We start from the raw sequence: 144179 nt of genomic DNA, 5'->3' as shown, positions 1-144179 counted from the left end.
GTCCCTTTACTCTTTAGTTGGCAGATCATAGATACACTAAATGTTGATAAATAATGTTTTAATATGGTAAAATATTCGAACATTTACCTTGCATTTGAGACTTTAACTATCAAATTGAAAAGCAACTGGCGTAAATTCGAAAATAACACTTTATGAATTTAATGCATCCGAAGCGAGTTACTAGATTTAACTTCGTTAGAGACGCTAAACCCAAAATTTGAAAACCACGAATGTTTAGCAACTTTAGCCCCATCAAATGTATTTTGTATCACATTGCAAAGATTTATCTTAATGTCTGACGATATTCACGTCATCTTGAAATTATAACGGAGGGGGCGGGGACTAATATTAATGGAAATGAGATTTGCCAATGCCAATACAACTGCTTACCATATATCATTGACCTACCACTAGTGGTTTCCCTTAAAATATCTAAATTACAAACTTATACATTGATGACGACGCCGGCACCACCACCACCGCACGCATAAGCCTCGATAATTCGACTTCGTCCAATCGGGACAAAAAGCGTCGATAATAAACAACTATATTATGTTTAAAGAAAGAAACTGTACATGTATTTGCAATGTCTTTAGTTTTCTTTGGTGGGTTTTGTAAAATTTTAGTCGCATGGCGTAGTCAATTTCTCGTCGAGTTATTAGTTTTGAATGTGCCCATGCTATCTTATCCCTCTATTTTTGCAAGGTTTTAGTTCCATTTGCCAATTAGCATAAGCATTTCTTAATAAAACTAAAAAAATAATTGTGCGTGATGAAACATTAAGTGTGTTTTTTAATGGCACTTCAGTAAAATTATTAGTCAGTGTAAAAACGAACAAAGATCATGCGTTATCTCAGATGGTGCCATTTAAACAAAATACATATATGGATTGGCAATATCTGGCCACAGCTTTTATTCATAATATAGATTCATATAATATATATATATATATATATATATGTATTCAATTAAGACTTGTTTGTATATATAGATAGATGTATATGTAGATAGATGAATGGTTGGTTACCTAAATATAATATGGCAACCTTTCAGATAGATTCTAGATATATGAAAATGTAAAGATTCACCGTCGGATACACGGGTGCTTTAAATTTAGAATGCACCATGGGATACACAGGTGTAAATATCCAAAAACTTAAAATGTCATAGTTAAAATTAAGATTATATGGACCGAATTCTGCCACATTGACAGAGGAAAACAGAGACTCTGTCAACCCCCATAAAAAATCTGAATGACGCCATTTCTACCTGGTCAAAACTTGAGACCATACTAACCTAGAGTTGGGGAACTCTTGAATGATCCATCCGACCACGTTCTTCATCTCATTACGCAAAAAAACCACTCTAGAACTACCTATGTCATTACCCGCTACGTGTAATATTAAGAAATGTGGTGAATCCTCTTATGTTTTCATTGTTCTGAGTTGACTTTTTTACATGCTTCACAATCATGCCACCCTTACCCTGCCGCCAAAAAGACGCATTCAATCGTCCTAGACCTAAATTAACCCCAACTGGACGAGCTCGAGCTGCTACAAAAGCGTGCTTTACTATAGAGGATCCAACTATCCAAACATTTACAGGATCTCCTACAATTAGCTACATGAATGTATTATGTTACATATATAATTCAAATACAATCAACAATTTAAAGCATAATTAATTGAAACAAAATTCTTATGTAACCCTTGTAAGCATTGGAACTCCAACGACCTAACCTCATTATTTCACAATCAGATACCCCTTCAGTTGACAAGGTGGTTGCTGTCCCAATACTAGAAGAATGTGCACTATATCTGGTTTGATCAATACCAGACAAATTGATAGCCTTTTTAATAAAGACAGAAACTAATACCTAGATAAAGGACTACCGTCAAAATGACAAAAGAGAGGACCCAAAACTGGGGGTCTCAACTTAATAAACTCGCTGAACAATTTATCTAACTGAGAATGAATCCAAATATTCGAACCTTTGTCCAACTGGTCTGTTTAGAACAAAGGAATGCACACCTGAATCAAACCACTTAAAATCTGTATGTCTGATATCTGCAATGTATGGCTCTGTAAACCTTTGGTAACAACCAATTCTCCGACCCTAAATAATTCATGAAAAGCAAATGAAAAGGCAGCTTTAAACAAACTTAATTCATACTGAGTTTTACAAACACAAGATAACGAAAAAATGATAGATTTCAGCATGGCTCTGGTTATTGGTAAACGTAAATCGTTTTTTTCAGGCCTTGGGCGTTTAATACCTTCTAAAATCTTCCGAACCACAAATTTTAGGGACACATCCTCATAATTGTTAACTTTACTAAAAAATCCCATCCCAGAAACGTAACAATTTATGGTTGAGTGGGATAATTTTTTCTTGAACAAGTAATCAATAAAACTGAACAATTCACATATAGGAATAGGACATGTATTCATTAAACCATAAAGAGATCTGAACTCATAAATAAAAAGACTGTCCTCTCTGGTATATCTGTAATGTACTGGGTGCTACGGAACTGTCAATCAAACTGGTTACTAAAGGTCATAAATTCTAGTGGAATCGGAGCAGGGTAAATAACTGCTGTTAGGGCCAAACATCTGAAACGATCCATTTGAAAACGAGAAATGGCATCAGCTATTTTATTTTCAGGACTATCAATATGCACAGCAATACACTGAATGTTGTTAATCATGGTTAATAACACCAGGAGGACGAATAAGTTTCATTATTTGCATATCCTTAGAAGTTCTCTTGTTAACTATACTCACTTGAGCAAGGTTGTCTATGTTGAAGCGAATTTTCTTATTACGTAATAAATCTGCCCTTAAATACAAAGCAAGAATAACTGGAATCAACTCAAGCAAAGCCAAATTTCTCAATATGGGTGAAGTACACCAAATTTGAGGCCACTTTAACTGAGGCCACTTACCATCAAAGAAAGCCCCACGGCCTGCCTTAATTTTGATTTCCAGAACTATCGGTGAACAGCTGCAGACTATCATTCGATATTCAAACTCTTTCAGGGAAAAACATTGACCATAGAAAGTGTCTAAAAGCTGTAATGGAAGTAAAGCGTCAGCTTTAACCTCTTTATTTATTCTAACCTGATAGTGATGCTTTTTAAACTTAACTGTTGCAATGAGATCATAAAATCTACGTATAAAAGCCCGGGAAGAAGGAATTTCTCTTGAACAAATCGACACTAAGCCTGTGACGGATTCCAGCTCTCTCATCATTATCTTTGTCCTATGTAATAAAGGTCTCAGGCTCTGAGCGCAGTTTGTCCAATTTCTCCTGAGGAATAATAACCATCATATGAACTGTATCAATGACAAAACCCAAAAAGGGAATGATTATAGCAGGTCCAATTGTTTTTTTTCCGCAATAGGAACCCCCACCCCCCAATTCATTGCAAACATTGCTGAACGCTTCCATTAAAAAACTACAATGGCCAAGTGAGTTGGCACCAACAAAAATAAAGTCATCTAAGTAATGGTAACTAAATGCAACCTTCTCCGCTCTTTGACCAGCCACTGAAGAAAAGTCGCAAAATTTTCAAATAAACTACACGAGATTAAACAACCAAAAGGAAGAGATTTGTCTATGTAAAAGTGACCATTAGATTCAATTAGAAACAAATTCAAAGTCAGCAGGATTTACTATTAAATTACGAAAAGTCGAGTTAACATCAATTCTAGCCAGTGTCTAAAGAAGTGTAATTCACTTTGCAATGTACCTGATCAATGTATGAATTAACACTTTCAGCTGGTGGGAACGATAAATTTGTTATTAGTCTCCAACTACTATCTGATTTGGGCACAAGACCTATAGGATTTATACGGAGGGTTGAAATAGGCATAACTTTGAAAGGCCCTAACATTCTGCCACGATTTACCTCGTCTTGCAACTTGTGTAAAACTTCATCACTATTTTGTTCATCTGAAATTAATTATTTTGAAAAAGAATGAATGCGAGGGCCTGTATACTGGAGTCTGAATCCATGTAAAAAAACCATTAAGAATTTCAGCAGCAATCACTTTGTCTGAGTAACTTACCAAACATGCTTCTAAACATTTAATTCTGATGGGGGTATGCCCCTTTTCCCATAAATGCATTAGCAGATATCTGTCTTGGGTTTGAACCAGGTTGCCTAAATAAGAATTGTTTTGAGGTCTAGGTGACCTGAATCTTGAATTAGCATACGAAGGTCTTTGATTATGCAATGCAAATGTCTGCCCATTAGGACAGGTTATAATAGGATGACCTGCATTACAACGAATGCAAACATGCTTATAAAAACAAGCTTGTTTGAAACAACTACCATCATAATTAAAAGCATAAAATTTCAAATTAGACCCACTGTTCATGTTAACTGAAGTACTACCAGTACTATATTTTTTGTTCTCCGTACTATCATTAATATATATCAACCATAATTCGGAATCAACTGTAGCCCAGGAACCAGTAGGGTCAATGGCTTTAAGCAAACGAAATTGCTCGTCATACTGTTTCCAGCCTAAATTATTACAACGCTTGACACCAAAGCTTTATAATACTCATATATTTGAGCAACTCCTGAAATCATTCAGGATGAAGATTACAATAAATACTAGTAAATATAATAAAAGCTGTTGTCCACACCTCGATACTAAATATTTTTGACTGGTTTGGAGCAGACTACAAGACAAGCTGCCCATTTTGTACTACTAATTTCTGCGTGTTTGTATCTGACGGCATGTTTTGTGCTAATAATACAGCCATATCTATGGCGTCTGATAATGAGATGTAACCTCCTGAAGGAGTTAAGTGAGTGGCGTGATGAGGCATGGAACCAGTCTAGGTTGGTGACCCAGCTGCAGAAACTGTAGGTGCCATCGTTGTCTGTGTCTCTGGTCCAACTGTCACAATCGAAGCCTTTTTGGTGGTTGTCCTTGGCCGAGCAAGGTCTTGTACTTTCTGCTTTATTATTGACCTTCTCAACATTGTGATACAACTCAACAATAAGTAAATATCAAAAGTAGTTCCACCATGCTAAACCAACATTTTTAAAAGTGTTTCTATATAAACATTGGCGTAACAAAATCAAATGAGTGTTAAAAGAAATAATAATAACAAAAAAAGAAAATATTACATATACAAATTTATACATAGTAAAAATAATAAAAAAAAAATTGTATATTCTTATAATTCTTAAATCCCTAGTGACATAGTGTAAAACTAATTACAACAATAATTCAAGCTGTAGCCTGTTGATGACATTATGGCTTAATTTGTGATTTATCTCCACCATTCATACCATATATACCTAGTCCAGGCTAGAGTAGAATAGGAATCGTAGTAATTATACATGTTGACCAACTTGTACTTTCTGCTTTCTTGTTGATCTTCTCAACATTGTGATAGAACTCAACAATAAGTAAATATCAAAAGTAGTTCCACCATGCTAGACCAACATTTTTAAAAGTGTTTCTATATAAACATTGGCGTAACAAAATCAAATGAGTGTTAAAAGAAATAATAATAAAAAAAAATATTACATATACAAATTTATGCATAGTAAAAATAATTAAAAAAGTTCGTATATTCTAATAATTCTTAAATCTCTAGTGACATAGTGTAAGTGTAATTACAACAATACTATAAGCTGTGGCCTGTTGATGAAATTATGGCTTAATTTGTGATTTATCTCCACAATTCATACCATATATACCTAATCCAGGCTAGAGTAGAATATAAATCGTAGTAATTATACATGTTGACCAACTCGACCCTCAGTGTTCAGTGTCAAGTGTGTAGGTACATGCAAAACTTATATAAGGATACCTAGATATGCTTGCTAAACTCCAGAAGCAAGCTATCATTTAGATATGACGATTTTGGCTACTGCTTCCTTTCTCCATGATTTCCAAGATTTTTGTTTATATTGTATCGAAAGTTGAACTTCCGGTTTGCACTTATGAACGAATGTGGGTCCGTTCGCCCCAAAGGGTACGTCCCTTCGCACCTTGGTACGTTCATATCTATGTTGGGGATATTTTGTTGAATATTTACTATGGAAGATCTGGATACACATTTCCCGATATATACCCTTTAAGGAAAATTTAATAATAATTCGGTAGCTCATCAAATAACGCCTGCCTCATATCATATAAACATTGAAGTCCCGTGAGCTATTACGGTTACTTAAACCATAACAGTTACTTATCTGTTACAGCGTATTACGCCATCACACAACGGCTCTTTAAAAGCTAAACGTAATATAAAAACAAATGTAAACAGACTACATGAATTCTAATTTAATGTAAAAATACAAGGACAAAATCATTATTTTAATCTGCAAAACTAAGGACAATATTGCATCTAATTAGTTATATTTGTTAAAATAAAATAATAATGAAAAGCGAACAATTAGGATTCAGCTCTTTCGAACGCATGTGCTCACCACGTGGCGATACATTTCGATGCAATATGATAAAAAATGACGATAAAAAGAATTTCCTTCCTAAGACTACTGCTAATGAACATTAGAAGCATGAAACACGTTAAAACCATACCATACTACGTTACCATAAAAATCTTTTTAAACCTTGATTTTTCAATTTTGCCGCTACGAAATTCTGTAAGGGACTAAATTACGTCACATAATTAAATGTCACTCATGTTGGGTAAAGCTTAAACATGAAACACTATCGGAACGAGGCCCCAGCGATGACTGAATTTAAATTACATTATTGCAGTAAATTTTGTTTAAAGTTTTAATAAATATATGTCTGTTGATACTCACTGTTGTCTGGATGTGGTTTGATTTTTTTGTATCATGTGGTTGTTGTCTTATTTATTCCAACTATTTTCATGCACATGATGGTCTTTTTTTACCCTTATTTCTAATGTTAAAAGTGACTTTTGTATACTCAATTCATTGACACTGAGACTAACCAATCAATGTTTCATTATCATGACTTGATTCAAACTGATGACTTTTATTTCTAATAACAATCATTATTTATTTATCTGTTGCAATTGATTGATTTGGTAAAAGAACAGTGCTCATAAGTTATCTCACAGATTTTGCACTTTAATACTTAGATAATGCAGCTAAGTTCTAGAAAATGATTGACCTATGAATTTTTACTGTGGCGTTAATAAAACTTTGTGACCAAGTTTGCATGTCTAGTGTTGTTTTAATTTGACATATCAATTTATTTTGACTATTGAAAGTTTCGATAATCATCTGTTTATTTACACTCATGTTGAAGTTAAGGTTATACTTTTCTTTTGCATCATGAGAAGTGACAATAACGTTAACACGTTTATTGTATAAATTAGAATTGTTATTCATTGTTATTGTTTTGGTTTGAGAGAGAGAGCGAAAGAGATGCAAAGATCAGATTTGTAAAGTAATTCTTTTTATTGATTATCATTGTTTATACAAATGTGATCATTAACAGATCCGTGAAAACAGTTTTTCTAAAGTTAAAGAATATTTATTGCATCAATTTCGCAGTTTTGATTGATTAGAATACAGTTTCAATAAAATGCACCTAATTGAAACTTGTCAAGTCAATAATCAGTTGCTCAGTCATGAGTAATGAATTGTGATGAAATGCTGAAGTATTACATAACACTTTAAAAAAATTGCATGTAATTTACCAACCAAAATTAACGGACTTCGCATGTTCATCAAACATAGGCAACCTTCAAATATATTTGACAAGTAAATAGTCTTCAAAGTAGCTTGCAAATATATATCAATCAAAATTTGTCTGCAAAATCAGCAAACCAATCAGCAATTCTAAAAAATGAAAAAAATCATTATTTATTTACTTAGTTAAAATACTAAAATCCTCTATAATTTATGAAACAATAATTATGTAACATTTCCATTTCGATTTTTCCAACTGCTGCATGTCCCCTAAGAACTAGTAAGAGGAAAATATATTTAAGGATAAACAAATATTTATAAACAATTTAGCGATCAATGTGCACTAACCAAATAACATCATCATGTCATAATAAACAATGTGAACTGCATGGTTTTGTTTGATTGTTGGTGTTGTAACGTCACTTTTAGCATATTAGCTATATCGTGGCAGCCAGTTTTTATTGCTGGAGGTTGAATGCCCGAAGAGCACCACCGACTTTAGTCAGGAAAACTGGCAATCATAGTCAATTAAAAATGGAATCGAACGCACCTGCCACGTGTGGATTCAAACTCACAACCTCAGGGTAGTGAACTACTTAGACCACTCGCACATCGGTGGACTGGAGTATTGCAAAATAATCGCAAAGATTTCTCCCGTCAGACACTAAAAGCAGCAGCAAATGGAACAACCCTAAACACCAAGACGTCTAGTCCAGTTCCCTATCTTTGGCGATTCCCAAGCCATTTGTTCATAAAAGTGCTAATTTAACAATCAGCAGGAGAAAAATGTTGTCTCTTTTATAACAGTCCAAAAAAACCTAATCCTTGTCGACTATTCTTGAACATTCTACCTAATTTAATTATTGTTTTATTTCGTTTGATCCTGCATATGCATGATATATTGTAAATTGTCTTGCACTGGACGTTAAGCAACATATTTTCGTTAATCTTAATCAGTGCAGAAATATACACATAAGACACTTTCTTTTGCCGAGCCATTAATCCTTATACATCTATCCTATCCAACTTAAGATAAAGGATACAACAGATACAATCAAGTCTGCCGCATATCTTGACTTACATCTAGAAATTGACAATGAGGGTCGGTTGAAAGCAAAACATTTCGGAAAAAGAGATGATTTCAGTTTCCCAATTGTGAACTTTCCATTTTTATGTAGCAACATTCCAGCAGCGCCTGCATACGGAGTATACATTTCCAAGTTGACACGATATTCCAGGGCTTGTATTTCCTATCATGATTTTCTTGATAGAGGGTTGCTGCTCACAAAGAAGCTATTAAACCAATGGTTCCAAGTGGTGAAGTTGAAATCATCCCTTCGTAAATTTTACGGACGCTATCATGAATTGGTTGACCGTTATGGAATATCTGTATCATAGATGACAACGGATATGTTCTTGGTTTGGTTTTTTATGTTGTGTTTTGTGCACTGTTGTTTGTCTATTTCTTTTTTAGTCATGGCGTTTTCAGTTTATTTTCTACATATGAGTTTGAATGTCCCTTTGGGATCTTTCGCCTCTCTTTTATACACTCTTCTCACAATAGCAGATTTATTATGACCTTCTAAACTCTGAAGGTTTTGCAGTTAATGACGAACACGTCAAGGACTGTGTGATAATGTTCATGACATTTGTTTTTTTGTTATACAACGTTACCCAACCAAAGACAAATATATTGATTTCAGAGTTAAAACAATTAGAAAATTGACAGATAACTTGCAGAGCAGTGAATATTTCCCCTCAGGATTTTTAGCATAATCAAATATAGATAGCATTCACTTATTTCTAAAGATAATACAATTTAAAAAGTATAGTAATATGTAATCTGATTAAAATCATGTATTGAAGCTTCGCTCACAAGCCTTGAAGACAAAGTGTTGACATATAGTATTTCAGTCAGTATTCTGTAATCTGAGTATGGAGATTCTTTCTTCAAATGATGTGGACTTTTTTGCAATCTAAAACATGTATTATATGTAGGTTTCTCATATCCGAGGGCGTTAGCCCGAAGATATGAGACGTCTACATCTAATTTACATAGAAGTAATAAATAATTATTTTATCTTTTCGCTTGTTCTTAAAAGAGCAATTGGTCTTGATAAAACTAGAGTAGTGTCATTATCTCAAATTTTCCAGATGCAGTAACACTTTCAGAAGATGTTTTTTTTTAGAATTTGGAATGGCATCTTAATTGCATTTAGTTTTCTATCATCAAATTGATACATTATCACTGCTTTTGTATGGCAATATGAATGGCTTCACTATCTTTTTGCTGGTTTAATTGCCAAAATCTGAACTTTTTGCTGATAAATGATAACACTTCTATGTATGTATAAATATATTTTTTTTACTTTAAATTAAAGCTAAGCATGCAACTGCAGAATAGTATTTGAAATCCGATATAGAAAGGAAGACTTTATTAAAATATGACAAACTTATGTATGTTTAAATCATGGTAAAGTAAAATCCTCTGACAAATTAAAGAATGATATTCTTTTAAAATATTTTGTATTCATAGAAGTCTACAGGTGGTATGATAAAACTATAACTGTAGATTCGTAAAAAGGTCATTTATTAGAAGAATCACTGAAACGGTCAGTAAAATACTCTTATCATTTAGGTTTTGTTATTGAAAACTTAAAGAAAATTTCGTGTTTGACTTTATACAATTAGAAACAAAACCGTATGCAATATTTATATACTATTCATATTATACATACAGTATTCGTCATTGTTCACAGTCCACATTTCTCTCTTTTTCAAGATCACATGCAAATTACTACATTCCCAATCTTGTCAGTGACTACAGTTTGACAATATATTCAACCATATATCGTTCCTCTATGTTACATCATAACTTACAATAGATTAATGTAATGATTTGGCCAAATTTTAACGCTTTCGGTTAATATCTTGGAAACAAAAATATGAGGTAAATCCTTATAACAGCAAAAATGATCTGTAATACAGGATCTACAGAAAATGCCTGCATGATTGAAATAATCTATTGACTTCTAACAGGAGTTGTAGTTCTCTTTTAACGATGTTTGTTGACCAAATAACGGCATTTTGCCTTTTTGCTTGTAAACATTGTCTGTAGTAAATAGATAAAAAAGGAAAATGTTAAATAGCAAAAAAGATCAGAAATATAAGATCTAAACAAACATATTAAAAAGATATTAACAAAAATACCGAACTCGAATGTAAAAAATAAATAAAAATTAAGACGTCCATTAAACCTGACAAAATCAAACGCTTAACTATATCAGCCAACATAACGAAAGGAAAGCAACTGTCATATTCCTGACTTTGTACAGACATTTTCCGAAGAAATATAACTGAAACTATCAATTGACTCCTTACAGAAGATATAGCCATAAATTGACGAATTGTTTGTTGTTGATTTTTTTCTTAATTTTTGGACTATTATGATAATCTTAAGAAAAAAAATTACAAACCATGATTAACAGAAACTATAAACAACAAAAGTGTCCATCCCTTCTCAACCTACAAAAATCCTAAATGGGGGAAATTATCAAGCGATAGTAACTGAAATTTTTTTTTACCAATTTTAGCTTTTACCCATTATCCTTAAAACTATATACAGAGGATCTACAAAATAGTGTATAGTTGTCTTTCCATGATTTATATTTTGTTATTGGATTTAAAATTCAAAACACAGTTCATCGTAATTTCATTTTTGAAATTATATACTGCAATGTCAATAAGCCAATCGGTATTAAGAAAACGGAATACCAGAATGGTATAATTACAAAAAATAAAGTGAGTCAAAGGAAAGATTTAAAAGAAATATCATGTGTATACTTGTTTGCTTTGTGGAAAATACTATAATGAAAATTATACTGTTTTTATAGTAATATACATTTTTTATATATCTTTTTAAATTTCATGATTTGATTTGGTTTTTCAACTGTTTTCATTGGAAGCCTTTGATGAGTCTTCAGCATACGAAACTTGTGCCAAGTGTACTAAATAATTACTATTAAAAAGCCCTTTTCATGAAAAAACCACAATGCAAACAAGAAAAACCAACGACATGATTTATGATAAAACAAAGAACGAAAAATAGATATGACGGACAGCAACCAACGACAGCCACTTAATAACAGGCTCCTGACTTACATGTAGGAAAGGCACATACAGAAAGCGACGAGGGTGAACATGATTGCGAGCGCTCGATCCTCCTCTAACATGGGATAGTGGTAAGTAACAGCACAACATATAAGAACAAACTGTACAAATTAGTTGGAAAAGGCTTGAAACAATAGATCGAAACGGAACACATAAATTAACTAACAAAAACACAATAGACACAAATGACCGATCGAAGAGTATCACCTCAATTACTGAAAGCTAGTTAAAGACAATTACAACTAATAATACTTCATTTTTTTTCCAGAATAAAATATCAATCAGATTTAGTATATAGACGTCATACACAGTTAAAGAAAAACATGACAATGTGCAATGCCAAAATAAGATTATTAACATAATATCGGACCATAAGTGTTCATAAATGTAAAATAAGTTATAATATTTTTCTTTATTTATAACAAAATAATCAATGCAAGTACCTATAAAGACAATGTTCAATGATCTCAGTGTTAAATAAATAACAATTGAGAATCAGTTAAAAGGAGCAATAAATTTACATGGAGCTTATTTCATTATTGACACTAAAACAACCTAATTGCACACCCTATGATGTGATATCTCGTTTGCAAATTCAAATCTATGTTTCTATAATTTAATTTAACAAAGGCTTAAAATAATATGTCCCTGATTAAAAATTTTGTCAGTTGTACATATATTACGTTCATTGAAACCTAAAATATCGCCACAGACACGGACATAGCGAACGACTTATATACATATAAAAGACTGTAAGAATTACCAAAGAAAAGGAAAATTTAACAACAGGGATCTAACACTCGTTACTATTGTCGTAACTTTTTGTCTAAGGTTTCCCTTGTGAAACTTTAATACCCAAAACTAGAAAAGGACATTTATTGCAATAAATATTAGATTTTAACCAAATTCCTTTAGGTATTAAAAGAGAATTCTTAATTATAAAAATTACTATCATCAATATAACAGTTAGTGCTGTTGAATGTTTATTGATTTTGACCATAAACTGTAAGAATTGGTATCTCTGACTTTATGGATGGAGAGTTGTCTCATTGGCACTCATATCACATCTTCTTATTTATATTTATTAACCTACACTTGTGCGTTTAGGAAATATATGAACATGATGAACACATTGAATTATACTTTCTTAATTGTATCTAGAATTTAAACCAACCATGTTTCAAAAGACGAATATGAGATATTTTCTATCTTCTTCTTTGAATCGTAGATAGTTTTATTTACCATTATTTTAAAGAAATTCATTTAAAAAATCTGAAACGTGTGAGACACGTTATAAGAATTAATCTCTATGGCAGTTTTATCACACCTTTCAACTTGGTTGATTGAAATACATTTGCTCAGTCATACAATTATCTGCTAATAAACGTACTAAAATAAATGTGATTTCGCATGCATTACTGTGAAATGTGGGTTTTATTGTCGTTTTATTTAAAAAATAATTAATAATTCATGTAATCCTTGGAAGAGGGTGGTAATGGGGGATAATGTATTGCGTTTCACGGTAATTGTTTTTAATTTTGCGAATGGAAGCTGAATTCCTAGATTAAACGATAAGAATTCCAGATCAATATCCTACCAACAATACTTATAGAATACTTAAGAAGAATGATTATATTATACGATGGTTAGTGAAAAGTGCATTCATATAGCTTCATTGCATCAAATCTGTCCAAAGATGAAAAATGTCGGTTCGTCATTGCCATTAATGAAACTCAATCTATTAGATAAAAACACAATTTTTCCACGTCTAAGTAAACAAACACGCGAATTACAAGTTCCTTTGTAATCAAGACTTCTTAGGGCCAAAAGTTTTTGGTATGAATTGAACGTGATTAGTGTAGTAGCATTAACTCACTGGTGTAGCAGGATAAAAAAATAAAAAGTATAACAAAAATACTGAACTAACAAGCAAACCAAAAAGAGGAAGTCCATAAAAACTGACAAAATCAAACGCTATGAATCAACGGAACAAAACGAAAAATAACTTATTGTTAGCGTATTATTCATTATGTTATTTGTTTTTATTGTAAACCAGAAATCAGATATTATTGTACTAGAATTTAGTAAGTTGTGAAATTTTACGGTGTCACAGTGAGAAACATTACTTGTTTATGTTGTAGACATTAATGTATTTTTCAGTTTTTCTAGATTATATTCTAAAAGGCAAAAATTGGATAAAAATTGCCTACTTATAAAAATAAAATAAGAGGCAAAATATTTGTTGAATACCGATATCAACATCTAAAACCTAAAATCAAAACAGCAAAAGGAATACCTTTAGACCATTAATGTTCATAACTGTAAATCCGTAAATATCATTCGCTATGTCTGTGTCTGTGGTGACAAAAAAACTGCGAAAGGCTGCAAAAACCATTGTTGTATGTCAGATCTTTAGGACCACCAAACTGCGTCTCTCGTGAGTTGAGAAACAGACTCATAGTATCGATCAACCAAACCATGATAATGACCGCAATGCTAGTGTAATATCTTTTGTAATCGCTATTACTCACAACCCTTCTGAATGAGATTGTGCTTTATGATCAAACGCCAAGTGGAGTTGTTTGGCAATTTTCTAATGTATATCTTTTTTTTATTTTTTAGAAACTACCATAAAGTCAGTTACAGAGAAATTTAACGGAGATAAGTCCGAATATTAAATAAAGTTATACTTATGCTAATCGTTTTGCAATTGGTGTCTGTTGACAAAAACCTTCTCTTCATGATTCTTAATGATTTAACAAATTTATTCCGATTTTATAAACTTAACTTAAGACTGAAAAGACATTTTATCAATGAGATACACCATGATCATGAAAAACGTTCTGAACAATTTTCGCAAAATTCAATGAATATTTGACAAATTTCTTTAAGTTTCAAATTATGTTTTTCTGCACACTTTTCATTTATGTTGACTGTTGAAAGAAAATCAAAGCATTTACCAGCGTAAAATATTGCAACAAATGAATAATGAAAAAAAACAAATCATGATGCTATCCCTGGATAATTAAGAATCTTCTTTCTAAGTTTTAAAATTTCCATGAAGGTTTGACAAAGTTATTGATTTCTAAAAAGCAATTTAAACGTATAGGCTGACAACCACGACGGAATATCTAGAGTGTGCAGGAGAAACAAAAATCATTCATTTAAACCATTTTTTAGTTACCACACTCTAAAGCCAATTAAAAGTCTATCAGTTAGTAAATAAAACTAATTGTTTGAGGACTAAGTTTGGTCACTCATTGCCCACCACGATCACTTTAATACGTAGCCTGGTCTTTTTCAAACAAAAAGGTGAAAAATTAACAAAATCCAGTTTATGTCTAAATTATCAGAACCTTTCAACGATACAAATCGTTATCACTTAGCTGTACTCTCTAATACGATTACAATAAATTTTGAAATATATTTTTTTTAATCATTAGCATAGGTTAATGTGTTGCCTTTTGTATTATAAAGTGCAACATATTTTCACTATCTTAGTGCGCAGTATTATTGGGTGTTATAAATAATTTTGACATACACATTTTTGCCTACGATAAAAGAACGTCAACGGATTATTTTATAACAGCTTACAGATTTTATAGTCGAATTGTATTGAATTATCTTCACGACCCGATACCAGATCTACAACGATCAAATCATGATATTATTTGACTACCATGACTTATTATTTCATGATCATTTGTCTCGATATATCGAATGTGGGCATTTTTTCATATATCCTTCTTATGTCAATATATATAGATATGCATTTATATATATTAACACTGCGATTGGACAAAACTATAACATTTACTGAATACATCTGTCGAATAATGAATGAAATAAGTGCCTGAAAATACAAATGATCCTATACAATTAATAAATGTTATTATTATTTTTCAGAAACCCTGTTCTTACAGATATAAACATTTACGGTGTTGTTAAAGCATGACGTTCATTGTTAACAGCTTTCGTATTAATCATTTATTATCTATTGTACTATAGAATGTTATAATATTTTGTACTGGACCATTAAGGTCGCAACATACCGTCAATTGTTTGCGTACGGTGAAAAAAAATATGAATAATACATATAATACTGTGTAAAGTAGATATATCAATTATAACCTCAATTAAGGAGGCAGTAGTTTACTGATGTTCAAATCTTGTAAATCGATTAAGAAGAGACAAACCAGGGTAACAAACAAAAACTAAGGAAATCTTAACAAGGCTCAATAATTACTGAGAAAAGGATCAACAAGGGTTCATCAGCTCAAACTGCATGTACTTAATTTTGGGCTGTAGTGATTTTTTTCATATTGTCGCAGATGTACCCCTAAATGTTAGTTTATTCAAGTTATATTAGATTTGTGTTTAGTAATTTGGCTTTTCCTAATTTGCAACTGCATATTATCTAAGTATATTGTTAGAGAAATATATATATCTTGATTACATAATGTTTAACTTATTCCTTGTAATACATGTACGGGAGATTTGCAATTTTTTTATTATATACATTTGTACAGCACTATTTTCGACGGTCAAATTTTGTTTTACTGAATATACATAATAACCGGCAAATACTTCCGATTTTAATATAGAATATCTTTTCTCTAAAAAATAAAGGCAATTTAGTCAATAAGATAAGCAAATAGAAACGAGAACCGCGCTATTTTTAGACAATTTTGAAAAATACGATTTTTAATTTCATCGGGCGACAAAATATGTCTGCTGGCGATATTCTTGCGCCTCTATTTTCTTAATGTCAAAAATATCATGCTTGACTGTAATGGTAATGAAATCGATAAACATGAGATATTCCTGCAATGTCGCATATAACCTTAAAAAAAGCTCATTAATATTAATATTGCAACTTTTTGTATTGTATCTATACTTATATGTAACTTATTACATATTGAATAAATTTATAAATTACGGAACATATTTAAATTTCTGGAACAATATTTATCTTTTTTCAGTCGGAACGGGAGTTGTGCGACATTTGTAAGTGTTGATTTTTCAGACTCTGTTTTCGCCGGTTACAATCGGTACTTTCCGGAACGGAACGGAATATGATATGGAGTGGGGATGACATAAAAATCCAGATATAATTTTCAAAAACAAAATTAAAGAATGAGATAATGTTTCTTGTCAACATTCTTTGCATTACAGATGTACACGAAATGAAACAGATAATTAGAATTTTTCAGTAAAATATTAGAATATTAAATTACCTCTCAATTCTAATATATACACATCCATATGCGTACACCCCAAGCTAAGCATGTCTAATGCAATAATTCATAACAAGACCGTTTCCGATGAAATGTGTCTGTATTTGATTTCAAACTCATATCTAACAGCAACAACATAAACAATTAGTATTCTGTTCAGTTTCGTTTCGCAAAATTCCAATTGCTCTGAGGAATTGGTACTTAACGGAACCAAACGGAACAAATAAATGCTATCAATGTATTTATGCAATGACATGAATAATAAAGTTGTCTATAACTTTTCTATGGATTTTACTTTGAACAAGTGTTAAAACTTTGCCTCTGGTAAAATGCGTATTACCGTTCCACCATACATTAATTTGTATTGTGAAACATCGTTAATTACGTATTAGCACTTGCTACAAAATTCTGTTTAGGATGTAACAAAGATTTGTAAATTATTTTATAATTTCTTCTTTTTTAAATACTATCAATAACAGTTTTTATTTGATGGATGCAGATCTGATATAACCCATTAAACTGAAAGCGTCATCTTTATCTGACCCCGAATGAGATTAGCATAAAATTATTTGAATGATTTACAACTGGAGACTAAAAGGTTTTATATCGGTTATCTAAAGTGAAACCGATAATAAAGCCAGAACAAAGTACATAAGTAAGCAGTAATACTCATTTTTTAACTTCCAAATACCAGTTCTGTTTATTAATTATGTCTGTCAGAAAGGGTCGACAACGAATGAGAAAACTACCATTGTAACGAAGTTTTCTTAAAAAAATATTTTAAATAGCCATCCAGAAAGAAACTCATATGTGATTTATTACGATTTAAAACTGTTCATGATTATAAAATGTCAAGGAGGATAACCGATAAGAACACTATCAATTAGTCTTCAGAATAACCTTTTTATCTTACTCACTTTACTTATGTAAAGAAACAGAGAATGAGTTAAAAATACATGTAGATTTTGTATTCAAATGACTACTTCTGCCATAATAATGATTGAATTATTCGTCTGTTAGTATTGAGACAACATTTATATCTATATATGATTATTATGTAGACATAGAAAGATAATTCATAAATAAGATGTATTATCCAATATAATAATGCATACTAATAGATTTAAAAAAAAAAGTAAAAATAATAAAGGAAATCGTCCATAAAGTATATGTTGATAATGTCGCTATACGGTCGACTTGTTTTGTCAATAAAGAAAGAGTTGTTTATATATTTGAAAAACAGATTTCAACCTACTATACAATACGCCAATGTTCTGAATTATTTCCTTATTAACGAAATCGACTGCATTCTATTCTACAAGTTCAATACAATTTATGAGACTAAACATAATGTTTCCATTAAAATGACAAATAGTTTCCATGTTCATTTACAGATCAAAGCAATGGAAAGCACTAGGAGGTCATTCTATTGTTATCAGCGCGAAACAATCAAATAAATAAATAATCTGTTATTTGTAACAAAAGTAGGTTATTTCGGTTTTGAAAACTACAATATATGCCTTATAAAAGTTGATGGAACATATAACTCAATTATACGTTTATCTCAGCAGTAATTCATTGCAGTTGAAAATCTTATCTTATTTGTTTCCTATAAAAAACATTTATTAAATTGTTCCGCTTTAAATTATACACTAAGAGAACTTTTTCATACAATTTCGTATCCGTGTTATTTGTTATAACGGTGGGAATTAAATTTGTAATTTCGATACCAATATCATTAGAAATTTTTGTAGAAATTTGACTCATTTAACTTAATTATCCCATTATATAGGTCGTAAACGTAAGGCATGAAATATGTTGATTTCCTATTGATTCCACCATCCCATGTTGCACCCAACATGTGTGAGTTCGTTGATGAAATCCGACAAATGAAATATATATTTTAATCCTACTTAACTTATTTTTACTGTCTACAATGTTGTTAACTACTGAGACAGGTGATAGGAAGTACAATATACCAAAAAGAACAAATCTCAGCGGTAATTCATTGCAGTTGAAAATCTCATCTTATTTGTTTCCTATAAAAAACATTTATTAAATTGTTCCTCTTTAAATTATACACTAAGAGAACTTTTTCATACAATTTCGTATCCGTGTTATTTGTTATAACGGTGGGAATTAAATTTGTAATTTTGATACCAATATCATTAGAAATTTTTGTAGAAATTTGACTCATTTAACTTAATTATCCCATTATATAGGTCGTAAGCTTAATGCATGAAATATGTTGATTTCCTATTGATTCCACCATCCCATGTTGCACCCAACATGTGAGAGTTCGTTGATGAAATCCGACAAATGAAATATATATTTTAATCCTACTTAACTTATTTTTACTGTCTACAATGTTGTTAACTACTGAGACAGGTGATAGGAAGTACAATGTACCAAAAAGAACAAAACGAGGAAAAGTACCACGAAAAGGACGCATTTTCTGTCTGTATTTTCAAAATAATGGTAACAATAATTTTCAACTCACTGCCATGAGTTTTAACTATATTAACCACTGCTGCTTCTGTAAAATGATGTATCACTAAATGAAATATTGGATATAGTTCTAATAACTTATTGGATGCTGTCTGTCATATTTGATTTTGGTTGATTGGTTTTCTTTCATAAATTTTGGTTTGCTCTATAAAATTGTTTCACATTATGTCATGCAATATTCAACCAAAGTCTTTCTCAAAGCATTGGAGATTATGATTTGATATGTGTCTGCTGGTATTGAAGAATACTGCATATTATTAAGTTGACAATTGTTCATAAAATGCATGTTTTCGAAGTTTGTCAAAGTACCAAACTTAATATTCACAGAAAAACCCATGACTAATTGTAAATAAAGTTGATCTATCGATATGATACACCATACCAAATCTAGAAATTAAAACTCTAGTGAATTCTTTAGCGAGTATCATCTATCCACTGGATACTTGTATATACATTTGATTAATGTAACGACTTTGTCTGCGATCTGTATCAATATACCACCGAGTATTATATTGACATTTACATCAGTAGGTTTTATAGTAAATGCGATAATAATTTTACCTATATAATAGTTGTTTACTTCATTTAGGACTCCATGCTATTTGACCTCTACTTCTACCACAATATATGAATAATCTTACTTTTCTAACAATGATGGAAAGTAAATTTATTTTTTGTATATCTAAAAAGTATACTTCAATTGGGTCTTTTTGTTTAGTCAAATCACAGTAAATAAAAAGACATAAACCAATGTCTTCTAGCGAGTTATCGTTTGCAACACGACGGGTGCCACATGAAGAGAAAGCACAGCTTACTCGTCAGGAAAAACTAAGTAAATCCCCGGTTTCAGTTTTGGTTCATGGTGCTCAGTCTTTAGCTTTCTATGTAGAGTTATATGGAATCGTTCGTCTTTTCGTCTTTTCGTCGTTTTTGCCATGGCGATTAGAAAACACTCATCAGGTTGATAAATTACTCTGTAGTACACACATCCTTGAATGAAATGCCTGTTCAAACTGTCTCTAATTGTACGTTTTTCAAATCACAAATATACCTTTTCTCGTGTATTTTCGTAATGGAATAAATTTAGAAAAGCTGGCAAGCATGTCTTTGGAATTTAAACGAAACATTTAACCTATTAAGATTTACAAAAAGCGAATACAGTTATGTTTACTTTGTTTCAATACTTTTATCATTTATCAGATGTTCATGTCAGCATTAATAACAAGTTATTGAAATCTTCAATAAGAATCCATTTTGATATATTATTCACGAATATGGTTCAGTGATTGTTTTTTATGGAAAGCAATAAAGGCTCCAAAAAGGGCACACAAAACTCAAACTTTGACCCCATATCAGTAATTGATAGTAGTATTTGTGAACTTAAGGTTTGAGAAAACAAACAATTAAGATTGCAACTAGCGTTGAACTACCGTACATTCCATAGAGACATCGATCTTCTAACAATGCATCTCATCTACTTAATGATGTATTGTTCCTATCTGAGTCCTCTTTTTTTAGCTATTTTATTGCATGGTTCTTTTGTGGATTATATATCTAGCAATTAAACACGTTATTTTATAAAAATAAAAACAATTTTTCTATAGAAACAATATAAGTTGCATATTTTCTTACTAGTATTTTATCTTGTAAAACTATATGGGTACAACGTGTGTAGTAGGAAATGCCTACATTAGTGAACACCATCGGGACCATTCGTTTGTGTTATATATCGCAATCACAGGAAAAGAAATACGATAATGTTGTAATTATAGAAAATATATTCGGTCGTCAGTATTATTAAGTGCATTTAGTTTAAATAAACAAACATAATAAATCCGTTTTCTATTTTTCAGTGTACATGCAGAATTTCATCGACCAAAGAATACAAATAAAACATCCGACTCTCAAATATTAGTCAACGCGGGAATTAATATACATACAGGATGATTGATCAAAAAGGAAGTTGCAATGAAATGCATTTGAACTTTATGATTAATATGATATTTTTGCTGTTTAATCATTTACAGCATTGCTAATCCAATTTTTCATTGTGCTACAGCTTCATGTACCAATCGATTATACCAGGAGGGAAACAGTGTTAGGAGCCATTTTCTGCATATAACTGTTATATATGAATCTGGAAGAGCACTTTTAATGCTTTCAGTGCATTTAAACTTTTTGAACGTTTAGGGTACGGTATATCGACGCATACTTTCAATCTGATGAAGGTTAACCCAGAAAAGCAGTTCGGACGCGCGAAATTCAAAAACTGTTTGTTTCAGTTAAAAAAATTGTAATTATAATGTTATTACTTACTTATCCTCTTCATATCGAATGGGACATAAGACTACTGCTTGTTGACGTTTCTGTAACTTGTGTTATTTTTCTAGGATGAGGTAGTAGCCACTATGCCAAACTTCCACTCTGGTGGACCTGGTTTATTTCTCTGGGTTTTCCTTCTCATAGATGACTGCAGTCGCCTGCTAACGAATTCCATATATCCGGATTTTCTTCCATAGCCTTTGACTCTCCCAAGTCATCCACAAGGCAGTGGAGCTAATTGACCCATATAAATTTAATGATATAAAATCTCATATCTTGATTCATTTAAATTAGGGGAGTCAGACAGATAAACATGGATGCGAGTTGTAAAAAAAAAGAGAATGCACCGATTGGTCAATCAAAACCCTTTGTTTTAGAAAAACAAACAACACAAAGTCCATTAAAAATTAATCAGAAACAAAACAAAAGATCGAGCATAACCAACCCTACGTAAACTGGCGAGGAATTCGAGTGCTCCGGAAATATAATCAGTACATGTTTCTCTATTGGCACCCGTCAAGTACTCATGGAAAGTACGATTCGAGGATAAGTAAGATTTGGTGATGTTGCAATGAAGATAAAGAGGGCGAAATGTTCATAGATATCTTTCCCCGTAACTGTCAAACTGTCAACAAAATCATGGTTCCTAATGATGGCCGTTTTATTGGTATTTTTTCACATTTTAAAAAACGAGTCGCCAAAAAAGAGGAGCTTCATTGATTCCATAAATGTCATCATTCTGATGTACAACATGTCATCCATTAACCAATTATGTCTGTTTGGTTGCTCACCCCATTTTGTCAATATAATGGAACTATAAAAAAAAAAACCTGTCATACTAGTGAGAGTGGTTGATGTAGTCTAACGTTTGATGTTTACAGGTTTTATGGACTTCACCCTTTTTAATTTACCTTGGAGTTTTGTATTCAGTTAATACTTTCTCAGACAATAAATATATTATTTATAATAGATAAGTTATTGATACAAAAATTTATATAATGTGAACATACACGCCCGTAGTGTATAAATTGGGATTATTAAACGTCATACCATTGAACAGAAAAGTTGGGTATAAAAAATAAAATAAAACGTGCTGAGCTGTGGGTTATTGGGTGACAAAACATGAACAATATATATCTGAACGTGGAATGAAAGAGCTTGAGCATATATGTTTTTCTTTGTCTTTGGCAAAGTTTTGTACGTATATAAATACAAAAACAAGTCGGCCAGTATAGGTGTTAATAAAGTATTCATTTGAGCACCGACTGCTGATTGAAATATCAACCCGATATATTAACTCGACAAATATGTTGTAGATAAAAAAATCCAACATTTTGATGATATTGTTTTTGGTAAATTTATTGCTGGAATGAGTGCCATTCTTTACACTTTACAATTTTTCATGACATACATAAACTCATCATACACTACAAACCAGTAAAAGTCTGAAATGGCCTATATCTGTACTCGACTGTACTGATTTTTACTCGACCAGTCTGAATTGGTCTGAAATTTACTTGATAATACTCGACTGTAGTCTGAACCATACTTAACAGTCTGAACTTGTACTCGACCCTTACTCGACCAGTACTTAACCATTTTATACGCGTCTGAACCATGCTCGACCTAGTCTGAACCATGCTCGACCTAGTCTGAACCATACCCGACCTAGTCTGAACCATACTCGACCAAGTCTTAACCAACCTAGACCTATTTTTTGTATCAATCTATTGTATTTCATCAATTTAGGAACTGTTAACAACAGCTATTTCCCCTGGCTAGAAATTTTAACAACAATTTGTCATGTCAGTTAAAAAATGTATTCAATAGAGCATTGAAACCAAAATTTCACAATAAACATAATATAACTTCATCACCATTTACATACCATGTATACATACATATATACCACCTTTAAAATTAAAATAAAACAAGTTGATCAAATAATCTCAAAACTGAATTGTGACTAGTATTTTCAATGTTATTTAAATTTTTTTGAATGATTCAGATATATTTTATGGTTACTGGACAATTTTCACCATTAACTTAAGCCTCGTATAGATTTATGGTGTCAGTTGAGTTTAGTTAATAATGCAGTGAACATTTTTTTTATTCAAATATATATAAAATAGCATATAAAGCTACTTAATAAATTAAAAAAAATGACGCCTTTGTTTTGTTAAACCAAGAATTTAATATAATCATGATAATAGAACTTCCATAGTAATCCTGTGATAAACTTTTAAAAAAGGAAATGTGTTCCAAAGTTACAGTAAAAATTTATTTCAATTAAATTTAAATAATTTTTGTCAAAATTAAAGACATGGCATACAAGAATCACTTTAATAAGGTTTAATTACCTCAGTACATGTGTGTTTTACAGGTAAAAAGAAAGCCCTATTTTTCTTAAACTCGTGTATTACTTATCTGGTGAATTCAAAAGGCCTTGCGATTTAAGTTTCACCGGATGTTGCAATTTTGAATGAATATTATTTAGAATTTAATACTCTCTGACCAGGTGTGATCTTTTTCATAAGTTTGCCCCAAGCAGAAGGTATTACTTTATACTTCACCACTAATCAGAAGAACAATTTTATTAATTTCTTTAATTTTTATCCCTTTTTGTATATATATATTGTATATAATATATCCCAAATAATAATAATAGATATATTTCTAAAATAAAGTTAAACAATTTCAGTGATTTTGTTGGCTGTTGTTACCTCATTAAAAAGATAATTATATAGCTATTGTACATTTTTTGTATGTAACCATGAAACCTATGTAGTTTTTTTTAGGAATTTAGGAAAATTAATTTAAAAAAAAAAAAAAACACATGCCAAACAAGAAGCACCTTAATAAGGTTTAATTACCCTCAGTTTAGGTGTGGTTTTTAGGTAAAAGAAAATCTTTTTTTAACAAAACTCTAAAACTTTAAAATTAATATAATAAAATTATTATATAAGATAATTTGATTTAACTATCTCTATTCGATAAATCTGAAAATCATGTAAGAATGTAAAAATCTGTTTTTATAATATATCTTTATCTTATTGTGGCTGTTGTCATGTCAGTTAAAAAGAAATTTATTTTAACAGTTAAAATTTAGAAAAAAAGTAGAGGTTATTTTGTCAAGTATGATTCAGACTGGTCGAGTATTGTTCAGACCTTTGGTCGAGTATGGTTTAGACTGAAAAAAATAGGTCGAGTACAGGTCGAGAATGGGTTAAGACTGTTTCAGACTGGTCGAGTAATAGTTCAGACTATTTTCAATGGCAAAGATAAGGGTCAAGTACAAATCAGTACAGTCGATTCTGGTTAAGACTGGGGTCGAGTAATGTCGAGTAAAATTCAGACCAATTCAGACTGGTCGAGTAAAAATCAGTACAGTCGAGTACAGATATAGGCCATTTCAGACTTTTACTGGTTTGTAGTGATAGATACCATGATTAAAGTTTTGTACGACAGACGCGCGTTTTGTCTTCAAAAGACTCATGATTGAAGCTCGAATCTAAAAGTTGAAAAAGCCAAATAAAGAACAAAGTTGAAGAGCATTGAGGACACATAATTCCGAAAGGTTTTGTCAAATACAGCTAAGGTAATCTATTCCTGGGTTAGAAAATCCTTAGTATTTCGAAAAATTCTACGTTTTATAAACAGTCAATTTATAATTATGACCATATCAATGATAATTCATGTCAACACAGAAGTGCTGACTACTGGGCTGGTGATACCTTCGTAGAGAAACATCCACCAGCAATGGAATTAACTTAGCTAGAAATAGGTATTTAAGAAGGAAAAGATCTGTTTAATGAGAAATTGTTCATAATTTCAATTGAGTATATTAAAATAGAGTTTTGTATCATTGCAAAATTTAAATCATTATGTACAAATAATTTGTGGTAAATCTTTATATTTTTTATAAGAATTTACATCTGTTCTACAAGGCAGTTTTAGTAAACCTCATTACATTATATTTTAAGGATATCTTTTACTGTACAAAGAATAGTAGTAAAATATATACGATCAGGTTATATTCAATGGTCTTCTTCAATGAGTTAAACACATTCCGTATAATGAGCTATTAATGGCTCCACCGTAAGAAAATGTTAAATAGTGTCATGATTCTTTAATATACAGAAACATTAATTGTGACAACTTTACTTATGAGGGAACATTATGAGATATATGAAAAATAAGGAAGGATACTAGGTAAAATATTATTGTATATCACAGATTTATACCTTGAGGTTTTCAAGTGGTTTTAAATGTTTATTTGAAATGACTTTCCATATTTATGGTAATGAGCTGAGTATCGTACTTCCAGAAACACATGTAGTATACACTGAAATGGGAATTTACAGGTTTTGTGCGCAGTGAATAATTTGATTATATAACGAAGAATGCCTAACTGTTTCCTAGCTAACTGTTATCCCGTACATCCCCAGAGTCATACATGTATCAAAATTGATAAAATGATATAAACTGGTGAGAAACAAAAGGGGGAATGAATATTCAGATCCATATGCATCAATTATAGAACTTTCCATAAAACTTCCTAACGATAAATTTATAACTGGTTTTGTTTATAACTCTCCACCATAGACCAAAGGACGTAGAAGGTTAACACCTATAGATCACCGCATAGCCTTCATCAATGAGCAAAACAAATACAACATACCAAGCTATAAAAGGCTCCGAAATGAGAAATTTAATACAATTCAAATGAGAAAACTAAAGGCCTGATTTATGTTAAAACAATAAACGGTTAACAGCAACAATACATTTTATTGCTGCTTTATTTTGATTTGAACCTATTAAAGGCTGTTTTATGTGACCTTCAAGAATGTTTACCCTTCTACTTATGTGAACTCATGGCTTATTCCCGTTTCGCCTTTAGTTAGCTATTAACTTATCAAAAGAAAAATATTCCCCTCTAGCCTTTTAAAATTACAGGTTGTTAGTATCCAATGAAGGCGAAATGGCAACACATGTAATCACAACACTTTGATTTTTGCTTCAAGACAATATGAACATAACAAGTTTATTTTTTCAATAATTAGATAAGGGACTAAACAAAACAAAATAAAAATATAAATATCATTTATTCATTCACTTGAGTACCACCAACAGCATTAACATACATTTACAATTGTCTAAAAAAATTAAATGTCGATATTTATGAAACTACCCACAGGATTTAACACGGGTTTTAATATCAGGTATTTTAGGATATCAGTTTATGTGAATTTGTAAAATAATTTGGAAATCAATTTTTCTAATGAGCAAATATATTTCACCTAAAATTAAATTTTCTTAATTTTGTATTCAATTGGAACAATTGGGAAGAGCGTAAACAATGGTTGTTTGCTGTTTTCTAATCGTATTAAAAGCAAAAACACATTACGGGAATCTTATACTAGTACCCGTGAACTTCTATTTTCACATTTTTATGGGGAACTCTGACACACCAAAACATAAATTATGTCTATCATTTTTGTATCAAGTCTATAACTCACATAAAGAACTTGGCAGTGCAAATCTTTGCTTTTGGTGCTTTTCACAGTCAGGAATATGTTTAAATGATATAAATACACAATTTACCGGGATCTTTTGGAATCAAAATTCATAATTATATGTATAAGAATTTCAATAAAAAAAAACACACACCCTTTCTTAAAGAAACTAAAATTTAAAATTTTCTGTTATAAAACTTTGTAAATCATCTTTAAATAAGAAAATATCACTCCCATGCAAAGTTATGTGTCTTAAGTTTGATATCGCTATATTTTATATACTTTTTTATCAGTTTTGGAATAAATCTTTCTACTCTCTATTTCAAGATTGACATGCAAAACATTAGTTTTTGTTGTCAAAACTAACGTTATTTTCTTGAAACGATATCTTTCTTATTCATAGATTTGATAAAAATGAGGTCATCTCCAAAATTGCCAAGATAAAAAAAACTACAACAGTCTACGAAAGCATATATATGTATAAAGCTAACAGTATTGCAAACAGTGTTGATTCTTTAATGACTTTCTTTCACCATAAACACATTAAAACTGTTGTTTCTCTAGAGGAAATTTGTTTTCCGTTCGTTTGATGTGTTTGAGCTTTAGGAGTTCGGTAGTTTTGTTATTTTACTTTTTTCTAACATACTTATTCTGGAGACACGTGTTACGGAAATCACGTCATATGTTTTTGCTTATATATAGATATATAATAATATAAGAGAATATATAAAGTAATGGTCTTTCATTTCTGAATAGTTGAGAATATATAAGGTAATTGGCTATCGTTCTCAAGATATAAATCAGTAAATCATTCTTTGGATTTTTGCTCTTCTTCATTTCGGTCTATATTCTGTACATATCTAAGTGAAAATCACACCCCTTTGAATGACTATTTTAAATAGAACGTTTTATTGATCATGCTTTCTTTATTGCTTCAAAAGTAAATATCTTGTAAGGAATGGCACAGATATATACTGATTTTCTAGGTTAATCGGTCAATGATATTGAAACCCAGTGACAATAAAGTATTGAATTCTTCTACAGAATGGTTTTGATCAAAACAATAAGTGTATTTTACTGAATTAAGGTTTTGAATTTACAGAATTACAGTTTCAGTCACTGATTGGTCTTGTGTAAACAAATTGTATTCTCCTTGCAATTGATAAAAAGTCGATGGAATTTTATTTAGAGATAAGAAAACATTAATGAATTTCGATAATATTGTTCACATATAGATAGATTTTTTCAATAAAAAACCGAAATCCCCATAGATTAATTTATTTCCGACTATGGTTATTATTTTTGATTGAAATAAGCAGACAGTCCCTGTAATAGGATATTATATTAAATGAAGATTATTAGGTATTATCGCTTGGAATTCTATTAGAGTGAATTTTGTATCATTGAATGTGGTTACTGATAATGATTGCTTTCGATTCGAACATAATCTATGTCATCTTCAACGGCAAATAACTAAGTACATATTGTTAGGGACTGTATCTACGATTTATATTCATAGAAATGTTTTATCCTTCATTCACTAGTAAATTAATTTTAGTCTTAAACTGCAATTTTGATCTTAAATTCATCTGAAAAGTCTGAGACTCAAACTTTTATGTCTTGTTTAAGTTATTTTTCAGATATTGTCTTGATGTTTATCGGGTACTGTTGTTAGAAGGTTTGTTGTCATCCTGTACTGTTCTGTACCTTTCAGAAAATTCAGATGTGTTGTTGTTTCGTACAGGTGAATAACAGCTAGTAAATAATCAGAAAATTGACTGCAAGCGAAATGTCTGATCAGTTTTAACTTTTTAACTAAAAAAAACCATATTGTCAATTTTTCAGTCTTTTAAAATCTATTCAGATAAAAATGACCGTTTCAGTTCTAAAAATGTTTACTAGTAATACGGTTTAATACGTAATATGAAATATACGTGATGTGTTCTAACAAATATATTCGTAACCAAGGACAGCAGTAAGTCTGCCTTGTAGGTTGCACTTTGTAAATACCGCTGATTCACAAACCATGCCTCTTTTAGGGAGATATTTTATATTCATAGATATTTTGTTTTGTTTACCCACTGGTTCCCAGATATGATCTCCATGTTTCATTTCATAGAGACAAAACTTCGGAATTTTACTAGTATAAAGACAGTTGATAAGCAGTCAAAACGAATTATCAGGAAGACTCAAAGTAAAGGGAGGGATAGCACAGAATTTTAGTATAAATTTAAACTCCCAGAAGTTCGAGGCATATAAGAGTTGAACATATGCCGTTCAACCCCATGTTTTGACCTTTGCAAAAAAAGCAGTGCATGTGAACTTTCCATTCTAGAATATAATTTTTTACGAAAATTCATAGTAAAAGTGGCACAGTTTTAGCATTAAAAGAGTTCCTATGGGACATTGAATTGTCTATATTTACAAAAGTGCAACCTATATCGGTGTAATAAAAGGAAAATTCCATAAGCGAAACCCGAGTTTCCTATATAATTTCAAACACATTCCTCCTTTTACAATAGTAAGTCAATTGAAAATCATAATTTGGATAATGGAACAGGAATAAAGCCTCAAGAAACAACACGATCATCTACAACAATAAAACTGACTGCAATTTATAATCCCGAAACTTTACCGAGGCCTTCTCTACATTTCAACTCAATATATGTTAAATAACAACTTTCATTGAATCGATAATAACAAACTAGGTAGATCATAGTTGTTTTTCCTAATGGGAACATACATGTATTGTGACAACTAAGATTTCGTAATTCACCTTGGTTGATCACAGAGAATCGAAAAGAGTATATGCTGTTTAACAAATATTAGTCTTCTATCAAAATGCAAGATCGGTCCAAATCCAATGTTTACATGGTACTATTATGATGATTATTATCAATACTCTTCCAACTGATTTTTACAGTTTGTTATTAAGTTGTGTTATTGCAACTCTGTCCAAAGTTATGGACAGTATTGGGCGCTAAAAACAGGTATAACTCATCCGCATTCTGTGTGTGCTTATTGTTTAAAACCAGGAGAACGCAGTTCATAAGGCACATTTGTAGTCGTTCTTTGCTGTCTGATATATTTTATTTTGCTAATTGTTTTAGGATTAATCATACGATTGATTTTCTCTTTTGAATTGTTATATAATTTGTCATCCGAGGACTTATTATAGCATGCATATAGTATGGGTTTTATTTAGGGCTGAAAGCCGTGATGAGGGACGAGGTGGCCTAATGGTCTTAGTAGTTCGTTTACTGTATCGCAAGCCTGTCAACAATAAGGTTGTGAGTTCGAATCCCGCACGTGTTGGGTGCGTTTGACTACAACTTTAATTAACTATGGTTGACAGTTTTTCTACCAAAGGTTGATAGTTCTCCCTGGCTTCCTCCAGTAGTAAAAACTGGCTGCCACGAAATAGTAGTGCAGAAGTCGCGTTAAACACAAACAATAAATCAATCAATTGAAGGCCGTGAGATGACCTGTAGTTGTTCTCATACCAGTTGTTTGGTCCAAGACGGAAAGTTGTATTATTGGTAAACATATTTTTTTTAATATTATTTATAGAAATACTTCCTGGAGTACTCCAGTGAAAACAGAAATTGAAAATACTTAATTTATGTTGAAGGGGAAATATAATCTGGTTATTAAGGTAGAATAATTTCACAGATTAAGACTTGGCACAAGCAGTGTTTGGTTTACATGCATCTGCATGTATAAAATTTAAATTATTTTTCATAACCGAATTGTAAGTCTGCGCTTTTCATAATATGTGCATGCAGATTTGGATGGTGCTCGAATTTTCTAAATTTGACTCCATATGAATTTTTAGTTATTTATAATAAAACATATTTCATTTGACACTTGCCTTTAATTTGTAATGTATGCGTTCAATCTAATTATGTATAACCATATACACAATCTTCAAGTCTCAAGTCGGGAGCCTGTAATTCAGATATTGTCTGCCATATTTGTTACTCGTTTATTGTTTTTATCATTAATCAGACCGAAATTTTTCTCTGCCTTCTGTCATTCCAATGCCTTTATAACTTATTATATATGGTTTGTGTATGGAGCAGTACAGCATTGATAGTCTTGATGTAGCATGCTCGCCTAATCCGGGATGTTCAGCTATGGTTAGATATTTGTAAATAAGCATATTTTCTTCTAAATCATGCAGTCAAAACTCAAGATTAAGAGCAGAATAAAGTGTCAGAGTACTTCAGGAAAAATTTTGAAATTTGATCTATCAAACTAGACAAAAATCGACTCAAGATTTTCCTTCCAGTACATAATTATACATCATATCAGCATTATATCGTACTGAGTTTTCATGTTATATTTGTCATCTGTCATTGACCTGAAAGTTCTAAAATTTCAATGGAGTCTTCCAGACATTTAAAGATATATGAATTATAAGATCCTTAGATATGTATGCATGCCTATAAAAATGTTTTTGAATGAATTTAAGTATTTAAATTCAATATTTCAACATATTTGAGCTCGTACATTTCTAATCGAATCATATGATCCTGAAAAATTTTCAGTGGTCAGTTCTTGAGGGAATTTAGGAATTTTTCAATTTACCAAATATTAATTGCGTCTCCAACATCAGAAGTTATAGGAATGAATTAAGATGAGTGGGTGTCGAGACATATTTCTACATAGATGCTAACTGGTATAAGAAAACAAAACCGATTAGGTGATAGGGGTCTTTGTTCACAAATCTAATTGTTCGAAATTGTTAATCGCGCCTCGAATCAATGATTTTTTTCATCGGTTAGTACACATTTACGAAATTTCGTGTAGATCAAAATATATCTCATTATATTCAACTTATATGTGTGTTCCACTCAAAAAAATCACATCTAGCAATATTTAGATGGTTATGTTATATAGAATCATTCTTTATAATGTATAGCGTGTAAAAATGGGTCATTTTAATTTGTTATAAAACAAAATGGAGTAAATAGAATGTAGTTATTTTCATTTTTTGCAATGTCAGGAATGTAAACAAATATCATAATGGAAATTTAGAAAGATAGTGACTGTTTGCAATCAAAATAAACAAAATATATTTATATCAGTATGGTTATTCATTTCTGTAATTCCATTGGCGAAGAAACTTGACAGTTAATGAGTGGATGACATATAAACAAGTCCGTTACTAAAGTCTGCTAAAAAGAAGTTGCAAACTGCAGCTAACTTTCTGCATCTTGTTGTTCAGACCTAAACTTATGTTCTTTAAGAAATGCAGTAATAGATGTGGTCAACAAAAACAACTTTAAAATGGAATAACACAGAAACACTTTGCCCACACAAATTGACTTTTTAAAGGCACTTGTCCAATAATCAACCACATTTACAGATTTTGAGCATTATTTCCTACCGGAAAACCGCTACTTTGAATACAACTCATTTAAACTCTTCAAAAATTTAACGGACGATATCATGAGTTGCTTGAACGTTATAAAACATCCATTTCACAGATGACGACGGATATGTTCCAATAGTCGTGACCACAATCCGGTTCTCTTTTCCTAGAATGAGACCTTTCGATTTAGACTTGTTACTTGGTTTGAACTTACACGAGCAACGCGACGGTGCCACATGTGGAAAAGGATCTGCTAAATCTTCTGGAGCACCTGCGATCTCCCCAAATTTATGGTGGGGTTCGTGTTGCTCAGTCTTTAGTTTCCTATTTGTCGTGTTTTTTTGTACTATTGTCTGACTTTTAGTCGTTTTTCTTTTTTCTACCATGGCATTCTGTTTTTTTTCGATTATTCCTTTGGTATCTTTCGCCTCTCTATTATTCACTCGAGAAGTAAAGATGCTGGAAGAAACGATTTATAATAATTGTTTTCAAATCTGTGAAAATGTTTAGAACATTATTTTCAAAAATGAATTGATTTTCCTATGGAAATAAAGTTTTTATTGAATGTAGTATTTTATATAGACATATTGAGTCGAATCTAAGCGGGAAATTTTTGATATATACATTTTTCCAATTTAACCGGTAATAGTGTTCTTCTTTTTGAACCCCCCAATCAAAAATCTAAAAGTTTGGTGTCACATGATGATTATAAGTAGAAGCCGACTCTGCAACTCTTTTTGTGGTACAAAATAGGAACAAATTAGTGGTTTGTGAATAGGGAAGAAAATGATATTCGTCGTATTTTAAGTCAAGTTCTTTAATTGCTTTATGGGTGAAAATTGTTTATTTATCGGTTGTAATTGGCTTTGAACAAGATTTCAGTGACTGCGAGTATTCTTAGGTAATACTCATGGTCTTTATATCTTTTTTTATTTCGGTTGGTTTTGTGTGTTTTGTATCATTTGACGTCAAGCCAATTACAACTGATTTTTAAAGTTGGTACTGATGTTGTGCTGATACACCACTGTCATAGGTTATCGGAATGGTTGAGCGCTCACAAGCATGCTTAACTCCGCCAGAATCATGATGTTCCTGTCATAAGCGAGAGAAGCCTGTAATTCAGTGGTTGTCGTTAGTTGCTGTGTGTCCTATCTGTTTTTTGGTTTTTAGATTTATCATTAATCTGGCCGTTTGGTGTTCTTGTTTGAATTGTTTCACATTCTGTCATGTCTAGGCTTTTTATAGCTGACTTTATATATGGTATGAGTTTTACTTATTTTTGAAAGCCCTACTATGACCTAAAGTTTCTTATATCCGGGTCATGTGGACTTTGGTAGATTTTAGTTTTTCATCAGCAAACATACCACATCTTTATACTTTTATATTATAATTTCTGCTTTGCAATTTTAGGATATAAAAATAAATTCTCCAATTTCAATAGAAATTTGTTTATTTGTTATTCCTTTTTTATTCCTTGAAAAAGAAAGTTCAAGTTTTAAGTTTATAAAGAAAATGTTATATATAGTAAAATCAAAAGATCGAAATTTCCTCCTCTTTGCAAATAATAAAATAACAAATTTCGATGAGGACAGTTCCAAAAGATTTATAATATTTTGAGATTCATTTTTGAAAATGATTCAAGTTCATGATTGCTTGAGAATAAGTTACCTGTAAGAATAGGTTTGTTTGTGTGAAGGAAATTATGGACATTGCGCCTTTTTCGTTTTCAATGTCATCAGTCTTCATTCGTTTTTGTGACAGTTTTACTTAAGAAACCATGGTAACCTGTCGATGTTATATGTAAAGTTTGAATGTTCTAGGAGTACCTGAATGTGAGAAATTAAAGTGAAGTCTAGATTTTTATCTTTACATTTGAACAAGGCTATACTGATTGAAATAGGGTTGTTCAATTTGTGATGGCACATTAATTTAACTAAATAAACCCTCGTTCATTTTAAACATTAACTGTCAAGAATTTTATTTAAAATGCAAAAGATAAAAAATGTTAAATGGTTTAAAAGATTTAAAATGAAATTGACAATACTTATCTTCCAGATGCAACCCTTAAAAATATATGCCCACAATTTACAGTCTTCAAATGAAATCAACCTCTGACTGAACATTATAAATAGTCTTGTGTTAATTGACTTGGATTGCCGGTTTTACTGACGAATGTTGGTGGATATCTCGGGGTACTCCGACTTCCTCCACCAATAATACGCCACGATATCACCAAAAGTTCTGAAATTGGCGTGAAACACCAATAATCAATCAATCAGTCAATATTCTTTTCATCCTTCGATATTTGTCATACAGTATGTTCACAAACAAAAATGTTATTGAGACAAAAAGGGGTATGATGCGTCTTATCACTACCCACGACAGAAAAACGTACTTTAATATTTAATTATAAGTGTAAAAGTGTCTACATGTACCATTTAAAAACATTGATAAAGTAGAAAATATATTAAAAACTTGCATAATAAATGTTGATTGTCCAAGGCCACTTCTGTAATTCACATTAAACAGTTTGTTCATGTCTAACCGTAAGATAATAGACAATGCAAAAATATTCATATTTAATATGTTGAGTTAAGTTTAGTTTGATTTTTGGCTCCATGTTATATTTCCATTAAGTCAGTAGATAAATAATGTAAAATTATTAATGTTCATGAATGAGATAAAGCTTGTGAAAATTAATCCAGAGGAGAGATAAACAACAATACTATTAAGTATATCACCATTACTGTCGCCAGTATTTTGAAATCAGAGAAAATACTCTTTACCTTTCTCCGTTGAATGTACATGGATTAAATGTTCAGAAGCGTCTCTTGAACCAATCAATTTTTCCTGATCGTTGTTTTGTCGTCTAGGTGAATGCATATGCTTACGTTTGCACTGTGATAATATATAAGATAAACACAACACAATGATAATACCTCCAATAATTAATATTATTCCAAGCTTCAATTCATATACCACATGTTTATTTTCGACCACCGTGTGTTCATACTTTTCTTCTTTTTCGATATCGTAGTCTATTGCTTGATGGTGAAGGTTATTATCTGGTGACATTGTTCGTAACACTAGTCCATTCTACTTCAATTCCAAGAAAACGTTCACCAATTATTGGCTAATAATATTAAATTATGAACATCCTTTTATGAATGTTCATTTATGTATGTAGGAAAATAGGACGCATACTTCAATATTCCAATAACACGACAGACAAACTTTAATATGCACACTTTATTCGTATTGGGTATGAAATTCAATTACTCTGCAGTATCGATGATCACTGTTATATTAACTTTTCATAACACTTTGTTGTGATGATGGTTAAATCCGGTTATTGACAAGTATATATGTAGATCAAACGAACAGAGAAGCAATTAAAACGCCTTTTAAAGGACTATTGTTCAAGTATGAAACGTCTAATCTAACGTCCTTATGTAATAATGCAAATAAGGAATGTATACAACATCTGAAGATGATGAAAAATGAAATACTTGTCTACCGCAAAAACTTTGTTTCTCGTCTATAAGTTCAAGAACAAACAGTATTCTCAGTAAAGTACTGGTAAACTTTCAGCAGCGGAATACCTCATGGTTAGAGTGATATGTCAATACTTCATTATTTTCCCGCTAGTTTTTATGCTTATCTATGTTTTCCTGACATTTGTTTTATATTTCCTCAGATGAACTAACATTTAGTGATATCAACGCAAGCAGTGTCGATTTGCATGCAACATATATTGATGATTCCAACTAATACTCGACCAGTGATTGCGATATAAATTAGTCAATTGTCATATTTTATTACGTCCCTTTACTATAATCTTCTTGGAAATATCCAATTATTGTAGTACCACGTGTTTGTTTGACGGAAAGGGTAAATTAACACAAACTTTTACATGCTTAGTTTGCTCATCATAATATGATTATTACTCTAAACTTATTATTTTCATAAAAATTTGAGTGGTCATCCACACTAAACTGTTACCTCCTAGTTCTGGTTTATTGTTACATCGAAATTTTTATTTCCAATTATTGACGAAAGTATAATTTGTAATAAGCAGCAAATGTCTGATAACCAAGAACATTATATCGGTAATAGATGTATACTTGTTTAAGTAATGAGTCCTTGGCTGTTATTTGTATTGGTTCCCATCGGTAATCTGTATTGACATTTTATCAATAAACATACAAGCCATGTCAATTTGGGACAGTTACACGATCGTCTGTTGAGGTCATATATATTTTATACAGATATTCAATGATAAATGTTTCGATATTTATTTCCAAATGTTTACAAATTAGGACTGTTTCTCAAGAGATCCCAAGTTTTAATTACATTTAACGGTAGTTGGCAGCCTTGACACCCTTTACATTAACATAATCTCTGATTAGCTAACAAAATCATTACAAGTGGATTTTACAGTCGTCATTAGTTTAAATAGATTGCTTTCATGAAAATTATATCAGGATTCTTTCCCTTTCTGAGATCGCTCTGTATTGAAATTATATCTGATAATTATTCTTATTTATCCAAACGGTACATAATCGTTGTGACCTTTACATTATTCGTGCTTCTTAATAGCTAACTATTTTCCAATGAATGTTTGTAATAGTCTATATGAATCCTTCGGATATCAGTTTCTAGAATTAATTGCTGACTAGTTTTCTTTGATAGTCGAGTCTGTAATGTTCTTCCTTTTATCTACATTTGAGTTGATCAATAGTGTGTCAATAATTAAAACAGGATGAGAAGTCAGCAAGAATCCAACAGTAGGTGACATTGATTTTCCTTTCATTAACACAACGTAAAATGTATTAAATAATTTGTACGATTCTGCATCCATGCATGGATACCTTCCATAATTACGCGTATTGTCTCATTATTTAGTAGAATCAAGACATTTCCACGTGATTGCAAATTTTCGAAACATTAGATCTTAAAATGGCTCTAATTGAAACGAAAATTAGAATAAATTTACCAAGACAAAAGCTTCAATTCAAACTCCCACGAGGAGAATTTACAGTTAATATTATATTGCTATTATTTATGCATCCATTTAAAATATTATATTCCCAATTATTCTATATCTCTGACGATAGTTAATACAGTAAAATTCTGGGAAACGACCAAAATTCAATGTTTCACTTTTCCTAACAAGTCTAACAAGTCACATTATCCCAGAATATATTCCCAATCATTCTACATCTCTGACATATTGCTAAAACTGTAAAACTCCTGGAAACAAGCAAAATTCGATATTTCACTTTTCTTAGCTATTTATTCCATGACATTTTCAGTTTGAGGAACTCATTCTATGTGCTAACATGCTTCTTACTTTGTTGTTGGTTAATTGTTTGTTGATTGCATTGGACGGAGATATCCCTTCATCACCCGATCTCGTTGGCGAAACAGTGTACTTTCCTTATGCACCTTTTCCCTCGATATCTGCATTTTTGGATCAATTTGAACGTATTGGATCATAAAGATAACATCTTAAATGTATAAATTTTGTGTTTCCGAAGCGCTTTTCTCGATTGACATTCATCAAGAACACTCAGACATAAACATTTAAAAGCCAGGGATGTAAAAATACGTAGAAACGTGAGTAGCGATATCACGAAAACGGATACAAAAGTAGCAAAATGGACATTAATTGATGATTTTTGCATATTCAAAGTTTGTAAATTATACATATTTTCTAAATGTAACCGAAAAATTATGTTCTCCTTCCGACCTGATACCGACAGAGATCAGTGATTGTCCCTTATCCATCTATTTTATCACTACCGTGGCACAAATATTTAGAATTGTATGTTGTTTTCCCTTCTGTGTTTCTGTGTAGTTTCGTCATTTTCAGACGATTTCATATCTATTGATTTTACCGGTTGGTTTATTCTCGATTCAGTGCTTTTCTTTCAATCTTGATTAGTGTACTAAATAAGGTACATAAAAGAATCTGCAATAAAAATCATTACAGGAATATCCCTCTTAGATAACGCAATAATAGAATATAAAAAAAAAATAAAAGTACAAACCAAACTGTGTTAAGAAATATTATACCGTATCAAAGGTTGCTGGTTAACAGATGCCAAATTTCAGAGAAACAGACAAACGACTATCAATATTTGAAGCAAATCTATGCACTGTAAACAACCTGTCGGAAATTATATTAGTTGCAGCTACAGTAGCATCGCCTGATTAATATAAATGTTTACTAAACAGTTTTGAATTAACATCGATGATGGAAAGGATTAAAAATGTATTTAGATTGTGTATAAGATACCTTTGTATTCTTCTTGAAAAATCAAAATGATTTATTTTCTGATATAAACATGTATTATATTTATTTGAAACTCCAAAGCAATACACCTGCTTGTGTGTAAGTTAACAAAACTGCTACATCACATGTTGTTGATATAACCACACCATCGTCATTTCTATAGTAGGCTGCAATGTCGATATATTCATAGATTGAACGACAAATAAATGGCCTTTATTGAATAGTTGAACATATTGTGCATAAGAAACAATACAAATGTATGAGTTTACTGGTGTTCAAATGGTTTTTCGTCTTTTGTAGAGGAAACACACGGCCTGTGTACAAATTTATCAGCCTGGTATCTTCGGTGAGTTTTTCACAACTGCTGGTGGAGTTTGTTTCCTCCACGAAGGTATTACCAAACCAGTAGTCGGCTCTTCTATGTTGACATGAGTTATCATTGATATTGTAATATTTATAAATAGCCTGTTTACAAAACTTTGAATTGTTCGAAACACTAAGGATTTTCTACCCCAGGAATGATTACCGTATCTGTATTTGGCAAAACCTTTCAGAATTTTTGAACCTCAACGCTCTAATTTTGTACTTTGTTAGCCTTTTAACTTTTTTATTCGAGCGTCACTGATGAGTCTGTTGTAGACGAATGTGCTTCCATGAACGATAGTAGTAAATATTTCTTGTTTTTTTTTAAACATCGTTCCATTAACGGACCCCATATTAGACAAATTCAAGATCCTATGAAGAGGAACAATCTATCTAAATGAAACTAGTTTTGTGCAAATTTAATAAAACAATTAACAAATTCCTAGAATTCATGAGTAATCACTTTTTGTCTCTACTTTGCATTTGTGTTTATGTGTTTTATATTTTATACAACAAATATTATTTTTTTTCTGCACTACTCTGTATCAGTGAAATTTGGTTTACAAGTATAACAACATATGTAAGTACATGGTGTTGTTTATTAAGATTTTCTTATTGTTAAGTTGCAGAACTGAGTAAATGTGTGTTATATATACGAATATATATATATACGGACTACACAACCCTTCTAAGTGCTTCGTCAAAAGTCCTACAAGGTCTTCTTGATTGTGTACAAACTTATCGTATGCTTGCAAATGAGACTTAAATATAACGGAACAAAAAGTTGTGTCTTGACTTTTAATAATACTCGGCACAATGATGTATATAATACAGATTTTGACATTAAGCTAGGAAATACAACAATAACTGTAAAAATAAAACAATTTATGCTGGTACATTGATAACAAATAATAATAAAACGTTTGAAAGGACAAAAAATGCGGCCAAGAAGTTAAAGAAAAATCTACACTCATTGTATAGTGTTAGAGTAAATCCGAAAGGCCTTACACCGATCACAAACACGCTAATATGGAAACGTTTTGTTCTTCCTACAGCATTGTACTCTTGCGATGTATGCGGTCAACTATCAAATTCAGAAACAGAACTTTTTGAAAGAACATAAAGATATGCTGCCCGATATATACAGTGCATGGAAAAATATTCACCAACGGACTCAACTACAAGTAACCTTGGGTTATGGTCATTAAAAGCTGTAATCGACAAATTTAAACTTTTATATTTTGGGGCGATTTTGCAGAAGTAAATCTGGTACAGCTAATAAAAAATTGTTCAACATGTGCTTCATTCAATTTGTTCTGGATGAAAATGACAAACACTCTATAAATAAACTCATCATAAATACCAGGATTGAAATTTTGTACTTGTGCCAGACGCGCGTTTCGTCTACAAAAGACTCATCAGTGACGCTCGAATAAAAAAAGTTAAAAAAGACAAATAAAGTACGAAGTTAAAGAGCACTGAGGACCAAAAATTCCAAACAGTTTTGCCAAACACAGCTAAGGTAATCTATTCCTGTGGTAGAAAAGCCTTAGTATTTCAAAAATTCAAAGTTTTGTAAACAGTTAATTTATAAGTATGACCATATCAATGATAATTCAGATGATTACAGAAGTGCTGACTACTGGGCTGGTGATACTCTATAGTCTTATTACAACTCTGTTAAATACGACCTATTTTCTTTCCTTGAAACTTATGTAAATGAGATTACATACCAGAAAAAATGCTGTGGTCGAAAATCGTCCGTCAGTCTATTGAAATTTATGAGGAAAACAGATGGAAAAGTAATTCAGAAAATAGAAACGAACTCGTACGGTATTCTAAAATTCACACTACCCTTTGTGAACATAGATTAATTCAGTTGACAGTTTTATATCCCGATGCAAAACTTGAACTTTTAGTGTTTGTGGCTTTAGAATCGACAGCCATTAAAAAAGCCACATGTACTCTATGTAACAAACAGTATTTTGATATTGTTAAACATCTTATAATGGAGTGTCATGTTTTATTGACAGAAAGAAATGCTATGTACTATAAAATTGTGGATGAACTACCCTTTTAAAAGTCCGTGAATATTTTCAATCTAGACGACGATGACCTTCTTGGAGTACTATTAGGAGCTGTCAATGATACAGTATACGAACTCAATCATACAGTTTGGTCTGTTTACCCCATGTATAAAAAATTCAGACATGTATTATTTGAAAACAGGTTTAATTTTGAGTTTTGAATAGACATTGATTGATAAACATTTTTGTTTTTGTTTACAAGCAACTGTGTATTGTGTATTTATCTCAAAATGTATGATATTTTGTTTATTGTGTAAATAATTACTTGTTCTTTTGTATGCAAAATCTTCATTTACATGGAGGAAATAATGATTCATTTATTCATTATTATTTTGAACCCGTAAGCATACTTACAGACGATAATCAAACGATAAGTATTAAACGTAAAGTAGAAAAATGACTTGAATTGTGTTACTGTTATTCATAATGCCGATGAAATGTTTTCTCTTAAGTTAACTAATCCTTATTCCAAAAGGTAACAAAAATGCAAGTCACGTGGGTAGAAATGTCTGCGGCAACATAAAACCGGAATGACATCTAAAGGTCACAACCGATGTAAAAACGAAATCATCGAGTTAAAACATAATTACTTTTAACAAATACTGTTCCAGTGACAAGATAAATTTAATAACCAGTGATAAGGAAACAAAGGTGTTAAAAGGACCCCTATATGTTAAGTTTTAACGATTTAGTATAGATTAAAAATATAGATATACAGTAAAGTCTGTCTCATATCTTGACTTGAAGAACGTCTTAAATCTGCACTACATAAGTTTTACGGTCATCATCACAATTGGTGACCGATACGATGTGTCGGTGTCTCAACTCACTAGCGACATTATTGCGCGATCTTAGATCTGTATAGATACCAGTACAGTCGTCTGATCTTTAATTTTATCGATTGTGTTCAATTCCTGATTGTGACATTTTAACGAGTGTTAATTCGCATATAGCAAGAGTCGACGCACCTGGCCTCGTTTTTTTTAATTCTTGCGATTCCCCAAGATTTTGTCTGTTGATCTGATTTGTCTCTTCTTATTCAATTTACGATATTGTAACATCGGTTAGCTACTGTGACCTCTCATGTACAAGTAATTGAAAATGAGTGTCGGTTAAGAACAAAAGGAATAATATCAGCATTCCAATTGTGAACTTTCCATGTCTATGTATAAACATTCAAGCAGTGCCTGCATTTGAGGTATACATCTCCAAGTTGATGAGATTCAAGAGCTTGCGTTTCCTATAATGATGTCCTTGAAAGAGGGTTGCTGCTTACAAGGAAGCTATTGGACTAAGGGTTCTAAGTGGTAAAGTTGGAGTCATTCCTTGGAATGTTTAACGGAATATTTATTTTTCAGAATATTGTCTTTTTCTTTTTTTGGGTTACCACATGAATAAATCACCTGATTCGGTATATACTTATTACAACCGATTGACTTCTAGTAGGTTATAAAATTGAGAATGGAAATGGGGAATGTGTCAAAGAGACAACAACCCGACCATAGAACAGACAACAGCAGAAGGTCACCAACAGGTCTTCAATGCAGCGAGAAATTCCCGCACCCGGAGGCGTCCTTCAGCTGGCCCCTAAACAAATATATATACTAGTTCAGTGATAATGAACGCCATACTAAACTCCAAATTGTACACAAGAAACTAAGATTAAAAATAATACAAGACTAACAAAGGCTAGAGGCTCCTGACTTGGGACAGGCGCAAAAATGCGGCGGGGTTAAACATGTTTATGAGATCTCAACCCTCCCCCTATACCTCTAGCCAATGTAGAAAAGTAAACGCATAAGAATACGCACATTAAAATTCAGTTCAAGAGAAGTCCGAGTCTGATGTCAGAAGATGTAACCAAAGAAAATTAACAAAATGACAATAATACATAAATAACAACAGACTACTAGCAGTTAACTGACATGCCAGCTCCAGACTTCAATTAAACTGATTGAAAGATTATGTCTTCATCATATGAATATCAGGCACAATCCTTCCCGTTAGGGGTTTAGTATCATACCATCATAACATATATGAGAAGAACATAACCCGTGTCATGCCAACAACTGGTTTTTAAATAAATGTGTTTAGTGCCGATGCAAAGACCCTATAAGTGAATCAATATTAACGCCAAAATATGCAATCTTTAATGACCTGATTGTATACCTTACAGGATTGGTCTTAGTAATAACAGTCACTATCACGTTAATTGCTCAGAACACAGTTTTATTCAGCTTAAACTGATGTCATCATGCCAAAAGATTTCCAATATCCCTATTATAATGACACAAATCAAACCTGTAAAACCTTATGCTTAAGATAAACTTGAAAAAACGCAAGTTGATTTTTAAATCATTTGTCCAACTCCCTAGCAAATTTGCTGTAAAACTTCTGCAAACGTTGTATAAAAGTAATGCTTTATTAATTCTAAATCATTACGAAGACAATCCTTGTTAAGATGCATATACATGTACATAAATACCTTCATTACATCAATGGTGCTTAATGGTTTCACGTTTAATAATGACTGAAATTGTCATGAATGATTTCATCTTAGCACAGTCATTTATATTGAACGACATTTAAAGTAACAATTCTGTCTTTGCGTGCTTGTCTAAACTTTCACCCAAGAGTCGTTTCACTTACAATAACAGATATATTGCATGCTACTGATGAATTAAGAATAATAGTTGATTTATCCCCTTAGAATAGCCATTGCTTTCTGATAGTTTTGCATTGAAATCAAGCAGTAACATTGCGGTTTTGATGAAACGGAATTTTCACAGACTTGTATTTAAGAAGATATTAGTTGGACGTTCATAACAGATTAGTTGAATATATTGAATAAAGTACTGATATTATCTATTGGCTGACGTAATCGCGATTGTCATTGTATATCGAGTACAATGGTTTTACACGGGAGAAGATTAAATTTGGGTCTCCAAAGGAGTAGTCCAAAGTTACAAATACACGTTCCAGATAATTGTTGTTTTTTTAAGTGGACTTTTATAGAATGTCTTATTATATTTTGCTCCTTGAGTAAGACATAAATGTTTCATTTTTATGATTAAGCTAAAATGTTTTATTCAACAAGTCAGTAACGGACGTATTGAAAATTCTTGCTGTTATCATGCGTCTTTGATAAGAGGAAACCTTTATTTCTCCGGGCCTGACTATTCTTTTTTTCAAACAAAAAAAAAAAAAAAAAAAAATTCGCGCGAACAACATTTAAAAACATTGTTTACTCTGGTTCAGTGTTAAATGTTTATCGTTCCCTGAAACTGAAGACACGAATTAGTTGGTAGTTTTGATGTCCTGGATTGCTGTAATCTTTCCGCTACGGTCAGGTTCGTTTCGTATCATAGCTTCAATACCGATGTAACACACTGGTAGGATCATAATGTATGCTGATCAATCTACCTGAATGTGATACCGATGACATAAAACTTTGTGTCACACAGTTTAAACAATTATCCAGTTAGATCCCGATATAAATAATGGATCAAATAACTTCAATAACTTGCTAGCTTGTAATATTACATGAGCATTGTATCATTGTATACCGCATCTAAATGTTATGATATCAATCTAACCGGACAAACACCGAGTCTTTTTCATGTACTTGTCGGCTTGTTTGTTCTAACCTTCACTTTTTTTGGTAAATGTCTGACCATTTCTAACCTTGAAAAAAAGTAAATTGGTTTTCCCTTGAATAACTTTTAGTTGAATAATATGTAGTTATTTGACATTTATCATCTTCTGAAAACGGTATTAAAAAGAAAAGGGAGGTAATAACTTTCTTAAAAAAAGGGGGGGGGGGGGGGGCGGAGTTCAGTCAACTGGGAAACTTGAACAAGTATGTGTTCTTAACTCAATTAATAAAGTACTTGCTTTTCTTTTTCATTGATGAGTCTGACTGTTCAACATTTCTCATTTCATGGTTCAAACGTTGAATATGTTGTTGTAGTAGTCTTTGTTATTCCTGGTGCAAAGCCTGAGATAAATAATTGATTGAGCATATTTAGTACATAATTGATACGTGAGAGAGTTTCGATAATTTATCTCATACTTTGCAGCAGAAATTACTTTCATTACAGCCACAACAAATGCAACGTGATTCCTGTAATGAGAAGACGGTTATCATCGATGATTGTAGTTAACGGTGGTTTCACTCTGATTGAAAATTGTTTTGTTCATTGTTACCACATGCACCGACACTTTTTCTCGTTTACCGAACAAAGGAAATTGTTCTTTCGAACTTTTTTCTTGTAAGCATTCATAGTTCAACATTATATATTAAATTAGAAGATGTGGTATGATTGCCAATGAGACAACTCTCCACCAGAGACCAAATGACATAGAAGTTAACAACTATAGGTCACCGGACGGCCTTCAACAATGAGCAAAACCCATACCGCATAAACAGCTATAAAGACCCCTAAATGAAAAATGTAAAACAATTCAAAGAATTGTCCATTTAAATACCCAAGACCTTCTCTTGTTTTACAAAATTTGTACATAATTAAATTCGCTATTCTTCTTGAACCCTTTTGTTCTCTGTGTGCCTGTGGTCTTGCCAATGAAAGAATTCCAGTATATAGTTTTGTAGTCATAAATATGTCATGTAAGTTATAACTTTTTGGTTTTTGAGAAAAATCAGGGTGGTGCGATACTTTTTTCAGGTATTTATATGTGAGGTATAATATTTACAATTGTCTTACTCCCGTTCTCCATTTGCCGTTATGTTTAATCACCAAATATTATAGTTTGACTGCAGAATTATTACATGCAATTGCCATAAAAAATTCGATGAGTGTCACTCGTAGAACAGAAACTAATTACTCGTATACAACCTGGGCTTTTGATTTTTCTCAATCGTCAGTACGTTTTATGCGAGATTTATGGTAGACTACATGTATATAATTGTTTGTCATAAGTTTTTCATCTTTTGGTCATAATGCTGTCTGTAGTATTTCGGTTTATAACTTGAATTGGTCCCTTGGTATTTTCTTACAACAAAGCATGTACTAAAAGAACTCATCAAGGATACCAGGCTTATATTTTTGTACACCAGACCCGCGTTTCGTGTACAAAAGACTCATCAGTGACGCTCGGATAAAAAAGGCCAAATAAAGTTATAGAGCAATCATGACCCAAAATTTCGAAAGGTTTTGCCAAATACAACTAGGTTAATTTATTGCTGGGGCAGAAAATTCTTAGTATTTAAAATAATTAAAAGTTGTGTAAACAGTTAATTCATAAATATGACAATACTAAAATAGACTTTTTTTGCAATATTAGTAAATACAAATTGTAGAAACTCTTTGTAAAATGATTTTATGGCACTTGCTGTAATTCCAAAATCACAAATTTCTAAGAGACGGAATTTGAAATAAAAAAAAAATTTCATTAGAGGTTTTAAGTCATTTAATGTTTAATTTGCAAGTAGATTTTCAAGAGTGATTTACGTTTTCACAAATAATATCGACTAGTACATGTATATTATAGAAGCGTAGTCATCTCATGCACTCAGTACTAGTCTCTGAACATTTGTTTACGTCATTAAAAACTGAGATTTTTTTTATGAATTACGATATATTATATATATTAAACTTTAGCAGACCTGGTTTTCTGTGCATAGGATAACTGAAGGTCAATTTTCTAATTAAAAGCTAATTTTAAAGTAGGTATTACTTCTGTTTCCCAATGGTTATTAATTTTAGCTAGTAAGTCAAGTAATCCATTAGATTCGTTTTATTGACGTCATTGATTGTTGTCTTGGGAACAGTATATATGTCATTTAGATTTTTTCCGAGAAACTATACTGTGACACAATCATTGGCTCAAAGCGGTCATATGATCTTCCTGTTATTTCGGTCACAGGGAATCAATTAGCGAATACATTTTTTTTTAATTAATGAAATTTTAATTTGTTTAACGTACTTCTTGTCTATTTGGATTTAACACATAATATATATCAGGCTTATAATTGTGTACGCCAGACTCGCGTTCGTCTACAAAGACTTATCAGTGACGCTCGGATAAAAAAGGTTAAAAAGGCCGAACAAAGTACGAAAATGAAGTGAATTCCGAAAGGTTTTGCCAAATACAGCTAAGGTCATCTATTCCTGGAGTAGAAAGTCTTTAGCATTTCCAACAATTCAAAGTTTTGTTAACAGTTTATTCATTAATATGATAATCCTAAAATATATGTATTGGTCCAGTTGTGAACTGTAGTAAGTACAAAACCAAATCCTTGAAAGACAATAAAGAGCTGCGCCATGAGCGCATGATACGCCCGTCGCTTTTTTAAAGAACTATGTTCCATAACTCCCCAATGTCATATCAGAAATTTATAAAAAAAAAAAAACCTATAGGGAGGTTATTTTAATAGATATATAAACCTGTCACCGAAATTTCATAAAAACTGCTCAAAGCACTTTTGAGTTTTTGTCCGAATGAATACAACCCAATAACTCGGGAACGTAAAATTTAAAATTTATATAAATCAAAAGGGAGCTCACGTCAATAGATATAAATAATTCACCAAAGTTTCATGAAAACTGCTAAAAGCATTTTTGAGTTATTGTCCGAAAACTGCAAAAATACCCCTTTTTAATGAATAAAACCCCATAACTCTGAAACGTAAAATCGAAAATTTATAAAAATCGAAATTGAGCTTACCGCAATAGATATAAACAATTCACAAAAGTTTCATGCAAATTGATTAAAGCGTTTTTGAGTTATTGTCCGACATGTTGATGACGGACGGACAGACGGGCGGACAAACGAACGGACGGACGGATGGACAACAGTATACCATAATACGTCCCGTAAACAGACGTATAAAAATTATAGACATTGAAAATATTTCATAGTATCAAATAGTTGTTCACCTAGTGTTTATTATTCAAAGGTGAAGGTAAGTTCGTGTGTAAAAATGAGAGGCATGGTCAAGCATAAATTTTGTCAATGTGCATTACTTTGACGTATGATTGTTTACTTTTTACACATTGTGACTTAGATGGATAGTTGCCTCATTGGCACTCATACGACATCTTCTTATTTATAAATACACACCGGGTATCCAGATCCGAAATCCTAGGAGCAATTACACTTTGTTTAATGCAACTAGAAAATGCCCGCGAAATCGCGGTACAATTGGGCAAGTGTTGAAACAAAGAGAGTCAAGGGTGTCTGTGTTTACACATAAAAAGGAGAGGGTTCCGGACGTCGGGCGCCTGTGTTTACACATAAAAAGGGGGAGGATCACTTCGACACGTTCAACGCCAATTTCATTTTTGGACAGTTCTGCACCTGAGTAAAAAGGGTGGATGTCGTTTAATTTAGCAAAATGATGCACTTACAATACAATATATGAGCCTTATAGGCCTAACTGTCCTTTTTTCTATCCTTCTTACTTTCACTTGGATTTCGCTGGCAGTACGTCGACTGAGCATGCGCGAAAGCGTATAAGACACGGATCGATAACGGTCTCCGAATTTGGATATTTTCTCAAAAATTGGCGTTTTCTGTGGAAAAGAAGTTTGTTTCAAAGACAAATTTAGGAAGTACAACACACTACCTTTATACGTCATATCACAAATATTTCCGACTTTGTATGGTTTCAGAGGAGTTGCGGCTCAATAAAATCGGTCTCTTCATTTAGTAGTATAAATTCGTAAATAAAATCTGGATCCGACACCCACAGAGGATTATGCTCCGTGGGAAAAGGATCCAGATGTTTCTTATCAAGCGTGTTGCGGTCTCGTGTTATTTCTCCTCGGGATTCGAATCCCTACGCGGATTTCGGATCGAGATACCCGTTGCTAATGAAGTGACTACAACTAGCTTTGTACTGAATATTTTTACTACAGCTTCCTTTCGATTCTACATCTAATAGAAGTAATTTACACCATGCAGTTTGGTAATAAACAGTGTTAAATAATTTAACTTATCATGAGTATGACCAGTATTACAAATTATATCACTGCATTAGGCAAATAATTTCATTCTAATTCATAAATCAACCGACTGAAATAATAAAAAATTCATGATGTTAAAACTCTATGCTCCCATTTTCATCAACACTTTCCTTCAAGGGTCATGCTCCTCAAAACAAAAATTTTGAAACAAAATTAATTCTGCAATACTTTTTCCATTTCAAATTCAGTCACATACCGTATAGTCATGATAAAAAAAATTAAATTATTATGTTTCATATTTTCTCCTAGAAGTCAATAATCATAATAATAATTAAATTTACCATTTGATTAACTTTAATATTATTTTGACAAAATTTCTTTTATATAATTTCAACCAAGTTTAATGTAATCAACTCCAACAGTTTTCAACCAAATTTTGTGTAACATGTGTAATCAACTCCTACAGTTTCAACCCGGATCACTGAAACTGCATACATGTTGAAATTTGTGCACCTGCTATTATGGAATTGTTTTGGGATTTTTTTTCTTGTTCTTAAATACTTGGGAGCTAAGCCATTTTTCGGCAAAGTTTATGACAGAGGGTACAAGTTTTGTGTAATCAACTCCTTCTACAGTTTTCAATCAAGGTCCATAAAACTTAACAGGAATATTTTACATATGTTGAATTTTTACACCTGCGATTATGGAATTGTTTGAGGAACAAATAGCAAAATAAGTAAAAATAGAATATCAGATATAAACAGAAATAGAAATCAATGCCCCCGAGGTCATATGTAATAGGACTATAATTTTTTTCATATACCCTTACTGAAAAAATCAGTCTACTGCAAATATTTGCTGCAAGTCCTTATGATCCAAGTCTGTTATATTCTTATGGATTCTTCTTGCACACAAAATATATGACGAAAATTAAATGATTCAGAATCATGCATGAAATAGTTTGATACCAAAGATCAAGCTCTCATATTATTATCTTAAAAGTTTGGCAATGAGAGCGGATCATAAGATTTCAACAGTAGGTATGATTTTTTACTGTCGTCCTCCATAGGAATTAATTTTTTTTAAAGTCTGATCAAGATCCTGTGATGCGTGACTAGAAATAAACAAAAATTGTGAAATAATTTATTTAATCACGACAACAGCCAGAAATTGCTCAGAAAGCGTCCCGAATCAGCCGTTTCCAGTCGAATTCGTCCGACTATCCCATTCTCAATTCGATTTGTATCTTTCGCGTGGTAAAAAACTACCGCATCTGTCCCGATTCTCCCGAATGCGATCCGACAGAAATCAGATACTGAACCGACGCAAACGGTAGGCATTCGGCAACCTGGCTCAATCTGGGCTAAACGGCAATAAATAATTCTCCATATCATGCTCGTTTTAACAGGACACCGACGAGACAACATGGAACATTGTTATGATTTTGATGCGATACAGCAGATTATGTCACGACATAGTCACGATCGTAACCCAACTATACAAAATCTGAGTTTCCCGAATGTTACAGGACGCACGTAGTGCTTGTTTGACCTCTCCGGACAATTCCCGATCCGTAGGACTCTGTTACAAACGTATACGACTACGTTCAGACACTGATAGTTTATTTCAGAGAATCGAGGATAGTAATCCGACTTTTTCACTTTTCGTATCGTAGCGCTGTATTATCTCAAACGCCCCATGTTTATGCCCAATAAAATTACTATTAAACAATAGTAATTTTATGTTCATGAACATTTAGCTGAAACCTTAGAAATTAAACAACAACACGATTAAGAGTGAAACTCGTTTCATGGAAAATATCGAAAAATCGCCAACCTCTGTGAAACCTACTATAATTGGATGTTGTTGTTAATTTGTTCTTGTCCACAGTATACATCACATATTTGCCGCTGGCTGTTAAGAAAACAACAAACAAACCAAATAAATAACTTTTTTTTCAAACAGTAAAAATACTTTTAATTGGTAATGTCTGTTAACAAATTGTCAATTAGTTTAAATATTCTTTACTATATTTCAGAAAAATGATATATTTATATGGTTTAAACATCTTATAAATGATTTCACAAAATCTGTGTCAATACTTTTAGTATGTTTATAAAATTTATAACGATTTCAGGGAATAACTAAAATTGCTAGTCATCGCTTTATTTGTGATCATTACGACATTACAATGTAATAAATATTGTATTTTTGTTTTCATAAATCAATTGTAAATGTATTTTATCGCTTAGTTTTCATGTTAAAACTAAGCAAAATACTTTAATGGTAGAAATTTAAAAATCAATTACAATCTGAAATTCAAGACTTGAATACACGACTTTTCTGCAGCAAATGGAAAGTATTGTCTCTCACGAGACATAGAGTGCAGATAATACAATCTTAGAGACAATTTATTGTACTTTTAAGACGCTACGTTGTAGACATTTGAAGAATCTTATGTTAATTTGTAACGCAATACAAAAGTTCCAGGCAGCATATCACAACAATATCTTTCTCATCCATCAAAACGTTTAATTATTTAAGTTTTTGTTTCAAAATCTATCCTCCTAGCGCTTTCTTAATTGTTTTCATAGAAAAATCGATGCATTTAATGGGCAATCTTGACTGCGGAAAAATAATTTTCTGATCTCTCTTCGATATTAACAAGGCTATGGGGTATGGAAATTTCTGGAAACTGTATAATAATATGTCATTGTCCTCGTTATTTACATAGCCAAGGTGGATATAATCTTACTTGATATAATATTCAAAACTTTTATGTAATTTTTGTCTCAGGTGGGCAGTTGTCTCATAGACAATCATACTACATCTTCTAATTTTCATATAGAGTCAGACAGAATAATGGCATACATTTTGTATTAAAAGGACGCAATGTTTTTATTTATAACAGAAATTTTATCATATTTTGATATATTTTCTAATAATGGAGTGACATTAATCAGTAATGCAGATGAACCCCATTTTCACTTATTTGTCAGGTGAACCCGAAGGAACGATTAAGACTGCAGTCACACACAAGACATCTGTTGAAGGTAGAGAACCCACAGTTAGTTGCATTGTGTTGCATTGGATAATTTAAAACATTTAAAAAAATGGTTTTACTATATCAGATCAATAGAGACGGAAGATACCAAAGAGATAACCAAACTAACAAGTCGATGAAAAACTGACAACGATAAAAGACCAAAAGACAAACGACATTATACAAATACAACATAGAAAATTAAACACTGAGCAACACGAATCCCATCTAAACCGGGATGATCTCAGTTGATCCGGAAGGGAAAGCAGATCCTGCTCTACATATGTCATCTGTCGTGTTTCTCATGCGTACAAACTCGGTGATTTGTCTAATTCGGTCACATAAGTTATATAAATAAACAGTGATGGAAGGTACAGAAGACATGTACGTAAATGAGACATCAATACGCCAATACAACAACTTAAAAAAAAGAAATCCAAATGACATGTAGTTAAGATTATACAGTTTTCAACAGTAGCATTATATCAAACAGTAAATCATCCAGAGTCTAGAAAGATTGTGAATAATCAAAGACTTTTAAACATAAACCCATAAAAAACCCACTTAATTTAAACAGTATTTATAATTGAAAATTATAACAACGGAACAGTAACATAACAGTTGAATTTGGCATTCAGAAACATGTTTTGAGTACATTTTATAAATCCGTCTTCCGGTTTCGCGTGTTTTTTTGGTTTTTTTTGGCCTTGAAAGAATAAGGTGCACATCTATGGTACATTGTAGTCTCCTTAAAATTTAGCGATAGTATAAACACGGAGTCTATAGTTTAATATATCATATAAGGATTTTGTTCTTGACATCTTATATATTTGAGTATGTCTGTGTGGTTTTACTTTGTTGTTAAGTTGCTGTCTCGTTGACTTTTACCCTTAATCTTTTTTTTAATTCAGACCTATCTCGCGTTCAATTAATAGCGAAAATTTTGATTTGTTTTTCGACACTATTGTTTATTATACTGATTCGAGTATTATTTACAACATTTTGTTCTAACCATGATAACATGTGAATAACAAATTAATTTGTCTCTTCTTAGTTTTTGACAAATATTCTTGTCTTCTCTAAAATTAAAAGGGGAAAGCCTAAACAAAATACTAGTCGCCTGGAAACCCTGTCACATGTTAATTGTCTTAAGTCCAATACTTCGTCAGTGTATTGATGAGTTTTTTTTTTAAATTTTTATCCCTTTATCTTTGATTCGTTGTTTTTACACTTTCTCTACTTTCAGGTCTAATAAGAGCTTGGCATATGATACAGATTCGTGTCTATTGTTAAAGACCGTATGTTTACCTCATTGAACATTGGAACATGTTCATCTAACGTCATGTCTGATTTGTTTGACTTTAAATTAACTATTGAAGGTAAAAAAAAGAAAGATTTCATTTGAAGAAGAACGTTTTGACAAATTGGTAGGTTTGCAATTGAGCTAGACTTCGTGAAATTGGCGCCATATAACAAGATTACAATGTTACAGTGATAGACGTATTAATACTCCGGATCAATGGGTATAGTAACACGTACAGACAAATATAATTTAAGAAACAGAATGATCAGAACAATTTAAATTAAGACATACCGAAACGAGTCATATACATGTATAAAGTAGATTTACCATTTACAGATTGTGTTTCAGAAAATATGTTATTGTTTAGTGTTTATTTTCGATTTCTATATATCTGCAATCATGATATTCTTTAAACCGTCTGTTAATTCAGTTTTATATAGACATATTGTAGACTCGGTCGGAGAGTTTTAAGAAATTGTATTTATAGCATAATTTTTGTTTTTTAATTTGTTCTTGTACAATTTGTCACAAAGATTTTACTTCCAGTTTGGAAGAAACAGTTATGACTCCAGATATATTCCGTGTAATAGACTACCATATTCTTACCAACCATTAGTACCGTTACCATATTCTTACCAACCATTAGTACCGTTACCATATTCTTACCAACCATTAGTACTGTTACCATAATCTTACCAACCATTAGTACTGTTACCATATTATTACCAACCATTAATACTGTACTTCTTTGAACAAAAAAAAAAAAAAACAAAAAAACAGGGGGACCCGGTTAAAATAACAGGACTGACGACAATTACAGAGTTTATTAATTTTTTTCTCGTAGACATTTCGTTTCTACCACACTCATATGACACTCAAAGTTATCCTTGTGTTACGAGCATGATTCGTGTATTTTCGAATTATCCATGCACATCGATATTGATCATGTATCATAGCTGTTTCAACATTTCAATTGATAAAAATTAATGAACGTGTCTGGCGCACGGAAATCGCTACCATACTTCTTTATACTCCACCAATAAAGGTCAAAAAGCAAATGGAAACGGGCATAAACATTCTTACATCAATAAAAACTGGTTGAATGCGTTTTTAAGGACAATTAAGTTAACACAAAGAAACAGGAAGTTCATGGTTACTTTAACACTCCATTAATATGCGACAATGATGGATTGGATACATAATCATAGTGTCAACAATTGCAATCTACAGTACTGTTGTCTGATATCATGATAGATTATCAATACAAGACGAAAACAATAATTTCTTCATTTCTAATTTCAAAGACAAGTAGCTGAATTTTATTGTGCGTTTTGCTGTATGTTTGTTTATTCCACATTGGCTAGAGGTATAGGAGGAGGAGGGTTAAGATATCACAAAACATGTTTGACCCCGCCGCATTTCTGCGCCTGTCCCAAGTGAAGAACCTCTAACCTTTGTTAGTTTTATGTGTTCTTTTTAATTTTGGTTCATTTATATGTTTCGGAGTTTATTGTGGCGTCCATTTCGCTGAACTAGTATACATTATTGTTCAGGGGCCAGCTGAAGCCCGCCTCCGGGTGCGGGATTTTCTCACTGAGTAGAAGACCCATTGGTAGCTTTGGACTGTTCTTACTCTTTGGTTGGGTTGTTGTCTCTTTGACACATTCCCCGTTTCCATTCTCTATTCTATTTTAGTTATCTAATTATTTTTTTTAATATAGCTGGAATCGTACTATGAGAAAGAAATATTTTCATTCTATGCAAGCTATATAAAACTTCATGATAGATTCCACATTAACTACGGAAACGTATAATGCAAATTTCCAATAAGCCTCGTGTCAAAACAAGAAATATTACAGATAAAAATAAAAAGAGAAATTGGGCATACGTAAATGAGTTGGAAACCAAACAACACAAAACAAACCAAAAGTCATCAAGAGATTAATATATACGGTTTTCAACAAAAGAAAAGTGTCAATACTATATGACAAGCTACTAGTATTATCGCCTAAGCCAAGAGTTGTAGATAAAACATAGCAGGGACATAAAACATTTTTCTTCAATACCAAATTCACTAAAGGACAAAAGAAACATAAAACATGTGTGTATACTTGAGACAACTATTGAGGAGGTTTTCAAATCATATGTACAAAGCAGTAATATGTATCTACCAACTTTTAAGTGGACTATACTTTGATTTACCAGTACGTATGTAGCATGTTATGCTTAGGATTAAGAACAACCGTAGCGAAAAATATCACACATGGCAATATATATACAAGTAAAAAAGAAACAATACAAGATAATGCATTTTCCATATGTAGAAGTAGTGAAAAAATATATGATTTGAGTGGTTCTTACAAAGCTTCATTTCAGTAATGGTACCACTGCTTGTGTTCTCATTCCTCGAAGGTAGTTAGTGCTTTGATATTGTAGTGATTTATATAAATAATTTTGTCTGTTAATTTCCAGTTCACAAAATTATGCAATTGTTATAAAACTAAGGTTTCAACTTCCTCAAAAACAGAAAAATCAGACAACGACATGGACAAAAGAAAAACGACAAAAAGGCAAACGACAGCCCACAAAACAATACACAGAAATCTAGATTAAAGTATCATGAACCCTAACAATAACCTATCGTGGTTAACTCAGGTGCTCCGATGATTATATGACTAACTTACCCAGATCAGGAATGCCACATACACCGAAGTTTAACTTGTCATAAGAAAAACGACGATTGTCACAGACGTATATGAGTTGCGCATGACATCTCAAATCTTTTCATACGTAGCTTATTTTATACTTTACTCCTGTTCTTGTGGGTAACTCTAATCTACAGCAGCTTAATATACTTAATATGATGCTGCATTTGTAAACGGAAAAAAATCCGTGTTGTCGTATTCTCTCCATGTTGAAGAGTTGGATGCTGGTAGTCTCTGTTGAGTTGATTTACAACTTGGATCTTGTTGACCTTTACCTACTTGGATTCTACCTGGATTACTGCAGCGATTTTTAAGTTGAAAACTTCTTTAGCCGATTCGTATTTAAACTTTACAATTAACATATACTATTAAACTATGAGCTGTGCGCTTAGTGAGGATAACTTAATTTCCTGTTCTGGTAAACGATGGTATTTAAATTGTTTCAATTACGGATTTACATTAAAAGTTAAAACAGCTATTTATTATCATCTATGTAGGATTAAACTTCTTTCCATTCCACTTTTCTTCGTTAATACGATTTTTAAATATATTAACAGATTTTGCACTAACAGTTTCTGTTGACAGACTATTCCATTGATCAATGTTTCTTTGTAGAAAAGTATGAAGACGTTGAGTTGAATTACACCTTTCTTAATTAATTTCTAAGGATGACCTCTAGTAGAATTTGTATAACTCAAACACATTTTACCATTTTATATCTTCTAACCCGTGTAAAGATTTATATGCTTGCAAGATTATATCATAACGATCTCTTCTGTTTCAAGTGTTGGCACGTCTAAAGTTTTCGATCTTTCTACATAACTTACATTTCATAAACTAGGTACCAGTTTGGTAGTACTGCGCTTTATCTTTTCAATTTTCCTTATATCTTTCTTTAAATATGTTCTACACTCTGTAGTGGAATATTCCAACAACGAACGTATTATCGATTTTTATAAAGTAATAAAAAAAAACCATTCTGATCTTTATTCACAGTTAGTAATATATTTGTCAAATGAAAGGTTAGGCTCAAATGTTACTATTTAGTCCTTTTCTTCAGTGACAGGATTAATCTAGACATAATTATCTTCATTATCTAATATTGTGCACCTAGATATGTTATTATTTTGACCAAAGTGCATTACTTCACACACTTACTTGTATTACATGATAATTTCCATTTTCTAAACCAATTACATAATCTATCTAAATTAGTTTGCAATTCCTGGTGTGGTTGGTCATTAACTACGGGCGAATAAACCTTTGTGGTATCTGCAAAAAATTAAACCTGCCAAGCAACTGCATCTGGCAAATCATTTATAAACGCCAAAAATAGTACGGGTCCTAGGACACTGTCCTGGGATACTCCGCTTATCACTTCAGCTCTACATGAGTTCGTATTATTAAGTCTAACTCGCTGGTATCTGGGACTATTTGTTAAAAACATTTTGTCAAATCCAAAACTTTTCCTTGTATTGCTAGATTGTAAAGTTTGTCAATTAAACACTCGACACAGCGTCAAAAGAACGACTAAAATCTAAATAAGTTGTATCCACTGAACAGAAAGTATCTAATAAAGATGACCAATGATCAAGTACTTCCAGTAGTTGTATTGAACAGGAACGTCCAAGTCTAAAACCATACTGACAATTGGACAACAGATTATTCTCTAACAAATGCTTCTATTCTCTAATAAATGCTTCATTAGTTCATCTCTTATTAGTTTCACACGCACCTTACAAATAACACATGTTAAAACTTACTGGACGGTTGTTACATGGCGGTTTTTTGTCCCCTTTAATTTTATAAATATGTGTAAGTATTGCATCTTTCCATCTTCTGGTAAAACACCTTCTGACAAGGATTCATTAAAAAGTATACTTAATGGATAACATATAGATTGTCTGACTTCATAATAATAATACTTTAGGGTGAAAATTATCAGGCCCTGTTGACTTGTCTACATGTAAACTGTTCAGATTTTTTAAAACATCATCAGCAGTAACTGAAATATCTGAAAATACATCTTATTCTTTCACATTTGGTTGTTCGTCTAAATCCCCTGTACGTGTAAGGGATGACATCAAAAGATCAATGTAGGATAAAAAACTTAAATCAAATAGTTTGGGGGTGGGGGGGGGGGGGGGGGGGGGTAAAAATTGCTGCAAGTTTTGTTTATCCAAAATCGATTTTACATATATCCATATTGGTCAATCAATTTTTTCCCAAATTAAGTTAAGAAAGGGTGGGGGGGAGTCAGTGAAAAAAACTATGTGAATTAAGTTTTTTATCCTACATTGAGCTTTTGATGTCGTCCCTAAATACATTTGCTTTTTCAGTGTCGTTACTAGATTAAGATCCATCAGACTTCAGTAGGTTTCCCACGCAAGTTCTAGTTTTTAATTTGGAGTTGATATATTTCCAAAACGAATTACAGTTAGTTTTATCTTCTAATTCTATCTTCCTTTTAAGATTTCTTGGCATCGCGTATATAGTGTTAGTAAAATGGTTTCTACTGGACGCATATGCTTTTAGAAAATCGCAGCTGGCTCCCAAATAATTGTCCATTAAATATAGAACTATTAACCTCGGATAGTAGTCTGCTTAACCAGTAACAAAATGAAAATACCTTAGTTTATTAGAGGGTCGAATAGATTCCTTATTGTTTAAATAGTAAAACATGACCACTAACACATCATGATCTAAGTTCAGTTGTTTTGTCTTTGTTTTTTTTTAATTAATTTATTTCCTTGTTGTTTTTTGTGGTTTTTCTTCTTCTTATTTTGTGCCACTTAATTTTTCTGTCCAATTTAATATACAAATGTTGAAACAATATGTAATGTATGCATGCTCTTTTATTATATTGTTAAATATGTTAAATGGACTGTTTGACCTGTGTCTCATCCAATTTGTGTTTATGCAAATAAAATGTTTAAACTGAACTGGACGCATAATATGTATATGAAAGTTAACTCTTGACTTTGATATTGGTATCTTTTCCACTCTCTACGCGTTTTAATCATAGCCGATTTAGTTTTCCTATCCATCCACATAGGCGGATCAATGTTACTATTCCTTCTTTTTTTGGTACATGTTTTTCTATATTCTGACTTAACTTACACTTGAAAATATTCCATATTTGCTCAACACTCTTGTCTTCAAATAAGACATCCGAATTTTCCTGATCTAGCTCATCTATACTAGCTTTATAGTCACCTTTAAAATATTGAAATCTTTCACTTGTGTCTTGTTCAAAATTTAAATTACAATTACAGTCAAAATGAATTACCGCATGATCACTTTTACCAATTGGTGATTCAATTACTAGAGTCACAATCAATCATATTCTCTTTATTTGTAAAAATCAAATCTAAACAGCTCGGATTTTCACCTTCTCGAAAGCGAATTGGAGACTTCACATGTTGACACAAATAGTTATCTTTAATACAATTAAAAACAATTGTAGCTGAATGTTCCTCGCCTACATATGACTCAGAAGTTAATCCAATCAATCTCCTTAAAGTTAGAGTCAACAAAAAATGAATAATGACTATAGTTTAGGTCTGTTTATTGTTACTATCCAATTGATATAGTTTGTTTGTGTAGAATTCGGGCTTCTATGAAAAAACCTACTAATAATTTGTTTGTTCCTTTCAAAACTATCTCACACCAGACTGCTTCCTTAAAGTGTCATTTAATATTATCCTGATTTAGAGTAATTTCTCGCAATTTGATTTGCTGATATTGTCCTAATAAATTTCAGTGCATTTTTTTATTAAGTTAATTCGAATTATACCATTGAATTAATGAAAAAAAAACCATTCTGAGTTGCTTCCCTTTTATTTATTACTCACGTATGCAAGATGCCGACTGGAGGCTCAAAACGTTTTGGGCAGACGACTGTGGAAGAAGTGATGGAAAAACGGCTAAAGATAAATGCTGTAAACACCCTCCGTTCAAACAAAAATGAATAATGACTATAGTTAATCTCTGTTTATTGTTACTATCCAATTGATATTGTTTGTTTATGTAGAATTCGGGCTTCTATGAAATAAACCTACTAATAATTTGTCTGTTTCTTTCAAAACTATCTCACACCAGACTGCTTCCTTAAAGTGTCATTTAATATTATTACCAACTAACATTTATACTGCTTTTCACGAATAGCAAAACACATCTGTCCCCTTAAATGTCCGGTGTAATCTTAATAAATATCATAATCTTGCAAGGATATATCTTCTTTACTTTCTTTGTCAGTTGAACTCTCTGGAAATACCTCACTCAACCCAATGATATGTGTTCTTTCTTTGGCTAAATATGCTAATATTTCTGAACATTTGTTACTAAGCGAATCTACATTTGAAAACAAAATTTTCAGTTTCTGCTTATAATTTAGAGTTATCTAAACTCAATTCTTTATTGTCAAAACTCAAAAATAACAAACTAGAACTTTGAACATCAGAAAACAAAATATTAGAACTTAAACTAGAAATGTTTAACTCAACACTATTTACATTATTTAAACTGTCATTATCTGTACTAGTTTGCCTTTTCTCATCCTGACTGCCCTGAAAGAATTCCTGCAGAGCCTTTTAACTCTATAACCTTATCTCTTCTTATGATCCATTTCTTGTGTAGAAACTTTTCCCTTTTCATACTTGATTCCTGCCTAAACAGCTTATTGTTTTCCTTTGACTTTGTGTCATATCGCTACTAATACCAACTTTCCTGTGCGAAGCCTTCTTAGCATTCTTCAATTTTATACACCTTTTTCAAAACGTTACCTCTTACCTCATTGTTTTTTAAAACAATTTTCAATAATCTATGTCTATCATTTTCACCTTTGGGCTTAAACCCTTAATCTCTGCATCTCATTAATTACAACACATGTTTAGTCTTACCCTAAGAACTCAGTAAAAAGTTCCTTTTTAAAATTTTCATCTTCTCTGATTAAATTTTAGGTCCTTTAAAAGATATGAGATTATCTTCTCTTCTATCCTCCTCTACTTCATCCTCTAACATATTACATATTCTCTTAGTTATAAGTGTCGGCACCTTCAACTCATTCACAACATGTTTTAGCCTTATTATTTTCCCTACTTGACTTTCAAGATTGACATTACAGTTAATAATGTTAGTCCTTAAACCTACTATTTTTTTTGTCAATTTCACCTTTTATGCATAACGGTAATCATTTTATACAATTTTTGGGATGCACCCTTGCATGACTTACAGTACCACTGTTTGCTATCATCAGACTTCTGTAAAAAAAGTCATAATCATTACTAGGGAGTCTTTGGCATTTAGTGTGAAACCACTTCTCACCAATGAAACATATTAAAACCTTATCTGAGGTCGTTACATCTTTATCACAATCGTTACATGTATTTTTCTGTTTTGGAGGCATTTTCTGACATGCGATAACCACGTGGTTGAACCAGTGCTGATATGAAAATATCCTTAGTTTTTCTTCTTAGTTAGATAATGGTGACACGAATAATGTTCAATATTATGACACAAAGGTTGGTTAATGTAATGGATGTATTTCAAGTGAGTGTTGCATTAAATTTCATGAACTTAACACTAAAATTCTGTATTCTTCTCAGAAAAAATTTGCAGCAATCTTCCCAGCGCATACACACATATTTCAACCTTAGATGAATCTGGCTATGCCTTTTGATACCTTTGGATATATAAAACAACCTAGCGGTTCTACGTACGTATACACCCCTGGCTTTCAAAGGTTAAGGTTTGAGCGTACCTGATGAAGGTAAATCCAGAAAAGTGCTTAGGATACACGAAACTTATTGCTTCGTATCACGGTGCGGAGCTATTAGTTTCAGTCGATATACACGCCATCTTCAAATAATTTCTAATCACATATAGATTCTGATTGGTTGCTTTATGATGCGACTGAGATACAGCAACAGATATTGGCTTAAATGAGATAAAGAATTACAGACTTTTCTCGTCTCAGGATAAGACATCAAATGCCGGAAAATTAACTATGTGTATTTCCGTTCCGATCAACTGTTATCTTAAAATTCATGTTCGTTTCATTATGCATATATTGCACTCTGAAATTCAATATTGAAATATCAATTATTAATACGTGTTTATTTGCTTTGATAATCTGCAATATGCACGATTTGTTTTGCTAAAAATGTTTCTATACAATGTTTACAAAAATGCATTATCTGTATTTTATAACTTCTGCCTATCAAGGCACACCTCCAGAGAGGCAAACCTCCAGAATACTAATCTAACAACCACATGCACACATAATACCTTGAATTAGAATAAAGCGAAGCAGTCCACAGCTTTTGAGAAACTTGTAAAGTGTTATTTTCTTTGTAAAGACTTGCTGTTGTTGGGGATTTCCAACAAACCGTCAAAGACCGTATGATAACCGGGAGATGTCTATTATGGTTGACTTGTAAACATCTATACCGTATGGCTATTTTCTCATTATTCTTTATATTCTATATCTTTTTTCACTCACAATAATTCACGATGGATCACTTCAAGTTACAACGGAAGTTTGGGTCCTCAATGCTCTTCAACTTCGTACGTTATTTGGCGTTTCAACTTTGTTTATCCGAGCGTCAGTGATTTTTTTTTTGTAGACGAAACACGCGTCTGGCGAGCAAAATATTTAAGAGCCAATAGCTGTCAAATTCCTGTCCACTGATTTGACTTAAATTCTCATATTTAAATTTATAACATACTAAAACGTATATCCAAATTATGAAAAGTCTAAAATAAACAATTTACGATGCATGGACTCGATAATATGCATCAGCATTTCGTGTGTATTTTAGTCTAGACATCATCTAATCAACCATCGAGATGAACTCCGAAGACTGTCGATGGTCATATAACCCGATATAAACATAAATATAGATATAAATAGATAGCGAACACGTGCAATTGGATTTTTCTAGGTCTGTATGATTTCATATTACATGTATAGATTAAAAAATATGTTAATCGTCGTTTTTATCTGTATAAGAATGAGTTTTTGTGGATCGAATCAGTCAACCAAATGGTTTAACCTTGTTTCATTTTCACTGTTGACATTCTTTTCCTTTTGACAGCTGAACACGCCTAGTTTATGCGTAACCCATCTCTAGCTCATGGGTTACATTGAAGGTCACATGAATACGGATTCAATGAGGTCGAATTATTCATTTACAAGTGAATAATTCATCAGCGATGTTTCTTGGCTCATTTTGACAAAATTGAACCAAACTGGCTGCTAAAAGCGAATTATTATTTCACTATTTTACTTTCATTAATAATTGACAAAAAAATCATTTAGATTTCTTTAAATCTTGTAGTAAATGCCCCTAGAAAACTGTGTTTTATGATGAGTTTATTTGCAATCATTAATTATAACTATCATGGCCTAAAGTACGATAGTAAAACAGCATAACAAATTCAAAACATCGAATTTTGTAACCGACATTCTGTTTGATGTAGTCTGAGAGCAAGGAGTTTTGAATAAATTCGTGATTTGTAGCATATGATTGGAAGAAATAAGGGCGATAATTGAAAGTTATAGAATCCTACTTTTCCATTAACGAAGATATATAGCGTGAAATTGCTTGTACAAATTGCCACTTTAATTAATGTTTGGCTATAAACTGTAACAAGATAAAATGATGGCTTTCTAATCATTTCCTTTTTAATGACAAGAAAACATAGTACTTAGTAAGACATAGAAATTATTACTGTTTTCACGGTTAAGAGCATTCACCTTTTTATACGGTATACATTGATTTTATAGACCATTTAATGAATTTTATAATACTAAGTAACCATTCATGTCAGCCATTAATGCAACACATTGTTTACTATATTCTTACATAAGACATCTCATCACAGATACGATTCTAGGCATGTGATTTGACAGACTCGCGTTTCATCTACTAGTATATTAAACTCATATATGGCGCTCGAAACAGCCGCGCAACTGAAAGGCCAAATCAAATACGTAGTTGAAGAGCACTGAAATTAAAAATTGTGTGCCAAATATGGTAATGACCATCTATGATTGTGGATAGAAAAACATAAGTGTTTCCATCAACATTTTATAAAAAGTAAATTTATAGAAACCGACATATCAATTTTATGCCATGTCAAAAGAAAAGTGCTTATTACTTGACTGGTGAAACCCTTAGGGACGAAATGTCCACTTGCAATGGCATCAACCCGGTGGTTGTAAAAACTCGTCAAAGAAAGCAGGCTGATAAGTTGATATGCCAGACGTACATTTGATTACATAATACTCATCAGTGGCGCTCGAAACAGAACAGTTGGAATGCTAAATTTTATACGATGGTGAAGAGCATTGAAAACAGAAGAATCCGAAAGTTGTGCAAATGCGGCTTATGTCATCTATGCAGGCGGTGAAAAAACTTTAAATACAGCAAGTTACTATTAAACACGAAATTTTTACACTTAACCCATTGGAAGTTAGATCTGTATTGATTGATATTTTAGATACATGATTTTCTTATAAGTTTTTATTGACTTTGAACTAAGTTTCAGTAAATGCGAGTACCGCTAGTTGTATTTGTGCTTTGTATCGATCTGATGAGGTAAGTCCTTTTCAACTGATTTTTATAGTTTGTTCTTATGTTGTGCTATTACACCAACATCCCAGGTTAGGGGACGGTTGGTGCGCCCGCAAACATGTTAACCACGCCATATATTGTATGTGTATTTTCCCAGTCCGGAGCCTGTAATTTGAAGTTGTCGTTTGTTGCTGTATATTACATTTGTTGGTTTTTTTTTACATAAATCAGGCCGTTAGTATTCATGTTAGAATTTAGATACTAGTAAACTGGTTTTTTGTAGATATTTTCAAGATATTACACAATTAATTACTATTTAACCTTATTTTCTATCTGTTGCCATAAAGTTGGATTGAAATTAATCTTGTGGTTTTACAGAATATTCTTGAACAAGTTAACGACAACGAATTCAGTGATGATAATAATACATGTAAACGTTCAACTTGCCTATATGATCAGTCGTGCTAAAATGCTTGCAAATATTTGCAAAGTGCAATAAACCACATTTATAAATCGGATTTTGGGGTATGTGCTTATGCGACAACAACACAAATACTAAAACAATTATGGGTCAACATAAGAGACATGTCATGTAAATAACAAGGCAACCTATAACCTCGTAATTTTCAGCTGACATCTAAGGATTTTGATAACATGTAGCAGCAATATCTCTACAAGTGAGAAATTAATGAAATACTTTTTACTTTAAGTTACTTAATCATTAAATACTATTGAAACACAAGTTAATTTAGTTTGAATGGCATATTGTGTTTCTGAAATGATCAGACAGCGTATATTTCGTTATTTTTCTTGACGAAGGTTGGTATTCAAAAAAAAGATTTTGCTTTTGGTTTAAAAGAGTCATTTTCTATATGAAAGAATTTGAAATATTATTGTACAATTAAACATAATGTATGAGCATCTTAGGACATGTGCAAGAATTTAATGATAAACCCTAAACTAAAAAAATAAATAATGAAACTCGTCTTTAATAAATGTTTGTCCTGGAAATTACATATACACGTGGACGCTATTGTAAAATTTAATGTCAAAAACGAGTTTACGAATTAACTTATTTTTTCATATAAGAAAGATGATTTTCGGAGTATAGATGCTACTAACAATATGCATGTAAGTATCAAAAAGTAAGTGTAAGGCGACAAAATTCAAGTAATTCAAATTCTTAACGCTTTCTAAGAGGGAAACAGCTAGCTTTCCTATCATATTCCGAAAATTTCTATTGTTACAAATTCATACATTTACAAATTTAATTCAACAGTTCACTGAGATAACTTACTTTAAGGAATTATTTAAGTAAAATAAGTTTTACACAACTTCGAATGCATTTTGATACCGTCTTTACTAAAACTTTTTTTTAACCATTAAAATAACCTATTGTTGTGGTCAGTAAGGTCAGCTGTGTCAAAATTTTCAATCGAATACAAACATTTCTATTGTGGTAAACTAAGTACCATTAATTCAGACACTTTTCTCACGGTCAGTTACTATGGGTTAATTAATTTTTAGAATATTCAGCAGTTTTCTTTAACCTAGGTTTAACAATTAATACTGAATTACCCCGGTACCCAAAAAAAAACCGTACACTAAACTTATAAATACTGCTGAATGTTACTCCAAAAAATATATGAAAAGACAAATAATAAAAAATTAATGAACAGTGGTTCGTCCAATTTTGTCAATATCACGGAACTATAAACACCTGTCTTACAAGTGGGAGGTTTAGCTATCTATAAAACGAGATTTAAACACCCATTTTCTTCGGAAAAGGTCTGTATCAAGTCAGGAGTATGATAGTTGTTTGTCATTCGTTCCGTTGGTTGATAGCGTTTGATTTTTGTCAGTTCTTATGAAATTCCCCTTTCTGAATTTACATTGGAGTTCGATATTTTTGTTATACTTTTTTATCCTTTTCGTTTCAGTCTAAAATTGATGTACGTTATGTACTTGTGTAAATAACTGTGATTGAAGTGTGAATTTTGGTTTTAGAAAGTAATCGTAGTTTTTTGTTAACAGGATTCAATTTTAAAGTTGAAGCCATCATTTAACTTCACTAAATTTTTCATCTTTACTTGTTTTCTTTCAATCTTATGAATTTATCAGTAATAATTTGAATAATAAGGATCGAGGATGCTATATATGTATCGTTAAGTTCCATTCTTCCATGAAAAAATGGTATCATTAAAGCCATTTCAAATACATGCATGGTGAATGGAAAAATAAAACTACATTACAACTATAACAATTTTATTGTAAAAACGAATTCAACGTTCATCATGCAAAGGGCGATAACTTGAAACTTAACTTGTATATTAAATGAATGAATGAATGAATGAATGAATGAATAATCTATTACAAAAGCAAGCATAATCCTATAGCAAAATAACGTAATATATATAGTGAAAGTATTGCTATTAATAAAGTCATAGCAAGAGCAGAAATACAACTGTTATGCAATTTAAGTTTGTGATCTTAACTTCCATGCCGCATTTAGAAGATAACAATGTTTACAACTTGAGGGGTTAAGTGCTGAATTAAGTCTGTTCTGTGTAGCACGATAAAAGTAAAACAAGACTGTCTTGGTGTCTTTTAGGAATGTGCGTTGTTGGGTTGCCAATTTTCATTGAGGTATACTCAATATTTCCTTCATTCATATAGAATTTCAAATAGCTTATATACCATCACAAAGGAAATTGATTGATTGGTGTGACAGTGTTCCTAATGTCATGAAGCAAACATTTCTTGTACATTCAGAACGAAAATAAAATAAACCAAAGGTTATGATATATGTAGTAATTTTAGAGTTGAACGATAGATATGATCATGGGAATAAGGACAGTCACCGAGTATGTTTAGTAAGACCGAGTTATCACAGTCATCTAATTTGTTTGTTGACGTTGAACGCCATTCGTGGTGGCCAGTATTTGTTGGTGGGGGAATCCGAAGTACCCGGAGAAAATCGTCGACCTTCGGATGGAAAAACTGGTCATCAACTTTCATTTCTTTTATTATTTTTTTAGGGTGCATGTTTTATTTTAAATGAATTGTTGGATTTTGAATATCTTGAAAAAATATATAATTTGTATCAGAAAAGAAAAAACATTTTTTATTTTGAAAATTTGGGAAAAAATAATTATACAACAGAGTTTTAATGTATAAATTCTTGTTCTTGTATGATATTGGAAAACATGGTTTGTTTTTGATTCACGTTAGAAAACATTAGTTGTTGTCTCAAGAGAAAAAATACATGATATTTATTTTTACTAACAATTATAGTGTACCTCTTTTGGGAACTCTAAGGAACAGACTGTACGGATTTTTTAAGTTGAAAAACTGTTCACCCTTTTAAAAAAAACAAGACGAACAGCTGAATATAAAAATAAGAAGATGGTATGACTGCAATGAGACAACTATCCACCAGACACCAAATGAAGTAGATGTTATCAAAACCAGGTAACCGTAAGTGGTACGTTTGAAGATTCAAGGGTGTCTAACACTGTACTGCAACACATACATGTACTATATTTGATATTTATGGCAATGAATACACGGCTATAAAATAACAATACATTTATAAGTTATCCCTACCACCTGTAATATATAGACTTATGTAACGTAATAACCTTTAAGTTAGGTTTAAGAGAATATTTATTTTCATTCCATTATGTTTGCAATTCAGTTAAGTCGTCTATACCGTTACAGTAATGAATTAAAAGGAAAACAAATCAGTTAAGTCGTCTATACCGTTAATGATTCAAAAGAAAACAAATCGGTTAAGTCGTCTATACCGTTAATGAATGAAAAGAAAAACGAATCAGTTAAGTCGTCTCTGCCGTTAATGAATCAAAAGAAAAACAAATTAGTTAGGTCGTCTATACCGTTAATGAATAAAAAGAAAAACAAATTAGTAAGGTCGTCTATACCTTTAATGAAACAAAAGAAAACAAAATCAGTTAAGTCGTCTATACCATTAATGAATCAAAAGAAAAAAAATCAGTTAAGTCGTCTCTGTCGTTAATGAATCAAAAGAAAAACAAATCAGTTAAGTCGTCTCTGTCGTTAATGAATCAAAAGAAAAACAAATCAGTTAAGTCGTCTTTACCGTACATGAATCAAAAGAAAACAAATCAGTTAAGTCGTCTATACCGTACATGAATCAAAAGAAAACAAATCAGTCAAGTCGTCTATACCGTACATGAATCAAAAGAAAACAAATCAGTTAAGTCGTCTATACCGTACATGAATCAAAAGAAAACAAATCAGTTAAGTCGTCTTTACCGTACATGAATCAAAAGAAAACAAATCAGTTAAGTCGTCTATACCGTACATGAATCAAATGAAAACAAAACCAGTTAAGTCGTCTTTACCGTACATGAATCAAAAGAAAACAAATCAGTTAAGTCGTCTATACCGTACATGAATCAAAAGAAAACAAATCAGTTAATTCGTCTATACCGTACATGAATCAAAAGAAAACAAATCAGTTAAGTCGTCTATACCGTACATGAATCAAAAGATAACAAATCAGTTAAGTCGTCTATACCGTTAATGAATCAAAAGAAAAACAAATAAGTTAAGTCGTCTATACCGTCAATGAATCAAAATGAAACAAATCGGTTCAGTCGTCTATACCGTTCATGAATCAAATGATAAACAAATTGGTTAAGTCGTCTATACCGTTAATGAATCAAAAGAAAAACAAACAAGAGACATAGTCTTTGTATACAACATCGTGAATAAGATGTCATTACCCGCTACTTTCGGAGTCATAAATATAAATTTTGTACACAAATCAAAACACCTAAAGCTTTTTTATTAAAAAAAAATAAGACAAATGTATAATCAGATAAAAGTATCTGAGCTCGCCCGCAGCCCTTACACGTAAAAATAAACTTTTTATTGTGATTTGCTTACGTCTAAAGTGTCACGAAGTCAATATGAAGACATCAGTTTTTACACTGTAGTAAGATCTTTGAATATTGTCGTTATTGGTAGTGACATTGATGTTAAGTATAAGTGTTGCTCTACGGTTAGAACCACTTATGTTCCTACATCCTATCGTTACAATGTTCTTATATTTTTGCGCTGCACAACGTCAAACTTTTCCAGACTGTTTATGATGAATTTACACTTAGCGTTGGATGTGTATCGTTTTAGTTATACTAATTTGTAAGAGATTTGAACTAGCTTTCATTAAACATGCGTACTCTTCGATATGTACTGTGCCTTCTTTGGCTCAATTGGTTAGAGCGCTGTTGAATCCCTATAGATCCCGAGATTGAGGGTTCGAATCCCGCTGGTACAGTCCATGGATTTTCACAACATTGGCGCTGCGAGCATCTGCTACTGGTACACACGAGTGTATGTTATTGCCTCGCAGATAGATGCTAGATATGGTCGTATGGTTTGACCAGGTCATTTGATGACAAGTGACATGTCTGGGTGACATGCAGGGAACTGGTCAGAGGGTTTCCGGGTGAAAGTCTCGGGGTTGTACAGCAATGGACCTGTGAGCTGTTCGGATGGATGGTACGAAGCCAGAAAAAAAAAAAGAAAAGGGGGAAGAGTGTTGTAGACCTGGAGATATAAAGGTAGTCTAACTGATTGCGTTAGGGAAGATCTTCTTTGGCTCAATAGGTTAGAACGCTGCCTATAGATCCCGAGATTGAGGGTTCGAATCCCGCTGGTACCATCCATGGATTTTCACAACAGTTTATTGCTTTAACATAAATATGGCCGTTTGCTTTCTTGTTCAATAATTTTTTGTCACATTATGTCATGCTTGTGTCTTTCATATCTTACTATACGGTATGGGTGTTGTTCATTGTTGAAGGCCATAAATAACGTGACCTACAGCTGCTTATATCCACATCATTTGGACTCTTTTGGATAGTTGTGTCGTTTACAATCATATCAAATCTCCTTATTTAAATTTTTTATATCGAATGAAATTTACCAACTTGTTACGGCAAGTACTGCTGCTTTATTCGATAATGGTAACAGCGTAATTACATGTGTATTTGGTTTTAAAAGAACACACAAAACTCGGCAACATAGAACATTTAAGTTGTAAGAACCATTACACTTCAAAGCAGTAAAGCGAATCGTTTCGATTTGTATGTTCTTATCTTATTATTACATTGTGTTTGGTTTTAGTGCAAAAATATGAAAATTGGCAATAAAGAATTTGTTGTTGTTAAGTATTAACGGAGTTGAAACTTTTGCTATCTAACGGTGCGTACCAGTAGATCTTATCGGTGCTGCGTAAAATTGTTTGACTTTCAAGATTTATTAGTCCGAATTATGATAAAACTGAGAAAAAATATAGAGAGTTACGTTCTAAATAGAGCAGTCACTCAAGATGAAATCGACTCTGCTGCTAACGGTCTGAAATTATACGAGTTGCCAGGTATGAGAGTGAGGATGGGGGTCTGCGCTTTTATATGTTTTTTTATTTAAGTGTAAACAATATTTTATCATGAAATATACAAATTACAACATAAATTCCCATTCACAAATAGGATTCAGAAACAAGCAACAAGTGCTTAATATATCAATCGGTCTCCTTGTTAAATTGGATACAATATACAACAATAGTTGGGTTTCATAATTAACTGCATGGGTAAGAAAGAAAAAAGCAACTATTAAGATGAAATGCTTACAGGTATATTAGTTTTTAAACCTTTTAGGTTTAATGATGAACCTTTGTACCATAAGAAATTAACAAATGTTTTCTTCATTTGAAATCACATTTGAGCCGTTTATTACAGACCTTCTAAAATTCAAACTGACCATTATTCCGTGCGTTCATCGTGTATCGTGCGTGTTGCGTGCGTGTATCGTGCGTGTATCGTGCGTGTACCAATCGTGCGCTCATCATTCATCGTTCCGTGTATTTTCCGTGTAACGTGCGTGCATCGTGTATTCTTAATCGTGTATGGTGCGTGTATCGTGCGTGTATCGTGCGTTCATCAATCATTCATTCTTAACCGTGTATCGTGCGTTCGTCAATCGTGTATTACTGTGTACATCAGATAACGTGCATTTGTCAAACGTTCATCTCTAATCGGGTGACGTTCATTCATTGCGGTTTTTATATGATAGTCGGTTATAGAGCTCATCAAAGCTTATATTTTATCTCACGGTTAAAGTGTATATATATGTTCCGACTTTAAATAAAATTTACATTCATAGTTACTTTCTTGTGAACACTTAATTAACTTCATCGTACATAACGTTCATACAGATTCATGAATTTTTGTGTAAAATTTATTTATCATCTGTAAACATTTCGTGGTTATTCAGTGAATCTTGGCTGGGACTGACACATTTTAATATAATGATACACGTTCTACGTATTAACAAGAACATGATGACATTTCTACGACAGAACAGTTAAAATTGGAATTTCTATTCAACTGAGCGAAATGGGCTTAAAACTATACTGTTGGCCAACTGTTATTTGTTAAAAAATATTCTGCCAATTAAAAACAACAGTGCTTTTGCAAAATTTAGATGTGGGGTAGCTCCACTAAAAATAGAAACTGGAAAGTATGAAAGAAAAGAAGTCCACGAGATGACATGTGTTGTAGCTCTACTATTGAAGATGAACTTCGTGTCATTTTAAAATGCCCATTATATGTAGATTTAAGACAAATTATGATACATTAAGCTAAACATTTTAATGAACATTTTAACCTTTTATTATCAGATAGCGAAAAATTTATATTTTTATTTAATAACGGCAATGTTGCTGCTATAGTTGCCAAAAACATCAACAATATTTCATTGAAAAGAAACGGCATTTTATTGCCTAGTTCTCAAAGAAAAAATGTGTTATTTTCATATAGTACAGGTGGACACTGTAAATTTTAAATGTAAATGAGTAAATATATTGTGTCTTAAAAGTCTCTCATTATTCTTTTTAAGATTGGTACATACAATGCAAATGTTTTAATGTTTTATGTTTATTTCTGTGATTCTCATTTTATGTTTGTATGTGGTGAGACTATAATAAAATATTGAATCAGTATTAACATGATTAATGTTCAACTTGAGTCATTTCTCCAATGTTGAACAATGCAAGATTATAATTCTTCGCTTATTTGGCAAATTCATATTCTACTTAATATTCAAACATTTAAGTTTTGATAAATACCATTACACATACACAAGAATCAGGGACAGCTCAGCGGGGGTAACGTTATCAGTGAATAACAAGGGAGCACTTCTGGACTGATAAAATTTAACATTGTTGTATATGGAAAAAACATGACAGTTGCTTTAAAATGATTTGTCAACATTTTATTTGTACAATCATAAACTATTGCCATGGCAGGTGAAAAAGTTATTAGATTTATCTTTATTTTGATATAACAAAAATTATTTTATGTTATTTAAAAGTGGTGTCCCTAATGATTTGAAAATTTCCCATGAAAAGATACGTTTTTCCTACATAACTTAACCAAATTCAATGATGACGAGTGGCAGTAAAAAATTCCTATAAAATTCATTATTGCAGTGACATTATTTCGCCATGTCCCATCTTATTTTTGTATAATTCTTCTTTCTGAAGGTGCAAAAAAAAATATTTTAAGTTTGCATTTGATGGTGTCCCTGGAAGTTTGAATATGGTGATTATTTCGTTATCAAACGTCAGTTCATGTATACGTATATTGTAAAGAACTGAAACCGATATCTATACGTACCATATTGGGAAAGGCGGAAAATGTTTGATATAAGATAGCGTCGAAACTTAAAAAAAAAAATATATAATAATATTAATCATTTTTCAATTATTGTTTAAAATAAATTCATGATGACGAAAATGTTAAATTGAATTTTAGTCCCGATTAAAAATTTTAAACATTATCCGGATAATTTAGATATATAGATAGAACTTAAACACATTTTGTATGATTAGAAAAATTGCTAATGAATTACAAATAGCTTATTTACAGTACACACCTAATGACAAAGGAAACAATGTGAATTTGAAATGCTGTACTAAAAGTTGGATGATGAATTAATTAACTTGAAATGCAAAGCATTTGTGTATTGCTATTTAAGTTTTGTAGAGTTCGGGAAAAGTTACATTAATGATTTAATTGTTTTTCTTTCTCGTAAACACTTATTATGTATAATACATATTTTATTTATTGGAAGGAAAAAGCTATGTACAAGTATCGTTTATTGTGTTCTTATCTAACCATATTAAGGTGTGAATTTAAACAATAACCACCCGCTGTTTTATCATCTGCCAGCTATTCAATTAATGAAAGATGTAGACCGACATTCATGCTGATTTTGAATATCATTTGACAGTACTAAAAGTTTAATGTACACTTAACGTATAACTCCGTCAACTTCTGTACTCAGGGATGTTTATACATGAACATATATAGCCCCGTCTAGCATGTCTAGTGTGCACGAGAGATTTAACAAAAATTTTGAATGTTGAAATATTGGAATGATTCGTTCATTGTTGAAGACCCTACATCAACTGTCAAGATGTTGAACAGGAATAAAAGCCCTATTCATTGATAATTTTCTATGTTTTCTATGTATTGTGTGCGATTTTGTCCCATGTACATTTACTCCATATCCTTTTATTTTCTATCCAATATGTTAATTGTGCATCTAGAACATTCAAATGTCCGATGATATAAAAAAAATACTGATTCAACAGTTAAATTGTAATAATAAATTCAAAGACAGTTTGGCACTCTCTTTGACATATCATTTGATATGTGCAACAGGTTCTCTGATATTTCAAAAATAATATTACTTTGCCTTTCAATATCAGTGTAATCATTTCTATCAGACCATACTTTTTCTATGAATGAAGGTAGATGTGGGGTATAAGTAAATGCAGAAGTCATGAACTTCTGGTAAATGAGATAGCAACCCAACCATGCACATAAATAACTTAGACATCTAGAGAGCAAAATATAGCCTTATCCAAAAGACAGGCTCTTACAGGGCAACTTAAATACTCAACAATAGACATGCCTTAATAAAAATGTCAGGATCTAAATCGCCCAGAGTCTATACGTTCAATGTGAATTTAAAAAAAAAACTATGTGGTGTTTGCTTACATCCTCGTTTTTCAGTCTCTGGTGGATTGTTTTCTAATATTGACAATAATACCACTTCTTCTTATTTTTCTTAAGGTCTGTTATAAACACAAACATTCTCCAAATAACGAAAACAAATAAGATATGACATACGACAACTACTTACGAGGTCCCCAAATTTTAACAGGTACTAGTACATGTATATGGAAATGTGTTGGAGTTAAACTTACTTTTGTAGGTCTCAACCCTCCCCCTTATGAATCTCAATATATATTAACAGAACGTGCATAAAAGAAAATACAAAACAGACAAGTTCTAGAAAAGAACTTAACTCTGGTTTGTTTAAGTTTATGCCACACATCTTATTTTTGGTACGTAAATTTGCTATCTTATGCCTTTTTTCGCAGTTAATCGTCTAAGTTCCAATTCGCCTCCTATTGGTGTCTATATAAAAATGATCGTCCCACATGAGTGCATATTAAATATTTTTGAAAATCTATTTTGCCTTTCTGCTTACCGGGCTACGTGATTACAAAATTATTTTGGATAGACATGTTTTGTTTATGTCTAAAATTCAAAGAACCCTCATACAATGGCTGTATAAAAAGTTGTATATAGCAGACCTATAATGCTTTTTCATGAACTTATTTAGCGATTTTGTAGGTTAATATATATGAAAACATTTGTTATCTTCATCAATATGAATTGCTTTTTAAACTTGCCTGAGGAAGACGGAAAACGATCCCGGATATACATGTGAAGATGAAGCTCTATACTTTATTGAAAAATTTAGATTCACACCTCATATGTTTTCTAAATTTATGACTGAGTTTCATATGAAATTGTATTGTGTCTGGTTTTTGCATATTACTCCCATCTTTTCTTTTCAATATGGGTTTATGTTAAGAATAAACATCATTATCTAACGGTTATACAGATACAGCGAAAATTGACACGAAGTAGGCAAATATTTCGAAAAATAGGAATTATACCAACCTGTATGTATTTCACACTAGTAAAAAAGAAAAAAAAAACGTGAGATTGCCTTTTAATTTACCTCTTTAAAATTATTGTAGCCTTAAAATTGTCAAAACTTATCAAATCGACTTTCTAAAATTCACAGGTTTAGTCTTTTTTACCCAAATCTTCTGAAAAGCGTCTCAAAATCGAAAAATGGATTTTTTAAGATTAGAAAAAAAACCACCGCTATTTTAACTAGTTGCGATTTTAGTCTTTTTTTTTGTTTAACTATGCTAGAACATAAATCAGGCCATTGTTTTTCTCTTTTAAATGATTTCTCATTTTTTCATACCGGGGAATTTTATAACATAACTTTTTATAACATGTATAACTGGGTTTACTCATTGTTGAATGACGTACAGTGTCCTATAGTAACTGTTGATAACATCCTCGTATTTTGTTCTTTCAATTGACGGAAAGTTTTCATCATACCACAACTTTTTATTTATGAGCCAATATATCCATTTGTTGAATTAAGATGATACATTTCAAATGTAGGCCATAAAAGCCCCGGACACGAAGATGGTACCAGAAAAAAGTCAGGTTAGAGATAGTTTGTCTCTGATTTACAATGTGAAAAACTTATTTCATAGTAATAGTTTGTGTTTTCTTGAACATTAATAATTATAAGTATAAACAACTTTGTAAACAAAATTAATTCACGGTAAAAGAATTCATAATGATCTAGTGATTATTTAGAAAAATAGGCTGCGAAAATTTGTTATTACTTGACTGGCTTTATGGTACCAAGAAATATATCCTTTGCATGAATAAAATTTGATAAGTCTTCATTTATCAATTCTAACGAACAATATCCCAAGCTGTATAATGAATTTATGTGATAAAAAGAAAGTACTTCAATAATTTAAGTTTCTCTAATATATTCAAACGATAGTAAACAGTTTTACTATTTAATTGTGAATTTTTGTCCTATCAATTATGAGACGGTCAGGCGTGGGACTTTGTGCCATTTACTTGCAACTCAGGACTGAAAAATTACCTTTACTTATGATCTCATAATACCATTGTAAAGTCAATCGTTTACGGTTTCAGAGGCGTATAAAACAGATAGTAAATACCTTTTTTCGGATTTTTTTTTACATAATCAAGAAGGACAAAGAAGATTCTTTTGAAAGAAAGATTTGTAATTATGCCAAATCAAAATTGAACTATGAACTTTTTCGACATAGTTAGTCGTGAATTCTTTCTATTTCAGCCCAAGTAATTGCATATTTAAATATAATTTTTCTTTCTCTTTAAAACCAAGTGTCTTGCTGATAGCAAGGATTTAAAACTATACAAATCCTTGCTGATAGTTAACATGTTAAAGGATTCCCACTGATTACAATCAATTAACACATATATGATCATATATAGACCATCGCGACACATATCGAGAGTTGTCTTATCTTGCGAACTGGACACCAGATGAGTCAAGGAGATTAGAAACCCAGTTCAAAAGAATTATTTCTTAATTTGAGTTATCTCCCTCAAAAGTGTCCACAATTCTTGTACATGAATATAATTTTTGTCTTCGTTTCTGATGGTCACGTGCAGGTAAGGTTATTCCATTGAGAAAATACAATATACAAGATTGTCGGGTAAATGTGGATTGCGGATTAAGATTTTAGATGTCAAACATGAATTAACAAATTAAACTGAGGCGAATTTAGCACGAATATGTATTTTCTCCAACAGTGTTTTTATTCTCTGTTCTTTATTTTCATTTAAAATAAGCTAAATATGTTTTGTGGAAAATTGAATACAAATAAACATATGTATTTGAAGGCATTTTTTTAATTAAACAAGTATAAGATCACGCAAATATATCCCGTATTCCTTAAGAAGGATTTTAAATTGAGGAACTTTTTAAACTTGAAATTGTGTTTACGAGTTTAAGATATTCTTTTTTATTTAAATTTTTTGATAAAATAGTTAAATATATTGTATTATCATAACAAGTCTTTATTTAAATGGAATAAACATGGAACACTTTCACAGATTCACTTTTCATTGTGTTCATGGTTGCATATCAAGGACACCGTTTTTAATGTATGTCTAAAAGATTAATATCCGAAAAAATAAGTCACAATAGTACTTTGTATTAAAGAATGACGGATTATTTTACCATGGGGGTATTTTTTGTTCCGTTACTGAGGACATTTTTTTGTCCTTTATGAATCCATATGACAAATTTGACTCCAATAAGGATACATTTTATCTTATAGAAAAATCGGTAGTTTTTATCCGATAGATTTTGTGTTCATCTTTATCGGAAATAAAAGATTAAAAAATACAAACAATTAATTGAAGTTTCGTATGCATCTATCACGATCCAGCAACTTTTGACTAGTATAAAGGGTTGCCTTGGTTTTATAGCTCAAAACGGTATTATTTGTTTTGCTTTACATTGGATTAAATAATGAAATGTATGTTTCAGAAATTTACACAAGTTTGATTTCGGCTTTGACTCCCAGGGACACTGTCGTTTACAGTAAAAGACGAAAATCTACACATGTACGTTCTTATATAAAAGAAGTTGTGGTATGATTGCCAATGTTCATCATTATATCATAATTATTGTACTCCCCCTAATAATGAATCTATAATATATGCCCCTGGACGTTAAACGATCAACTATTAATTCATCCATCTTATCCTTTTAGTTTTGTGATAATTTGCATATCAATTACATGAAACAACAGGGGCGGATCCAGGCATTTTAAAAAGGGGGGTTCCCAACCCAGGGCAATAGGGGGGGGGGGGGTTCCAACTATATGTCCCCATTCAAATGCATTGATCGTCCAAAAAAGGGGGGTTCCAACCCCATGAACCCTCCCCCTGGATCAATCACTGAACAACTGCAGAGTTTCACTAAAGTTAGAAGGCCGATATTATTGCACATATAAAACAGACATTAACATCGATCCCTACGTTTTGATCCCCTCACAAAACAACACATTTCATGTATCTATAACGCTTTTCTGGATTTACTTTCACTAGGAACGCTTAATGCTAAATATTTGAAAGCCAAAGAATGTATAAAATAGATAGGAGTTTTGAGCTATATGACCAATAAAGGGCCTATACACATTCACAACATTCTGTGTATTTATGTGTCTGTCCAAAGTCAAAAGCACGTAGTTCAGTGGTTTTCGTAACATCAATTCTGTTATATACATGTATTTGGGCTTTTTGTGGCAAGATACATGTAGCTTTGAAATAAAGAAGGCCGTTAGTTTGCTCAATTGAATTGTTTCATATTTTTTTCATGTCGGGGCGGGGCCTTTAATAACCGACTTTACAGTTCCCGTATTTTTTTCATTATTGAAGGTCGTATAGATATAACTGCTAGCATTCCTCTTGATTTGAACTTTCTTCAATAGTTGACTCACTAGCAATTATACCACATTTTCTTATTTTTACATAAGCCTTCAATCCATCAAAAGCCAATTTAGTCTGCTGTAGCTGAAACCTACGTTTCTTAAAAAAATCTAAATTTATATACTGACAATTTAAGAAATGTTTGTCATAGATATCTGTACGTGATATAAGTATCAAGATATTTTAGCTATGAAGATGTGTAAACCCTTAAATAAACCCTATTTCTTTGGGAGTACCTACGGGAATTAAAATAATAAAAACCATTATTAGAAAATCGGAATATATATGTGTGTATGACTCGGAGGTGCAATGGAGATCATAAAGTTTGATGGCCACGCGTGAAGAGCGCTAGTCTGCGCCGAAGTGCCATGAGCTGTTCGATGGTTTTCGATGGTTTATATAACGCGGGATACCTAGATTAAAGTCTACAGATGTGCAATTATTATGAGCAGTATATTTGTTTCAATGTCAGTATATAAAGCATTTACTAGTGTTATTGTTTATGAATGTAATAGTTAAAGTTGCCGCGTACTAATTTAGAGATCGTCCTATTTGATGTTTTGCATGTGGAAATTATTCTTGCTTCAACATGTATCTTTACTTAATTTGTTCCTCTAATGAGATCATCATTTACCGTTACATAATCATAAGAATAGTTTCACGGTGGACCCGTATGTATTGAGGGAATGACACTTCATCGTACGTAAAAACATCTCTTTCGTATATTTCCCGTTTCACAGTCCTACATGTATATTGAATTTTACCCACAACTCAGAAAGTTGACCAGCGCGGGGTATGCTTAAACCTCTTATTCTAGATGTCAGGTAACTTACTCGTGTTTATGTTGGATTGCTGTCTGATTGACGAATATCCGTCATTTTATATATATATATAACAAACAAATTTAAATTATATATAATGCTGCTTTTAAAACTCTTTTTGTGTATTTAATTTTTAATATATATATATATAAAGACAAGTTAAGTAGAATCCGTATGCTGGTAACATATAAGAAAATTAATAAAAGATAATAACGGTTTCAATTCATCACTTTTACTAGCGCTTTCACTGCTTTTACAGATCTTCAGGTAATATATATATATTTAAATTTGTTTTTTTAGGGATGCATCCAGTTGCACCTTTTCATTTAAAATATATTTTCGTGAAGTAATCTCAAAAGATTACTCACTTCAATAAAAAATAAAGAAGGGAAATGAAACCTCTTCTCGCATGTTGCACTTTGTGTAATTGGTCTCTTCGACAAAATACTGCCTTGAACTCAATTTTGGTATAAATATAAAGAAGCCACAGTTGTTTCTTAAATGGATATTTTTTAAACACCTAAAGCTAGGTAAAGCCTATCTCTTGATATAGGCTCTTAAATTCGGCAACTTTTAGAGACCAACCGTGCTTGGGCTGTATAGCCGGTCAAGGTCGCTAAACTCTCATTATCCGTTTCGAGATTTTCTGAAAATACGATGGTTACTGTCTCATTAGAAACTAAAACCTTATCAAATATGGTCGCCTTCGGCTGTCATCTGCTCTTTTCGGGTTGTTGTCTCTTTGACATATTCATCATTTCCATTCTCAATTTTAAAATAACTAAAAATATGATAAACAGTTGTCAGATCAATATTCATTTAACAAGCCAGTGCGTTGATACAGGTTATATTCTACTGAATTTACTATATCCGTTATTATTACGTAATTATATAAGTCCCGTGTCCAGGTAAAAATAACAATTTGTGGTTTGTATGTCAGGTGAGAGTGACAACGGGTGGTATGTATACTAAAATGTTTATCGTCTTCCATTATACATGAGGGTGTGGATTGGGGTTTATAGAATAGAAAATTATTGACCAAAAAATAAAGAATACAAAAAATAACCAGACAAATATATAGAAAAGAAAATGATGAGGTACTAGAATATATGGAATAAAGAATGATCGACAAAAGGTATAACGATTAGAAAAAATTGCCTAAAATGATAGAATACAGAAATAATGAATCCCTATTCAGACCCTCATAATCTGACGATGACATTTAGCTTTAGGACAATTATGGGCATGTGATACAGTTTTAGAACCACAGTGATTTTTTTTTACAAAAGTTCACATATATACAAGCTAATTTTTACAAAATCAATTTGTATATGTAATAAAAATTATATTTTCATGTGCTAAATTTAAAAGACAAATGGGTTTGAATTATTCGACATTAAAAAATTTTACTTATAACATTTCGGTTTCTTGGACATTTTTGTCCTTTGAACAGACATCCTTAACTTTTTTGTTTCAAAAGATAAAGATATGCAGATTTCGATAAAGAGATTAGGAATATCTTCGTTATAAAATTGGGGGTCTACATTTGTGTAACAATTCTTTGTTAATATTTAATTTTTGTGAAAAGAAATTGATACAAGAAGAAAAAAACGGTATTTTTGTTGTATATTTATCTAGTTAAAAAAAGTCGGTAATTTCTTCATAAAAGTTGCAACGAATAATCTTCATACAGTAGCAAGCAAAATGTCATGTCTAAAATGAGGGGGCCATAACTGATAACACTTTTTCCTTAAAAAATGAAAAAATAATTATTTGGATAAGAAAATAACCCAGATATTTAGATATATTAGAATAAAAATATTTTTTTAATTTTTTAAAAATCATTTAATATTCATCGGTTTATGATTAAATGAAAAATATAGAAAATTGTTAAGTTGTTTTTAAGGAAGGAAAATAATGTTTGTCCCGAGAAAACCCCCCCCCCCCCTTATAAATGATCATTAATTTACCTAAGTGGGGGCTTAAATTTGGAGACCGATCGCGAGGCCTAACTGCCATAAACAACAGATAACGAACAGCAAACAATTGATATGTATGAAAGACAACGGCGGATACAAAATGATTGCACTGAATAATTTCAACTACCATTGAGATCGTTTTTTTTCAAATCTCCTTATCAAATTAGAAATGCATTTTAAAAAACCTTGGGATATCTTTTACAGTTTGGAATTGGAATTGGAATTAAAAATTGCATTTCCCAAAGAGTTTCAGGTAAAACCCCGAGAATCTCACCTCCTAGAAATTTGAAGTGCCAGGATGTTTGAAAATATGTATGAATTTTATTACATACTTGAAATTGTATAAGGAATATAAAAAGATTCAGTATGTTTACTGTACAAACAAACAACAGACACCAAGTGATGGATACAATTGTGGCTTACATTGTTTAATTCATTTTTACTGAGAGCAAAATTTGATTGATTGATTATTCAGTGGTTGTTTAAAAGTCCAGTGGCAAAATTTCATGCATATTCAGGACGAAAAGTCGTTTCAGAAGTATATTATGAAGTATTTGGTATTACAAATGTTTAAATTTTCTCATTATTTGGTAAATTTCATTTTCTTAGCTATTTCTAATTAATTTGTACGAATCAGATTTTTCTGACAAATTATATATTTTGCTCTAAATTAACTCATACGATTCTGATAATATAAGGAACATTGTAACTTAAGTAAAAAAAAAAGAGATTATGATTGTTTAATCAGTTGTTATGTAAGTTCGCTCGTGTCAGTCGGATCACTGATTTTTGGCAATATCAATGAAAAACCGGCACGTTCTAAATATTGTTCAACTACTCATTTAATGGTGATTCTTTTTCTTTTAAAAATTGGAATTTATGTAATAAAAATTTATCTATCTCTACCATAGTATGAAAACAGAGTACAAGTAACACGTCATTTCTAGTCCTTAGTGGCATATTATAAGTCCTTAGCAGTGTTTAGACGTACAGGCAGAAAACAGTCGAAGACCACCAATGGGTAGAAAATCCCGCACCGAAGTCGTTTTTCAGCTGGTCCCTAAACAAAAATGAATTTTAGTTCATTGATAATGGACATCTTACTAAACTTCGAAACATACAAATATTTCCTAAATTTCGGAACGTAAACATATGATAATTAATTAGTTAAGGTTACAAATTTAGGCAGATAAAAAGAAGGGGGGGTCAATGCATTTGAATGGGGACATATGGTTAAAACCACCCCTTTTATCCTGGGTTGAGAACCCTCTTTTTAAAAATGGCTGGAATCGCCACTCTTTAAAACGTAGCAATTTTTAAATTATTTATATTTAGTAGAATTATAAAATCGATGAGTTTTATAATTTGACAACACTCATTGATATTGGAAATACTATACTACAATTTATTTATTTAATACATGGAGTGTTTAGTAAAACTGTCGACCAATCAACACAGAAAGCGAGATATCTAAAATTTGTATACCCTTATAGATTTTCATTATCATACATCAATTTTTAAATGCAATTCCAAATAAAATGGCTTTGAGAACCGTGTATCAAGCGCTTATCGTTCATTCGTCAATGAATCATTCACCGTGCGTGTATCGTGCGTGTATCGTGTGTTCATCATTCATCGTGCATCGTGCGTGTATCGTGCGTTCATCATTCATCATTCATTTTTCGTTAATCCTCCGTGTAACGCTCATCGCTCATCGTGCGTGTATCGTGTATCGTGCATTCACCGTGCGTGTATCGTGCGTGCGTGTATCGTGCGTGTGGTCAGTTTGAATTTTAGAAGGTCTGTAGTAATTCAGTATTGGTACTGTTAATTGTAGGCATCCAAATGACATTATCATTTCTTGTCTTTTTCTCTATTCTTTTGACAACCCCGATATAAACCCTACCCGTAAACAATATAACTATACTTTCTGCGACGTAATTTTGACAAATTGGAATGTTGAATACATTCTGACAAACCAATTTCATACAGAATCTTTAAAAAAAAATAAAGATTTAAAGGAAAAACAACTGTTTTTTTTGTTTTTTAAGCCTACTGTTGAAATACGATTTTTTGCAAATGGTTTTTAAGAAGAACAGAAAAAACAATATCAAACCTTTCTTTAAACTATTTTTTATATAAAAAAAATCATATTTATATAAGTACATGTATATTCACTTTGCCATCAATATGTTACAATGTTATTGTTTTGTGTTCTCGGTTGACCTCGAGTTGAAATGTCGACGTAAGGTCATAGTTATAAGAACGTAAACAGAACTTGTACATGTAGTTGCAGTCAGCCTTTGATGTTGAGGTCATTGTTCATTAACCTGTCAAATGTCAACTATGATAAAACGAATATGCAATACACATTGAGGAAATGCTCGCATGTCAGATTGTACAAATGAAAGGACAATAATCAAATAATTTATTATGTAGTTATATGTGTATTTACTTATATAATGTTAAGGTCAAATGAACAAACAAACATCCTGAGAGTGATATAATAGTCATGCGTTTTGAAAATTAAAACCATTCATAATTTTGTTATTAGAAATCTACTTTTGCTTTGGTTTTTATACATCTATACATTTTCATCTGATTATTTTCTATCTCCTGCGAAAGTCACTTTTGTACACAATTGTTTCACTTTCAAAATTCTCCGATCCCCACCCTCTCTCCCCTCTTCCGAAAATATTTAATGTTCGTCCCTTAATCTTTTCAATCTTGATTAATTGGCATTTTTTCGTTTGGCTTAACTTTACTCTTCATTGAAAAGTAACTTGTTTTGCGAGTAGAGGATTTCCCGCCAGTAGATTCCTTTTAGTTGCATTCACATAACACCATATGTACCTATTACTTACCAAATCAGCTTAACTTTTGGTTATGGCTATATCAGGTGGAACCCTTGCGAGGCTTAAAAGTGTAAAAGCCCAATTGAATGAGAGAAAGGTAGTTAACATTTCTGAACACTTATTAATAGGACTTTTATCAGAGTACGGTGTATATATCAAATTATGACGCATTATTTTTCATATTTATATCATCTCTCGACCTAACGCATGGGGTGATATGGAGGTTCCCGAGATTATCCAGTAAATGAATAGATCGATAAATTATAAATAATGACAATTTATTTTATTGGAGATGATATAGTTGGATATACACCATTCTTCTATATGATTTTCAAAACAATAAAAATGTATGTATGAGTAATTGATAAAATTAATATAAATCGGGATTCCAATTTGGTGTGTATTATGTGTTTTTTGAAATTTAAAATAAGTTTGAAAAAATAATTTGAAAAGAAAGCTACATCTACACCAATGTCTGCATGTGTTACAAAAGTTAAAAATAAAACATGATAAAAGACCAGAAATTACTTAAGCATCCTCTACTGACATAATACATATGATACATAATAACTCACCACAATAAAAAGTCGTAAAGTAATGGCTATATTTCGTAAATATCTTGTCATTTATTTGATTAAAACATCCATCACACCAAAGGCTAATTCAGCCGTCATGAACTGGGTATAAAAGGGAAGCTACTAACAGTATATGTCACATAAAAATAATTTCCAACATGAGAGTTTACATTGGGGTTCTGCTTGTGGCGACACTTCTGAGTTCTGGTAAGAACATTTAGACAAATATTTTAATATAATACAAATCAATTTTATACTAATAATACATATAATTTATGCACATACTTGTATTTGGGTTTATTTAACTCGTTATTTCACTTTTTTGGGGTTTGAGATAGATAAATAAAAGTAGCTGAAAAATTTCATAAACTTTACTTTAAAACAATATATACCCATCCTTTTATTAGATATACAATTTCAAATTAATCTTAAACTTATACGACAATGAATTTCTAGTGACTACGAAATCTGAGCAAACACATACATGTACTACTAATATCAATACAGGTACTGAGAATAATAAATCATTTAAGAAACTGTCTTTACATAAGAATTTATTGATGTTTATTATCAAAAAATAATATATTCTAAATTAGTATTAGTATACGTGTATTTGTAAGAATGTAAAACTCAAAGTAGACTGAGATTCTTAAATTTTGTGTTAAGAGAAAAATCGTGAACGGAAATCAGTACTCGGAAAGACTAAATAAGAAAATTGACTTTAATTCAATTGACAATTAATCTGTGTGCTTAAAAAAGGAAATTCGTAGTACGATTTTAGCACTTCCCTTGTCCATTTTTAAATACAAACCAGTTAAACACGTTTTGAGGGGTCCAAAAGACAAATAGTGACCCGATGACTATCTAATCAATGACGAAGAATCCGCGCATTTAATTTCACGAAACAAATTCCTCTATTTTTGCTTTGAGGGCTGTGTTACAAATGACATGAACAACTTGAAAATGTAAGCGACTTATTCGAAGTTACACGCGTAGTATTTATAGAGAAGTCCGGACTTGTGACATAACTTATCCTTTACTTAAGTCAGTATCTGACCTTTGTCACATACAAACAATTCAATTGTAAAGTTCATTTATTTTTTATAGAGTTGTTTTCTGGTAAACGGGAGATCAGGACAGTTTCATCGCCCATTACAAATGCATTATATGTTCGAATCGGATACTTACGTTTAGTACAAATGTATATGTTTTTTTTCCTCAATTGGAAACACCGACGAAACGCATTTATATCTGTTCGAACTTCGTAGACGACTCGTTTGTCAGGGATACTTCTCTGCATGTATTACAATCGGTCTCGGAATCCTTGGCGTCTCTAGTCTAAAGCTTTACAAAAATGATAAGTTTTAAAAGTAAAGTCTAGTGCCATCTTTATAACCAGGCATTGAGACACAATAACGTGAAAGCCGTTAACTTGAATATTTGCCATGACCTCTCGGAGATTACTCCTTCGTCACTTATTCTGATAGAAAAGCACAACACTGAAGAATTTCAAGTTAAATTCGATCATAACTGGGTAATTTATCGAAGTGAACTGTTTTGAAATTAAAAAAAAAAGTTGTAAAACGTAAGAAGGTAATATTTGATAGAACGTATATATTTGGTAAAATGGTACATATTCATTCCCTTTTCCTCCATAGCTGATAAAACCCCAACTGGTCACGTGACAAATGATTTAGCTCAATGTTCGTACGGAATGTTCATGTCCTTATTTTAAAGTTATTTTCTAAATGTACACTTTACTTGTGGTTCTATTCAACAAGATAAATCTCCAAGCCGATAAACCAGTCGAGATAACTGCAGCTATAAATGGCGCATATTCAATGATTTCTGTAGTAAGCAACATTTAAGCTGTCATACATGTCTTAAACATACATAAGCGTATATCAGAAAGTAACAACACAGCGATAATTTTGGTCAGTCGATTGGTCATTTGATATATTTATGGTGAAATATACATACATTTTCAGAAATTTCCATAATAAAAAATGACAGGTGATTATTTTTACGTTTACTCCCCGTCTTGAAAAATATGAAATTATATTTCTGGTCTTCGAATGATGAAATTAATTTTCAACTGTTTCAGAGTGAATGATTTTTGGATATGTGCAACATATATAAAACTTTAAGATGAGATTGAGATCGTTATTCCGTCAAACGAATTTGTAATATTTAGCAATCATTTCACGATTATTTACTAAAAAAATATATATTTAATTTGACACGTGGACGGGGCTGAGTTAGACCGAAACAAACAAATATGTATCAATATAGAATGCTACGTTTCCTTCGTCACGTAAACGTTGTAGAGATGTTCCTTAATTGAATTTTTATTATGAACCAATTTTCTTATAGCAATAGATTTATAGATTTTAATTATAAAAAATAAATTAAAAGAGATTAAGGACTAAATAACCGTTACCTTTCTTAGAATTATTATTTGAATATTCTAGGCTATTGCCAGTTTACCGGTATGATGGAAAATCCTGCATTGATGATGGCAATGATGAAAGGTATGGGAGGAGGTGGAAAGATGCCAATGGGAGGAATGGACATGAGTGCGGCTCCTATTATGGACCCAAAAATGTTTCAAATGGCTAAACTAGCTGCAATGATGGGACCTAACACCATGGCTGGAAAAGGAAAAGGAAAAGCAGCAAAACCAACTTTGAAAATGACAAAACCAGCAGCACAACCACAATCATCAGGCATTGACCCAATGATGATAATGTTATTATCAAAGCAGGCTGGGGGGATGGATCCACTTACCATGAGCTTATTAATGTCATCGTCATCACCAAAACCAGCAGCTGCAGAAACTGCTTCCTCAGGAATCGATCCTGCAACAATGTACATGCTTATGCAGGTAACTATAGTTTGATTATCATTTAAATTCCCACAAACATCATAGCAGAAAGATTAGCTATGAACGTAAATACCTTTATGGCACAATGTGTAAATACCTTTATGACCCGTTTAATACGTAAATACCTTAATGACATATTTAATACGTAAATACCTTAATGGCACATTTAACATGTAAATACCTTAATGGCACGTTTAATACGTTAACACAATTACCTTAAAGAAGTGATTTAAGAACGAGAACTTTTTAGTATTTAAGTCTAAAGTACTGTTTCTGTAGTTTCTTGAAAGATTTCAAGACAACAGACAACAATAAAGAACTCGTTTCTAAATAGTGTATCTACTACTTGTATGACTTGTATTGCTTCTGTTTATTTATTAAATATCAACTATTTTATGTATTAGATACACTTTGAGGGCGTTAACCCGAATGATTGTATCTAATTTACACCAATATATCATTATCAATGCAGAATGATAGTTTTCAATAATTTATGAGGGGGTCAATGCAGCAATTTGACCATATGTTATTGAAAAACATGATAGATGCAGGGTATCCTATTTCATTTAACGACATATTGATGTACATACATATTTATATCATGTTTCGGACCGGGACAATGGCCGATGATTATATTGTATTGTGAATTTGTGTTAATAAAGACAGTTTTGAACAAAAAATGTTACAGTTTAATTGCTTAAACGCATTAAATATGTCACGATATTAGACTCTTCGTTGTTCCAGAAAAGGACTATTTTATCCTACTTTTCTGAAGTGCTTTTTTTTGTTTGATGTAGTGAGTGAATTGGAATATCCGATTCAAGGTGGAACTTAAACACTGCTTTCAACTATCAAAATTTAAAAAACTTTACTTTAACAAATAAACCGTACCACTTCCTTCGGTCTTCTCCCAAAAACTATATGGATCCCAGCATTGCTTCTGTCCATATACTTTTTAGAGGAATGCCTGCCCGATTCATAAACAGCACTATAGATTCATGGCAATGACTCATGTGTTAAATGTTAGACTTTGGCATATATAATATAATATAGTCTCATTTTCACACACTATATACCAACAATTTCCAATTATATATATTTTTCGAGGGGATAAATACAGACTTGTACATGTACGATGATTTATTCTTATTGAATTTTTATAGTTGCAAGAGAGAAACTCATAATTTAATTATTACAATATAAGCACATACTTATATCGATTAGTTAGTTAAATATTTCTTTTTTTTACAGAGTGGTATGTTTGGTTAAAGAAGAAAAGAAAGATAACTGATTTTCTTACAACGTTACGATGAAGTAATCAGTATTGTGACATGACTATGACAACGTGCACACCGTTTGCTGTTCATTATGCTACTGTTATTTTACAATGTTTTTAAATCCAAAATGAAAGTTTTATTTGTGATAAATATTCATTTTATATTAAATATAAAAATATCACCGAGCTGTTTGTTTACACCTTATAAATTTCTTAATACTATGTTTATGGCATTGCTTTTTTTCGTGTACCGCAAAGGACTTGCGTTGCAGCTACTTGACTCCATTCGCCATTTAAAAACAATATTCGGAACAGTGTGATCTGTGACTCATGTAATTTTTGAGTTTTGGTTTATTCAAATTTCGTTCAGATTTAACTCACATTTTGAATTACAATGGGAATCTTTTTTCAGAACTTACAATGGTTTTTTCCTATTTTCCATGTGTGAAAATTTTCATTTTTTTTTTATTATTTGCAGATACATGTTGGAAAATTGTAGATCTGTGTATATGAATTTTTCGTCGATATTGATTCTTGGAACTGAATTAAGGCTTCAGTTGCTAATTTTGAGGGTAAAATCCGCTTTGTTGTTATGGACTTAGTATGAACAAAGTTATGCATGTGAAATTAGAATTTTTCACGAAAAAAAATGAGATTTCATCTTCCAAAAATAATATCGCTGTTGAGCTTTTTTTGTATTTTTTTTTGTTCCAAATATAATCTTAATTTGATACCGTTGTTTTTACAGTACTGGTTTAAATCTGAATGGCACTTCGACCGTAAAGATATAAATTGAGTATATGAAGTTTTATTTTTTAACTAAGATATTATAATTATGATTATGTATGGTTGGACTTTGTTTCAAGCTCATCATTTATCCATCCATATCTTCCCGTTTCTGAGTTACATATTAAAGTGTCAAAGTGTCACCTATGGGATATTCAAAGTCCGAGTCCGACAATGTCATGGCAAAAAAAAAAACGCAAAAAAACCTCGGAAAACGACGAAAAGACAATCAGTCAACAAAACATAGCATAGAAAAAACTTAAAGCTGAACAATACGAACATTATCAAAAACTGGGGTGATCTCGGGTGCTCCGAAAGGGTTAGCAGATGCTGCTCCCTATGTTACATCCATCGTATTACTCCTACAAACGTATGAAATACGTTGATAAGTAATATCAGATGATCTAACATCACACAATATCATGTAAAACAACGTTAACGGTACCATTTTTACTGCGCCTCTTTCGACAATTATTGTCTCTCCAGTGATGCTCGAGGCAAATATATTTGAAAATTCAAAAATTTATTTAAACGCGGGAGAGATGATAAAACCAAAAAGAACCAAAAATAAGGCCAAATCCGGTCAAGGAATCAGAGCTATGCACGAGAGAGATACATGCCTCAATTTGAAATGATTTACAAAGCGTTATAACAGCACATTTCAATAAAACATTATCCGTATTAAGTGTCTAAATAGCCGAAAATCATAGTTTCATATGACATGGAAAATAATACATTTTTGAGGTCTTATTGTTTTATACAATCTTATTAGTAATATATGCTACTAAAAGTTTTCCAAGTTTTATGTGAACAAAGGGATTTGAAAATCATACATGTTCTAGTCCAAGGTCCAATAATATAAAAACATTTTGATTTTGCACTTATACATCCTGTAACATCTTCTGGGGATCTTTTTCAAAAACAGGCCATGCAAATTTAGATACAAAGAATCTGTCAAATGTTCCCACAGTTTGGTAGCGACAACAAACTTATACTTTCGTCCAATTTACATGAAATTGATTTTATCCTGCAAAATAGCATTCACTTATAAATTTGTAGTTTGACAATTGTCGTCAGTTTAGTCTTTTTCTTCTCACCCAAAAGAACTGTGACATAAGCAGTAATGTCAATTTTACCCTTCGCTTACAATAAAATCGGGAAATCTGGAGACAGAATATATTTATATAGTATACGAATATCGCTGAAGTTTTTTTGAATAACAATAATTTGACCGGAACGATCAGATAAATTTATTTCCCTCATACATTTTAATTGTTAAAAAAGAAAATATTGTACCTATTCTTTACGTTTTTATGTCCATTGATTATTACTTAAATGATTTATGAAATTTATGAAATGAGGAAAGAGTTTATACACGACTATAAATTAAGGGGTCTCTAAAACAACGCAGAGGACATCCGTTGTGCCCAAAGGAGCACCATGCACAACAAAAGAGTAGCATATGTATGGTCCTTTGTTTCCCTTTGTACACAAATGTTTTTTTAGGCCAAAAACATTCTGTGATTTCGTAGAAGCATGCACGGCTCGATCGCTAGAAGTCTTTGGCTCGATTACGCACTGGGTCAAACCAATGACTTGAAAACTCGTGATATTGGCAGTGGTTTCTCCACCAATAGTCTTATCGGGTTTTGATCTAAATAGTATGTTCAGGTAATATAAAATACTTTCCTGCGAACTGTTACCGTGTGAGGAACAAGTTAAAAACTCGTCTCAGCGTCGGTCTAGTACAAAGCAGGTTTCTTTTTCATTACAGAAATTAATATTGTCAAAAATATTATTAAGTTGATATTGATAAACCCATCTTACTATATAAGGACACATCGCTTATTCAAAGAAAGAAACCATTTTGATTAATTTACATAAGGTATGGACACATGACCGTTGTTAGATATCACGTAGTGAACTCTAAATATGAATATTGGATATTATATTATTATTATTGTGTTAGAGTATTAATCATTTCCTTTCTTCTTTGTAACTTAATTGTTTTACTATTAATCGATGGAAATTAAGAATGACATTTATTTCAAACTACTGTCTAATGACACATGAACTACGTGTTTCATATAGACATTTTTTATACTAAAAACGTGTTTTTAGTGATTTAATGACAGATAAGATTTGGCAATTTCTCATTTATTTTAGAAATGTGAAAAGTCATACCCTTTACAGAGCATGTAATAATTACAATGACAAATAATCTGTTTACCATTTATTTTTCAATTACTTTTATTTAAACACAAATGAAAGAAATAAGGCCCATTAAAAAATATATAAATAAGGAAGACTCGAACAGAAAAAATCAATTGAAAATGAAAACGAATCTGTTACACTAAAGTTTGCATGGTTTTTTTTTACGAAACGCGTGACTAAACTGAAAGAGATATAATTTGATTGTGCAGGTTGCTCTCGCACTTGAATATTTCTCTGACAGTTATCAACTGCTGGTATCTTTGATATTATATGCAAATGCATTGTGCAGTTGAAAATTTTGGAATTATGTGAAGTCACAAATATTCATACTAGGTACTTAAATGCAGTGACTGTAACCAGTTGTGTACGAACCTTATGTAGTCAATTTGACCTTTCCAGACCCTTTTGTATTCCATGAAATTCAAATCTAATGATAACCAATAATATTAACATTAACGGTACCAATTTCACTGCACCAGATGCACATGTCGACAATTAATGTAAATTCAGTGATGCTCGAGGCCAAAATATTTGAAAATCCAAAACATATAAAAAAATTGCAGAGCTGATATGTCCAAAAGGGACAATAAGTAAAGCCAAAGCCTTGCAAGGAATCAGAGGTTTGCTTAGGGGAGATATATTCCTTAATTTGAAATAATTTTCAAACTTTTGCCAAATTTTGGCTTATTGTCAATATGGTTCCAATTTTATAAGAATTGTCTTCGTTTGCACCGTCAAATTATAGAATTATGGGAAAATTCAAACATAATAGATACCGATCAATTCGTACAATATTATAGATAATCTTTTTTTCAAACAATGTTCTATCTTAAACAAGGAATTAAATTACCAGATTTCAGATGATTCATATGGTACACATGATAAATAAGTTAAACAAAACATTACCTCTTTTATAAAAATATTTAAGTTCTGTTTAAAGACATTATTTATTTTGTAAAAAAAATTATTTCCGTACTCCATGTATTATACCTTACAACAAAATTATTTTTATTTACCTGTGTATTTTATATGGCGGCATTTTGTCCAAGGTTATGGGCTTTCTGGTATTGTTTTAAATCTAACCCCCTTGTTTTATTAATTTATATTTACATTGTGTCATAGATAAAATTTATTCGTTCAGTGTATGTTCACTTGTTTTTGTTAAAATGTCTTTTGATTGAGTTTAGCCATTTCAATTGATATTGTATAGTGTGTCTTTCTATGTTGTGATGTTACACTATGATATTGTATAGTGTGTCTTTCTATGTTGTGATGTTACACTATGATATTGTATAGTGTGTCTTTCTATGTTGTGATGTTACACTATGATATTGTATAGTGTGTCTTTCTATGTTGTGATGTTACACTATTGTTTCAGGTAGGGTGAAGGTTTGGCGTCTATTAAAACGCTTAAACCCGCTGCATTTGTTTGCACCTGTCCTGAGTCAGGAACCTGATGTTCAGTGGTTGTCGTTTGTTGATGTGGTTCATAAGTGTTTCTCGTTTCTCGTTTTTTATATAGATTAGACCGTTGGTTTTTCTGTTTGAATGGTTTTACACTAGTCATTTTTGGGGCCCTTTAAAGCTTGCTGTTCGGTGTGAGCCAAGGCTCCGTGTTAAAGGCCGTACTTTGACCATTAATGGTTTACTTTTACAAATTGTGACTTGGATGGAGAGTTATCTCATTGGCACTCATACCACATCTTCTTATATCTATTGATGCATTTGTTTTAAATATGTTTATTTTTCCATCACACAAATTGAGTGCTTGTATATTTTCTACATATGTAGATCTCTCCATTGCAAAAAGTCACTCCTATAGTAATGATTTTTTCTTGGGGGGGGGGGGGGGGGGGGAGGGGGTGCTTCCTGAAGCAAATATAGGGGGTCTAATTTTTGCGTACTCAGCAATAGGAGAAATGGTTATGTGTCAAAAATAATTTATAAAAACATCTGCTTTGAATTGTAATAATTTCTTTCTGAGATGTATGTATGTATGATTCAACATAGTTTACTATTACTGTTTTAAACCAGGGATTCAAATAGGAGAACATGTCCTTTTCTGCAATGCACCTTTACCGCTTCTACATAACAATACTAAAATATCAAATGCATGATGTTCATAGGAACAAAAATGAAAATTGGCCATTTTTATTTTTGGAATTGCTAACTTGTACATGTATCACCGTTTTCTCAAAATCACTCATGAAGTGTCTAATACAGCTACATTACTTTCCTTGGCATTAGCGCTACACAAACAGACTGAATTAAGCAAACAGGTATTTAAAACATTGAAACTTATTTCTAAGTGACAATTTCAGTCCTATGTTCAAGAAGAAAAGCCGTGGAAACCTCCTGTCATAAAAGGAAAGACTATACGTACAAGCAATACAAAAACAAAAAATACATCAAATATGAGATATAATATTTATAAACAAGTTAAAAGAAAGTGATTACTAAAAAGCCAGGTTTAATTATGGTTGGATGGCGATATCATTGGCACATACGATGTACTCAACAAAGATCTTTGACAAACACCATCGATAGTCGTTTTAATATGATAATACTGTTTTTAAATACTAAACAATTCATTTAAAGGTGGCACGGTAGTATTTACAGTCCAGAATTTAGGTTGCTCTTTTGTGTACCCACTTAAGTCAATGTATCTGAACAGTGTGATTGGACAAAATATACAGTATCTTCTGAACATACTTTTCCAAACTAAGGGATGAATCAGGTGTAGAAAAATTAAAAATAATTTTACATACAGGTGAAAATGAATTTTCGATTTTTTTTTTTAATTTTGTATTCACTGCATGATAAAAGACCTAAAAGCAGCAAAAAAGTAAACGGTCATCATACATATTCAAATTCATTTCTGAATATAATAATGAAAGTACTTCTGATCGGTTAACTGTGTATGTAGAATTTTGGGCAGTGTTAAAAAAAACTATCATTAGCCCTATCGGCCAGGAAATACTACCGTGCCACCTTAAACTGAATTTAAGCAAAAAATAAAGTATGAAGTCCTCGCTGTTGTCAATAACAAGCCATTCCGTCTCAATAATTTCAATGTCGTAGTATTCTTATTTCTTCATAGATATATAATTTATGTGTCCTTCTGTGGGGAACTGTGTACTAAAATAAAATAAAAAGAAGGACATTATTGTGTTTACTTTACATATGACTCCTACATGCAGCACGCAATGTTCATACTGACTTAGTGTTTATTGTTCTCTGTATAATGTTTCCAGTGATCAATCATAGAATTAAAACAGGGTAAAGTAAACTACAAAAAGCAAATAACAAGTGATAGATCTGAAAGGAACCATTGACCTATTCGCCCATGGAGTACTATAAAAAAAAAAAGTAAAATAACAAACATGCCGAGTTCTAAGGAAAATTTAAAACGGAAAGTCCCTTATCAAATGGCGAAATCAAAAGCTTAAACACATCAAACGAATGGAAAACAACTGTCATATTCCTGACTTGGTACAGAAATTTCCTCAAGTAGAAAATGGTGGATTAAACCTGACCAAATAATCTTAAACCGCATATTTCCTGTCAACCAATTATAACATAAGATATTCGTGATAAATCGAGAACCACAAAGACCAACGAATTTCAAATCGGTCTACAATGAACACGAAAACCCACTGTGTATAAATAAAAGAGGTATGGGGATAACGTCAACGAAACACCTCAAACACCAAAAAAAAATAGAGGCTCCGAGAAGCCTGTATCGCTCAGTTTGAAAAATGAAATAAAGTTGATGCAAGACTTTTAATAGTCACTTTATAACAACTGTATTTCCGATAGGTTCATGCAAAATTGAAAAAAATTGGAAAATTCATCCTCAAGGGCAATAACTTCACAGTTAAGGAGTAAACCGATGAGTTTGGTCATGTAATATTTGCAAATCATATTTTTGCTATTTTTTTAATTTACAGTTTCTCTCTCTATCGCCCATAGTATCTGCAAACTATATAAACATGGTCAAATTTTTCATTCAGGGGCAAAAAAGTTGACTTAATTTCGACCCTGTTAACTTACTAGAAAACCATGTCTTGCTGATATTTTTGCTATTTATAGTTTTTCTATATCTACTAGAGCTTCAACAAAAAACTGCAAAATGTGAAAAGCTTATTATCTAAGAGCAACAACTCCAAGGAGTTGATGGACAATTTCTTTCATTCTATTTATTTGTAGATCTAATACTGCTGATCATGTTTACTTATACAGTTTTCTCTGACTACTATATTTTCCAGACATTAAACACAGAAATAGGTAAACATTACCATTCAAGGGCATTACTCCCATAAGGACTTGACTGACGAATTCAATTATGCTGACTTATTTGTAGATCTTGTCTTGTTGATCACTTTTGATATATACAGTTTCAAACTAACATCTGGAGTTTTTGCAAAAAAAAAAAAAAAAAAAATGATAAAAAAATCGTGAATCAATGATAACATTGGCAATTGACTTACTAGTATCTTTCTATCTTGTCAAGTTGATCATTTTTGCTCTATATATAAAAATAAGGAGATGTGGTATGATTGCCAATGCGACAACTAACCACCTAAGTTCAAATGAACTTATAGGCAACCGTACGGCCTTCAACAAAGAGAAAACCCCATACCATACAATGTGTTTATCTATGTACTAAGGGCAACAACTCCTTCAAGGACAAGTATTACAATTTTGCTTGTCTGATATTCTTTATAAAATGGTTTACAATGTTATAAGCAATACAGAAAAAAAAAATTTGACCCTTATGTATTAATTTTAACCTTGGTGGCCATCTTGCATTGGTTGGCAGACGGGATCATCAAAATTATTTTTAAACTAGACACCCCAATGATCAGTGTGATCAAGTTTAATTCAAATTGATTTAGTAGTTTCAGAGAAGATTTTTGTAAAAGTTAATTGGCGAGGGACGCGAAGGAATGATTATAGCTCTATTGCTCCTTTATTTTAGGTGAGCTGAATAGACATCCCGATATACAATATGAAGGATGCATGTACACTGAGACTACTATAACACGGTGTTATAGTAGTCTCAGACGTACTGTCACAGTCTGAATGTATATTTCCTGAACTCAACAAATATGCAGTAAACTGCATTATTATACTTCACGTTAAAATGCCATATTTTGATTGGCTAATACGAGGGTGTTAATTTACTCTATTACCCTTCATGGAGACGCTTGATCAAGTGTGCGCTTTATTAAAAACAACTCTATCCTGTGGCAAATACTCTATTAACCTTCACGGAGACGTTTGATCAAGTGTGCGCTTTATCAAATACAACTCTATCCTATGGCAAATACTCTATTACCCTTCACAGAGACGCTTGATCAAGTGTGCGCTTTATTAAATACGGATGGTTGTTATGTACAAGACGTCATAGTTTATTACTTTGAATTTGAAATTTAATCGACAGAAATAACAGAACATTCAGTATAATATATTAAATAACACATATCTGAGAGGGTGATAGAGCAGATTGTTACCCCTCGAAAAGACATTGTCAACCTTGGCTTCTCCTCAGTTGACAATGTTTTCTCGGGGTAACAATCTGCTCTATCACCCTCTCAGCTATGTGTTATTTATATAATGTTGACTTTCTGGTAATGAAATACTTGTTTTGCTTACAAGAAAATTTGAACAATTACTTATTCAAAATAGTTTCAGTTCTGCATCCACTGTAATAATATTCGTTTTGTTCTCTCTCTCTATAAAGTAATAATTGATACCATTTTTATATCATTGTATTAATTTCTTTCTATGATGTTTCAATACAGTAAATGATTATTTTTTAACCACTTCAATACTGATTTAGATCTATGAAAAAAGATGGTACCAAACCAACAAGGCTATATTGTTTAAGTAAAATCAGTATACATTAATAAGATTCATTTTACATCATACTGATGAAGGATGTCTGTTATCCTAAATATTTATTGATACTTGTATTCAATGTTTCCTTTTTTTAATATTGTTCACTTTTTAGGCGTTTGTATAATTTATTTGTTGTGAACAGCATTGTAACGATCCAACGCCCTCGTAAGAAAGGTCGTTGAATAATATCTAGACATTTTATATATATATATATATCTTTCACTCGTCGAGTAATATAATTACCATATACATGTAGAGATGTCAATATTTTTTTATTTTATACGTCTAAATACTAGTATGTTGCACTCTCAGACATTCTCTGTAACGTTTTGTCCTGTAATCAGTCAAATATTGTACTAATAATAGGTATACGATCTATAGTTATTAACTTCTATATCATTTGGTCTCTGGTGGAGAGTTGTCTCATTGGCAATCATTCCACATCTTCTTATTTTTATATACAAATAAATTTTTGCTTACAAATAAAGTGTCCTGTTAACCCCGCCACCCCTCCCCTTTTCTCCATGTTGAGCAAGCGGTAATGTGAATATTTCTTTTTGCGAAACAGTTCATTTTGGAGTCCTCTTCGCTGTCCGCGTTTAAACTATGACGATTTCTTGAAAAATCACAGACAGATATTTGATTCAAACAACTAAAGCTTCGCCGGGTGTAAATTGCAGGATAAAAACAATATATGTAAATTGTCGGAAATATGAAATTTATTTTAACGAGTTTCAGAAACAAGAAAAGCTCCGCGAGCCTAGTTTTTCGTCCTGTTTCTGAAACTCGTTCAAATAAATTTTATATTTTCGACAATGTACATATATTGTATGTATATATATGTGAGTGTGAAATATAGAGGTATAGTATGTATCGGTTTTGTCACTTACAATTTGTGTCTTTTTTATCTATTTGTCTCGACGATGACATTTATAGCAATTAATACATGTAGTGTCTGGATACGACTGATACACAAGTTCATGATAGTTGCACGTATGACAAAAATAGAATGTAACATATTTTGAAAGAACAGCTTTAGTTAGATATATATTTGAAATATTACCAGATATTTCAGTGTTGATAAATTGATTTCTGTTTTGTTCTGACAAAAGTAATTTTACTTTGATATATTATAGTCAGTATATTGATGTTGTTAATTCTGATTTATCTAATATTTTCGTTTGTTTTCCTATGCATTGGTATAAAGTTATCGCGGGAAGCAAGTGTTGTCATGAATGTTGAATTTTATTGGGAAAAAATCTTTCAATCATATAGAAGCATAACGGTTTTAAATTCTTTGGAAAGAAATTCCAAAACTTCTGTTCTACTTACTAAAACTGAAAATGTTGATAAAAATTTAATCAAAACATCACATCTTTTCTTACTGAGCAAGACGTTTAACTTGTAAAGCCGCAATAATTTTCATTCATTAAAAATTTTCTACAACTAAATCGTTTAAATGTTATCGTCATGTGTATTAATGTGCCGATGTACATTTTTTTGTAGTTATTCTCCCCTTTTTTTGAAATTTGAGTAAAACGAGTTCAATCTTGACAAAACCATTTGAAGCAGGTGATATATCAATCTTTAGTATACAAAGGTAATTTGAACATTCTTTCTTAAGTTATAATGTACGTCTTTATCAAAACTTTACGTAACGTTATTACTTTATACATTTACATATAATGGTTTACTTTTATAAATTGTTACTTGGATGGAGAGTTGTCTCATTGGCACTCATACCACATCTTCTTATATCTACATAAAATAAATTGTTTTTGTACATGTAAATGCAGACAGATGTTGCTTCATTACATTTAAGATTTCCAACTCATCTGATATGACATATCTGAGTTTGCTAGGATTTTTCTTATCATTATTGTTAAAAAAAACAACCCTTCTTACATACACCAACAATACTGCTATTGCCGTAGCGGAATGTCCTCCACCGCTGTGCACTGTGGAATGCAATGCAATTTGCCGATGATACTAGTCAAAGTCGAATAACTCCAGCTGAAATTGTCAAATCGAATGATAGTCGAGTATGTCAAACTAAATAATGATGATATTTTATTTGATCACAAACAGTCTTGCATGATTTTATCGTTTGTTGCTGTATATCATATTTGTTTTTCGTTTATTGTTTTGTACATAAATCTGGCCGTAAGTTTTTACGTTTGAATTGTTTTACATTTGTCATTTCGGAGCCAATTATAGTTTACTATGCGGTATGGGTTTTGCTCATTGTTGAAGGCCGCACGATGGCCTATAATTGATATCTTCTGTGTCATTTGGTCTCTTTGGCAATCATTTTCTGATTTTTATATTGACATGAACCGAGTCGACAAGCTTTCTGTAAAAAAAAAATTATCAAAGATAACTGGCTTGCGATTATGTACGCCAGACCCGCGCTTCGTCTACATAAGATTCATCAGTGAATCCATATCAAAAAAGTTCAATGATCAAATAAAGTACGAAGTTGGAGAGTATTAAGGACCACAAATTCCAAAAAGTTTTTCCAAATACAGCAGGGTATATAACTTATTCAAGGGGTAGAAAATCCTTAGTGTTTCAAACAATTCAAACGACCTCAAAGAATTTTTGTTCACAAAATGTTGTTGTGCTACAATAGTCCAAAAAATTATCAGTCGCATTACTCCTGCAAAAATGTTCCAATCAAAATGAAGGTAAGGCCAACTACAATCCTACTTATTATGTAAACTTTTTGTCAAAGGGTTTCGGAGACGTGGCGTTCAAAAGTTAAAAAAATAAATTGTCACAAGTCATACTTAATAATCTCGTAAAATTGTCAAATTAGATATTAACGGAATCTGTAAAAATAATCCTACCAAGTATTAATATAATAAAATAAAAGCTTTCTGCCAAACGGTCACTTGAGTATTGTTGTGTTTTGGCGACCGTTAGGTCGAATAGTACTACTACGTCCCTCGCAACATACAGCGGGGGGAAAACATGTGTTTAAGACTCTTGCAAACAGAAATACGACCAATATATCTGTGTATGAAATGAACTAGGTCATGAACATGTTCACCATCAAATGTACCTTCACAGTGAAAAAAAAACGGACTGTATAATCATTGTTTAGATTTCATTTACTTTTTCGAAAAATAGAATGTTAAATGTCAGATAAATAAAATTGTTTTAATTATTATCATACATAAAAATATAAATATTGACTCAGAATAACTTGTTGATAATACATCTTTAAGTATCGGATCAAGACATAAAACAAGTCAATATAAAAACAAACATTATTGATTTGGTAACACGTTTGTGCATATTAATGAACAAAAATATTACAATTGATGTATTCTATTTGAAGTAAAGTTATTGTTAATCTCTTCTTGTCCTTAATACATGTATGAATGAAATGTAAGCCACATAACTTTAGGCTAACAAAAATCAATCCTTCTTTAGGAAGACCATACATTTCAAGAAGTCACATCATCGAGTACATATTTGAACACGAACTTATAAAGAACGATCACGAACACAAGACTATCATTCCTACCTGCGATTATTTATCGATGCTAGATTTCGTAACATCGAAATCACTGTTTTGTGACGACATACATTTATGTGTTTAATACCTATTTTGATGATGTATCACACATGTCTTAATGATGGGGCCTCGGTGGCCGAGTGGTCTAAGTAGTTCATCTACTGTATCACTAGACTGTCATTTGTGAGGTTGTGGATTCGAACCCCACACGTGGCAAGTGCATTCGACCCCAATCTTAATTGACTTGGATTGCCAGTTTCCTGCCGAATGTCGGTGGTTCTCCGGCTTCCTCCACCTATAAATACTGGCCGCCACGAAATAGCCGATATTGCTGAAAGTGATGTTTAACACCACTACAAACCAGTAAAAGTCTGAAATGGCCTATATCTGTACTCGACTGTACTGATTTTTACTCGACCAGTCTGAATTGGTCTGAAATTTACTTGATAATACTCGATTGTAGTGTGAACCATACTTAACAGTCTGAACTTGTATTCGACCCTTACTCGACCAGTACTTAACCATTTTATACGGGTCTGAACCATGCTCGACCTAGTCTGAACCATGCTCGACCTAGTCTGAACCATACTCGACCTAGTCTGAACCATACTCGACCTAGTCTGAACCATACTCGACCAAGTCTTAACCAACCTATACCTATTTTTTGTATCTATCTATCTATTGTATTTCATCTATTTAGGAACTGTTTTTAACAACAGCTATTTCCCCTGGCTAGAAATTTGAACAATAATTTGAAATTAAAAATGTATTCAATATAGCATTGAAACCAAAATTTTACAATAAACATAATATAACTTCATCACCATATTCATCAACACTAATCTTATATACATACATATATATATCACCTTTAAAATAAAAATAAAACAAGCTGATCAAATAATCTCAAAACTGAATTGTGACTAATATTTTCAATGTTATTCAAAATTTTTTTGAATGTTTCAGATATATTTTATGGTTACTGGACACTTTTCACCATTAACTTAAGCCTCGTATAGATTTATGGTGTCACTTGAGTTTAGTTAATAATGCAGTGAACATTTTTTTTATTAAAATATATATAAAATAGCATATAAAGCAACTTAATAAATTTAAAAAATGACACCTTTGTTTTGTTAAACCAAGAATTTAATATAATCATGATAATAGAACTTCCATAGTAGTCCTGTGATAAACTTTTAAAAAAGGAAATGTGTTCCAAAGTTACAGTAAAAATTTATTTCAATTAAATTTAAATAATTTTTGTCAAAATTAAAGACATGGCATACAAGAAGCACTTTAATAAGGTTTAATTACCTCATTACATGTGTGTTTTACAGGTAAAAAGAAAGCCCTATTTTTCTTAAACTCGTGTATTACTTATCTAGTGAATTCAAAAGGCCTTGCTATTTAAGTTTCACAGGATGTTGCAATTTTGAATGAATGTTATTTAGAATTTAATACTCTCTGACCAGGTGTGACCTTTTTCGTGAGTTTGCCCCAAGCAGGAGGTATTACTTTATACATGTGCTTCACCACTAATCAGAAGAACAATTTTATTAATTTCTTTAATTTTTATCCCTTTTTGATTTATATTGTATATAATATATCCTAAATTATAATAATAGATATATTTCTAAAATAAGGTTAAACAATTTCAGTGATTTTGTTGGCTGTTGTTACCTCATTAAAAAGATAATTATATAACTATTGTACATTTTTTGTATGTAACCATGAAACCTATGTATTTTTATTTAGGAATTTAGAAAAAATTAATTAAAAAAAAAAACACATGCCAAACAAGAAGCACCTTAATAAGGTTTAATTACTCTCAGTGAAGGTGTGGTTTTTAGGTAAAAGAAAATCTTTTTTTAACCAAACTCTAAAACTTTAAAATTAATATAATTAAATTATTAAAGATAATTTGATTTAACTATCTCTATTCGATAAATCTGAGAATCATGTAAGAATGTAAACATCTGTTTTTATAATATATCTTTATTCTATTGTGGCTGTTGTCATGTCAGTTAAAAAGAAATTTATTTTAACAGTTAAAATTTAGAAAAAGTAGAGGTTATTTGGTCAAGTATGGTTCAGACTGGTCGAGTATTGTTCAGACCTTTGGTCGAGTATGGTTTAGACTGAAAAAGATAGGTCGAGTACAGGTCGAGAATGGGTTAAGACTGTTTCAGACTGGTCGAGTAATAGTTCAGACTATTTTCAGTGGCAAAGATAAGGGTCAAGTACAAATCAGTACAGTCGAGTATGGTTAAGACTGGGGTCGAGTAATGTCGAGTAAAATTCAGACCAATTCAGACTGGTCGAGTAAAAATCAGTACAGTCGAGTACAGATGTAGGCCATTTCAGACTTTTACTGGTTTGTAGTGCACCAAATTATCAATTATCAATCATGTCATAATGTTAACTTGGAGCCGAAGTTATCAATAAAAAAATAAAAACTGGTTTGGTGGCAAATCAGACAACAATCAATAAAACATGTAATGGTATGAAACCGCCTCGGTGTGGTCGTAGTAGCTATCTCGCCTTTAGAATTTGGTATTTGTTGAGTCTGAGCACGCGGTATTTAGGAGAAAGAGCAAAGACTGTCTTGGAATAAGAATAATGTGTTGTTATATTTGCCCCTTGACTTGAACATTAATTTATCCATGTATGATAAGGATGCAAACTACATGCACATGTCACTGTCCTGCCTTTAACAAAGAGCAAACCCCCTACGGTTACCGTATAATAAGCACTATTGTATATGTAAAAACCCCCAGGAAAAAAAAATGCGAAACAATTCAACAAGAAAAATAACGGTATGATTTTTGGTTAGACCAAGCAAATACAGTTTTGGCAGACGGAAACTCCCGACAACTGAAATACATGCCCGTGGTTTAAGAAAGGCACATAAAGAATTTGGCGGGGTAAAACAGTTGCGAACGCTAACATGTGGAGCAGGATCTGCTTACCTTTTCGGAGGAATCGAGATCACCCCAAGTTTTTGGTGTTGTTCGTGTTGTTCAGTCTTTAGTTTTCTATGTTGTGTTTTGTGTACTGTTTGTCTTTTCGTCGCTTTTCGTTTTTGACCACGGCATTGTCAGTTTGTTTTCGACTTATGAGTTTGAATATCCCTTTAGTATCGTTCGCCTCTCTTTTATAACGTTTTCTAAACTGAGACAATTATGAAACGTCACTACATACTGTGATTTAAAATCACTGTCAGTAACGATCAGTGGAAAATGGCTTGACTCATCATATCGGTACTTAGAACAAATAAAATGCTCCGCAGTGCATAGCTGTCTTTTTACAAAATCACTTCTCCAGCAAAACGGATTTTTATTGGTTGCTTCACGACTAGCATAATAATCACAAAAAACACGAACTCTACCGTCCACATTTTTTTTATCACATGAGTTTAAATATCTTCGATCTTTTAAATCTGCCTCTGTTTTATCACATTTATTTTTATTTGAAAATTTAGATATACTAACAGTCATTTACATTATATTAGTTGAATGTGGTTGCGAGCCTCATTACAATAACATAAACGGTACCAATTTAACTACACCAGATGCGCATTTCAATAATTAATATTCCTTCAGTGATGCCCGAGGCCAAAATACATGAAATTTAATACAAAAAAAGTAAAATAGCAAAAATAAAGAACTCAAAGGAAAATTCAAAACGGAAAATCCCTTATTAAACGGCAAAAATCAAAAGCTAAAACACATCAAACGATTGGAAAACAAACGTCGAAGAGCTGATGAAACCAAAATGAACCGAAAGTATAGCCAAATCCGGACAAGGAATCAAAAGCTTTGCATACGAGGAAGATCATGCTTAATTCAAAATAATTTTCAAAATATTATATCAGCAAATTTCAATCAAAACAATATCCATATTTTCATGCCAATACCAGAGTACAAAGTTTGAAAAAGAGACCGAGTCCTCTATGTCAATACATTTAAAACTTTGATTTACCTCAGATTTAGTCTAGAGAACAGTTTTACAGAATCATCGATGACCATCAAGTACAGAACATTGCATGCATGATGAGTAAACCGGCACTTTCAAGGGTTTTTACTAGGAGTATCGAGGACTGGACTTCTTCCAGGCAGGAAAACCCAAGCCGAACAGGAGCGTCCGTTTTGCTGTGTGGGCTGTATATGATATATAGTCATGTCCAGTAAGAATGGAAACTTTAAATCTTATGCATTATATATGGAAAGTGCTACGTTCTCTGTACGTTAAAGAACTATTGCAATAACTTTTGAGGGGTCCGTAGATGGCTTGTTGCAAAGCAAAATATCTGCCGCTATAAAACAAAGCATCTTTTATCATTGACAACTGAAATTCCTTCTTCCATCCCTGTCTACCAATTATGCAGACCCTTTCTATTGGATTTACTATTAATTGGTTCTCGACCAGAATATGCGTTAATATTAATAACTGGACGAAAAGCAACCAAACAAGAATCATCAACAAAAGAAATGTTTATTTTTAATACCAACCTACATTTTGTACCAACTTAATTTGCACCGTAATCAATTTATCAATATTTCGGTTTTTATTTAACAAACAGTTCTAAAATTGTCCGTAAATAAATTTTGAAATTATAAAGAAAGTAAGGTTTCAACTCTCTCAGGCAAAGTTGACCTTAGATGGGTTTGGCTTTTTTTTTTTTGCCTTCTTGGTCATACAGCTCTTCAACTGTTTCGGTTCTTATTCATCCTTGTCTTTCAAATATTCGGCTTTGAGCGTTCCTGATGAAGGTAAATCCACATAAGCGATTCGGACGCATAAAATTTATAACGTGTTGTTTTTATTTTTTAAGTATGTACTTCTGAGCATCGGTACCGTTATGACAATTCCTTCTAATCATGGCAATATAATTATACACACGTGTACATTGTACATGGTTTTGTGGAGTAGATCATCTCATTACAACTGTTTCAGTTTGTATTCTGACTGCTAAGTCCTATAACAGACTTATAATATAAAAATAAGAAGATGTGGTATGCTTGCCAATGAGATAACTATCCACAAGTGACCAAATGAAACAGAAATTAACAAAAAAGGTCACCGTACGACCTTCAACAATGAGCAAAACCAATACCGCATAGTCAGCTATAAAATGCCCCGGAATGACAAATGTAAAACAATTCAAACGAGAAAACTACTGGCCTAATTTACAAATGTATGTAAAAGATAATGAACGAAACACAAATATGATACACAGAAACAAACAACAACCACTGAATTACAGGCTCCTGACTTGGGACAGGCACATACAGAATGTGGTGGGGTTAAACTAGTTTATTGGCGCCAAACCCTCCCCCTAACCTGGGACAGTGGTGTAACGGCACAACATAACAAACTATGCAAAACAATAAACGAAAAACAAATACGAGAAACAGCAAAAAAAAAGACGACAACCACTCAATTACAGGCTCCTGGCTTGGGACAGGCACATACAGAATGTTGCGGGGTTAAACTAGTTTGAAGGCGTCAACCCTACCCCTAACCTGTGATAGTGGTGTAACAGTACAACATAAGAACAAACTATAAAAATCAGTTATTATAATCATATTTTTGATTGTAGCATATATGTTGCTTTATTGCAAACGTGTTCGATTTCGTGTAAGCTGACATTCAGTGCAAGCTATGTGGCCGTAAGTGATAGACGAAAAACTCAAATCCAAGCATCTTCTTTGGGCTTACACAACGAAAACTTGCAAAGTGATCATTTAACTGAAAAAGAATTAAAAATATATTATTATTTACAAACAAGAGATACAATGTTACGGCATAATTTGATTAACGATGTTTTTTTTTTCTATTTTACATTATTAATAGCAATTGTTGTTGATAAATGGTACAATTTAACAAAAACAATGACTTTTCTGCATCGGCCCTTTTGGGCTTTAGTATATATATTTGGCATACAGTTTTTTGGTCTCGAAAAATATAGCGAAGGTTATCCCAGAAACCGGCAACGTGTAGTCTTAAATCAGCATCCGAGTAGCCCTCGAAAATGAAACGGGCAAGTTGCGTTTTAGATTATTTGTCTAAACTACTTAGTAAGTGAAAATGTATCTGCCGTAGATCACGTGACGCTGTTCATAACAATAAATATACCTACATTTTGAGAATTGTTTGTTAGCATTATTTTGAGGTTCCACGAGGTTTATGCGACCATTCCCAGCAATTTTCTTCTGTAATTTTTAGACGTAAACAGTAATATATACATACAACGCAACAGAACTTTTTTTTTTATCACAAAATACTCTATTGGTTATTTTTCATAATGAAAAACAACGTATATTTTGCCGGCTGTTCATTTCACCATTCTTTTTTTTTTTATTAAACACAAAAGGGGGATATACACAAAACATGACATACTTTTTCATACTTTGTGGTTTAAATCGTGCGAAAGTATAATACAATTTACAAGTCATCGAGCTTGTCTTGGATGGATTAGACAGGGAAAAGGCACTACTAGTATGTGAATAGAAAGTCAATTAAATGACGGAATTCTTAATCAGAAAATGCCCTTCGAAAATTTAAAAAATTAAAAAAAACGGGGTCGTCGTACCTTTTTTTTTTGCTATTATAAATAATACAAAATAGAAATAGAATACTTTACATTATAAAATATAATTAAATAACCTGAATTTTTTAAATCCCTCTTATATTGGAACCTTATCAAAACAGTTGACTCCACTACCCTTTACAGACGTATCACACATATTGAAAGTATTAGTCCAACTATGTTTCGTTATAAAACATGGATAACGTAGATACACTCTCATGTTTTAGGAATTAGGCACAAATCAATCATGCAAAAAACCAAAACAAACAAACAATCAAATTCTGTGAAACTGACATCAACAAGACGCTTTACTTTTTGTTTTTTCAACATCAATATTGTTATTATGTTTGTTAAACGTGTTTGTTAACTGGCAAGTAGTTTTAACATGGGAGCTGTTTTTTCGGACTTATCTTTTTATTCGTATGAATCAGAATTCAAATAGGCCTTCTCACGGAAAAATTCTAAATCTCCTTGATTCCATTCAACTTGAACATATTAAGTTACCGCAGATACAGTAGGGTATGCTTCATATATTCCATCAAGAAATTAACAATGGGATCTTAATTTTTCGAAAAAAAGAGTTGCCTTCAACTTCCTAATTTGAGCATTAGTTACATCCCTTTTTGTCGCCATTGTAGAGTTCTATGTGCACAAATTCCTTCATAAAACAGTCAAATTCAACTTCTTATACTGACAGCTAGTCTTTTTAGAAAAAGTTGTTTTCTGAACATTTCTATTTTCTTTTAGCCTTGATTGATTCATCACTGATCTAGTAAGGATCTTTTATCAGACTTGTTGGTACCACTTGTTTCACGTTGGATAATCAAATAGGAAAATCATCCATTTACCAATCTAAAATTGTGGCCAAGGGGAAAATCTTACACTCAAATTACGTCCTATCAAAACCTATCTACAAAGAAGCGTAGGTAGGTACATGTAACTAATCAGTAATACTTACTTTTATCGAACTACTCGAAGCATAATGAGACATTTCTATTGGGATGATATTGAATAATTTGCTCCGTTTCGAATTGTACGAAATTCCAATGCGTTTCATGCAGAGAAGGTTATACAAATTAAGTGACTTCTTTGTCCTACACACAAATTTGTTGTTCAAATGTTTGTATTTAGCCATTGCACTCTTACTTAACACCATAACAGAACTATGTTTAAATTGGGGAAGAGAAACCCGAAAATCTTTATTATACCCGAACATAACAGGGACATCGGACGAAGTTTTGTTAATCAGATACCGAACATTTTCAATGATCACATAGTTGTCATCCGTAGCAATTAACGTCCAGTCAGACTCATTTCCATACGTGTCATAAATCTTTGAAATTGCTTCTTGGTATTTTGATTTCCTTTCCTTATTTTTCAAATATAAAACCGGAAGTCCACATGTTTTAGCGCCATTGTTTACTAGATACCGGACGTGATTACAGCGCTTACTCCAAGTTTTGTTTACAGCAATTCCACCAGTCATGCAGTTATTTGTCAGAATATAACATGATATTGAAATAGATTCTCGCAGCATAATTCCTTCTTCTGTCATTTTATCTGGATTAATAAAAATAAATATGTAATTCATAAACTATCAATGATATAACATTTAGTTTATCATTTTTAAGCATGTCCTATACAGATTTCATTATTTCAGCTTCCAAATTGTAAACTTTTCATTTCTATATACAAATGTAGAAACATTCCAGCAGCGTCTGCATATTGAGTATATATCTCCAAGTTGATACGATATCACAGAGCTTGCATATCCTATCATAATTTTCTTGATAGAGGGTTGCTGCTTACAAGGAAGCTTTTAAACCAAGAGTTTCAAGAGATGAATTTGAAATCATCCCTTCTAAAACTTTACGGACGCCGTCATTTGTGAAACAGGATCTGCTTATCCTTCCAGAGCACATGAGATCACCGCCGATTTTTTGATGGGTTCGTGTGGTGGAAAAAAAAAAATTGTCATGTACAAATGTGGACAACATGTAAACAGCAAAAACTTCTATTTTCCCATTATTGGCATATTTTGCAAGAATAGTTCGATTTATTCCATCAGTTATGCATTTTTATGAGCCATAATTTATAGAGAATTATTATATTCGATAAAAAAAAAAGTGTACCTGTAGATTGGCACAAAAAGAAATGCAGCCAAGCCCTCCCCTGGTTGCCACCAGGATGTAAAAATAAAAACAATGAGATAACTTTCCACCATGTCCCAAATGACGAAGAAGTTTGCAAGGGAATGCATTAAACATGTTAAAACCAATCAATTCAGTTATTTTTTATGCAAACGGTATTTGATTTGCGTAAATAAGTCACAATGTACGCATTTATGAAATAAGTGATTATTTTCAATTAAATACCAGATATTTTGCACTGTTTATATATTGCTTAATCATCACAGTTTTACTCGATAATGCCAAATTGACGGTATATATGTTTACGGATTTCAAACAGAAAGAATACAACTCACTATTTCATTGTCAATTCAACATTGTTAAAACAAGGAATGAGAATGCCACCCGTAAATAACGGTTTTGTCTGACATAAAAACAAAAACAATGCTTAATTTTTCACACTTATACATATGCCTCAATCGGACTGTTTCCTTCTTTCTTGAAACTACACAAGATAGAAAATATATTAAATTAGTTGATCCAAACAGGAGTTTGAAATACCAAACTGAACCTGAAATGAACGCCTTATGTCAAATTATGCTTCTTTTAAATGCTATCTAGTGAACAAACGTTCAAATGTAGAAATAAAAAAGTGATTGTTTTGATATGGTACAGCAGAAAAAAACCTGAAAAAATATAAAAACAGAAGAATGCACAAGTAAACGGATATGATAGTCTATTAAGATTGATTTTAGTCCAATATAAACTGAAGGAATTTTTTTGCCGGAAAAAAATCTCAATATATATAGCAGTCTATAGTTTGCTATTGACCCCACCCTCTCCCCATGAAAAAAAATCTTCTACAAAATAAAATCATGTTCATAACTACATCCGGTATTGAGGAGTAAAGAGATTCCGTCATAATCTGTATCCCAAATGTGAACTCAGAACGGGGGGAAAAAGGGGGGGGGGGCATTTTTAGCTGACTATATGGCACATGTATACGTTTTGCTCATTGTTGACGGTTATGACAGAAACGGTTAAAGTTCTTTTCGTCATATTGTAAAGATAAAAACAAAAACTTCCTTTTTCACATATTAACTCTCATAATGTATTACTAACGAATCTACCATTGAACTATCAAAGCATGTTAAAATATAATCAGATTACCTTGGATATAAATAATACTTGATATAAATACACCTAGTTTACAAATGACATTGCTGTTGACATAAATGCACTGAATTAACATATTAAGTAGATTGATTTAAAACCTTGTATTACCTATTTCAGTATAAAACCGAAATATTCTATGACTTATGGTAAAATTCTCAATGTAGGGCAAATTTCAACAGCAACATGGTTTACTGTTGTCACCGTATATACAATGGTTCTCCAACAAATGAATTTTATCGTTTTGCAGAAAATACCACTCAACCATTGAAAGATAACCCCACAGGACTATTTGAGTCCCATTTGAGCATCGTTTGAAATTTCTTGTTGCATGACCTGATTTAGAAATGGACGATTAATTGTATTTTATATCTCAGCCCATTCCATATAATCAGATCACTTCAGTAAAGGAATTACATAACTATGAAAATAACGCATTGATAATTTGCTGCTTTCTACTCACCGTGTTCACCAGAGGCGGATTTAAGGGGACAGAGGACCCGGGTCCCCCTTATGGAGCTAAATATATGGTTAACGCATGTTCCCATGTAAAGTTTTAGTCTAAAAGGTTGGCATAGGCTGACTGATCAAAATGAACAGGTTCGCCTTGAGATACAATGTCACGTCATCAGACATTACTACATTGCACGTGTGTCAATGTTAATAACTTATACTTACAACTTGGGGAACCCCATTACAATTTCTGTGAATAAATTAGCTGGTTCTTCCGTGAATTGCATCTTGGTGATGATATCCGGAGGTGGAAGGTTCCAATCTTATAATGCCACTACATTAACAGTGCTGATATAAAATATCTTCAATCAGTACATTTTTTATCCATTCCTTTTCAGTACATTTAATTATATATTTATGTTTTCAGTTATGTTGACAAAAAAAAAAGTTTTTTTTCAGTACTGAAGGGTACTTTTAATGGGTAATTTTGAAGGAAGGGCTAACATCCAGACTATATATGTATGGGTTGTTCCATTGTTAAAGGCCGTACGGTGACCTATACATAGCTTACTTTCACATCTTTTGAACACTGGAGGATTGGCAATCAAACCACATCTCCTTATTTTCGTAAACCGGTGATTTTCTTTATACTTTATAAGTACGTACTTGAACAAGGAACCAGTTAAAAAGCTACTGGTACGTACTCATTTATTTGAAGTTCGAATTTATATTTATTCTCATATTTGTATTTTTTTAAATCATATTATTACGTACCGTGATGGAAGTGTAAGTCGGAATCCAAATCCGGCATTATGCTTTGAATTGGAATACGATCTAAGATACTATGCTCAAATGTTTCTAGCTTGTCTGCAAGGCGTTGTATTAAATCAAAATCACTTTGCTTTACTGATTGTTCAAATGTTACTGTATGATTTAAGATCGTGAAGTATAGAATTACTCCAATGAAAAATCCACAGAGAAACTTTTCGAGTAAATATCCTTCCATTTTATGAACAGCTACATATCTTCCGCTTAATGTAACCAAACTAGACATTTTTACTTAATCCGGTATAAACTATAAATAAGAAGATTTAGTTGTTATCCTATTGTTTGGTCATCCACTTCACGATTCTCTCGATGCACGTCTATGGTCACTGAATAGGTAATGGGAAGTTATTGATGTTCAATGTTAATAAATAATTTTGGCGTTAAAACACGTGTTACAAAAAAGCTCCGTACAAAAAAGGGAAATATCCCGAAGCATAAATCATGTCCATACCATAATATTGATGTTTTACAGTATTTAGAAAAATAAAACTTAGTGTATGTAACATATTGCAAGAAATATTTCATGGTATCTTCAATCTGATATCTCCTTAAGAAAAAACGACCTTCTTAAAAAATCTGTATTTAAATCAATAGTTGAAATCATTAATTTCTAAATATAGAAATATTACTGTATTACGATGATTAAAATGTTTATGTATGATGTGCGATTTGCTCAAGAATAAGCGACGTGAAAACATCTGTGTCAAACTTTAAATGATTTTTTTTTTCTAAATCATTTATTTTAATGTATAGAAATATTAATGTTTTACGATAATTACGACGAAGCCAATGTTTATTCATGAGCTGCGGATTTAGAGAAACATTCTCTCTTCGGAGATGGTCGAGGTTAATATTTGGATTCTAAACCATTTAGCAGTCACAGCAAAGTTTCAAAATAGACCAACAACTGGCTAAGGACTCTAAGCTATACGTACAAGAGATTGTGATCCTTGGTTTCGAGATATTAAACTTGTCCATTTCGTCTCTTCAATTTTTCCCAAAAACCAGAATCATTTCTAACCTGTGATTCATAATTAATGAATCATTCTACATATCGTAGACCTCTAGTTTATGTTATATGTGTGATTTCACGCGGTTGAACCAGAGACACATGTATATATACAGTGTGAGAAAGTCAACTTCAACAGTTGTCAGCGAAATCAAGTCAACAATCGCGGCCCGCGTGCCTTTAACGAGAAGTTGCGATACCGTTGTAATCGCTTTTTTAGCTCACCTGGCCCGAAGGGCCAAGTGAGCTTTTCTCATCACTTGGCGTCCGTCGTCCGTCGTCCGTCGTCGTCCGTCGTTGTCCAGCGTCGGCGTAAACTTTTTACATTTTGAACTTCTTCTAGAGAACCACTGAATGGAATGAAACCAAACATGGCATGAATGTTCCTTATGAGATGCTGACCAAGTGTTGTTACTTTGTAGCGGATCCATCATCCAAGATGGCCGCCAGCGGGGGACTTAGTTTAACATGGGACCCTATGAGAAATACATACAAATGTCTTCTTTTAGAGAACCACTGAATGGAATGAAACCAAACATAGCATGAATGTTCCTTATGAGGTGCTGACCGAGTGTTGTTACTTTGAAGCCGATCCATATTCCAAGATGGCCGCCAGCGGGGGACTTAGTTTAACATGGGACCCTATGGGAAATACATACAAACGTCTTCTTTTAGAGAACCACTGAATGGAATGGAACCAAACATGGGATGAATGTTCCTTATGAGGTGCTGACCAAGTGTTGCTACTTTGAAGCTGATCCATCATCCAGGATGGCAGCCAGCGGGGGACTTAGTTTAACATAGGACCCTATTGGAAATACATACAAATGTCTTCTTTTAGAGAACCACTGAATGCAATGAAACCAAACATGGCATGAATGTTCCTTATGAGGTGCTGACCAAGTGTTGTTACTATGAAGCCCATCCATAATCTAAGATGGCCGCCAGCGGAGGACTTAGTTTAACATAGGACCCTATGAGAAATACGTACAAATGTTTTCTTTTAGAGAACCATTGAATGGAATGAAACCAAACATGGCATGCATGTTCCTTTTGAGGTGCTGACCAAGTGTTGTTACTTTGAAGCTGATCCTTCATCCATGATGGCTGCCAGATGGGGACAATGTTTAACAAAGGACCCTATGGACAATACATACAAATGTCTTCTTTTAGAGAACCACATACTGAATGGATTGAAACCAAACATGGCATGAATGTTCCTTATGAGGTGCTGACTAAGTTTTGTTACTTTGAAGCTGATCCTTCATCCATGATGGCCGCCAATGGGGGGACTTCCTTTAACATAAGACCCTATGGGAAATACATACAAATGCTTCTTCTAGAGGTGCACTGAATGGAATGAAACCAAAACATGGCATAAATGTTTCTTATGAGGTGCTGATTAAGTGTTACTACTTTTTTGCCGATTTACTGTTCAAGATGGCCACCAGGATTTTTTAATTAAATTACAGGACCAATATTAAACCAAATTTGGCCTCACTCATTATTAGGGTATCTGTTATGATTTTAATCTATTTTTACATGATTTCCAAAACCAAAGTAGAATCAGGTGAGCGACACAGGCTCTTGAGAGCCTCTAGTTGTAACTGCTAACAGAGAATATCGCAATGCACATTCGATTGTTCTTTTACATCAATTATTTCAAAACAGTATAATATAGGTATACATTTTAATTTCTTATATATTATTTACTGTCTTTAACTTATTCAGTTTGTAGCATTTCTTTGATGAAACTATTGTGAAGATAAACGTTTTAACCAGTCGTTTATAAGCTGGGTCAACATGATACATTACGAATTAGAACACTGTCTTATTTCTTGGTTAAAACTTTTCATTCTAAAACAAATAATATTCAGATGAAATAGCTTCCTAACTCATACAGGTTAAGAATATAGTTGAAATCTTTAAATATTAGCTGACGGCTATGTTGATTTGGTTATTTACAGATCCAAATACTTATGTTCCTGGTTAAAACTTGTTCATCTTCAGGGAACTATTGAACTTATCACATAAACTACTTTCATAAGTCATACTGGTTCAGAAAATAGAGGTTTATTTTTAAATATTTCCCCCACTTTGATGTAATTTATAATAAGAAAATCAGTATTATTATCGTCTGCCGTGTTGATTTGGTTATTTATATAAACAGACCGTTGTACTTATGTTCCTGGTTAAAACTTGCTCATATTCAGAGATTTATTGTACTTTTCTATCACTTGAATTACTTTCCAATGTATCAGAGGCAGATACGCGGGGGGGGGGGGGGGGGGGGGGGCGGGTGTCACCCTGTGCATGTGACCACCCCTGGGGTTGTCAAAAATGGTGCCCCATGTACAAAAATGGTGCACATGTACATTTTAATGTAATATTTGGATTAATTCATCAGTTTGTCTTTGGTTAAAATTCAATAATCATATCAAACTATACAACAAAACGTTCCTTAACAAAAATTCTATCTGACGGTGACATGCGAAGGTGTACTGGAAACTTTAATTTGCTTCTGTTTTCCATCTTGAGCCATCTGCAACCCAGATATGTCCATAAAGCAAAAATCAGAAAAATCTTTAACATCACTCGCCACGAAGAACTTAATTCAATGTAAAAATCGATGTCCTACAAAAACACTTTCCAACAAATCTGTAGAAAGGGTCGAAATCTGACCGCCATTGGAATACCAGAGTAATTTGCGGCAGTAAAACACAAACTTTTATTGTTTTACTTTACTCACATTAATTTTAAGCAACGACATATCACCAAATCCCAGGCATATAAATTATCCTTGTAGCGAATGTCGAAAGCCTGTTTGCAAGAATAAGAATGGTATCATATGTGATGATTGTGATAACTCTTGTATCACATTAAATGCATTAAGATGACGGTTAACCAATATTACGAGTTATCAGAATCGACAGACTTTTACGATTTCATTTGTTGATCTTGTCAGCAAACGTCCATTCAAACACACCGCTGTCTCCTTTATCAACATCCGATGTAAAAAATGAGGAATGTGATACGGTATCGTTAAAGAACTGAAAGACGTAAGAATACGACATCCAATAAATTTATGTGTTCATTTCTTAACATAAACAGATTCAGGTACAAAATTCTCTTCCATCAAAGAACTATTGACAACAAATACATGTGACTTGCTCATTTTTTCTGAAACAAAATTGGATGTTACCTTTACAAATGGACAATTTGAGGTTGACGACAATTTTCATCTTTGGAGGGTCGACATAACTTCAAATAGAGGTGGGTTACATGTCTATATCAGATTTGACTTGGCTTGTGATCGTAAAAAATAAAATAGAATGTGAGAACATAGAATCTATATTCACTGAAATCAGTACCATTTTGAACTTAATGTGATCGTTGACACGTTTGCACGCATGACTCATACAGGTACTTAGTTTTAAGGTAGCAGTTTTGAATATTTCTTCCACTTTTATGTAATTTACACTAAAAAAGTCATAATTGTAGCTGTGGACTAGTTGATTTAGTCATTTAATTAAACAGAATCATGTTCTAATGTTTCTGCTTAAAAATATTGTTCGCAGACAATATTTAATAATGATATATGTCCAGGATAATATTTCATTATGAAAAGCTCTCAGTTAGAATATTTGTTTTTTAAAGTTTGAAATCAGAATATTTTTATATTGAAAAACCAGAACTTAAATCAAAATGTCACCAACTTAGTCAAATAAAAATATATACTGGTATCCTGTCTCCTTTCAGAAAAAAATAGGGTACAAGTAGGTTGCTGGTAGTTTGTTGCACGTTCATATGACTACACATGTAATCATGATGTTGTAAAGGGATTGCTTTGCCCATCAGTTATGAAACTTAAACATTTTTTTTGTGAGAGAAAAAATAACAGTTGCTTATCCTGTAAAACCACCTTATTATAGTAGTTCATTCGCCAGACTCGATGTATGCGCTTTATGTGCAAGTGGTGATGACATTTTTGAAGATAAAACTTAATACAAGACTCTGCTTCCAAACTTTTGTATTTGAAGCAGAAACGGTACAGTGACAGTTGTGCAGAGACCATACAGAAAGACATGCAAATCTTGTGTTCAACTTTATTTGTCTTCTCTCTTCAAAAGTTTACAAAGTATACATATTTTGCCCAAAGTATACAAATTTACCAAAAGGAACTTACTTTGAAATAAATCAAATGTAAACTGTAATAACTGTCCTTTCCTAAATTTTTAAATATTTCAGTTTTACATGGGAAACTCCACTCAAAAATTTACGACAAAAAGGACGATTTTTCGTTCCCTATTGTTAATTTTCCTTTTTACATCGCGATGACCTTGAGGTCATTCCGATGTATTGCTATCGCCTAGATTTCCATTATGTAAATTAGTTTTGGGTTTGTAACCGATCTATAAACATGATAAATATGCGCACATAAACGAGTGCAAAATAACATTCCTTATCGTTTGATATAAATACATCTCTTCAATGAATACCGATAGAAATATTTTTGTTTACAACATAAATTAATAATATGAAAATGTTTTGTAGTTAGATATATATATATATAAGTAAAAAATCATTGATAATATCAATGCACACGTACCGAAAAATTGTGTTAAAGCATGCGGAAGAATATCTCAAAGAACATTTTGTGAAAATACCGTCAAGGACCGGTAACTCTGTAATTGTTTTTGCGGGAAAATATGAATGCCTACTCGTATCCAATCTTAGAAAAATCGAATTTTTACAGAAAAGTGTCCACCATTCACTTGCATTGCACTATTTTTAGAATAGTAGAATAGAATGATATACAAATGGATTCAAATCATATATATATATGTAACTGTTATTTTAATATAATATAAACAACAAATCAGTGTATACTGATTTGTATCACTACAATATAATAGTTATTACGGTGAAGTTGAATTTCCTGTCATTTATTCATCATCCACGCACGAACTTGTCTCAGAAAAAAATATATCTCTGTACATTAACCTCAGTTTCAGGTAAAGAGATATGTTGTTTTTTTCTGAGACAAGTGCTTTTGACCATCCTCAAGAACTTGTGGTCATCCGATGTTCAGTACTTCAGTACTTTGATTTGGATGGTGATGTTCCTTTGGCACCATCTTACGGTGTTTATATATCACAACTCGTTCGCTATGCCCGTGTCTGTTGTGACGTTTTGGATTTTAATGAACGTAATCTATGTATTACTGGCAAATTATTAAGTCAGGGATTTCGTTACCACAAATTACTTATTAATAAAACCTTTACTAAATTCTTCCATAGATATAAAGATTTTGTTTTGAAGTTTGGTTGTACCTGTAGAAAACTTATTTCAAACGGGATAGCACATTCTCATTTTTACGGAGATGTTGTTTACTGTGCCCGTAAACTTAGAAACGATCCTGGTAAACTTATCGATCCTTTAAATAAACTTATTCTAAAAGGTTACCAATTCAACACTGTAATTAAATCTTTTAGTATTGTTTTTATTGGTATTAATATTGATTTTGTTATCAGTAAATTGAAAGCAAACTAAATATTATTGTTATATACATATGCACATTCATGGATCTACAAGCTGTCGATACCTGTATCTTGGCATTGCACAAGGTCATGTTTTTCCCCGATTGTTTATGACTTCTTTACACTAAATCCATTGGATGTTGGAAGTGTAATGATTGATAATTTAGTCTTAGATACATAATTTTTTATTATTAGTTGCTATTCGCTTTGAACTAGCTGTCAGTAACTGCGAGTACTCTCAGATCTGTACTTAGTGTCTTTTTGTTGTTGGGATGTACAAGTACCCGGCCACGTCCATTCTGTGTTTTTGTTAGATGTATTTCTATTTGTATCTATCTGATGAGTTAAGCCTTTTTCAACTGATTTTTATTGTTCGTTCTTATGTTGTACTGTTACACCACTGTCCCAGGTTAGGGGAGGGTTGGGATCCCGCTAACATGTTTAACCCCGCCACATTCTGAATGTATATACCTGTCACAAGTGAGGAGCTTGTAATTCAGTGGTTGTCGTTTGTTGATGTGTTTTACATTTGTTTTTCGTTAATTTTTTGTACATAAATTAGGCCGTTAGTTTTTTCGTTTGAATTGTTTTACATTTGTTATTTCGGGGCCTTTTATAGCTGACTATGCGGTATGGGCTTTGCTCATTGTTGAAGGCCGTACTTTGACCTATATATAGTTGTTAATTTCTGTGTCATTTGGTCTCTTGTGAAGAGTTGTCTCATTGGCAATCATACCACATCTTCTTTTTTATATATATATAACAATATGGTGATGTGGTATGATTGCCAATGAGGCCATGATGTATGGCTATCATTGGAAAGCCACTTTATAAGACCTTTGCACAAGATGATAACTAATAATGCCTTCTTTGAAGCTTAATTTAAAAAAAAAAGTAAATGGTATATTAATTCATGATTCAATGCCCCTATGAATATTAAACTTGACAATACTAAAAAGTAAAATCCCAAAGTTCTTCACTTATAAGGAACGTAACATATTCAATTTACTTTACATGAAATGACACAAAAGATGTCGAATAAGTAGCAAGAAATATTTACTCTACTGGTACACCAGTCTTTAATTTACGGGTTCTCAGTTTTACACGTCCTGGTATATTTTTAAAAAAGCATCAAGTGAAACTTTAATGGAATGTTTTCGACCCCTAAACAGAAGCATTTTTTTCCAGTTTTTGTTATGATTTAATTTAGAGTTATAATACCCCTTCACTATTTATGTATATACTTTCTCATTCCTTTCAAAATTGAAATAAATGCTAGCGATTTGTTTTGTTTCTTGTATACACATCAGCATTCAACTCGAATTGAAATAAAGAAAAGACAGCATTCAGGGAAGTTCTGTTTTTATTGCCATCATTGCACTCTATTGTTTTCAACCTATACTGCCTTTTCAGTATGCTGCTACAGAAGTGAAATCATGATCTCTCAGTTGTTATAGTCGGGGATATCTGTAATCACTAGATCACCTCTCGTGTTTTGAAAATTGTATATGCAAATATATTCTGCAATACATCGAAAAGACACCGATGCTACAAGTAAAAGGAGATGTGGTGCATATGTCAATGAGACAACACCCCAACAACAACAAAAAAAAACCCACATCTGTATATGTTTAAGAATCCTTGTGTAGTACAATAGGAAATACTATATATGTATATATGAATCGAGGGAAAAACAAAAATTTGCTTCTGCAAATTTGCAGATTTAACATTGGTGTGCTGACATTTAGAGTAGTTATTAATATAATATGTGTTTTCAGCCGTGTATCACCTCATTGGTCAGTGGCGGATCCAGGGGGGGGGGGGGGGGGGGTTCCGGGTGTTGTTTAGACGTACTCATCAATTAATTATTTTTGTGACTGCATCTTACGAACCTTTAAGATAGATAATTTAGCTAATCTGCAATCAATTCCATCTTCATGCCTAATATATCATGTACTGTATTACAACTCTAGATTCTACTGACGAGGAAAGGTAACACTAGGCCACCGAAAGCTGAGTTTTAAGTTCAGTCTAGGTGGCCGAGTGGTCTAGAGCGCTGGACACAGTGCAGGCGGTGTTTTCACGATATCCCAATAGCTTGAGTTCGAATCCCGGCGAGGGAAGAACACAAATTTGCTTCCGCAAATTTCAGATTTAACATTGTTGTGCTGATATTTGTAGTAATTATGAATATATGTGTTTCAGCCGTGTATCACCTTCACTCGTGCTCCAATGGATGAATCTGTCACTTGTTTAGACGTACTTATACATATATATATTGATGCATTTCGGCATAAATATAATTTGTGTGTAGAGCATAAGCAGTTTAAAATATAAGTTTGCATATAAAAGACTTATATTAAAATGAGTTTCTGTATAGAAATCGCAGGGAATGAGATCATATCCTATTAAAACAAACCATAAGAGATATACAATGTAACTGTTTAATGTTTTTTTAATACTAAGAAGTGGCTTAGATAAAAAAAAGGCGGAAGATGCCAAGGGGCAATTAAAAAAATCACAAGGTCGAGTAAAGACACAGTGGAAAACACATGATACCAAAGAAAAGACAAATAACAGTCCACATAACACTACACCGAAAATCACATTGTAAACTTTAAGCAACACGAGCTCACAAATGGTGACATAGAACTTATGAAAGACTAATTTCAATCTCGAGATTAATTAAAAGACAAAGTGAAAAAAACAGATCATGGATAAATCAAGTATTAATGAAAAGCCAATTCCTGAGTGCGAACAGAAGAATAATGTTGCAGTACTCAAGTAGTTTGAAACAAAACATAATAAGTCAACAGTTCACCAGAAAATGTCCCAATACTCATGATACAAATTGTTAATCATAATCAGAGATCTTCAGTCTTAAAAACACAATACTGAAAAAATAATGACAGCAACAAGTAGATACAACAACACTACTTTGGTCTCTGTTTCTATCAAAGATAGTTATCAAAATATTATAATGAACCGATTTTCAACCACCTTTTATAATTACTTATATGAAAATAAGTCGAGAAATCCCAAGTGAGGGTAACCCGATATCCTTAGATGCTGATCGGTACGAAAGTTCGTTTCTGGATTAATAACGATTCATATTAGATAGACGAGATTACTTTATTTATAAAATCTAATATTACTTTGATTTATCTCTTCATACATATAAGTCTATAAATATACAATAGCCTAAATATTGGCAGTCACATGACCATCAAATTCTGTAAAATATTGTGGGAACCAATAGAAAGGTCCAATTTACCCAATACTGTTGGCACTTGATTATATAAGTCGGGCAGCGGCAAACATTTCGAACTTTGGTTAGTGAGAAAGTCATTCTGTTGCCCTATCAGTTCATACCTGCACTGTTTGAATTAGACAATCTTGAAAAGGATATTTTGGCTTTAGCCAACAACTGAGTACATTATTATATTTTGTCTGACATATCTTTTTTTATTTGTATGAATCAGATTTCAAAAAGGCCTTCTCACGGAAAAATTCAAAATCTCTGATTCAATTCAACGTGAATTAAAGGTAACCGCAGATACAGTCGGATATGCTACATATATATTCCAACTAAAAATTAACAACGGTATCTAAACTTTTCAACAAAAGAGATGCCTTCAATTTTCCCATCATTAACTTCTATTCTAATAGAGATATTGCCTTAAAAAGTATACCAATGTACATAAAGATTGTCAAGTATGCACACAAAACTTATAAAGGAATATCACCACTAATTCGTAGCCTATTGATTTCTTTTTTAAATTCTGCTACTTCAAGCATTCATAGCTACTTTGTCTTAAAATCAAATAAAGTGATATTCATTTCATGTCAACACTGTACCTTATCCTTACTTGTGCTGAAAAAAACCAACATACCTTTATTTGCATATTAGAGCTCACTGGTTCCCTGAAGTTGGGTAGTACAACAATGGTACTTCTGATTTGAGCAACAGGGCAACTATGCCCTCCTATATCAATTTAATATATTTCTTTTTTATATTAAAAAAAAAAAGCTCCGAACAAGGGTTTTACAGCAACCCCCAAGTCCTTAAGCTTTCATTTGATACCGAAAGTACCCAAATATTTGACATATTGACAAAGTAACAGCTATGCGTAGGAACTATTTTCTATAAAATATGTACTACTTTCTTTGTTTTCTTTTTGACCGGGCCAAATTAATGGTTTTAGATCTTTAGAAGAAAAGGATGGAACTATTAAGTATGCCTAACTTTTATCGAAGCATAATGTGACATTTCTATTGGAATAATTTTTAATAATGTGACCCATTTCGAATTGTACGAAATTCCAATGCGTTTCATGCAGAGAAGATTATATAAATTAAGGGCTTTCTTTGTCCTACAAACAAATTTGTTGTTCAAATGTCTGTATTTAGCCATTGCACTCTTACTTAACACTATTACAGAACTATATTTAAATTGGGGAAGAGAAACCCGAAAGTCTTTATTATACCCTAACATAACAGGGACATCGGACGAAGTCTTGTTAATCAGATACCGAACATTTTCAATGATCACGTAGTTGTCATCTGTAGCTATTAACGTCCAGTCAGACTCGTTTCCATATGTGTCATAAATCTTTGAAATTGCTTCTTGGTATTTTGATCTCCTTTCCTTATTTTTCAAATATAAAACCGGAAGTCCACATGTTTTAGCGCCATTGTTTACCAGATACCGGACGTGAGTACAGCGCTTGCTCCAAGTTTGGTTAACAGCCATTCTACCAGTCCTGCAGTTACTTGTTAAAATATAACATGATATTGAAATAGATTCTTGCAGCGTAATTCCTTCTTCTATCATTTTATCTGGATTAATAGAAATAAATATGTTCTTCATAAACTATCAATAATATAACCTTTATTTTTTTTTAATCATGTCCTATACAAATTTATGGAGAGAAAATAATAAATTGGGAAGATATTGTTTTCTCAGTATTTCCGATGCATTTGAGATTGATTTATTATTACCAAGGAGTTTACTGTAATTAGAATTTCATCTTTTATTACTATGGAACGCCGACACTGTCTTATTATGACATTTCTCATTATATGATGTTCATTTGCCATTATATGATGTCATTTTACCCTTATATGATGTGCAAATGACATTATATGATGTGCACTTGTCCTTATATGATGTACACTTATCATTATGTGATGTGAACTTGTCCGTATATGATGTACACTTGTCATTATATGATGTGAAGTTGTGCTTATATGCTGTACAAACACATTTATATGAGGTGCAAACATCATTATATCATGTCCACTATTCATTATATGATGTGCTTTCTCCATTATGTTATGTGATTGAGTCCTTATATTATGTGATGATTTCCTTATACGATGTAGAAACGGCATTATGTGATGTGCAATCACCTTTATACGATATGCAATCACCTTTATATGATGACAATTTGACATTATCTGATGTGCAAATTATATTATATGATGTGCAAATTATCTTATATGATGTGCAAATGGTCTTATATGGTGTGCAAATTATCTTATATCATGTACAGATGTCTTTATATTATGTGCAAACTTCTTTATATGATGTGAACTTATCCTTGTTATGTGCTAACATCGTTATATGATGTGGTAAGGTCATTATATTATGACAATGTAACATCATATGGTGTGGTTTGGTTTACATCTTTATATGATGTCAGAACATCATTATGATGATGTCGAAACATCATTATGATGATGTGCATTCATCGTCCTGATGGTCAATGAACATGATTACGATTAAAGCGATTACTCACTACGTCAGAACTGATTCCGATCTGCTTCTACGAAAACCTATCATTTTAAAATGGCGTCGACGTCAGCAGACGCTGTTAGACGGGTTTTGACTCAGATTAATTTGGAAGAATTGATAGATACGTTTATGGAAGGCAAAGTTGATAGTATATCAACGTGTCGTATGTTATCAGATGCAGATCTTTGACATGTATGTTGAATAAATCATGTTACATGAATGTAGAAAGAATACAATTGTTAGGATAAATTTGAATGTTTTGATTTGATAAATAAAAGCCTAGAATTGGACTAATGACCTATTTTTAATAGTTGATCAAATTTTAGCTGGGCTGACCAAAGGCCTATTGAGGTTTTGTTTTCACTTGGTGGCTGTCATCCACGCGTCCGTCTGACAAGAAGCCTTTATAAAGTTTCCTCATTTCGTCATTATTGAGCAACAACAATGGCAATCATGAGTAATTCGTGTTTCTTAGTGCCTTAGCAAAACTTATTTCCTCTAAAGTGATGGCGAAAATGTAATAAATTAAAGGACTTTTAAGCAGTTTGAACTTTTTGATATATTTATTTCTACTTGTGTGGGCAAAGAATTTGATTTTAAGAATATGTGTATATTTCTACGAAGCCTAAAAGGGGTAATATATACCCAAAACTGACTTCAACGGTGTAAGTAGAATGTCAATGACATTTTTTATTTTATTTTTTGTATCGACTGTACCAGCCAGTAAGACTAGTTTAAAAAAGTGTCCGGTGACCCGGCCAACCAACCAAGATGGTCGCCATGGCTAAAAATAGAACATAGGGGTAAAATGTAGATTTTGACTTATATCTCTGAAACCAAAGCATTGAGAGCAAATCTGGGGTAAAATGTTTATCAGGTCAAGATCTATCTGCCCTGAAATTTTCAGATGAATCGGACAACCCGTTGTTAAGTTGCTGCCCCTGAATTAGTAATTTTAAGGAAATTTTGCCGTATTTGGTTATTATCTTGAATATTATTATAGATAGAGATAAACTGTAAACAACAAAAATGTACAGCAAAGTAAGACCTACAAATAAGTCAACATGACCAAAATGGTCAGTTGACCCCTTAAGGAGTTATTGCCCTTTTAAAGTCAATTTTTAACAATTTTTCGTAAATTTTTGTTATCTTTTACAAAAATCTTCTCCTCTGAAACTACTAAGATGAATTTAACCAAAGTTGTAAACAATCATCGTTAGGATAGTTTAAAAATTGTGTCTGATGACCCCGCCCGCGAACCAAGATGGCCGACATGGCTAATAATAGTACATAGGGTAAAATGCAGTTTTTGGCTCATATATCTAAACCCAAAGCATTTCGAGCAAATCTTTCATAAACAAAATTGTTCATTAGGTCAAGATCTATCTTCCCTTAAATTTTCAGACCATTCAGGCAACCCGTTGTTGGGTTGCTGCCCCTGAATTGGTAATTTTTTGAAATTTTTTCAGCTTTTGGTTATTATCTTGAATATTATTATAGATAGAGATAAACTGTAAACAGCAATAATGTACAGCAAAGTAAGACCTACAAATAAGTCAACATGACCCGGCCAACCAACCAAGATGGTCGCCATGGCTAAAAATAGAACATAGGAGTAAAATGTAGATTTTGGCTTATATCTCTGAAACCAAAGCATTGAGAGCAAATCTGAGGTAAAATGTTTATCAGGTCAAGATCTATCTGCCCTGAAATTTTCAGATGAATCGGACAACCCGTTGTTCAGTTGCTGCCCCTGAATTAGTAATTTTAAGGAAATTTTTTTTCGTATTTGGTTATTATCTTGAATATTATTATAGATAGAGATAAACTGTAAACAACAATAATGTACAGCAAAGTAAGACCTACAAATAAATCAACATGACCAAAATGGTCAGTTGACCCCTTAAGGAGTTATTGCCCTTTTAAAGTCAATTTTTAACAATTTTTCGTAAATTTTTGTTATCTTTTACAAAAATCTTCTCCTCTGAAACTACTAAGATGAATTTAACCAAAGTTGTAAACAATCATCATAAGGGTAGTTTAAAATTTGTGTCTGATGACCCCGCCTGCGAACCAAGATGGCCGACATGGCTAATAATAGTACATAGGGTAAAATGCAGTTTTTGGCTCATATATCTAAACCCAAAGCATTTCGAGCAAATCTTTCAAAATCAAAATTGTTTATTAGGTCAAGATCTATCTGCCTTTAAATTTTCAGACCATTCAGGCAACCCGTTGTTGGGTTGCTGCCCCTGAATTGGTAATTTTTTAAAATTTTTTCAGCTTTTGGTTATTATCTTGAATATTATTATAGATAGAGATAAACTGTTAACAGCAATAATGTACAACAAAGTAAGACCTACAAATAAGTCAACATGACCAAAATGGTCAATTGACCCCTTAAGGAGTTATTGCCCTTTATAATCAATTTTTAACAATTTTCATAAACTTTGTAAATTTTTACAAAATAATTTCCACTGAAACTACTGGGCCAAGTTCATTATAGACAGAGATAATTGTAAGCATCAAGAATGTTCAGTAAAGTAAGATCTACAAACACATCACTATCACCGAAATACAATTTTGTCATGAATCCATCTGTGTCCTTTGTTTAATATGCACATAGATCAAGGTGAGCGACACAGGCTCTTTAGAGCCTCTAGTTGGAGTATATACTTGCAAGAGGTGCATATCGTTTCCGGATAACTCCTACAGTTTCAATGCTAAGAAGTTTTCACTTTGCTGGCTGTTTGTACATATATGAGGGAGTGGACAGGGTGTATCCTTCTCCCACCTCCCGCTCCCTATCTCTCACCTCCCACTTTTTTTTTTAGTAATTTCTCTCCCACTTTTTTTTGTCTCCCAACTCCCGCCCCCCTTTCTCCCACCTCCTCCTCCCCCACCTCCCGCCCCTCCTTCTCCCACCTCCCGTCCCCTTCTCCCACCTCCCTCAATAGCTGTCCACCCCCTCATATATTGAAGGTGTGCATGTGGTCAGGGTTTTGATTTTTATCAATATTTGCTCTTTTGGGAGATCGTTGAACTTTGTCATATTTGGAGTATATACATGCATAACATTTCCGAAATAACACTTTGCATCTCTGGGGGCATCATCTGTGTCTCCCAGACACAATAATATCTCAAAGAAAGTCCTACATTGACTTTGTTATAATACAGTTACTTCAGAGTGGAGTGTGGAGGGGGGGCATCATTTTGTCTAGTTTAAGTACTACATTCGTGGGTACTTGACTGGTTACCTTAACTGGGATCTTATTCCAACTTTTCAACGCAATTTTACGAAAAAAATTAGGCGAAAGACATATGATTTTTCTTTCATATTTTGATATATGTATGTAAATAGATTCAGAAAAGGTATCACTCAAGGCCATTGAAATTCAAGTTTGCCGGGACAAAATTTTTGGGAAACGACACCTTCACCCCCATTTTAGCACTATTTTATAGCAAATACATGCAGATTATTGCCATGGATACACCAAAAATAAATAAAATTTCACCCTTTTTAGCATTGGAAATAGAATCTTTCGAAGATTCTGATTATAGACATATGCACATATATTAGATGTTTCTCGTTTTGTAAATAGATACTTAGTAAGACCGTTGGTTTTCTGTTTGAATTGTGTTACACTGGATATGTAGGGCCCTTTATAGCTTACTGGTCGGTGTGAGCTAATGCTCCGTGTTGAAGGCCGTACATTGACCTATAATTGTTAACTTTGTATACATTGTGACTTGGATGGAGAGTTGTCTCATTGGCACTCATACCACATCTTCTTATTTATACAAACATTAAGCTTTTACTATTTAAAAGCAAGGAAAAGAGGATGGCTAATATTTATGAGGGTAAATTATCACTTTGTTTGATAACTGTGTATTGTTACCTTAAAGACTGGCATGTATACCAAAAATCGCCTGAATATCGGAAGTCCTGAAAGTCGTTCGTTGTGAAATGACTAAATGACAGAAAAACGGACAAGAGTTAAACTACATACCACAACTATATACTTGATTCAATCAAAGTGTTCGATAAACATTTGTATTTAAAGCATAAAATAACATGAACAAATTACATAAAAAGGAATAAAACAATATCGGAAGTCATCATCTTTGAAATAGTAAACTGTAACAGCATTTTTTTTATATTCTTATTTCTCAACAACATAATGCTTAACCAGTTTGGTTTTATCTAACTCTTTCAATTTCACAATCTGTCTGAAAGTTTATTGCCAAACACTTAAGAAAAATGAGAAGATGATATACATATGTCCTACACTGAAAAAGGTTAACTCGTTTATAATCACTCAATAATTCCGGAATTCCTCTCGATAATATGTAATGCTTGTAGATATACGTCGATTCCATGATATACAGAGCTCCAATTTTTTGGACAATACAAGTTTAGTTGTTCTTGGCATGTTTCATTTACAACAAACGCCTGTGAATCAAGTATAGGCCTGGGATCATCTATGCCAGTATAGTCATTTAAAGTATCTTCATAATTTCCCTCTGTACCGTAATTTTCGATGTCAAAAATTTCAAAATCGGGTGGATTATTAATCATACCTGCAGTAAATAATCGAAGAGGAGACGATTTTGCAGTACGAAGGCGGTGTTTTCCCCACGCCCGTGCCCATATGTTCAATTTTTCATCGCGTGATTTTTTGCATATATATACATGATGTAGAGCGAACATGTGGTCGCTAAGTGAATTGTCAAGAAAGCCTTCTTCCTCCATGAAATGAAAAAGATCATAATAAAAGCACAATACACCTTCAAAAACATCCCTCCACAACCTTTCTATCCTCTGATTGTGACAGCTTTTCCCTGTTATCATGCTACCACGGTTAGGACCTCGATCTTTGATCATGTAATCAGCAACTAGGCAGTTTTCAAGGCCCTTATCGGATCGAACACGTAAAGGCATTCCGTAATTTTGCTACACCATTTTTGAAGGAATCCAGTAATGTAACAGCTTTATTGTTGTCCCTGCAATTGAGAAAGGTTATAAATCTACTAAAGCCATCAATTCCCCCTAACACAATAAATTTCCATCGGATAAGCTTGTGGTTTGTGTCAATATGCCACATATGATTTACACCATCAACGTTGTATATACTTCTATGCAACCTTCTCTTCTTTCTATCTTGTATTCCAATGTCATCCAGCCGATGTAAGCTCTCTCTTAAACGCATTCTATAGTCACCTGTTAAAGAATGAAGTGGTTAGATCTATATATATATATTTATATATATATATATTTCATGTATATGAATACAAAAACAAATGAAATTTTGTAAGCATATTTATTTTAGCATGTCTTGGGCAAGGATGTTTTGTAGAAGACACAATATGCATTACTCCTTTTGAACTAATATTACGGATTACTTGAGTATTAAAACATCGGTTAAAAGGAACAGCATACTTGACGGTGCTCTAACTTAAGTGACATGTACATATCAATGTTTCGTTTTCCGGAGATTTAAACTGGAGTAAAAGAGGGGCGAAATGTACCGACGGGACATTCAAACTCATAAGTAAAAAATAAACTGACAAAGCCATGGCTAAAAAAGAAACATACAAACAACAGAACACGAAACACAACATAGAAAACTAAGGATTGAGAAACACGAACCCCACCAAAAACTGGGGGTGATCTCAGGTGCTCCGGAAGGGTAAGCAGATCCTGCTCCACATGTGGCAGCCGTAGTGTAGCTCATGTTAGTACAAACCCTGTAATAAGTCTAATTCGGTAGGTCACATTCGGGAAAAATCTGTTCCGCAACATATTTTGAGAAAGTTTATTAAGTCTACTTGTCAGATAATAAAATGACACTATTTTGTATAGAAAATAAAAACATCTTTAGGTGTTTTGGCCCATTTCATGACATGTAAAAACAGACTTATATATCTGACAAGTGAACTGAACTAAGTGACAAGTAGATCTAATTAAGTGACAAGTAGACTTATTTAGCTAATTATGACGACTTAACTAAGTGACAAGTAGGGGCAGATATATGCCACCATAGATTCATGTTTTAACAAAATAAAACCTTCGACTGAAAAGTTTGATTACGTTCAATATCTAAAGTATGACTTAAACAGCTGTGACGGACTTTTCGAATTAATGGAAAATATAAAATTGTGAAAATGCTAAATTTTTTAGGGATCCCAAAATTTATTCTTTGGCATTGACACTCAAAATTGTAGACGTTGAAGTTAAATATATGTACATTGGCTCAAGGTGAGCGGGTAGATTGAGCGCTCACTAAACATGTTTAACTTCGCCTTACTAGTATTTTGCGACCGTCCTAAGTCCAGAACCTTAAGCATTTGTTATTCTTGTATGTTTTATACTTTTGGTTCATCTCTGTGTTTCGAAGTGTAGAGTGGCGTCTATTTTCCTGATTTAGTATAGAGGAGGGTTGTGATCTCGCTAACATGTTTAACCCCGCCACATTATGTATGTATGTGCCTGTCCCAAGTCAGGAGCCTGTAATTCAGTGGTTGTCGTTTGTTGCTATGTTACATATTTGTTTTTCGTTCATTTTTTGGTACATTAATTAGGCCGTTAGTTTTCTCGTTTGAATTGTTTTACAATTGTCATTTCGGGGCCTTTTTTAGCTGACTATGCGGTATGGGCTTTGCTCATTGTTGAAGGCCGTACGGTGACCTATATAGATGTTAATTTTTGTGTCATTTGGTCTCTTGTGAAGAGTTGTGTCATACCAATCACACCACATCTCTTTTTTATATAAGTGTTTCAGGGCCTTCTCAAGCCAGCATCTGGGTTCGGGATTTCTCGCTTTATTGAAGACCCACTGGTGGCCTTAGGTTGTTTTGTAAATTTTTGTCGGGTTGTAATCTTTTTGACGATTTCATCGTTTCCACTTTTTATTCTTTTTGCCATCATCTTTTATATCTTTGCTCTATAAGTGAAATAATATTCATGGGAAATTACACTTTTATCCATTTCCGAAAACTGGATGCTCGTTTGGTGACAATTTTATGTTTAGTTTACTGTCCCGCTACATTTTCACTCATATTTAATAGATAATACTTGTAAATGTATGGCATGACCATTCGGTATGGAGGCGGGCTAGTGGCTAAAGGATTTCGGGAGAAAAAAAATTAAGTTGATTTGCAAAAGACAAATTGAAAATAAAAATTCTTCTGCTTTTCAAAATGCAAAACAGTTCTAAAAGTAGTTGTGTACAAGAAAGAACTTTAATGTCCATGCTACAAAAAATAACAGTTTTAGCAAAAAGGTTCAAATCGAAAATTCCAACCGCAATACCACCCAACCCCATCCCCTTTTTACAACGACTAGATCCCATGTTCACCACCTGGTAACAATTAATTTTATGAAACACATGACTGTGTGATTTATTTGGTATTAGAAAGGAAATCAAATATAAAAATAAAAAAGAGAGTATTCAACATACCTGTATAGCTGTTTTTTGCATTAACAATTCTTTTATCATGTTTTCGCCGCAGCGGGGAAATTCCTGAACTATTTCCTGTATTAAGGAATCTAAATCTTCATCCGAAATGTTTGAGACGTTCTTTTTAGTTAAATAACATTGCCGCATTCTCCTATAAACTGTACTTTCAGAAGCTGATAGGAGCTTTGCTATATCAGTAACAGTAAATTGGCATTCAAGAAAAAAGTGTAGAATATCCTCTGGTATCTGAAATATTGGACTTCCAGGTGCTCGGCACAAAGTAGAAGATCCATAATTTAAACACTTTAACCGTAAATTCATTATTTTAGAGCTATCGATTAAGCCTAAACTTTGCAATTCAAATTTGGACAATTTTCCGACAATATCTGGTGTTATTTTTTCATCTTTAAAACGCGATACCAACGTGCCTAGGTTTAACTCTTTCAAAATCTCATCCATTTTTCATACGACATAGATACAGAACTGCTTTTTTCGTAGAAGCAGATCGGAATCAGTTCTGACGTAGTGAGTAATCGCTTTAATCGTAATCATGTTCATTGACCATCAGGACGATGAATGCACATCATCATAATGATGTTTCGACATCATCATAATGATGTTCTGACATCATATAAAGATGTAAACCGAACCACACCATATGATGTTACATTGTCATAATATAATGACCTTACCACATCATATAACGATGTTAGCACATAACATAAGGATAAGTTCACATCATATAATTTAAAAGAAGTTTGCACATAATATAAAGACATCTGTACATGATATAAGATAATTTGCACATCATATAATATAATTTGCACATCAGATAAGGTCAAATTGTCATCATATAAAGGTGATTGCATATCGTATAAAGGTGATTGCATATCGTATAAAGGTGATTGCATATCGTATAAAGGTGATTGCACATCACATAATGCCGTTTCTACATCGTATAAGGAAAGCATCACATAATATAAGGACTCAATCACATAACATAATGGAGAAAGCACATCATATAATGAATTGTGGACATGATATAAAGATGTTTGCACCTCATATAAACGTGTTTGAACAGCATATAAGGACAACTTCACATCATATAATGACAAGTGTACATCATATAAGGACAAGTTCACATCACATAATGATAAGTGTACATCATATAAGGACAAGTGCACATCATATAATGTCATTTGCACATCATATAAGGGTAAAATGACATCAAATAATGGCAAATGAACATCATATAATGAGAAATGTCATAATAAGACAGTGTCGGCGTTCCATATATTACGATATCATATATAGATGCAGTGGCGGATCCGGGGGGCGTAGAGGGCGTGCGCCCCCTTTGATCGACAAAATAATAATCATGTGTTTCACGATTTATATGTTTTTTGAGCATAAAATCGCTCAAAAATTTCCCCTCGATTCGCTTGGAAGTATATAATCGTTTGATATAATTACGCCCGCTTTCAAAAGTCCTGGATTCGCTCCTGAAGTGCAATTGAATAAATGCAATAAAAGCTTTTATTTCTGTTTCTGGCCAAAGTTAATACAAGTATCTTGTCTCAGGGAGAGATAAATCGTACTATTTGTTTCTATTGGAGGACAATAGGAATCCCTCTTCTTGTCGAATTGTTCCTTTATTCATATTAGGCTGACTTCATACAGGAACTTCTTAGGAAGATAGAAAAGAAATTAGCATTATCCATTAACTGAAACGTTCCGCTATATAGATGATGTAATATCACTTAATAATTCAAAGGTGACTATGTTGAACGTATCTATGCCATCGAACTTGAAATGAAGGATAAATCAGGTATAGTTAAGTTTGCCTCATATCTTGACTTTTATCAAGAAATTAACAATAAGGGTCGGTTAAGAACAAAATTTCACGTCAAAAGAGATGATTTCAGCATCCAAATTGTGAACTTTTAATTTCTATCTATCAAAATTCAAGCGGCGGCTGCATATGAAGTATATATCTCCCAGTTGATACGATATTCAAGGGCCTGTATTTCCTATCATGATTTTTTATAGAGGGTTACGCTCACAAGGGAGCTATTAAACCCAGAGTTCCAAGTGGTGAAGTTGATATCATCTATTCGTAAATTTTACGGACGCCATCGCGAGTTGGTTGACCGTTATGGAATATTTGTTTCACAGATGACAATGGATATGCTCCAATTGTCGTAACCACAATCTAGTCCTCTTTTCCCCGAATGTGACCTATCGAATTGGACTTAACACCGGGTTTGTACTTACATGATGGGTGCCGCATATGGAGCAGGATCTGCTTACACTTCCAGAGCACCTGATATCACTCAAGTTTGATCTGCTTACACTTCCAGAGCACCTGATATCACTAAAGTTTGTGGTATGGTTCGTGTTGTTCAGTCTTTAGTTTTTTATGTGGTGCTTTGTGAACTGTTGTGTTTTTTTCCCTTTATAGCCATGGCGTTGTCTTTTGACTTATGATTTTGAATGTCCCTTCATAGTATCTTTCGCCTCTCTTTTTCATTGATGACAAAATTTCGGGTTAGAAACACAAGCACTCTAACTCTCATAATGTTTTAATAATAGATCCGTCTACATTTAATTATTTTAAAAGCATGTTAAAATATAATCCGATTATACCTTCGATATCAATAAAATTTGATAAACATACAGCTAGTTTACAAATAACATATAGCTGTTGATATAAATGCACTGAGTAAACATAAATTAAAGTAGATTGATTTAAATAGATATAAGAAGATGTGGTATGAGTGCCAATGAGACAACTCTCCATCCAAGTCAAAATTTATAAAAGTAAACCATTATAGGTCACAGTACGGTCTTCAACACGGAGCTTTGGCTCACACCGAACAGTAAGCTATAAAGGGCCCCAAAAATTACTAGTGTAAAACCATTCAAACGGGAAAACCAACGGTCTAATCTATATAAAAAACGAGAAACGAGAAACACTTATGAACCACATCAACAAACGACAACTACTGAACATCAGTATCAGATAAAAATCAGATAAAACTTTGTTTTATCTGATTTTGGTATAAAAGAAAAGTATTCTTATATTTAAGGTAAAATTTTCAATCTAGGGCAAGTTTCAACAGCAAAAATGGTTTAACCGGTGTCACCGTGTATAACATGGTTCTATGCTCCAACAAATCAGTTTTATCGTTTTGCAGTAATTACCTAAGATAACCGTCACATGACTGTTTGAGCCTCATTTTAACATCGTTTGACCTTATGTGTTGCATGATCTGATTAAGAAATGAACGATTAACAGTATTTTATATCTCAGAGTTACGCTCTTCTATATAATCAGATCACTTAAGTTAAGGCATTATATAACAATGACACATCCTTAATTAAGCCCGACAAACGCACATATGACGTAATAAAACGCCTGCTCAAATCAAATAATTGACGAAAATATAACGGTTGGACTTAAACGTTTTGGTAAGTTTCTGCTTACTATTCGCCGTGTTCACACATGTAACATTTAATTTTTGTATTCCGATCAACCTCTACCAACATATTTTTTTCATTTGTTTGAAGTTTTAAACACATAGTCTTAAACGTTGTCATAGGTTGACTCACCCAAATGAACAGGTTCGCCTTTAAATATACACTACCAGGAACTTACATAGCGTTTACATGTCTTGCTCTTGATATTGATTGGATACGACTTCAAGTCCTTGGACATTACTACATCGCGCGTGTGACAAGGTTAATAACTTACTTACAACTTGGGACCCCTTACAATTTCTTGGAATAACTTAGCTGGTTCGTCCGCTAATTTCACCTTGGTGATGATATCCGAAGGTAGAAGATTCCAATCTTACAATGCCACTAAATAAACAGTACTGGTAAAAATATCATCAATCAGTACATTTCATACCTATAACTTTTCAGTACTTTTAATTATATGCATGTTTTCAGTAATGTAGAGATAAAGTTGTTTTAAGTAATGACAATTTCCGTCATTTTTCAGTACTGAAGGGTACTTTTGAAGGGAAGGCTAACATCCTGACTATACGGTATGGGTTTTCTAATTGTTAAAGGCCGTACGGTGACCTATACATCAACATCTTATGAACTCTGGTGGATTGGCAATCAAACCACATTTCCTTCTTTTCATGAGCCAGTGATTTTTTTTTACCTAGTCATTACCATATTTGTATTTTAAATCATAGTATTACGTACCGTGATGGAAGTGTAAGTCGGAATCAAAATCCGGCATTATGCTTTGAATTGGATTACGATCTAAGATACTATGCTCAAATGTTTCTAGCTTGTCTGCTAGGCGTTGTACTATATCAAATACACTTTGCTTTACTGATTGTTCAAATGTAAACGTTACTGTCTGATTTAAGATCGGGAAGTAAAGAATTACTCCAATAAAAAATCCAAAGAGAAAAATTTTGAGTGAATATCCTTCCATTCTATGAACAGCTACATATCTTCCGCTTAATGCAACAAAGCGGCTTTACTGAAGCCGGTATAAAGTATAAATATCAGATTTTGTTGTTGTCCTATTTTGTGGTTATGAACTACATGATTCTTTGGATACACGTCTATGATCGTAGAATATGCAATGGGAAGTTATTGATGTTCAAAGTTAATAAATCATTTTTGTGTAAAAAAACACGTGTTACAAAAACGGAAATATCCCGAAGCAAAAATCATGTCAACATCACAATATTGATGTTTCTACAAACAATACCTTTAAATAAAACTAAGTGTAAACATTTTGCGAGAAATAATTCATGGTCGACTGTTATCTTCTTAAGAAAAGACGACCTTTATAAAAAATGTGTGACAAACTTTAACCTTAAACACTATTATTTTGTATTAAATATTACTATCTAAATAAACAGTCAATATCATTGATCTTTATAAATATAAAAAATATTCACTGTTTTTCGATAATTAAAATAGCATTTTGACGAAACCAATGTTTATGCACGATCTGCTATCTTCTGAAGAATAAGCGACATTAAAAAATCTGTGTCAAATTTCAAATACTTTCTTCTTATTAATATTAAAATAAATAGTTGATCTATAGAAATATGTTTATGCATCACAAAACATCATAATATAAGTATATATTCATTTTTTTTTATATTATTTACTGTCTCTCACTTATTCAGTTTGTAGGATTTTCAGGTGGAAATATTGTGACGATAACAGTCTTTAATAAACTGGGTCAACATGATACATTACGAAATGGAACACTGTTTTATATCTTGGTGATTTTTTTTTATTCTAAAAGGAAAACAAAAATATTGTCAGATGAAATAGCTTCCTTACTCATACAGGTTCATGAAATACAGGTTAAATCTTTAAATAATTGCCCAACTTTGATGTAATTTTAACTAGAGGCTCTAAAGAGCCTGTGTCGCTCACCTTGGTCTATGTGCATATTCAACAAAGGACACTCTCCATCATTGTAGAGGGGGCAGGACCTTTTTCGGGAGTCGGGATCGGCCATTGTTTAATTCGGGAAATCGGGACGCCTACAATTTAACTCCGGGATTTCGGGAAAAATTGTGAACGAGATTCGGGATTTTCGTATTTTAAGCTCGGGAAATCGGGATTTTTGCTTGTCGGGATGACAATTTTTCCTTAAATTCTTCCAAAAAAAAAATCACAGAACCTTACAGTGATTGAAAGATTTTCGATTCTGGATTCAGGGATCTTATTTCATCTTGTTTGATTGTTGTATTGATTTCGTAAAAATGTTCATCCTCTTTAGAGTCCGATTCTCTTTTTATAATACCCAAAGAACTACGACATATTTTGGCGGCACAAAAGAAATATATATATATATGGCCCAAGATAAATATAAACTGCGATCATTGGTCTTATTCTGCAATGACTTTTCCATTACACCATTCTGTAAAGAAAGATTCAACATCTTTCTTGACGAAGTGGAAAAAAATACAAAATTCCCAGACCTAGACTGACTCGGAATTTTAAAAAATTCAAAAATATTATTTAGGGCTACGCTCTTCTGCACTGGAAAAGGGTCTAGGGAATTCCATTTCTCCTAAATCAACACGCCAGGTGAAGCAAATAAACAAACTGACAGAAACCTTTTCCATCAATAAACAACAGCAGTGGGAAAATGAAAGAGAACTTTTCCAAGAAGAATCGTCTGTTTTGTTAGGTACTACACTAATGCAAAAATACGATATTTGTATGTTTTTCAAACTCAACCAGGGCAGAGGCGGAACCTTATATGATTCTTATCTTGACTAATTCAAGAACTTATCGTCAAAAAAATGATACCCCGAGGACAACATGTATCAGTCCAAAAAAAAGAAGAAGATACAAGCTGCATGGGTGGCAATAAACTGGATCGATCTGTGTTTACAGATTATCCTATTGAGATCTATTGAGGCATGCTCGTACACAATAATTTGAAACTGAAGTCAACAGCTCATATAAATAGTTTTATAAATAATAACCAAAGGAGGGGACATAGTTGTTGTTTTAGCTTCGAACTTCAAAATACCATGGTTGCCGAGTGGTCACGGTAATTCGTCATAACTCGTAATGATAACTATACTCATCACTGATTATACTATATAGCCTGTCAGCACTGGGGTTGTAAGTTAGAATATGATCGCCTTTTTAAAAGCGGATCGTGTCAGATCGTGTCAGACCTTATTAACTTTTTTGATTCGAGCGTCACTGATGAGTCTTTTGTAGACGAAACGTGTGTCTGGCGTACAAAATTTCAATCTTGGTATCTATGATGAGTTTATTTACAATCAACAGTCATTAAAAGTAATTTTGAATAAAAACAAATGTAACAATATAAAAGCCAATTAGCCTGATTAATGCTCCAAAACAGACTAAGGGCGAACGGACCCAGGGCGAAAATGTAATTAGGGCGAACGGACCCGATACCGTGTCAGACTCCGTTCTGAATTGACAAGGATTTCAGTTTTACCGCCGAAAGACGGCGTAAAACAACAACAAAACCAAACAATCAAAAATCAGAATCCGCATAGCACAGAACTGGGGGAATTTATAAAATACATTTTTAAACTGTCGGTTACGGCTTACGGTTACAAAATACAAACTTCTTTCATTACACACATGCTACAAAGGTCATCTAGTTTCTCCAAGAGGGCCACCATGCCTTGCTAACTTACAGTTTTATAGCAATAAATATTCAAAAGACATGTAATCCCATGGAAAAGGTATGATTGACATGTTTATCTGAGGTTAGAGGTCATGTTTATCATTTCGGGATTATTCTTTTGGCGGGATTCGGGATTTCAATGTTTTAAGATCGGGAATTCGGGATTTGTGCAAATTAAGTTCGGGATTTCGGGATCAGAACCTGTTTTGTTGATCTTGTATTGCTGATCATTTAGCCTGTTTAGTTTCTCTGTCTTCTTTAGTTTTTGCTCAAAACACAAAAGAGGATTAAAAAAAAATCCTCATTTAAGGTCAATCACTCCTATAAAGAGTCACAGTCTACTTAACTATATCGGCAAAATTTGACTTGTTAGTAGATCTTGACTTGCTGATCATTTATGTGATTTAAAGTGTATCTTCACCTATTATAATGTTCTATCATATATGACAAAACGCAAAAAAAAAAGGTTTAAATCGTCTTCACAGGGCAATAACTCCAATAAGGATGGTCTGACCATTTCCTCCATATTTTTAGCTCACCGGGGCCCGAAGGGCCCCATGTGAGCTTATGCCATCACTTGGCGTCCGTCGTCGTCAGTCGTCTGTCGTCGTCGTGTGTCGTCGTAAACTATTTCAAAAATCTCTGAAACTACTGGGCCAAATACCTTCAAACTTTAACTAAATGTTTCTTAGGGTATCTTGTTTATAATATGTATCCGAAGTTTTGATCCATTGACAAACATGGCCGCCATGGCTAAAAATAGAACATAAGGGTCAAATGCAGTTTTTGGCTTACATCTCAAAAACTAAAGCTTTTAGAGCAAATCTGACATGGAGTAAAATTGTTCAATTGGTCATGATCTATCGACCCTGGAATTATCAGACGAATCGAACAACTGTAAGCTGCAATAGTGTTCAGCAAAGTAAGATCTACAAAAAAGTTAATCTGATCAAAATTGTCAATTGACTCCTTAAGGAGTTATTGCCCTTTAAAGACAATTTTACACAATTTGTTCATCAAGTTTGCTAACATTTAAAAATCTTCTCCTCTGAAATACAGGTGAGCGATTCAGGCTCTTGAGAGCCTCTTGTCTTCCTTGTAGATTTTGTTTTGCTGATCATTTTTTGCCTAGCTAAGTTTCTATCTGTCTATTATAATTTTAAGATATAAGGCAAACACTCAAAAAATTGGTCAAAATCATCATCAAAGGGAAATACCTTTAATAAGGAGTCGATTGACGATTTCGACCATGTTGACCTATGGGCAAAAATGAAAAAAATGGTAAAATTTGTCATTTAAGAGCAATAATTCCTATAAGAAGTCATCTGACAGTTTTGACATGTATGGACAATTGGTAGAGCTCAACATCCTGAACATTTTTGCTCTTGTCAGATTTTCTCTCTTTATAATAGTTTTCAAAATTATAGACAAAACTTGCATTTCACCCCCTTTGTTCTATTTCTAGCCATGTTGGCCATCTTGGTTGGCAGGCGAGGTCATCAGACATATTTTAAAAACTAGATACCTCAATGATAATTGTTGTCAAGTGTGATTAAATTTGGCAAAGCAGTTACAGAGTTGAAGAATTTTGTAAAAGATTACAAACATTTACGAAAAATTGTAAAAAAATAGACTATAAAGGGCAATTACTCCTTAAGGGGTCAATTGACAATTTTGGTCATGTTTGACTTATTTGTAGATCTTACTTTGCTGAACATTATTGCTGTTTACAGTTTATCTCTATCTATAAACATATTCAAGATAATAACCAAAAACTGCAAAATTTCCTTGAAATTACTAATTCATGGGGCCGCAACCCTACAACAGATTGTCTGATTCGTCTGAAAATTTCAAGGCAGATAAATCTAAACTTGATGAATATTTTTACCCTGCCGTATTTGCTCTAAATGCTTAAGTTTCAGAGATTTATTAAGCCAAAAACAGCATTTTACCCCTATGTTCTATTTTTAGCCATGTCGGCCATGTTGGTTGGCAGGCGGGGTCGTCGGACACATTTTTTTAACTATATTCCCTAATGATGATTGTGGCCAAGTTTGGTTGAATTTGTCTATGTAGTTTCAGAGGAGAAGATTTTTGTAAAAGATTACAAAAATTTACGAAAAATTGTTAAAAATTGACTATAAAGGGCGACAACTCCTTAAGGGGTCAATTGACAATTTTGGTCATGTAGATTTATAGATCTTACTATGCTGAACATTATTACTGTTTACAGTTTATCTCTATCTATAATAATATTCAAGATAATAACCACAAACTGCAAAATTTCCTTAAAATTACTAATTCAGGGGCAGCAACCCAACAACAGGTTGTCTGATTCGTCTGAAAATTTCAGGGCATATAGATCTAAACCTGATGAACATTTTTACCCCCATGTCGTGTTTGCTCTACATTTGTAAATGCTCTAGTTTCAGAGATATAAGCCAAAAACTGCATTTTACCCCTGTTCTATTTCTAGCCATGTCGGCTTGGTTGGTTGGCAGGCAGGGTTAACGGACACATTTTTTTAACTAGATACCCTTATGATGATTGTGGCCACGTTTGGTTGAATTTGTCTATGTAGTTTCAGAGGAGAAAATTTTTGTAAAAGATTACAAAAATTTACGAAAAATTGTTAAAAATTTACTATAAAGGGCAATAACTCCTTAAGGGGTCAATTGACAATTTTGGTCATGTTGACTTAATTGTAGATCTTACTATGCTGAACATTATTGCTGTATACAGTTTATCTCTATCTATAATAAAATTCAAGATAATAACCAAAAACTGCAAAATTTCCTTAAAATTACTAATTCAGGGGCAGCAACCCAACAATGGGTTGTTTGATTCGTCTGAAAATTTCAGGGCAGATAGATCTAAACCTGATTAACATTTTTAACCCTGTCAGATTCGCTCTAAATGCTTTAGTTTCAGAGATATAAGCCAAAAACAGCATTTTTACCTATGTTCTATTTTCGGATACATTTTTTAAACTAGATACCCTTATGATGATTGTGGCCAAGTTTGGTTAAATTTGGCCCAGTAGTTTCAGAGAAGAAGATTTTTGTAAAAGTTAACGACGATGAACGACGACGGACGACGGACGCCTTGAGTGATGAGAAAAGCTCACTTGGTCCTTTGGGCCAGGTGAGCTAAAAATGATCGCTAAATCAAACAAAAAAAAAAATATTCAGAATAGACAAACTTGACCGTTTAGCTCAAATATTGTTATTACTATTAATAGTCAAATTTGCTTTTTTCTTTGCTCATTTTGTAGATATATATATGAAATAACTTGTGCCTCGGTATTATAGTTATAGTTATCATTTGGATACAAAAGGCACACTTCGAACTAGTGTATTGTTTACACCTTCATTTACCAACAATCGCCATTATTCATATAAGTTAATTTTATAGTTTATGTTTTATACATATTTATATTGCATACTACATAATTGTATTACTTTTTTTTTTAAATTATTTTACTCACCACAGATTGTGTTTCTTTATAAGTGCACATACATTTATTTCACAAATAATCCTTCATGGAAAATTCTAAAGTGTTTGAAGCACGTGTGTCATACACTTATCCGGGAATTACCCTTAACCCGGAAATTTACA

General features: G+C 32.4%; 2 protein-coding genes across 3 annotated transcripts; one reads left to right on the top strand and one right to left on the bottom strand.

Moving 5' to 3' along the window:
• The first annotated feature begins 85941 nt into the window (after nt 1-85941).
• On the top strand, nt 85942-90164 carry LOC127730268 (uncharacterized). Its single transcript, XM_052238568.1, has 3 exons — nt 85942-86029; nt 88294-88706; nt 89958-90164. Exons 1-3 carry the CDS (start codon nt 85981-85983, stop codon nt 89973-89975), a joined length of 480 nt encoding a protein of 159 aa, XP_052094528.1. The 5' UTR covers nt 85942-85980; the 3' UTR covers nt 89976-90164.
• Nucleotides 90165-107983: 17819 nt separating this feature from the next.
• On the bottom strand, nt 107984-137654 carry LOC127730267 (glycoprotein-N-acetylgalactosamine 3-beta-galactosyltransferase 1-like). 2 transcript variants are annotated; one of them, XR_007995015.1, is made up of 3 exons: nt 137612-137654; nt 109963-110564; nt 107984-108163 (listed from the first exon to the last, which is right to left on the bottom strand). XR_007995015.1 is itself a non-coding variant. In XM_052238567.1 (3 exons), the coding sequence occupies exons 1-3, from the start codon at nt 113811-113813 to the stop codon at nt 108065-108067; spliced, it is 981 nt and encodes a 326-aa protein (XP_052094527.1). In that variant the 5' UTR covers nt 113814-114057; the 3' UTR covers nt 107984-108064. The 2 variants fall into 2 exon arrangements, 1 of the variants encoding a protein (XP_052094527.1); XM_052238567.1 differs by lacking the exon at nt 137612-137654 and adding an exon at nt 113534-114057.
• Between the last annotated feature and the right edge of the window lie 6525 nt (nt 137655-144179).

The sequence above is a fragment of the Mytilus californianus genome, unplaced genomic scaffold (assembly GCF_021869535.1).
Source record: "Mytilus californianus isolate M0D057914Y unplaced genomic scaffold, xbMytCali1.0.p SCAF_2, whole genome shotgun sequence".
Lineage (NCBI taxonomy): Eukaryota > Metazoa > Mollusca > Bivalvia > Mytilida > Mytilidae > Mytilus > Mytilus californianus.
Note: the sequence above shows the minus strand (reverse complement) of the source record. Positions and strands in the feature narration are given on the sequence as shown.

What these genes read in the sequence shown, in the direction of transcription:
- LOC127730268 (XM_052238568.1), top strand. Translation starts at nt 85,981, where the DNA reads ATGAGAGTTTACATTGGGGTTCTGCTTGTGGCGACACTTCTGAGTTCT. An exon ending in GGCGACACTTCTGAGTTCTG is followed by an intron (nt 86,030 to 88,293) that starts GTAAGAACATTT and finishes TGAATATTCTAG; the next exon opens with GCTATTGCCAGTTTACCGGT.
- LOC127730267 (XM_052238567.1), bottom strand. Translation starts at nt 113,813, where the DNA reads ATGTCTAGTTTGGTTACATTAAGCGGAAGATATGTAGCTGTTCATAAA. An exon ending in CGACTTACACTTCCATCACG is followed by an intron (nt 110,565 to 113,533) that starts GTACGTAATAAT and finishes TTATTAATCCAG; the next exon opens with ATAAAATGACAGAAGAAGGA. An exon ending in CTTCGAGTAGTTCGATAAAA is followed by an intron (nt 108,164 to 109,962) that starts GTAAGTATTACT and finishes ATTCTTTTTCAG; the next exon opens with TTAAATGATCACTTTGCAAG.